Source organism: Lontra canadensis, unplaced genomic scaffold (genome assembly GCF_010015895.1).
Source record: "Lontra canadensis isolate GAN:19392208 unplaced genomic scaffold, GSC_riverotter_1.0 scaffold35, whole genome shotgun sequence".
Lineage (NCBI taxonomy): Eukaryota > Metazoa > Chordata > Mammalia > Carnivora > Mustelidae > Lontra > Lontra canadensis.
The window spans coordinates 6,277,528-6,418,303 of record NW_022631029.1 but is presented as its reverse complement, the minus strand read 5'-3'; the positions used below and the strand labels follow the sequence as shown (position 1 = coordinate 6,418,303).

Sequence of the window (140,776 nt, the reverse complement as noted above, 5' to 3'; positions counted from 1 at the left end):
AAGCTCCGCGAAGTTAGTCATCGAGGATGGGAGCATAGGGCCAGACCGATCTTTCTCCCTGCCCCACTTCTTTTGATGTTTATTAATTTGCCACAACTGTGCTTTTTTTTTTTTTAACTGTTCATTTTTTCTTAAGAAAACCCCTTAACTGGGATGCCTGGCTGGCTCAATGGGAAAAGCATGTGACTTTTGAAATCAAGATCATGAGTTCGAGCCCCACATTGGGCTCAGAGCCTACTTTAAAAGGAAAGAAAAAAAATAAACCTTCACTAAGTCACATTATTCTCAAGTACACAATTACAATAATGCCCCTCATCCCAATATGACTTAGACTTTTCTTTTTTTTTTTTTTTACCAAATATACGGAGAGAGGGACATATAATGTTCAATAGTATATTTCTGCAAGGTTTTTTTCAGACCAGTACTTTTTTTTAACCTCTTAACTGTCTTATATAGTCATTCAAATATCTTTATACTTTTATTAATTCTTTAGGGAAAGCTATTTTGAGATTTCCATTTTTAAAAAATCTAAGGGCACAGTATTTATTTTCTTGTTTCTCAGTGAAACAGTTTTCTTCCTCATCAGGTTTCACATGTTTCCCCAGGAGCCCAGGAGAAGTGAGTCCTTGGGGGGTGAAGGAATGATGGAGCAATTACTGAACGGACTAGCAGGGGTGTCAAGTGTATGACAAGTGTCAGGTAGAATGAGAAATCTTCGGATAGCTATTTGAATCTTTCAGCTCTAAGCCACAGGTTTGGAGATTAAGATCCACCCCAAAAATTGCTAGAACTGACACAGGAACTCAGCAAAGTCACAGGATATAAAATCTATGCACAGAAATCAGTTGCATTTCTATACACCAACAATGAAGCAGAAGAAGGAAAAATCAAGGAGTCGATCCCTTCTGTAATTGCACCAAGAACCATAAGATACCAAAGAATAAACCCGACCAAAGAGGGAAAGGATCTGTACTCTGAAAACTATAGCACACTCATGAAAGAAATCGAAGAAGATGCAAAGAAATGGAAAAACACTCTATGCCCATGGATTGGAAGAACAAATATTGTTAAAATTTTTATGCTACCCAAAGCAATCTACACATTCAGTGCGATCCTTACCAAAATACCACCAGCATTTTTCACAGAGCTGGAGCAAATAAGGCCAAAATTTGTATGGAACCAGAAAGGACCCCAAACAGCCAAGGTAATGTTGAAATAGAACCCCCCCCAACCCTACCCCACCCACCCTGTGCTGGAGCACCCTGCCCTCCCTTAGGATCACCTCTGGGACCCGGCAAGACTGAATCTGGCACCCCGCTCAGGAGGGACCTCACTGCACTCCTGTCCCGGGTTGCCCCCAACACGTAGCCTCCCTGCCTACCCCACCATTGCCTGCAACAAAGGAATACGGCAGAGCAGGCTGGGGGTCAGAAGCTGCACGTGTGCATGTCAGGGCGAGAGGCCTCAACTGCCCCCAGCTCCACACTGGGTTCCACTCCCAGAGCATTACCCTTCCCATCTCAGCCCCTCTCCTGAGCTGCTGCAGTCTCCTGCCTGCCGTGGACTCAGTTCCCAGTCCTTCCTGCCCACAGGCCTGCGGTACTTTGAGGGGCCTTCCTTCAGACCAGGTTCCCAGGACGCACACAGCTCCTGCCTTGTCCCAGACTCGGAGGACACACACACAGCCTTCTGACTCTCCCCTTACCAAGACACATTGAAATACCTGCCTGCGGTCGTGCCCATGTCCCAGCGGCGCCTTGCGGGTGGGAGTCTGGTCCGATGGACTTGGTTGGCACGATGGTCTGTCCAAGTGTAAACCTAACTCATGTCCCACCCTGCCCAGGGCCCTGGGTCTACTAGCAGAGGCTGAAGTGTCTTCACAAACACATATATTTTTTTTAAGTTTCTTCCTTTCATCTTTAAAATTCACATGAAATTTGCATTGGACTTTATTTATTACATGGCTCTGTTGATTTCAATTTTAAAGGATTGACTTTTGCAGCTCTCACATGTTAAATTCTTCTCCCCCAACTAAATTTTTTTTAAAGATTTTATTTATTTACTTGACAGAGATCACAAGTAGGCAGAGAGGCAGGCAGAGAGAGAAGGAGAAGCAGGCTCCCTGCTGAGCAGAGAGCCCTATGCGGGGCTCGATCCCAGGACCCTGGGATCATGACCTGAGCTGAAGGCAGAGGTTTTAACCCGCTGAGCCTCCCAGGCGCTCCTCCCCCAACTAAATATTTAAGTAAAACCAATGCCCAGGTCGTTCCCTGGCCTCCTGAAGTCCTGTCTTCCTGGGGTATATGTGCCCCATGATAGATGCCCAGGCCTCCAGCACAGGTTACATTTTACTATGTCCCTGCGACCCTTACTGTGAACTCCAGCTACCCTCCTCACATCCTCAGACAGCCATCCTCCCGAACCATCTCCTTCTCTTATCCCAGCCTGATCCCAGTGCCCTGTCTGCCTCCTCCTCTCCCTTCAGAGTAAGCACGATCTTGCCGAGCTTCCCTGGGGTCCGGCAAGTGGGAGATACCTGCCGGTGGCCATACCGGTGCTGTGGCACTTCTTGCCTGGTTGGACGTGTCTGCCCCTCTACTCCGACAGGGGCTCTGACTGTGCTTCCTGAAGGGACGGGTGAGCCCAGAGAGACCCTGTGACAACCCAGTCAAGGTCAAGGAGCCATCTGGACCCCCAGGGGAGGGAGGCAGACCCTTGGGCTGGGCCACCCTGGACCACCCTCCCCTGGGCTGGCCAGTCTGACGGCTCCAGCATTAGAGACCGTTAGAGTGATGATTACATTCAGCTGCGCAGTTGCTGGCCAGGGTGCCAGAGCTGTGTGGTGGGGACCGGGTTGGCATCAGAGTGTGGGACTCGAGGGGCGGCTGGCAGGGAAATCAGAGCGGCCCTTCTGCCCCTGGCTCCAGCTTTCCGCTGGTGACATGGAAGAGTATTAGGGTTCAGAACTCTCGACAATGGGCTTTTATTCTCAGGACTACATCGTCATTGGCTTGCAGAGCCCTGGAGACAGGAACAAAAGCCAAGGGGGCCCTGCCAGGTCTCTCGCCCTCCAAGTCCTGTGCCCTGCAGGAGTGCAGGGGGCCCCAGCCCCGCTTATGGTGGGTGCCTGGCCTCCAGCTCCATCCAGGAGCTCCAGAGCCCGAGGGACATGTCCGGCTACAGGCTGGCACAGGAGATTTCCCCAAGGCAGCCCCGGCTCGCAAGGGAATCCCAGAATCCTGGAACATCAGCATAGGACGAAGCAACAGACACCTGCCCCAGTCTCTGCTAAAACTTACAGGGAGGAAACTGAGGCCCAGAGAGAGGCTGTGACTTGCCCAGGGTCACTCAGTGAGGGAAGGACAGAGCTGGGCCTGGAAGAAGGCCTTGCCCTCCAGAAAGGCACCGAGGCCAGTGTCTTTCCACCACTGGTCAGTTTTGCCCGCTCTAGAATTGCTTATAAATGTAATCCGGCGGTACGTGCTCTTTTGGAGAAGACTTCCTTCTCTCAGCATGATGGTTTTGGGTGTTGATGGTATTTTGTTCTTCTTATTGTTGAGTATATCCCACAGTTTATCTACTGACCAGCTGATGGGCACTTGGTTTGTTTCCAGCATCTTTCTCTTACAAAGGAAGCTGTTATGAACATTTAGGTACACGTCTTATTTTTATAAAAAAAAAATTGTCACAGAAAAGATAGAGACTATTGTGGCAAACACATTTTTTTAATCAAGTGTAAATATCTCGTCACATTTGCTTCTGTTTTTTTTTCTTTTAAGCAGAAAATACACATATAGTGAAGGCCCCTGATATGTCCTCCCTTTTTCCCCCCTCCCCAGAGATAACCACCAGCCAGACTTCAGCTTTATTTCCTGTGTACGCAGCTGGCAGTTTTACTAGGTACAGTCATTCATTCCTCTTCACAAATATTGAGCACCTACCATGTGCAAAACCCCGATCTCCCCCTGGTGATGCAGCCATGAACCCAACAGGCAAAAATCCCTGCCTTTGGGAGACATTAACTAATTAAAATATATCATATGTCATGTTAGTGGTAAGGCCTGGAGAGAAAAATCAAGAGAAGGGAGACAAAGTGAGGAGGTAGGGGAGTGGCTTGAAATTTTAAATTGGGTCGTTAGAGAAGGCCCCACCAGTTTCTATGGCTGTGTAAGAAATAACCCCAACCCCAAACCAAGTGGCTTATACACAAGAATCCTACACCATCTCTCCTGGCTTCTGTGGGTCAGGAACTCGAGAGCCGCTCAGCTGGGTGGCTCTGACTTGGGGTGTCTTATGAGGTTGCCGTCAGGGAGTGGGTGGGCTGGGACCATCACCTTGAGGGCTCCTTCACTCACACACCTGGTGCCTGGCCTGGATGAGACCCTGGCAGCTGCAGACTGGCCCAGGTGGGGGCTCTCTGGGCATCTCTGTCTCTCTGTTGTCTGTCCTCCTGTTCCCTCCAACAGTCAGGGCTCCAGAAGCATGTGAGTGGGAGAGAGCCAGGAGGAAACGGAATTGCCTTATTGGAGCCAGCTTTGGAAATCAGGGTCACTTCTGCCATCACTTTGGTCAAGGCTATTACAGAACTCCATCTGGGTTCAAGCGACGGAAACACAGGCATCACCCCCGTCCCCCCTGTGGAGTGTCAGCATCGTGTTGTAAGATCACGCAGAATAGGATCTATACTGGTGTGTGAGAGCTCCCATCTGCCCCAGAAGACAGCCTGTGTAGGGGTCCCAAAGGAGGTGAGGGGCAGGCAAAAGCAGATCACACTCCTGAGCGAAGCGCATTCCAGGCAGAGGGAACCAGCAAGAATTGGAGGTAACTATCTGGCGTGTTCAAGAACCAGGAAGAAGGCTAATTGGGTGGAGAGGAGTGAGTGATGGGGAGGCTGGTAGGAGAGGCGAGGTCAGAAATGCAACCTGGGGGGGCGCCTGGGTGGTTCAGTCGGTTGAATGTCTGCTTTTGGCTCAGGTCATGAGCCCAGGGTTCTGGGATAGAGTTCCGCATCAGGCTCCCTGCTCAGCGGGGAGCCTGCTTCTCCCTCTGCCTGCCACTCCCCCTGTGGTGCTTGCTCTCTCTCTCTGACAAAAAATAAATAAAAATATATTTTTTTAATTAAAAAAAGAAGAAGAAGAAATGTAACCTGGGCCTTCAGGTCACTGCACGGGCCCAGCTTTTCTCAGAACGTGAGGGGACCCATAGAGGGATTTGTAGCAGAGGAGTGCTATGGTCTGACTCAGTTTTTTGTTGTTGTTTTTCTTGTTTTTGTTTTAATTGTTAATATATCAAAAGGCCCGCTTTAGTGACATGCTGGTCCCACCAGAAAATAATCCCAATCAGCCTTTGTCAGGAACCTGCTCAAGCTGACCAGCCAACTCTTACTTCTAAACCTTTGTGTGTACACGTGTGTCTTTCATTTATTTTTACTTTTTAAAAAGATTTTATTATGTATTTGAGAGACAGAGACAGTGAGAGAGAGAGCACAGGCAGGGAAGAGGACCTGTAGCTCATTTGTATAGCTGGATGATATGCTTTCTAGAAGGTTGCAGAAGATGGAGGAGCGTTCTTCGCCGGGCTTCCCTAAAAACTGAGCTAAGATGAGGTCGCTTACTGGGAAGGGGACCCAGAGCAGGGAGAGACAGAAGTGGGGGAGCCTGGGCAGGGCCATGTGGTCTAGGGGCAGGAGTCTGCAGGGGGGAAAGCATGCAGAGTGCCCCCTCCCCAGAAATGTGCACCTGCAGAACAGGGGACTGGAACCTTTTTCCATAGGTTTCTGTCCTCACTGGTTGAGGATCTGGGGGAGTGCACGTTGCCTGCACCCTGGAGCCCTCTGCTGAGCCTTCTTGAAATTGGAGGGGCCCCAGGGCATGTGAGACTGCTGGGGTGAGAGGCTGAGCACACAGAGGGAGTCCAAAGCTGGAGGAGCGTCTGTGAGGTGCTGTGACAGCTGAGCTGAGGGCTGAAGGCGGGGACTTCAGGAGCCACGCTGGCCAGGAGGTGGGACTGATGCCCTCCAAGTGTGGCTTCAGAGGGCATGGGGTGCAGCTGCCTTAGAGGGAGGGGGCAGGAGGCCAGTGGGGGCTGAACCAGGCCTGACTGTGAGGACCGGGAGAGGGGGGAATCTTAAAATGCCTTGCAGGTTGCAGGAATGACAAGTGGGGAGCCATGAGAAGTCTAGGCCACAGGCACAGGCGCCAGGGTCCTGGGATCAAGCCCTCAGCTCAGGTTCTCTCTGCTCAGCGGGGAGCCTGCTTCTCCCTCTCTTCCCCATTCATTCATTCATCCCATTCGTTTAGCACCTGCTGTATCACGGGGGAGGCCCTGTGCAGCCCAGGCAGAGCCTGCTGGATCTGAGAGCCGAGGTCCTCACCGGATGGCTCTTCCTGCAGATCTTTCTGGAAAGGGGGTCTGCCTAGTGCAGCTCCGTAAACACACGGGCCGAGCTCAGGGACGAGGAGCTGAGACGCATGGAGAATGAGTCCTACTTACAGGGAACAGAGAAGCACAGGCCCTGCGTGGGCTTGCCTCTGCGGCCTCCAGAAGCACGGTGGGCTGGCTGGACCAAGGGAGCGGCGGGAGAGGACGTCAGGGCGGGACTGGGCCAGCTCCGCGGGTGTGTGAGGACTCCCTCTCTTACTCAGAGCAGGAGGGGCGCTCTGGCCGGGGGAGGGGTAGGGAGGCTAGGACATTACTGAGGGAGGGGGACTCTGGAGCAGGAGAGCCCATGAAGAGTCCACCGCCAGGCTTCCAGGGAGGGGAGCTAAGGACTGTCAGCCCGCGGGCACCCTGGAAAGGCTCGGGACTGCAGCGGTTTCGGGATCGCGAGGGGCTCGTGCGCCCTGCCTCTTTAGACAGTGTCTGCTGCCCTCTGGTGGACGTGCGGGAGATTGCCCAAGCCCACTTCCAGTTTTTGCTTTAGCGGGCGGTCTGTGGTTCCTGCGGGTTCATCTTCAACTCTCTCTTGTCACAGGTCCTGGAAGCGCCAGGCAGCACTTGGCAGAAACAATTCATCAGGTTAGCCACAGGAAGGCAAAGGGAAACTATGGTGTTGTTGCAACAGTATTTGGAGTGGAACTGGAGCAGGACTGTGTGATGTTTTCTACCAGGGGTGGTCAGAGACAGAAGTGGGGCAGAGGGTGCATCTATCTTCTCCCTTTTATTTCTCCAGTCCTTTCCACACCCTTGGACCCAATTTCCTGCATCAAGTCCTTCGGTTTGAATTTTCCAGATTTGCGCTGGTTTGTTCAAAATGTACATAAACTATGACCAGGAGCAAATCCAGCTCTCTGGGGACCCGAAGTTTATACAACGGGAGAGAGGAATTCTCATTAAGGAAAGGAATAGAGGGGCGCCTGGGTGGCTCAGAGGTTAGGCATCCAGCTCTTTTTTTTTCCTTTTCAATTTTACTTATTCATTTGAGAGAGAGTGAGTGAGCACACATGGAGAAGGAGAGGGAGAAGCCGGCTCCCTGCTGAGCTCGATCCCAGGACCCTGAGACCATGACTTGAGTTGAAGGCAGATGGTTAACCAACCGAACCACCCAGGCACCCCAGGCGTCCAGCTCTTGATCTCAGCTCGGGTCTTGATCTCAGGGTCCTGAATTCAAGCCCAGCGTTGGGCTCCATGCTGGGCATGGAGCCTATTGAAAAGAATGAACAAATGGAAGGGAGGAAGGAAGGAAGGAAAGAAGGAAAGAGAAAGAAAGAAAGAAAGAAAGAAAGAGAACAACATTGTGAATAAAGTATGAGATTTATAAGCTTCATGGTAAGTTCACCTTTCCTCTGACCCAACCATTTCACTCCAGATACATACCCTGGCAAGGTACCAAAAGACATGATTGAGTATGTTCGTATGTTCACAGAGGTACTTTTTGTCAAAAAAAAAAAAAAAAAGCTGGATTTAATCCATCGCTATTGATAGAAAAATGGACAAATACAAGAGGAGTCAACATTTTATATTGAAAAGATACCTATTCTCAAACTGTATCTAATGATTCAATACAATACCAATCAAATTACAGCAAGATTGAATAGAACATACTACTTCCAAAACTGATGTATATCCCTTACTTCACACCAAACACAAAAATCAGTTACAGATGGATTAAAGATTTAAACATGAGGGCACATCAGTGGCTCAGATGGTTAAGTGTCTGTCTTTGGCTCAGGTCATGATCCTGGGGTCCTGGGACCGAGTCCCGCATCAGGCTCCCTGCTCAGTGGGGAGCCTGTTTCTCCCTCTGCCTCTTACTCTCTCTCTCTCTGTCTCTCATGAACAAATAAATGAAATCTTTTAAACAAATTTTAGAGGGGTGCCTGGGTGGCTCAATGGGTTAAGCCTCTGCCTTGAGCTCAGGTCATGATCTCAGGGTCCTGGGATTGAGCCCTGGATTGGCTCTCTGCTCAGCAGGGAGCCTGCTTCCCCCTCTCTCTCTGCCTATCTCTCTGCCTACTTGTGATCTCTGTCAAATTAAAAAAAAAAGGCTCAAACAAAAAGAAAAGTTTTCTAAATTCTGGTTCATCTAGATAATTCACAAACTTCTACTTCCATCCAAAGTGGAGTAGAAAGGACGAGATTTTCTTTCTTGCTTAAAAAAAAAAAAAAAGGAAAAGATGATGTATACAAATATATGCAACAGCAACTTGAAAGACATTGGACATCAGGTGACCAAGGACAGCATCCTTGAGAAATGCACGAAGAACAAGGTGACCCCTGGGGTTGTCCAAGCTGACTGCCTTGTTTCCAGATAGGGAGGAGGAACTAAGGTGAAATACTCCTTGAGTTAAAAAGATGAAGCTAAGAGGCACCTGGGTGGCTCAGTGGGTTAATCCCTTTGCCTTTGGCTCAGGTCATGATCCCGGGGTCCTGGGGTGGAGCCCCATGTTGGGCTCCCTGCTCATTGGGGGTCTACTTCTTTCCCTCTCTCCTTCTGCCCCAACCCCTGGCTCCTGTTCTCTCTCTCTCAAATAAATAAATAAAATATTTTTAAAAATTTTTAAATTAAAGGGCGCCTGGGTGGCTCATTTGGTTAATTGACTGCCTTCAGCTCAGGTCATGATCCTGCAGTCCTGTGATCGAGTCCCACATAGGGCTCCCAGCTCTGTGGGGGGAGTCTAATTCTCCCTCTGACCTTCTCCCCTCTCATGCTCTCTCACTTTCTATCAAATAAATAAATTTAAAAAAAATTTTTAATTAAAAAAGTGTTAGAACATTGGGGCACCTGGGTGGCTCAGTTTAGGCCTCTGCCTTCAGCTCAGGTCATGATCTCAGGGTCCTGGGATTGAGCCCTGGTTGGGCTCTCTGCTCAGCGGGGAGCCTGCTTCCCCCTCTCTCTTTGCCTGCCTCTCTGCCTACTTGTGATCTCTCTCTCTTTCTCTCTCTCTGTCAAATAAATAAAATATTTTTTTTAAAGTGTTAGAACATAATTACAGGATTTGGCTTGTTAGATGATTGAGAGGAAGGTTTGGTATTGGATGCTGTCAAAACAGGGTTAATTCTATGATCAGGTACCTTAATCTCATCTACAGGGAGGGCAGACAAGAGTGAGGCTAAAGCTGTAATGGTAAAGTAGCAGTAGTCATTAGCTGGGAGCGGGGATGTCTGGTTGTTTTGTGGCTTGGACTTGCTCTTGTTTTGTGTTCAACGTAACTATGGAGTGGACTAGTTTTGTCATGACCCAGCATAATCAGCCTGATGTTGTTTTGTGAAATTGTTTATGCTAAACAGGACAACACCAAGAACTAGCCCCTAGATGCCAGGGCTGCTCTTCTCTCTTTCACATACTAGTAAGCATATAATGCCCCATTCCTGGCTGGAGGATCTAAGTAACTTTGACAGGGAGATTTCCAGCCCAGGTGGGGAATTTCAAATAAGTGAGTAATTACATACATGAAATTTATTTATTTTTAATTATTTCATTTATGTATTTGACAGAGAGAGAGGGATCACAAGTAGGCAGAGAGGCAGGCGGAGGGAGAGGGAGAAGCAGGCTCCCAGCTGAGCAGGGAGCCCAATATGGGGCTCTATCCCAGAACCCCGAGATCATAACCTGAGCCAAAGGCAGACGCTTAACGAACTAAGCCACCTACGTGTCCCCAAAAACTTTTTTTTTAAATTGAAGTATAAACATACAATGTTATAGTAGTTTCAGGTGTACAATATAATGATTCACCATCCTATACATTTCTCACTGCTCGTCAAGGTAAGTGTACTCTCCCTTCTGCCTTGTTGCATCCGAGAGAACAAGATGGCTCACCAGGAGCTCTACTGCAGCCATTTGAGGAAAGATGGCCAGGGTTCTTGCCACATCTGCTCAAACCAGCAAGGTCTGATCCAGAAAAACGGCCTCAATATTTGCTGCTAGTGTTTCTGTCAATATGCGAAGGATACAGGCTTTATTAAGCGGGATTAAGTGAACTTCCTTGAATGGGTCATCCAAAATACCTACCTTAATGCCAACTCATTGTACATAAAATAAAAATATTTTTTTAAGATTTTTATTTATTTGACAGAGAAAGATACAGCGAGAGAAGGACAAGTAGTGGGAGAGGGAGAAGCAGGCTTCCCGTGTAGCAGGGAGCCTGATGTGGGGCTTGATCCCAGGACCCAGGATCATGACCTGAGCCAAAGGCCAACATTTAAAGACCCAACCACCCAGGCACCTAAAAATATTTCAATTATGAGTGTTTTAATGTGGAAAAAAAAAAAAAAGATAAGTGTACTGTTACCTCCTTTATCTATTTACTCCCCCCCACCTCCCCATCCACATCTATCTTAACCTTGTCGTATGCACTGGAAACCTTGGTCCTCTTTACAGTCCTGGCCAGATGTTGACCCCATACACACAGCTATGCTCTGCTTCCAGCCTATCGACAAACACTACTTCATTTGAATTTCACCTGAACTCCATCCTTTCCCAAATCCTGAAACAACTGCCTTTCCTTTGCTCCGTGAGGTCCCAGGACTCTACTGGTATGCTACTTCTCTCCTTGCAATGAGTCAATAAACGTGATTTTGTTGAACTATAGGATTGTCCCTGGCGCTCTGAGGCTCACTCTGGTACAAGAGAACTATATATAGTAAGTTAGATATAAATGTTATGGAAAAAAGAAAGCAGGGGTTAAGTGTTGGGGAAAGGACAGTTTGCAATTTAAACAGAATCATCAGAGAAGGCCTCGAAGATTAGTGATATCTGAGCAAAGACCTGGAACAAGTGGGGGATTTTTTAAATCTTCTGAGTGTCTGGGAGAACAGCATTCCAGGAGGGAGGCACAGTTGGTGCAAAAGTCCTGAGTGGGAGCATGCAAGGTGTGGTGTACTCGGATCACATTTTCATAGTGAGCCTACCTTGATAACCTCTTTAATTCCTAACCTGTCCTTACCCCACCGTTACTCCCTTGCCCAGCTTTTGCTTTATTTTTTTCCCCAAGAACTCTTCCATACACAATCCCGTGATTATTAACGTTTGTTTTCTGCTTTGCGAGAAAGCGCGGGCATCCTCACCCATCTCGTCCCTAAGTAGCCCGAACTTGGAGACTTGGGGGACACACAGCAGGAGCTCGACAGGTACGGGTGGAGGAGCTGACTGCACTGTCCCGAGGCCCCGGGGCTGGGGAGAGAGCGAGGCCAAGGGAAGGCGGAAAAAACCCGTCGCGCGGGCACCCGGGGACCATCTCCTGGTGGGCCTATCCTCAAGAAGTCAGCGCAGGACCTGCGTCCCCGCCCTTACCCCAGCCGGAAGCGCACCCTCGCGCGTGCGCCCGCAGCGCCCAGGTCCAGGCGCCCGCCTGATTGGCTACGGCGGCGCCAGGAAGCGGTGTTGCGCGTGCGCGCTTCCTCCGCGCGCGTCCGAGTGGCGTGCAGCTCCCTGGTCTCTGTTGTCCCCGCCGCAGCCCCGACTCCCTGTCTGGGATAGTCGTGCCCGGAGCTCGGGATGTTCCCAGAACTCAATAACCTTCTCAACACCACCCCTGACAGGGCGGAGCAGGTAAGAGGCCGCGCGGCGGGAAGGGAGCGGGCCCCGGAGCGTGGCGGAAGACCGCATCCCCGGATGAAGCGCACGTGGACTCTTGGGAAAGACGCAACGTCCGCGGGCACCGAGGCGCCTGGGAGTTGTAGTGCGGGGAGGGCTGACGGGGGACCTGGGCTCGGCGTGGGCGCTTACGGAGGGTGGACCTCTCTCAAAGTGCGCTGGAAGCTTGGCCGCCTCTGCATTGGTTTACGTTCCCAGACCTGTACCCGGGGGACCTGCGCGTGCTCACTGGCTCCTGGCGCCCAGAGGAGGAGATTGTCTGAGAGTCGGGAGTTTGATTCTCCCCGTTTCCCAGGAGACTAGCTTCTCATTCGCCCTGAGTTTCTCTCTCTGGCTCTGGGGCATTGTGCAGGTCGCAGTGAACGCTGCTCCTCTTCCTCCTCATGGTCTTGAATGCTGCTCTTCCGAGTTGCTCTCAGCCAGCGTCGGCTTCTGTCAAGTCGGCCTGGGGCACGACAGCTCCGCCACTTTGTTTTCTCCGCACTCCGGGGCATCCCGAAATTTTTCACATTTTAGGCCGGGGCTTCTTCCGGGAAACCAACCTGATTTTTACAAACTCTGTCCTCCCAAGAAAATGGAAAGCTCCACCAGGCAGCCAAGACACCATGTGTACCAGTCGGACCTTTTTAGGAACCTGTGATGTCAGTTGCCCAAGCCTGCAGATGGCACTGGTGACCTTCCTAGTTACCTCGGGCACCTCCAGAGTGCTCAGCCCAGGGCCGGAGTGGAGGAATGGGGGGTCAGAGTGGGCACCAGGAAATGACAGCACTGGAGGTAACCCTCAAGGTCTGATAGTGTAATTTTTCAAATTTTATAAGTGAAAGAAAACTCACAACATGAAAGTGTCTTATCAGATACCGTTTGATCCCAATCTCCCCTTTGACAGGGAACTAGAGGTGGCTGGAGCAAGGCAGCCAGCCCCTGTGGAGTACATCTTTAGATATAGTCTTTCCAGGACTTTCCATGACCAGAGCTCTCATCCAGGGCCACTGGGATGAGACCCTTGCTACTGGAGGTCTACCAACTACTACATCTCCCCTCTCCCCCCACCCTATTGGACAGAGTTGGTATCAGAATTAGAAATAGGAATTAAGTTGGATCAGATTAGTTTTTTGAACGCCCATTCCCATCTTGGCAGGCTGTGATTTTTATTGGATTCTGACAGTAAAAGCTTCTTTTGTTCAGGGTCTTGTTCTCCCCAGGACTGGTCCCTGAGGTACCACGGTGAATGAGGAAGATGAGGCACTTCATTCTGCTTGCCTTGGAGAAGTAGAAGCCAAGATATGCTTACCTATAACAAGGGATTTAATCAATCACTTTAAGCAATCACTTCAAGTATCGTTTCCTTCCCTTGTTTTGACTTATTTCCTTCTTTTTGGTAATCCATGTGTGTGTCTCTGTGTGTATAAGATACTGACCTCTTTCCAGGAAATCTAATTCACCTTTTTGTGTTCTCTTAACTTTTAGGGGAAACTGACTCTACTCTGTGACGCCAAGACAGACGGCAGCTTCCTTGTGCACCACTTTCTCTCCTTCTACCTCAAAGGTACAGGATTCATTGATGTTGTAGAAAAAGAAACCTAAAGCAAAACGCAATGGGAATAGTATTAACCAACCAGGGCTTTGGTGTTTGGGTAGCCAGATGGCTGTTTATTAGGTCATAGGTTACTTGACCGTCTTGCTCCCCGCCCATCCTCCCAAAGGGTGGTACGTGCTGTATCTTCTCTTCTCCACCAAGTGTGTGTGCAGTCTCACGGAGACTCTTGTGGCCTCCTGATTTAGTTGCTGTTGGTCCTTGTGTACTTGAGGTCCTTGGGTCCTGGATCCATTGACAAGTAGATGCTTCCTAAAGAATGTAGGGAGGGAAACTGTAGGGCCATTGCAATTTATAGACAGAAGCAGATTAGAAGAAGAAAACAGCCGATGAAAGAGAGACTCATTTATCAACTCATTGCTTCTTGAGCCCCTGCTGACCCAGGCCAGGATAGAGCGTAGACGTTTGGCACTCTTAGTTGTAATAATTCACAGCTTTGAAAATTGTTTTCTTTTCCAGATGATGTTATTGTCAGCACTGAAAGAGCAAGAGAATCTACAGATAAATTATTAGAACTAATTGTGTTTCATAAGGTAGCTAGGGCCTTATAACTTTTTGGATATAAGACCAGTTTTTAAAAAAATCAGTTGTATTTCTGTATACCAAAAATAAACAGAAAATATTATTTATTTATTTATTTATTTTTAAAGATTTTATTTATTTAATTGTCAGGGAGAGATTGGAGAGCACAAGCACAAGCATGGGGAGTGGCAGGCAGAGGGAGAAGCAGGCTCCCTGCTGAGCAAGGAACCTGATGTAGGACTCTACCCCAGGACCCTGGGATCAAGACCTGAGCCAAAGGCAGACTCCTAACTGACTAAGCCACCCACGTGTCTCAAATAATGTTTTTTTAAAAACCACAGTTGGATGAGGCACCTGGGTGGCTCAGTGGGTTAAGCCTCTGCCTTCAGCTCAGGTCATGATCTCGGGGTCCTAGGATTGAGCCCCACATCGGGTTCTCTGCTCAGTGGAAAGCCTGCTTCCCCCTCTCTCTCTCTGCCTGCCTGCCTCTCTGCCTACTTATGATCATTCTCTCTATCAAATAAATAAATAAAAATCTTAAAAAAAAACAAAACCACCATTGGTTTAAAATAGAACAAAGTAAGGTATACCTAGTAGTACACGTAACAGAATTACATCTCAGGTTCGATGAAATAAGACATTATTATCATATATGAGAAAATGTGTGTCTTAGAATGAAATTGGGTATGTCGTACTGCAAGGCCCCTTGAGTCTGTCTAGACCTGCCCCATTGCTTTTGTTTCCAGAAGTGTGAACTATATGAGAGTGATTGTAAGTGAAGACTTCACTAAAAATCTGTTTGTTTTGTTTTCTAGCTAATTGTAAAGTCTGCTTTGTGGCACTCGTCCAGTCCTTCAGTCACTACAATATCGTGGGAAGGAAGTTGGTAAATATTGTAGACCCCTGGGGTGCAGTCCCTGAGTATGTGGGTCATGCCGGTGTGAGTGGGGCCAAGGCTGGTCTCCCTTCTCTGGGTTGTAGAGAACTTAGCAAGAGAGTGACTAAGGAAATCACAGGGTGCTGAACCCCTTATCCGGAGGGCTAAGGCAGCATCTCTTCCAGTTTTATTAATTTAGTTTATAGAACCACATCTGTTGTTAATCCAATACAACTCTACTGACTCTGGACCAGTTACGATTTTCTCCTTCTCAGTGTGGGCTTTAATCTTAATTTTGCTGAGTTGGAGATCACAGCTTGTTCTACCACCAAACTGAGTGCCTCCTGTCTCTCTCTAAGTTTAGAGCTTACATCTCCCTGGATGTGGGGAGAGGTGCTTTTGTCACCTGCTCCTTATCTCATCTTGGCCTGTCCTTCATCTTAATCGATGCAGGCAGGAAAGAATAAGATGGCCAAGAGGCTGGTGAACTTTCTGGCCTAGCCTAGACCATCACCCCTGACCTGTGACCGTGGGGGCTTACTATTTTGTGTTTTTGTTTTTGGTCTTGTTTCATTTTTAGTAGGCCTGCCTCAGAGAAGGAAAGAAGCAGGCCACTCATTAGCAGTGATGTATTGATGTATTGTATCTCCTCATCGCCTGATGTTGCTGCGATGGGGAGAAACAAATGAGAGGATGAGAGGAGGGTAGACTCTTTCCCATCCTCTGCAGAGAAGGAAGAAGTTCCTGTATTAGAGGTCAGAGCATGAGCTCAGGGAGAGCAGTCATGTTAAGAGCACATTACATTCCACATCTGTGAAGCATGTCTCTGTGACCCTAGCATCTGTGTTTCTGGATGAGAAATCAATGTTGGCTCATGTCCAGATTGGTACCTTTGAGTCGTCGTCGACACAGCAGGACTGGCACACACAGTACTGGGCACGTGGAGGGCTGGAGTGTGAGCCTCCGTGCTCTGGGTATGTTACTGAACTACTGTTAGTGTAATGGTAATGAGCGAGAGCAGAGGTGAGGAGCAGGAGTCTTTCTGCCTGCCAGGGGTCACTGTGGGGCTGATGGCACTGCCTAGTGAAGGGCACCGGGTTGTGAATGAACACTTGAGACTTGGCCTAGGGGCATGAAGAGTCTGGAGAGTTCCATGTGACCTGTTTCTCCACAGATAGAGCAGTGGGCTGCCTATCTAGATTGTATCCATCTTTGGGAGTTTGTCGAAATGCAGATCGTTGGGTGCTGCCCGCAGATCTTCTGGTTCTGGAAGTCTGGAGTGGCGCTCCGGGATCTGCCTTATAATCGGGTGACTCAAGAGCTTCTCAGTCGGCTAGGTCATGAAGAGCCCTATTGAGAAGTTCTGGTCTAGGGGCTCCTGGCTGGCTCAGTCCATGACCTCTTGATCCTTGAGGTCATGAGTTTGAGCCCCATATCGGGTGTAGAGATTATTTTTAAAAATAAATAAACTTAAAAAAAAAAAAAGGGCTGATCTAGAGCAGGGGTTGACCAGTCTGTTTATGAATTGTGTGTGGCTGCCCTCACTCTACAGAGCTGAGGAGTAACAGCACAGATCGTGGCCCGCGAAGCCTATGTTGCCCCCTCCGTTGTCCACCTCCGAACTAGTGCGTCAGGAGTTCGTGTCACCCTAGCTCTCGTGGGAGTGCTGCCTCTGAGGAAGAGGGAGGAGAAGGAGAGCCTGCTGCTGATGAGATCGTCCTCTGTGGCCAGCAGCCTGGCAGTCGGTCTGGGAGCTGTGTTACTGAGAACCTCAGAGCCCTGCTGAGGTCCTGTGCCGCTGAGGCGCACCTGACAGGGTTTGTGAGGTCCAGAGCCAGCGTCTGGCCGTTTCTTCTGCAGCCAGCGTTTTTCAGACCTTGGTCATTCTCCCACCATTTTATTGTCATTACTATCGTTTCTAAATGTGCTTAACTTGGTAAATACGTACATTTGAAGAGTTCATGATACTATTCGTGATACTATTGCATGATACTACTCATGATACTATTGCAAATTAAAGCCAAGTATTGAGCCATCCTGAAAACGGACGTGTAAGCAAAACGTCAGTTCTTTGTGAAGTGACCATTAAATATAAAGACAGACCTGAGCACAGTGGGCCTGGTGGGTTGGGGACACCCAGTGGAAAGAAGGCATGGGCCCCAACCGAAGGTGGACAGCTGCATGTTTACGGGGCTTAGAATGTGTACTGTGCCCTCTTGTGAGCTGGAGTCTGGCCGCTGGGGTGGGTTCGCCTGCAAGGCACCGTGATTCACTCTCCCGTGTTGTTTAGGGTGTCAGCCTGACTGCGGCCCGGGAATGTGGGCAACTTGTGTTCCTTGAGGGACTTAAGTCTTCGGTGGATGTCTTCTTCCGGGCTCAGGCAGAGCCACACCCCCTGCAGTTCCTCAGGTCAGTCAGCCCCCACCCCTGCCCAGAAGTACCCACTGGGTGGGGGGACCCAGATCAGGCTTGCCCTGTGATTCCTTGTCCCTGGCATGTGGCGTGTGAGGGGACGGAGCTGGCTCCAGAAGGCAGACGCTTCCCTGGTGTTGCGGCTTCATCAGAGAGCCCTTGGCTCATGGGCCTCATGGGACAGAGGGTGTATGGCTGACCCAAAAGTTATAGAAAGCATTATTTGCTGGGAGTATGGCAGAACAGTATGTTTTTTCCAACCCTGGCTCAGAGCCCTAGCACACACCTTTGTTCTGTTTTTGGTTCGATATACTGGGCTCAGCAAAGTACGGCCTGTGGGTCAGCTACCTGTTTTTGTAGATAAAGGTTTTTTTTAATATATTTTTATTTATTTATTTGAGAGAGAGATCACAAGTAGGCAGAGAGGCAAGCAGGGGGTGGGGAAGCAGGCTCCCCGCTGAGCAGGGGGCCCAATGTGGGGCTCGATTCCAAGACCGTGAGATCATGACCTGAGCTGAAGGCAGAGGCTTAACCCACTGAGCCACCCAGGTACCCCTGTAGATAAAGTTTTATTAGAATAGCTGCATTCCCTTGTTTGCATATTGTCCTGGCTGTTTTGCACTCCAGCGGCAGGGTTAAGTTGTTGAGACAGAGACCATAGGACCCACAAACCTCAAATTTTACTGTTGGCCCTTTAAGAAAAAAATCTGTTGATCCTGGGTTTGCTATTCTGAGACTGGTTTTTCTGTTTCTTGTCCTTTATGAGTGTCAGACGTAAACACAGCTCTGTGCAGACCCCCCACGTGGCTGCTCTCCTTTGCTCCACAAGGGAGTCCTGTGGGAGCTCTCCCCGCCCCCCCATAAGACCAGGCCTTGTGCAGTGGCTGGAAGGCGGTGTAGAGTCAGAAGGCCCCGTGCCCCGGCCCTGTGCGTGCGTTCTTGCACGTAGCCTTTACCATCTCCGAACCTGGGTGTCTTCGTCTGAATGATGGGCCTGGTTACACTTCACCCCCAGGCTGTAGGAAGTTGCTGTCCTTGCTGTTAGCGGAACTCAGACCTGGGGTGTGGGCTGGTGCCTAGGCCCTGTGCTCTGGTGCTTTTTGAGCCTCTCTTGCTGGGAGGTGTCCGCCCCGGGTAGTCATTGGGGAGGCTTGTTCAGAAACAGGCGGAATCTGTTAGGTACACAAACAGCCCTTAGACCTTGGTCCCTCACCTGAATTGCTGTTTAGCTTTTTGTCCCCATGGTGGCCTCCCGGGAAGGCTTCTCCTGCCTGCCTAATCCAGGTTAATCTTTAGCTCTTAAGTGGAGGGGTGGCATGGTGTCCCTTGAGGGTCAGGGAAGCTGCTTATTTTGTGTCCCCCAGTGCTTTGTACCTCCTAGGCCTCAAGGAGTGTTTGAAGTACAGCTCGCTCATGTATGCACACATACCTTTTCTTTCCAACCAAATCAGGAACGCCTTCGGCCAAGGCCTGTGATCCAGTTCTTTGCCTCCCCCCGGCCCGTTCCTGTGAGGCTGCTCAGTCCCAGATAAACATTCGTAGAGAGAGAACTCTCTGATGAGCCGTGCTTGATGTTCCAGGGAGGCCGATGCGGGGAGCCTGCAGCCCATGTATGAGTTTGTCCGAGAGGCTCTGAAGCCCGTGGAGGACGGACAGGCCGCATGGAGGTACCCGGTCCTGCTGGTGGATGACCTCAGTGTGCTGTTGAGCCTGGGCCTGGGGGCAGTGGCTGTGTTGGACTTCATGCACTACTGCAGAGTTGCGGTGTGCTGGGAACAAAAGGTATTGATCGGCCTGCTCTCCGTGCTCCCGCTTCTGACCTCCATGAGCCCAGGCGGGTCCACACCTCCCTTGCTTGCGGTGCTCTTTCTTGTGGATTTGCCTTGGGGTTTGTCTTTATGCTGGTAGGCCAGAAATTTTTTGGTCTACCATCCTCCACTCCCCTACTTGCCACTGTTAAAAAATAAGGGCCCTTCAAATGAAAAGGTTGACCGGTACTGTCTTGACGGTAGCCGGTCGTGTGTGGTACTACAGCAGTCCTAGCTCCGGCACACATTGCCTCGTGTCCTGGGAGAAGTCATTGTCACTATGCATGGGCTTTGAAGATCAGTTGAGGTATAAAGTGCTGTAAAAAAATTGTGAGATGTGATGCAAGTATAGGACATAGCTGTTAACTGTCAAACGATGAGGCAAAAATGGGGATTTTGCCGACGTAGAGCAATGGGAGTAGACCCACCTATACGATATAAGAATGGCTTCGGTGCCTGCCTTACGAGAACCCAATGGCAGAAGTTTAGTGACACAAAGCTTGCAACACACCCACACAGCATCTGGCCCCCGGCGTCCGTTCTTCGGCATGTGATGGTGCCCCTGGCGGGAGCCTGTGGTCCTCAGCACCGTATGGTCAGGCTGCGGTGCTGGGCAGAGGTTGGGGTGAGCTAGTGGAGTCAGCCGGGGCTGCATGTTCCCAGCAGGGCATGTTGAACCCTCCTGTGCAAGGGCCTGCCTGGCAGCTAGGCTCGGGGGAGTTCTGGGGGCCACGGGGCTGCAGTCACGGGGCCAGGAGCCGGCGACAGAGAGAACGGGAGGAGGAGGGATGGGAAGGGGCATGGAGGGAGCAATCAGCCACACGGAGGCAGGCATACTGCCTGCAGCTTAGCGTGCTCTGTGGCCTGCTGCTACCCTCGTTGTGTAAAAATACCTCTTTCAGTTGAAAAAGTAAAACTTGAGAATAGTTTAAGAAAGAAAAAAGTAAATAGCACAAAGAGTAGTACAAAGTAGCGGTCTCTTTCCCCATGTGGATATCTTTCCCGAGAGTCTGTGCAATTGTGAACGTGTGTTATGTAGTGTGTGTCTGTGTTTTTCTCCACGTCGCTGGTCACCTGCCATGCCATTTCATAGCACACCTGTATCTTGGTGTCTGTTGTCTAAGAACAGAACACTCGGGTCTGCTTTACTCTTTTTAACGACTGGACAGTGTGCCTCTGAAAGGACTTACAGGGTATCTCCTTCAGCGGGTCGACCTCCCCCTGTGGTTCTGGTTGGCCAACTCCTACCTGCCCTTCTGACTCTGCTCATGTGCGGCCATCTCCTGACCCTCTCCGCTGGGCCAGATAGGATGCCTCTTCCTGGGCTCCCTCAGTCCCCCATGCTGCCTTTTCTCCTGGCCTGTGTCCTGTGTTGTCTCCAGGCCCACACCACTGCCCTCTGATCCCCACTGCGGTCTGGCACGTGCTGAGCACTCAGGAGCCGGGGACCGGAAGAACGGGAGCCCGGCAGAAAGGCGGCACTTTCTGCTAACATGGAGGACCACAGGCCAAGCTTGGTTTAAGAGGGATTGAGCTGGTTGGATGTGCTGGCGAGGCTGGAATTAGGTCTTGGAGCATAAGCGGGCATCCTTCCTAGCCGCAGCAGTAGCGTGGTGGCTGATCAGGGTGAAGACGTGCAGAGGATTGAAGGCCCTGAAAGCCCGGGGCCCCCTGATGGCCCTGCCTGGAGGAGCAGCTTCTCAACTTGGCTCTCTGTTGCAGGGAAACATCGTGGCCCTGGTACACGACAGTGGAGACGCCGAAGACGAGGAGAATGACATCCTCTTGAACGGCCTTAGTCACCAGAGCCACCTGATCCTGCGGGCTGAGGGCCTGGCTACGGGCTTCTGCAGGGATGTGCACGGGCAGGTGTGCGGGGGCTCACCGGGCACAAGTTGCTGCTTCTGTGCCTGAGCCGAGGCCTTACGTGGGATGGTATCGGGCCCTAGGGGTTGTTGGGTTGGGGCGTTCCTTCGGGTACAAGGGAAACCTCAGGAGTTGTGTGAATGCAAGACAGAGTCTGCTCCAGATGGGGCTAGCCTCACACAGCGGTGCACATTTTCCGCGGTGGTCCCATTTGTGCCCGAAGTGGGACTTCTAAAAAGGAGACCGCCATCTGGAGCAGAATTCTGTCCAGCAGCGGAAGGCCTCTGCAGGGCCACAGCAGGCTTGGTATACTCAGCAGTGCTGCTCCTTTTAAACTACAGACCTGGGAGGACCATACCCATGGCTGGGATTGCTGCCGCCCCCGCTGCTGCCTCTGACCAGAATGTTTGAGAACTCGGGCAGAAGCTTAGAGTCCTGTCTTGGGAAGGAGGTCAGGTTCTTCCCCCCATCCAAGGGGTTCTCTGCCTTCTAGAACTTCTCTCTCGGAATATCCCCCAAAGCCCCTGCCACGGCTTCCAGGTTACCTTGACATTGACCACTCTTGACTTATTAAGCATGGGTGAGAGTTTTGGCCCAGAGTTAGAAAAGAAAACAAAAGGGCAAGCCCAGGGATGCTGTGTTGGTGGCGCCTATGTGCACCGTGTGAGGAAAGGGTTCAGAGGAGGTTCTCTGAGGCCCGGCCCCCAGAGTGTTCTCGCATGCCTAGCATTGAGACATCATCAGAATAAACTTCTAGCCTTCCTGAGCCTGACTAAATGTACTGGCTCTCATGAGCTGATGTCCAGAATCAGGGTAGCCAGCAAAACCACACAGAAAAAAAGACCAAACGAGAAAATAAAAACACTTAAGTGGTTTTCCCTGGACGGCTGTTTTTCTTTTTCCTTTTCTTACACATATTCTGTAACGAGCAGATACCACTCCTAGACCGAAGGGTTAGTTTTAGTTAGCTGGTAATAAGCTTTGTTTCCGAAGTGGGTCACACGGCTGTGTGGCACGTGACTGGGACCCCCTACAGGCCTCGGCCGCAGGGAGTGGAGGAGGCAGGGACGTGGGAGCTCTGCTTCTCTCTCATTCTTCTCCTTGTCCCTGTAGCTGAGGATCCTCTGGCGGACACCATCACAGCCTGCAGCCCAGCGGGACCGGAGCCTCACTTACCAGTACAAGATACAGGACAAAAGTGTGTCCTTTTTTGCCAAAGGAATGTCTCCTGCTGTTCTGTGACCTGACTGAGGAGCACATGGAGCGACCTTGGACCATTTTCAGATGTGAAAGATACAGCGATGGGTCAGACTGGACCTGTACACCTTTGAAGTGGCATTTTAGCCTGGACTAGCAGCCCCGCTGCGGTGCGGGGCAGTGGAATGGGGCCGTGATGGACGTCCTCGTTCCCCTGGGCCCTGGGCAGAAAACGCAGAGGGAGTGGTAACCCATCCTCTGCGGAGAGAGATGCCACATGTCGAACCCGGGTAAAAATGGTGCTGGGAGCCTTCCCTTAAATATGCTTTCGCCTCAACCACCCGTTTTTCGCCGTTGTGCCTTTCAGACCCAGAGTGGGTATGAATGTGCCAGCTAGGAGATGGTCCCGGGTGGCAGGCACCCGAGGGACGCCGTGGGTAATCATGGCTGGCATGAGGAGAGCCCCATATCTTGGCTTCCTCGTGTTGGGCTGTCACATTTCATTTTTACCCGCGTCCTGCAGAGGTATTTGCCCTTCAGTCTGGTAAGAAAACAAGCTTAAAGGGGTTTGGCAGCGCACTCAAGGCTGGAGAGCAGCTGTACGCACCAGAGCCTGACTGAAGTCCGCACTTGCTGACCGAGCCTCCCAGAAACCAGGGGCAGGCTCCCCACTTGGTTGACGGCTTCACTCCCTCCTGGTTCCAGGGTCCCTGGCATGTGATGCTTCCTGGCTTGGTGAGAGGGGTAAGGAGTGTTCTTGCTGCCAGCAGGGATGGGGCCTTGGCAAGTTGTTGCCTCCCTCACCTGTGAAGACCAAAGAGGTGAGCTCTAGCCCCAGTGTCCCATAGATGCCCGTCAGTCAAGATGGGCTCAGGATAGACCCCAGGGGCAGTCCCTTAAAGTGGGTACATTTTTGTTGTATGCAGATTATACCGCAATGAATTTGATTTTAAAAATAAATAAAATGAAACAAGAACACTGCTCTGCAGGGACTGAAGAAATTTATATCCGTTTTTAAAATTTCACTTCTCACATTTTTTAGTTTTTGTAAAAGGGAACAATTCATTTCTCCTCCCCTCAAGTCAAACCGTTGTGTTGGTTATCCTACTAATAACCAGTAATAGTAGCTACTTTTCTTCCCAAAATATCACAGACCTGATAGAATATTTGAAAATTATGGTTATTGAAGAATCTAATGATTCTTTTATGAATACTCTTCAGTATTAATACCAGCTTCATCTGAGCTACAGTTCTGAATGGGCATGGCACCCCGAATCTTTTTTTATATGAATGTTGTTATTCTGTTTTTTCACTTAATTTACAATTTAAATTCACAAATTTACTTAATTCACTTAATTAACTTCACTTAATATGTAAATTAATTTAAAAATTTTTTTAAAGATTTTATTTATTTATTTGACAGACAGAGATCACATAGTAGGCAGAGAGGCAGGCAGAGGGGGTGGGGGAGGCAGGCTCCCCGCTGAGCAGAGAGCCCAACGGGGTTCCATCCCAGGACCCTGGGATCATGACCCAAGCTGAAGGCAGCAGCTCAACCCACTGAGCCACCCAGGTGCCCCAATTAATTAAATTTTTTATATAAGATTTTATTTATTCATTTGAGAGAGAGAGGGAGCACAAGCTGAGGGGAGGGGTCGAGGGAGAAGCAGAAGCAGGCTCCCCACTTAGCAGGGAGCCTGACTCAGGCCTCTGTCCCAGGACCCTGGGATCATGACCTGAGCCAAAGGTAGATGCTTAACTGACGGAGCCACCCAGGTGTCCCTGAGTTCACTATATTTTAACATTTAATGGTTATTGAGCATTTTATGGTGTCATTATCCTAATTTGCTCAGCTATTCTCTGAGGGTAGGTTCTGGGATTTGTAATTATAAATTGTGTTACAAATACTATTTTATTATTTTTAATCTAATTAAAGATGTTATTTTGGGGGTATCTAGGTGCTCAATTGGTTAAGCATCTGCCTTCAACTCAGGTCCTGGGATCAAGCCCCACATCAGGCTCCCTGCTCAGTGGCAAATCTGCTTCTCCCTTTCCTTCTGCCCTTCTCCACTGCTCGTACTTTATCTCTGCCCTCTTCAAATAAATAAAATCTTAAAAAAAAAAATTATATTGGGCGCCTGGGATCGAGTCCCACATTGGGCTCTCTGCTTGGTGGGGATCCTGCTTCCTCCTCTCTCTCTCTCTATCTGCCTACTGTGATCTCTTTGTCAAATAAATAAATAAAATCTTTTTTAAAAAATTATAAAGAAAAAAAATTATAAAGATTTTGTTTTTAAGCAATCTCTGTCCCCAACATGGAGCTCGAACTCAAAACCCTGAAATTGAGAGTCACGTGCTCCACCAACTGAGCCAGCCAGGTGCCCTAGGAATTTTATATACTGTACCTATTTGAAGGTGGGATAAATACTTGTTTCCTGAGAACATTCATACAGTCATTCAACAAATACTAAGCACCGTCTATGTGGCAGGCTGCTGTAGGCACTGAGGGTATGACCATGAAAGAGCAGGTCCCGGCCTGCAGGAAATTGAGAAGTAATCTGTGTAGCGTTAGACTGTGCTAAGTGCTATAAATAAAACAGGGTAGGGACACCTGACTGGCTCTGTTGAAAGAGCATGTGACTCTTGATCTCCCGGTTGTGAGTTCAAGCCCCACACTGGGTATAGAGATTACCAAAAAGAAAATAAACTTTAAAAAATAAAAAAAAGAGCAATGGGAAGGGGGCCTATGAAAGTGAGGGATGATGAAATTTTAGTCTTCTCCCTGAAGTGGAGTTTTTGAATTAAAGCCTGGATTGGGGCACCTGGATGGCTCAGTTGGTAGAACATGTGCCTCTTGGCTTCCAGTCCTGAGTTCAAGCCTCATGGTGGGCATGGAGCCGACCTAATTAAAAAGGCAGAACAAAACGTGGACTGGCCCTCACGTGGTATCATATTGTCCTTCAGAATGATGGAGCTGGTTAACAGTGGTCTGTAAGTTTTCCTCCACCAACACTGGATTTAACTTATCTTTTACGAGTTCAATAGTTGTGTAGAGTCGTGTGAAAACGGACCTTCTTTAACTAGGCTGATTTTCTCTCTCTATTTTCCCATGTGTGGCGAATGTATTCCTCACCTTTAATCACTTATCAGAATGTGGGGTCAACCTTGTTTTATCCATTCTTTATAATATTTTGGAAGGGATTTTATCATTTGTTCATGTATATATTTTTCTACTTTTAAAAACATTTTATCTTCAGAAAAATTTGTTTTCTATTCCAATATGCATTAGTTCAAGAAATATTGGTGGACTACCAGTTTTATTTAAGGGACCATTAAGATAAAGACAATCCTAAAGGTACCTGCTGTGCTCTGATGGGAGCTAGGAAACAGGCATCTAAGTAATGTGACCCAGAGGAGATGTTGAGGGCCATCAAAACAAATCAAGTAATGGACGGTGACAGGCTGATTGTCACAGGAAAGAGCTATTATTTCCCTGTCACTTTTTTGCTTTGTTGAGGGAGCAGAGAATTGGGGAAGAAGTTATGGAGGCAATACTTTTTGAACAAGACCTTGGAATTACTCCCATTTTGTCTCTGATGGTACCTTAGTTCTTCAGGATTCGGGAGAGGTATTTTCCTTCCCGAGTGGGATGAAGGTGCTGTGCTTCGTTGTTTCTAGCTTAAAATAATTTTTAAAATATCCTTCAAGTTAACTGATTTGGAATTTGCTACAGTATTGGGGCGCCTGGGTGGCTCAGTGGGTTAAAGCCTCTGCATTCAGCTCTGGTCGTGATCCCAGGGTTCTGAGATCAAGCCTGGCATCGGGCTCTCTGCTCAACAGGGAGCCTGCTTCCCCCTCTCTCTCTGCCTGCATCTCTGCTAACTTGTGATCTCTGTCCATCAAATAAATAAACAAAATCTTAAAAAAAAAAAAAAAGAATGTGCTACAGTATTATAATTTGTCTCTGTGCTAACTAAATAGCCCAACAGTATTTACTGAAAAGTAGTAATCCTTTCTCGTTATGTAGTTTGGATTTATTTATATGTAAAGTTCTTAAAATTGAGCTTTTCTGAAATTTGTCTTTACTAGGTATTGAAAGGTTAGTATATGTCTGCTCTCAAGAGCCTTTATTAAAAGGGTACCAGCCCCACTTATTTATCCAGATGAATTTCACCAGCATGGCACTAAACTCTGTAAAGTATCCTTCAAGGATATTTTGTTCTCATTTTTAAAATTGTAGTTGTATCATTTTATTTAAAAAATTAATGAAGAAATTAATACTCTTAAGTGCTTTTTGTTATTGGAGAAGAAATGATCTGGTTATTAGAGTTTTTTAGGTTTTTTGTTTTGTTCTACGTAGGCTCCACACCCAGCATGGAACCCAACACGGGGCCTGAACCCATGATTCTGAGATCAAGACCTGAGAAGGGCTGGATGCCTAACCAACTGAGCCACCCAAGTGCTCCCAATTTTGTGGATTTTTCTATGGTGTCTTTGACATAAGGATGTAGTTGACTTTTTTTTTTTTTTTAAGATTTTATTTATTTGACAGAGAAATCACAAGGTGACAGAGAGGCAGGCAGAGGGGGAGGGGAAGGCAGGCTCCCTGCTGAGCAGAGAGCCAGATGTGGGGCTCAATACCAGGACCCTGAGATCATGACCTGAGCCAAAGGCAGAGGCTTAACCCACTGAACCACTCAGGTGCCCCTGTAGTTGACTTTTATAAGGTATAACTTATTTTAGTTTTTCTGAACTAATCTCTAATTGAGATTCTTGAATTTTTAGATATTTTTTCATGTTTTCCTTTTTTCAGATATTAACATCTACAAATAATGCCAACCTTGCTTACTTTTCCTTTAAATAGGGCAAATTTTTTTATAGAAGTATAGTTAATTTACATTATTAGTTTCAGGTGTACAACATAGTGATTCGACAGTTACATACATTATGCAATGCTCATCACCATACAAGTAATGGTAATTCTCATTAGGCACCATACAAAGTTATTACATTGTATTGGCTAAATTTCTCATGCTGTATTTTGCATTCCTGCTATTTATTTACTTTATAACAGGAAGTTTGTACCTCTTGATCCCCTTTACTTATTTTGCCCATCTTCCTCCCCTCCTCCCCTCTGGCAATTGCCAATTCTCTGGACTTATGAATCTGTTTCTGTTTTTTATTTTTCATTTTTAGTTTCCACATATAAGTGAAATCATACAGTATTTGTCTTTCTGTGTCTGATTTATTTCACTTAGCATGGTCCCCTCTAGGTCCATCCATGTTGTCACCAATGGCAACAGCTCATTCTTTTTTATAGCTGAGTAATATCCTAGTGCACATGCGTGTGTGTGTGTGACATCTTTACCCATTCATCTATGGAGGGAAATTTGAGTTGCTTCCGTATCTTGTATTCACTATAGTAAATAGTGCTGTGATAAACATAGGGGTGCATTATCTTTTCAAGTTAGTGTTCTTGTTTTCTTTATGTTTCTTTTTGTTTTCTTTGAGTAAATACCCAACAGTAGAGTTACTGAGTCATATAGTATTTCTGTTTTTAATTTTTTGAGGAACGTCCATATTGTTTTCCACAATGACTACACCAATTTACCTTCTCATCAATAGTGCCTGAGAGTTCCTTTTTTCCCCCACATCCTTCCCAATGTTGTCACTTGTGTTTTTGATTCTAGCCATCTGACAGGTATGACGTGATACCTCATTGTGGTTTGAATTTATATTTCTCTGGTGATAAGTGATGTTGAGCATCTATTCATGTGTCTGTTGGCCATCTGGATGTCTTCTTGAAAAATGTCTTTCCAAGGTCCTTTGCCCATTTTTTAATTGGATTTTTTTTGGTGTTGAGTTGTAGGAGTTTTTTTTTTTTTTTTTAATGTATTTTAGGTATTAACTCCTTATATTATCATATATAGATGTATATCATTTGCAAATTTCTTCTTCTATCCAGTCAGTGTGTTTTGTTAATGGTTTTCTTTAGTATGGAAAAGTCTTTTGACTTTTTGTCTTTTGACACAGCTCCAATAGTTTATTTCCCGTGAATAACTTCAGTCAGCATTTTGAAATCTGTTAAGAGTGGTGTGAAAGGACATGGGACACCCGGGTGGTTCAGTTGGTTAAGCATTGCCTTCGGCTCAGGTCATGATCTCGGGGTCCTGGGATCGAGCCCTGTGTTGGGCTCTCCACTCAGCAGGGAGTCTGTTTCTCCCTCTCCCTCTGTGCTCTCCCTCCCTGCCTTCCTCCCTCTCTCTCTCAAATAAATCTAAAAAAAAAAAAAAAAAAAGAGTGGCATGAAGGTATTTGTTTTTTTTTTAAGATTTTTAAAAATTTTTATTTATTTGACAGACGCAGAGAGAGAGGGAACAGAACCAGGGGGAGTGGGAGAGGGAGAAGCAGGCTTCCCACCTAGCAGGGAGCCCTATGCAGGGCTCGATCCTAGGACCTGGGATCATGACCTGAGCCGAAAGCAAATACCTAACAACTGAGCCACCCGGGCATCCTGGTATTTGTTGTTTTAATTTCTGTTTTTAAGGGAATAGGAAGCATATTTTATAGTAATTCTTACTTTTAAAATACATAAATTATCAAGTTAGTGAAATAACCTTGGAAAGGGAAAGAAAAAAGAAATGCTCCTCCTTAATCTCTTGCCCCCCCACCCTTTACAGTTTAACCGGTAATCATTAGTGAATTCTTTTTTTTTTTTTAAAGATTATTTATTTATTTATTTGACAGAGAGAGAGATCACAAGTAGATGGAGAGGCAGGCAGAGAGAGAGAGAGGGAAGCAGGCTCCCTGCTGAGCAGAGAACCCGATGCGGGACTCGATCCCAGGACTCTGAGATCATGACCTGAGCCGAAGGCAGCGGCTTAACCCACTGAGCCACCCAGGCGCCCCTCATTAGTGAATTCTGCACTTTCTCAGCCTCATTGAGGTACTGGCACTATTTTTCCTGTGCATGTGTTGAGCATCTCTCTGTTGTGTGAGCGCTAAATTCCTTTGCAGCCTTGTTTTACTGGTATTTGTTCTATTTTCTATAACCTACTGCTTATGTTAGGCTTGCTAAAGTTTTTAAATTAATATTATTGAGCTTCTATGCAATCTGTATTTGTAAGAAAGATGAGCTATAATTTTTTGCTTAGCTCTGTTAGCCTGGCTGTGTTTGAGCATTAGAACAATATATGCCTCAGGGTACCTGGGTGGCTCACTTTTGATTGAGCATCTGACTCTTGGTTTCGGCTCAGGTCATGATCTCAGGGTCATAGGTTTGAGCCCCATGTCATGTTCTGTGCTCAGCAGACAGTCTACTTGAGGATTCTCTTGCTCTTCCCTCTGCCCCTCCCCCCTTTCAAATAAATAAATCTCACCCAAAAAAGAGCAATATATGCCTCATAAACCATGTTGAGGAACTCACTACTTTTTTTTTTTTTAAGATTTTATTTATTTATTTGACAGAGAATCACAAATAGGCAGAGAGGCAGGCAGGGAGAGAGAGGGGGAAGCAGACTCCCTACTGAGCAGAGGGCCCGATGCGGGGCTTGATCCCAGGACCCTGGGATCATGAACTGAGCCGAAGGCAGAGGCTTTAACCCACTGAGCCACCCAGGTGCCCCAGAACACACTACTTTTTGTATCCAGACAAATTCTTAGTTTATTTTATCCCAAATTAGGACTTACCTTGGGTCAAGGTAAAGTAATTTTTTGGAGGTAGTTTAAAAGTATTTCTTTGTTATTGCTCCTTACATATGATAACTTTTCTTCGTTGTGCCAGTTTTAGTACTTTATTTCTAAAATAATTATCCATTCTATTTTTTTTTTACAAAATTATTTGTAAATCATATATACCATAATAGACTTGTGTCTAGAATATATAAAAAACATACCTCATTAAGAAGACAACCCAGTTAGGGGCACCTGGGTGGTTCAGTGGGTTAAAACCTCTGCCTTCAGCTCAGGTCATGATCTCAGGGTCCTGGGATGGAGCCCCGCATCGAGCTCTCTGCTCAGCAGGGAGCCTGCTTTCCCCTCTTTCTTTGCCTGCCTCTCTGCCTACTTGTGATCTCTGTCTGTCAAATAAATAAATAAAATCTTAAAAAAAAAAAAAGACAATCCAGTTAAATAATAGGCAAAAGATTTGAACAAACATCTCACTCGAGCAGACATAGGAATGGCCAATAGGCGCGTAAGAAAATGTTCTATATCATTACCTACCAGGGGAATACAAATTAAAACCACCATGAGATGCCACTGCAGAATCACTGAAATGGCTGTAGTGAGAGGACGGACAATTTCAAGTGTTAGCAAGGAGATGGAGAAATTGGGGCCTCAGATACTGCTGGTGGGGATGTAAAGATGGTGCAGCCACTTTGGAAAACAGTTTGGAAGTTTTGTGGGTTTGGTTTTTTTTTTCAAGATTTTATTTATATATTTGAGAGGAAGAGGTAAGGAGAGAGCATGAGCAGGGAGGAAAGGAAGAAGCAGGCTCCCTGCTGAGCAGGAAGCCTGACCCCAGGACCCCAGGATCATGACCCGAGCTGAAGGCAGACAGTTAACCGACTGAGCCACCCAGGCGCTCCTGTTTGGCAGTTTCTTAACATAGATTTACCATCTGACTCAGCCATTCAGTTCCCAGGTATATACCCAAGAGAAATGAAAGCAGAAACACTTGTAGGTGGATGTTCACACCGTGTTATTCATAATGGCCCAGAAGTGGAAACAAAATATCCGTCAACTGATGAATGGATAGACAAGGCAGCGGGAGAGCCCTGCAATGGAATGCCATTTGGCAATTCAAAGGAATGAAGTGCTGCGACATGGCACAGCGCGGATAAGCCTCAAAAACAAGATGGCAGACACAAAAGGCCTGATAGCGCACTAGTCCAATGGGACTGTGGGGAGAATGGGAAATGACTCCACTCAGTTTCTTTTTGGGTGGATGAAAAATTCTGAGGTTGGAATGTGATGATTGCACTACGTATCCTGGAAATCATTGGACACTTTAAACAAGTAAAGTTTATTTTTAAAAACCGAGGTTATCCTGACTCCACCCCTCAGAACTTTTCTGTAGTAGCAAGCAGCCTCCAAATCCCAGCGACGTAAATGGACAGACATACACTTCATTTAAGTTACATGTTTGGAACTATGGGTCGTTGCTTCCGTTCTGCTCCATGCCCTCTCATTCTGGGACCCAGCTGGAAGGAGCATTTCCAATGTGGCACTCCTGTCCCCCTGACTAAGGGTGAGAATGAGAGGCTTATTCTCCCAACCAGTGGCTCTTAGAGCTGCTGCCAGGCCATGTTCACTCACACTTTGTTGGCCAAAGCCAGACACGTGGCCAAAGCTGCCAATGGAGAGGGAAGTGTATTCACCCTGCCGGGAGGCACCACTCACTGAACATCGGGCAGGGCTGTGTGTATGATCCCACCGCTCACCGAGAAGGGAACAAGGAAATAGTCGATTATAAAGAACTTACCCGAGTACTATCTCCAGGTACCCTCTCCAATGTCCCATCTGAAACCAGAAGCCAATCCTGAATACAGGGCAAAATCTTAAAGATTACTTTAGGCCAAGGCCTGTTGTCCCCACTATTGTTTACTTTCCCCTGACAATAGGGTGTTGGGCAGGGAGGGAGGCAAGACATGCAGGGCCTTGGAGAGGTGGTCCTGAGTCCTGTGGAAATTAATGGGTGTGAGGGAGGGGATATGACTCTTTGAAGAAGGCTTGGAAGGGGCCAGCGGCCTGGGCCGGCACAAGGGCTGCTTCTGAGTCCCACTTTGCATTGTGACTACATCTATACCTTATGCCATCCCAGAGCTTTTGTCTCTGAGTGCAGGAGCAGGGTCTGCCTTGGGTGGGTGCGGCTGAGCTGAGCGTGCCCAGGCCCCAGGGTTGGGGGCGGGGCTGATCCCTGACGCTCTAGATTGGGTTCTGAGAGGGAGAGGTGAATGCGATCAAGGTCCCCGCTTGGGGGGGCGCCTGGGTGGCTCAGTGGGTTAAAGCCTCTGCATTCAGCTCAGGTCATGATCCCAGGGTCCTGGGATTGAGCCCCGCCCGCATCGGGCTCTCCGCTCAGCGGAGAGCCTGCTTCCTCCTCTCTGCCTGCTTCTCTGCCTACTTGTGATCTCTGTCAGATAAATAAATAAAATCTTAAAAAAAACAAAAAACGGTCCCCGCTTGGGGCCTCCGGCAGTCAGTGCACAGCATCCCAGCTTGGCCAGCGCTGGGCGGGCGGGACGAAGCCCCCTCCGTTCCCCTTATATGAGACCCAGTAAGGAGACCTCCCTCGGGGTTTTCGGGATGCTCAGATGAGCGCTCAGGTCAGCCCCCGGCACACAGTAAACGCTCAGTGGACGCAGCTATGCGATTCCAACAAAGTCACGGTCCGTGTGAAATGGTTAAATGCCCATCGGCGAATGGAAAAACCCAACACCCTAAATCTGCCACCCAGACATATCCACCCACTACACAGCAGCAGCACCCAGACCCTTCCTTCTCCGTGGTTGACTTTCCATAAAAATGATATCGTACTCTACAGTTCATTTTGAACCTCTTTCAGGAACAGGTTTCAACATCAGTAAGTATTCATAAGGCTTGTCTTTTAAAAAGGCTGTAGGGAAACTCGTTTTATGGACTGAATTTATTCGACCCACCTGTATTTGTTGTGCATCTGTATTGTTTTTAATTTTTTGCTGTTTTAAGCGGAGACCTAGGCATCTTGGGCACGTTCTTGGTAATTCTCGGAAGGTACTGTCATAGCGGTCAAGTCCTGGTGCGGGTTCAGGGCCCTGCCCCATCTTCAAGCCCCGCCCCTCCCCGCCTCGCCCCGCCCGGCCCAGTACCGCCACCTCTCCCTCCCTCCGGGTGGCGCGGCAGGCGTCCGCCAGGGGGCGAGCGGGAGCCGCGGGCGGGGCTCGACTACGCATGTGCGCGCCGCTGGAGCACGTGCGGGGGGCGGTGAGGGCGGGAGGGGAAAGGTAGGAGGTGAGAGGTGAAGGGGCGGAGAACTGCGCGGGCTCCAGGCGGCAGGGAGAGAGAGGGCGGGCACCACGCACCGGACCGCGGGCCGGGAGCGCGCACGCCACGCCCCGCCCCCGCCGCTGCTGCCGCCGCCACCGCCGCCGCCCGGGAGCTGCTGCCGCCACAGGTACTGCCGCGCGTGTCCCCACGGCGCCTGTCCCGGGGCCCGGGGTTCGGGCCTCCGGCCGCGAGGTCCCGGGAGGTTGGGGGGTGGGGGCCGCCGGGGACTCGGGCGCGCGGGCGTGGGCGCTGTCCAGCAGCCGTGCGGGCCGGAGACCGCAGCCCAGAGAGGGGGCCGGGCCGCCGCGTCCCCACCCGCCCCGGGTCCCCGCCCGCGCCCTTGTGTCCCCACCCAGCTTCTGGCCCCGGGTGACCACTGCCGGTTGAGGGGGTCGCGCCGCGGCGGCCCCTGGCCCGCCGTCCCGGGGAAGCCGCCGCTTCTAGAACCTGCTTCGGAGCTGTCGGGGTTTTCCAGAGTGCGGGGGAGAGCTTGCTGTCCACTCTGCCTGTTTTGGGGGCTGTCTGGTTTTGAGGCAACACGTAGCTGCTTTACTGGGTTTTGCTTGGTTTCTAGTTTTGCCCAAGCCCAAACTTTGCTCACTCACGTTGCCGGTGTTTACTGTGTTGCCTTGTGTTTGTTATCTCTGTATATCATACGGGATTATAATGTCACGGTGGCACGAGTGCAGGGAGCCTGGGCCGTTTGAAGTGCAGAAAGTTGCACAGGTGGAAATGCTGTTGGCCGGAGGGAGCGGAGGGTCCCCGCGGGGCCTCTGGCAGGAGTTCCCCTTCCTTGTGGCTACTTGCTGGCCCACCTTCTATGGTAACAGAGCTGCGGGGTTAAACTCTTTCTGGGGATTTTGTAACAATTCTTGTGAAGAAAACCTAGGAAAGGTTTCCTTAATGATGTTAGTCTTGTATGTGTTTCTTTTATTGGACCAGATCTCTTTTGGAGTTTGGTTATAGGGAGTCTTATTGGTGTGCTGCTGTCTCAGGATATCCTGCTAGGGTCAAGAATGTCTGGGTAGTGTTCCTGAGGGATGCTTAACCGATGAACTACTTCTTTTCCTTTTTTATTCCTTTTCTACGGTGCTATTTTTAAAAAAAGATTTTATTTATTTATCTGACAGAGAGGTAGAGACCACAAGTAGGCAGAGAGAGAGGGGAAAGCAGGGTCCCCGCTGAGCAGAGAGCCCAATGCGGGGCTCCATCCCAGGACTCCGAGATCATGACGTGAGCGGAAGGCAGAGGCTTAACCCACTGAGCCACCCAGGTGCCCCTATGGTGCTATTTTAAAAAATAATTTTTTGGAGTGTAGTTGTTACACTCTAATGTTACATTATTTCCGGATGACACAGTGATTCAACTGCCTGTACATTATGCTCACCACAAGAGTAGTTACCATCTGACCTGTATTTTTTTTTTTTTAAGATGGCTCCAGGTGAAGCCCTGGTGGGGGGGGGGGTCTTGAACTCTTGACCCTGAGATCAAAACTCCAGCTGATAACAAGAGTCAGCCGCTCAACTGACTCAGCCACCTGGGCCCCTGTGACCTGTACCTTTTTAAGTGTATGTTAATATAGTTTGGGTTTTAGGTTTTTACACATTTGCAGCATTCCCAGTAGGCACATCATGTAAAAAACAAAATGTGTGTGTGTGTGTGTGTGTGTGTGTGTATTCATAGTCATTGTTTGAGTCTCAGATTGAAAGAATTCTCATTGGGGCGCCTGGGTGGCTCAGTGGGTTAAAGCCTCTGCCTTTGGCTTGGGTCGTGATCCCAGGGTCCTGGGTTTGAGCCCCGCATCGGGCTCTCTGCTTAGTGGGGGGCCTGCTTCCTCCTCTTCTTTCTCTGCCTACTTGTGATCTCTGTCTGTCAAATAAATAAATAAAATTTTAAAAAAATTATCATTTATTGTGAACTAATCTGGTGTTTGAGAGCTCTCTCTTTTCTTTTGCTGTTGTGCAAAAACCACCTCTCCTGAGGTCTTCATGTGCTTTATAATCATTGGTTTGCCTCCCATCCTCATCACCCAGACCAGTTGACTGTTAGGTGGATGTAAAGTCTACTCCTAGTTTATGACTGAACGATGGAGGCAGAAAGATGCTGAATTGCCTGAGGTCATATATGAGCAAGTAAACTGTCCAGTTGGGGTGCAAACCATGCTTGTGGGGTTCAGTACTTATGCACGTATTAACGTTTGGTGGCAGACTTAGGAATGCTTACTCTCTTAGTTATCTAGCCACACACATGAATGAGTCCCAAGGAATGACATGTAGGCTTATGTGCTGTTCAATTACTCTCACCGTTGATAGCCATTTGCTGTGGCCAGGGTTAGTTAAATTGGCTCCAACAGGTACTTTGTATACGGTTTATGTCATCACTTCCATTTGAACAGATGAGAAGACCGCTCCTTAGAGTGAAGCTGGGTTTCCAGGGTCACCCAGCTTGTAAGTCGTGGATCAGGTCTTCAAACCAGATCTGCCAGACTCCACTGCCTGAGCTACTTCCACTGTAACTTGCTTCCTTCCTGAGTTGGCTGATGAAACAAAGTCCACGTGACTCACCCCCCCCCAAGTAGTAATTGAGTAAAAAATATTTATTGAACACCTGTGCTCTCTAGGTGCTAGGTGCTCTAATAATAGCTTATCTCACTTAATCGTTATAGTAACCAGGTGAGATACTGTTACACACTCCCCCCCCACCCCACCCCCGCCTTTAGTGATGAGTTTTTACAGATGTTATCTAATGGGTCCTGGGTCACTGCTTGAGTTAGAGGCAGCGCCCAGGTGCAAACCCAGGTTTGCTTGACAACAGAGTCCATGCTTTTATGCTCTTGTTGCGGCAGAGTTCAGTGATGGGGTGAAAGCAAGGAGCTAGCTAGCATCACAGACTCAGGTCAGAGATGTGGAACTCAGCAGGAAGGATAGCAGTTTGGGGGCTGCATTTGACAGCTTCCGCTTCAGTGGTCGGGGGCACTGCCTGAGCGTGCTTGTGGGGTTGCTGGGCCATATGTAAGCTTTACCGTGGAGTCTAGAGATGGGGCCTGTACATGCAACAAGGGCACATGGAGGTCTCAGGGGAAAAAAATCAAACTGATCTTTGTGTTTTAGCTTTACTTAATTTTTATTAGGTTATTTTATAAGGTATACTGTATATTACAGTAGTTCATGCGTATATAAGAATATACATATATTGGGATGTATACTCAAGTTCTTTTTGGGGGGTTTAAATAAAAAAAATTTGGAAACCACTGACTTATTTAACATTTGTATCAAACATGTAAGGTGTTGAGCTAACCATTTGTTCCTGATTAGGAAGTTTAGTGAACTTCATTATAATTTTACATAATCAGGGAGAATAGTATTTCGTATTTTTTAAAAACATTTTTAAAAATTTGTTTCAGAGACAGATCACCTGCATGAGGAGGGGAGGGGCAAAGGGGGAAGCAGATTTCCCACTGGGCCAGATGTAGGGCTCAATCCCAGGACCCTGATATCATGACCTGAGTGGAAGGCAGATGCTTAACCGACTGAGCCACCCAGGTGCCCCAAGAACGGTATTTCATATTAATAACCAGTTATAAATTATTTTAAAAATTGCAGTCACAATTTTGTGAAAGAGGATCTGGTATTTTAATAGACTTTATGTCTCAAATGTAGTAGCAGTGTTAAGTTGGAGCTATAGTGAGTGATATAACCCTTTAGAAATTAAAATTTTGTTGAACCTCTATTTTAAACTTGTTAATGTCAGTCAGAAATAAGAGACTAAAATAATCAGTTAACATAAATGTGGCAGTTGTAATAGTCACATTTGTGCTGTTAACTTTAGAGTATTTGCAAATCTTAGATGATATTTAGATATATTAAAATTCCAAATGTTGATTTCCTTACCACTTCTTACAAACGAGATTTGAGTTTCTTCAGGTCACTCTGCTGCAGTGATTGGTACATTGTATCAAAATAAGCAATTCCAGAATTCTACCTAACTTAAAAAAATCTTTAAATTATCTTCCAGTTTAGGGCGCCTGGGTGGCTCCGTGGGTTAAGCCACTGCCTTCGGCTCAGGTCATGATCTCGGGGTCCTGGGATCGAGCCCCGCATCGGGCTCTCTGCTCAGCAGGGAGCCTGTTTCCCTCTCTCTCTCTCTCTGCCTGCCTCTCTGTCTACTTGTGATCTCTCTCTGTCGAATAAATAAATAAAATCTTAAAAAAAATAAATTCTCTTCCAGTTTATTTCACAATTGAATGGATTAGTGTTTGTTCAGGAGTTTGGGTTAAAATAACAGAAAGGGATTTGAGCAAGAAAATACATTCCCCTCGCTAGACAGGTGAGGCATTATTCATATCAGTGGTTCTCAGACTTTTGTGTGAATTAGAATCACTGTTTTAATCCTACTTCGCTAGAGACCCTGCCTTTGTAGGTCAGAGATAGGCCTTAGAATTTGAATTTCAAGCAAGTTCTCGGGCAGCTGCTGTCGGTCTTTGGAACCATACTTTGAGAGCCACGGCTCCATACAAGCACACCTAAAACCAGAGCACAATGCCAGTGCTGACGTGTTTCACACTGAATCCCATCAGCATCAATCAGTCGTATATTATAGTTTTGCCAAGTACATAACTGGCTCTTGTTTTTAGACAGTTCCCCTTATTTTTAGATGATGTCATAATTAAGATTTCATTCTCAGTGGTACTGCTGTTTATACTTTTTACTACGTACTATATTTCTAAATTTCTTGAGTTAGGGTTTTTTTTTTTTTTTTTTTTAATACAAGTTGTCCATGTTGAAGAACAATTAGTACGCAGGTGTGCACATGCACAAATTTTGTAATCCCGGTGGTCACCACTAGCAGGCTTCACTCTTGCTCATTCTCTTGTTCTCGGTCTTTATAATGGGATCATATTGTTTTGTTTCCGATTCATCCATCTGTATCCATGTTATATGTGAACATCTTTTTCTGTAAAACGCTACCCTACAACATTTTTTTTTTTTAACTTAAAAATCTCATTTATTTCTGCGTTTCCCAGTTAACTTGATCCTTTGAGCAGCTTGCTGTGTTTGGCTGTGGGCCCGGGTTACACCTTTCAGAAGACCGCGGTATCGCTCGGAAGGTCTCCAGTCGTGGTCCTCTTCAGCAGTCTTCGGTGTCCCCCTGCCCTCATGGTCTTCCCCGAGCTGGCCTGCCCGGCCCTTCTTCCCTGCCACCTCACGTGGATGCCACCTCATCTCCGTAGGTGATTAGGTCCCTTCCGCCAGCCTGAGCCTGGTTGGATTGGGTTTGGATGCGCATTCTAATCTGTCATCCCTACAGCAGTGACTGTTGGAAACCCCAAGACCTGCTGTTAGCAAACAACAGAGAATGTTGCATCTCATATTCCTGTCAGGAAAGATAATCTTGAATTCTTCTCCCAAGTGCCATCCGAAGCTCAACTGAGAGAAAGAACATTCATTAGACTGTGCTGGGAGGTGGGGTTTTTTTGTTGTTGTCGTCCTGGGATCATGATCTGAGCCAAAGGCAGGTGCTTAACAACTGAGCCACCCAGGTACTCCTGTTTGTTCTGTTTTTTTTTTATAGTAACCATACAAGTGGGTTTGAGATAGTATCTCATTATAGTTTTGATTTGCATTTCCCTAATGGGTGGTGATGTAGAGCATCTTTTCATGTGCTTGTTAGTCATTGGTGTATCTTTGGAGAACTGTTTATTCAAGTCCTTTTCCCAGTTTTACATCAGATTGTTTTTTGTTGTTGTTGAGTTTTAGGAGTTCTATGTGTATGCTGGGTAGTAATCTCTCTCTCTTTTTTTTAAAGATTTTATTTGTTTGGCAGACAGAGATCACAAGTAGGCACAGAGACGGGGAAGCAGGCTCCCTGCTGAGCAGAGAGCCCAATGCGGGGCTCGATCCCAGGACCCCGGGATCATGACCTGAGCCAAAGGCAGAGGCTTTACCCCACTGAGCCACTCAAGCATCCCTGGATAGTAATGTCTTTATCAGATACTTGATTTGTAAATATTTTCTGTATACTGCCTTTTTTACTCTGTTGATAGTGTCTTTTGATGCACACAATTTAAAATTTTTTATGAAGTGCAATTTTTTTTCTTTTGTTGCCTGTGTTCTTGGTGTCTTTTTTTTTTTTTTTCCCTTTAAGACTTTATTTATTTATTTGACAGAGAAACAGTGAGAGAGGGAACACAAGCAGGGGGAGCAGGAGAGGGAGAAGCAGGCTCCCCACTGAGCAGGGAGCCTGATGGGGGTCTCCATCCCAGGACCCTGGGATCATGACCTGAGCTGAAGGCAGATACTTAACGACTGAGCCACCCAGGAAGCCCTGTTCTTGGTTTCTTATCCAAGAAATCGTTGCCAAATCCAATGTTATGGAAGCTTTTGCCTTTTTTTTTTTTTTTTTTTAAAGTAAGCTCTGCACCCAGTGCATGGCTCGAACTCATGATCCTGCAATCAAGACTTGCATGTTCTACCTACTGAGCCAGCCAGGCAACCTTTGCCCTGTGTTTTTTTAAAGTTTTTTTTTTTTTTTTTTTTTTTAAATTTATTTGACAGGCAGAGATCATAGGTAGGCAGAGAGGCAGGCAGAGAGAGAGGAGGGGAAGTAGGCTCCCTGCTGAGCAGAGAGCCAGATGTGGGGCTTGATCCCAGGACTCTGGGACCATGACCCAAGCCTAAGGCAGTGGCTTTACCACACTGAGCCACCCAGGTGCCCCAACACCGTGTTGTAGCATATATCAGAATTTCATTCCTTTTTCAGGCCAAATAATATTCTGTTGTATGTGTATCCACATTTCATTTAGCTCTTCATCTGTCCGTGATTTGGATTATTTCTACCTTTTGCCTATTGTGAATAATGCTGTTATAAACATGACTGTACAGATATCTGTTCAAATCCCTACTTTCAGTTCTTCTGCTATATACCCCGGGGAGGAATTGCTGGATCATTTGGTAATTCTATGTTTCACTTTTTGAGGAACTGCCAAACTATTTCCTACAGCAGCTGTCCCATTTTATATTCTGTCAGTAATGCACAAGTGTTCCCAGTTGCTCCACACCCTTACCAACACTCATTTACCATTTTCATTTGTTTGTTTTTAATTTTTTAATAAGAGCCATTCAAGTACGTGTGAAGTGGTATCTCATTAAGGCTTTAATTTGCATTTCCTTAATGATTAGTGATGTTGGGCATCTCTTTATGTGCCTCTTGGCCATCTGTATATCTTCTCTAGAGAAATGTCTGTTCAAGTCCTTTGCCCATTTTTGAATAGGGTTATTTGTTTTTCTGCTGCCAAGATATAAAAGTTTTTTTTATTCTGGGTATTAATTCCTTATTAGATGTGATTTGCAAATACTTTTTCCCATTCTGTGGGTTGTCTTTTCACTCTGTTGAAAGTTTCCTTTGTTGCACAAAAATTATTCATTGTTTGAAGTCCGGTTTGTCTTTTTTTTTTTTTTTTTTTTCTTTTTTGCCTGTGTTTTTGGTGTCATATGCAAGAAATCCTTTTTAAATCCAATATCATGATGCTTTTTCTCTACTTTCTTTTAAGAGTTTTATAGTTTTAGGGGCACCTGGGTGGCTCAGTTCGTTAAGCATCTGCTTTTGGCTCAGGTCATGATTCTGGGGTCATGGGATCGAGCCCTGCATGGGGCTCACTGCTCAGCGGGAAGTTTGCTTCTCCCTCTCCTCTCCTTGCTCTGCATTCTCTCGTTTTCTCTCTCTCTCAAATACATAAAATAAAATAAAAAAGAGTTTCGTAGTTTTAGCTCTTTGTTTAGGCCTTTGATGCATTTCGAATTTATGTATGTGATCTAAGGGTTCAATTTAACTGTTTTGTATAATGGCTATTCAGTGTTCCCAGCACCATTTGTTGAGAAGATTGTGTCAAGGAGAAGGGCTCCAGGAGAACCTCATCTTTGGTCTCTTCTTTGCAGTTCTTTCCCTCACAGTGCTTTTGCAGATCTATGTTGGGAATGGAACCATTTTCCATGCGGCATTTGTATGAAAAGCTCTCGAAACCATAATAAAAAAGAGACTCACCACACCCCCACTTTGGGGTAAGCTATTAAGAACGATGGTGCTCTCCAGCAGGCCACACATTTGTCAGGAAACCAGGCAAGGGGCCTCCATCCTGTGTGGATGTGGATGTGGCTGCCCATGTGTAGCTGGGAGCAGGTCGCTGGTCCCAGCACCTGCCAGGACCGAGACTGAGGTACCTTCTGCCTGGGCCAGAGGTCTTATGAAATGACAGGGCTGCCCCACTGGGCTTTTGAGTTGTTTCTACCTTTATTTTATTTTTAAAGATTTATTTATTTATTTTAGAGAGAGAGAAGGCAACTGGGGGTGAGACAGAGGGAGGGAGAGAGAGAATCTCAAGCAGACTGCCCGCTGAGCACAGAGCCTGCTGTGGGGCTCGATCTCACAACCCTGAGAACATGACTTGAGCTGAAATCAACAGTTGGACACTTAACTGACTGAGCCACCCAGACACCCCTGTTTCTAGCTTTATAACAAATTCTTTTCCCATATTCTTAGCAAGGGTCAGTTCAGTCTCTTTGTTAGTCATTCCTGACCAGTTCAAGAGGGAATAAGAATGTAGGTAACTGGCATTGTGGAAGAAAATCTTTAATGTATTTGTTGATGTCCAGTTGTGAAGAGGGGCAGCATCATGTACTTGGTTACTTTGATGACTGTCACAACCAGTTAATACAATTTTGTCTTCCCTTCAATCTGGGTGTTGCTGTGCCATCTCGATGATTTTTTTTTAAAGGTTTTATTTATTTGACAGAAACAGCGCATGTGTGAGAGAGAGCACGAGCAGGGGGAGCTGCAGGTAGAGGGAGAAGCAGGCTCCCCACAGAGCAGGGACCCTGACTGGGTTGTGACAGGGGTTGGGGGGTGTGTGGGGAGGGCTCAATCCTAGGACTCTCAGGTTATGACCTGAGTGGAAGGCAGATGCCTTCGACTTAACTGACTTCGACTTAACTGACTGAGCCACCCAGGCACCCCCAATGATTATTCTAAATGTGGCAGTAATCATTCTCTTGAATATATGTATTTTCACGCTTCACGTTCTCTGAAATCAGCTTTCATTCATGAACTGAAACTTCTTTCTCTTTTCAGTACTTTTACTCTGCTGAGCATTCTTCTGGCTTATTTGGCTAATTTTGATGCTTACAGAAGCAGAATTTCCTGTCCTAATCATTGGTCTACTTTACAAAGCAACTTTCAGGAAAATCTTCTTTTCCCCAAGGATGAACTCTTTGCACCAGTGGACTAGTTTAACGCAGTGAACAGACCTGCAGTGACTTTCCGCTCGGCACCAGGTGAGGTGCTGGGTGCTTTAGGGAACACAAAAGTGATTCAGCAGTGACCTTCTTCCTGAAGAAACCACAATCAATCAGAGGAGGCTGAAAGAGAATGAACGCTGGCATGATGGAAATACACAGTTACGGAAGCTCAGAGACGGAGCCGCTGCTTCCACAGGGAAGCGTTCATTATTAATTTCAGCTTTTCGCTGCAGTAATAGATCACATGGCAGAAAGTTTAAAAGCAACAACAGTATACATGGGAAAGCTTCCCTTCCATTTTGCCCCTGGCCACTGCATCCTCTCCCTAGAGGCAGCCAGTGTTATCGCTAGTATCTGTTCAGGGGTGTTCTTTGCATGATACAGACAAACGCACAGAGAGCTCTTTTCTTTTACATGAAAGTAGCACGCTATGTCCCTCGCTTTTTTGTCTCTTTGTGATAATTTGTTGTCAATACATAAGAGTTTTGTCATTGTCTTTCACAACCGGGTAATAGTCCACAGTCAGGATGTGCTTTTCTTTAGCCAGAGCTCTCCTGACGGACATACAAGGTGTTATAAATTTTGCTAGTTTAGAAACACTGAGTTACCTTCTATATATAGCATCCTTTGATGCATGGCCAAGTACATCTGCCTGGTCACTTAACCAGGAGCAGCATTGCTGCGTTAGTGAGGACATGCTTTTGTAAAATTGTTAGCTCTTACCCGATCAGCCTCTGTTAGAGGCTTGGTGCCCATGTGCTCCTTAGCTGTGTGTGGGTGCCTGTTTCCGAACACCTCACCAGCACCGGGAGAGCGCACGGTTCGGTATTTCCATTTGATAGGTGAAAAAATTGTTTCTTTGTGTATATTTTTTCTTCAAAACTTAGTTTACCCTATAGAAAAGTTAAAAGAGTAATAGAGTGAACATTCATATCGGGATAGTTTTAATTTGTAGCTCTCCCATTGCTCTAAGATTGAAGGACCGTTTCCAATTCCTTTTGCCCATTTTTCCTTTGGGCTTTGGTGTTTTTAACATTGATTTTGTAAAAATCGTTCATTTATGAAGGAACTTAGCACTTTCTTGGTGATAAAAATTGTTATATTTTTCCAGATTGTTCTTTTTTTTATTTAGGATGGTTTTGTCATGAAAAAAAAAATTAGTTCTTTATTGGGTCATAGTCATTGGACTTTTAAGGCTTCTGGGTTCTTTGTCATACCTAGAAAGAGCTTCCCTATTAGAAGAGTATGAAAAATTACCTGTGGTTTCTTAAAGTACTTTTTAAATTTCATTATTTACCTTTATATCTTTTATCCTTTTGGAATTTGAGAAGTGTGGCTACAACTTAATTTTTTCCCAAATGGCCACCCATTTGTTGCAACACCTTGTAATGAGTAATCCATCTTTCCTCCCACTTGTTCAAATGTCCTTTACTGTATGTGATATACTTTGTCACATGTTGTATGAATTTGGGTCTATTTGTGGACTTCTTGTTCTACACATTAATCTATGTGTTTATGTTTGGGTACACATTGTTTTAATTACTCTGGCTCTAGAGCATGTTTTGATATTTGGTAAAGTTAATTATCATTCATTGCCTTTAATTTTCAGAACTTTCCTGGCTATGTTTGTTTTTCTGTATGAACCTTAAGATAAATCTGTTTCAAAAAAAATCCTTTTTGTTTTTCTTGGCACTGTGTTACATTTTTAGGTTAATGTAGGATGAGTGATATTTAGGTGATGAGTCTTCCCCACTAAGACTGTATGCCTTTCTCTTTGAGTCTTCTTTCATGTCCCTCTGAATTTGAGAGATTTCTTGGCATTTCTTGTTAAGTTTATTCCCAGAGCTTTTTTGTTTTTAGTGTTGTCAAAGCATTTTATCTTCTACCTTCTTGTTGATGATGTATGTGAAGGCATGGATTTCTGTATGTTAATTTTCACTACCTGCCAGTAGTGCAAGGTAAAGGTTTTCAGCTGATTCTCTAAGTATATTAGAATATACTCTGCAAATAACGATCATTTTACTCTTTTCTAGTTGCGTGCCTGTGTTTTCTTCCCATCGCCTAATTGTGATCACTGGCACCTCCACAGCAGTAATAAATGGTGGTGATGAAGTGCACAGGTTTGTTTGGTCTTTGAATCTGATGGGAATTACTCTAATGAGTTCCCAATGGGGTTGATTTTGGCTTTGGGGTTGAGAAGGATATAAATAGTTGAAGTCTGTGTCTATCATCTATCTATATGTAAGTATAATATAAATGGCAGGGTTTCCTTCTTTTCTTATGGCTCAGTAGTATTCCATTGTAAATATACACTACATCATCTTTATCCATTTACCTGTTCACAAACAATTTGTTTCCATAACTTGGCTATTGTGAATAATGCTGCGCTGATGGGGATGGAGATAGCTATTCATGATAATGATTTTGTTTGCTTTGGATATATACCCCGAAGTAGGATTGTTAGATTATAGGTTTAGTTTGGTTTTTAATTTTTTGAGGAATATTCATATTGTTTTCTGTAATGATTGTACCAGTTTACTACCAGCAATGTACAAGCATTCCCTTTTCTCCTCATCTTTCCCAACACGTTTTCTGTTGTCTTTTTACTTATTTATTTTTTTTTTAAGTAGGCTTCACACCCAGCGTGGAGCCCAATATGGGGCCCGAGCTCAGAACCTTACCAGTCAGATGCTTCATTGACTGAGCCCCACCACCCCGGGCACCTCATCTGTTGTCTATTTATTTAGTTATTTATTTGGGGGTGGGCAGAGAGAACATCTTAAGCAGGCTCCACATCCAGCCTGAGCCTGATGCATGGCTGGATCTCACAACCCTGAGATCATGACCTGAGCTGAAATCAAGAGTTGAGGATGCTTAACCGACTGAACCACCCAGGAGTCTTTTTAAACAAAAGCCATCCTAACAGGTGTGAGGTAGTTTTGATCTGCATTTCCCTGATGATTAGGGGTGTTGAGTACCTTTCCATGTATCTGTTAACCATTTTTATGTCTTATTTGTAGCTATTAACAAATTATTGTTGCTGTAGTTATTTTTAGTAATTTTGTCTTTTAACCATTATGTTGGAGTTAAGTGATTAACACACTACCATATTAGAGTATTAGAGTGTTCTGAATGACTGTATACTTGCCTTTACCCAGTGTATATTTTCGTGTTACTAATTGTTGTCCTTTCACATCAGCTTGAAGAACTCCTTTCAGCATTTCTTGTAAAGCAGGTCTAGTGGTCATGAACTCTGGGCTTTTGTCTGTCTGAAAAAGTCTTTATCGCTCCTTCATTTCTGAAGGACAGCACAGCTTGCGAAAGTATTCTTGCTTGGCAGTTTTTTCTTGTAACACTCTGTAGGGTTTTTTGCTTTGTAAGTTTTTATTTGAATCACGTGGTGCTCATCACAACGTGTGCTCCTCAATCCGCATCACCTGTTTCACCCCTCCCCCCACCCTTTCCCCTCTGGTCACCATCAGTTTGTTCTCTATAGTTAGAGTCTCTCTCTCTTTTTAACCCTTTGCTCCTTTGTTTTGTTTCTTAAATTCCACATATGAATGAAATTATATGGTATTTGTCTTTCTTTGACTGACTTGTTTCACTCAGTATTATACTCTCTAGCTTCATCCGTGTTACTGCAAATGGCAAGATTTTGCTCTTTTTTGGGACTGAATACTTTTCCATTGCATGCATATACCACAGCTTCTTTCTCCATTCATTCATCTATCGACAGACACTAGGGCTGCTTCCATATCTTGGCTATAGCAAATAATGCTGCTATAAAAATCGGGATGCATGTATCCCTTTGAATTAGCGTTTTTGTATTTTTTGGGTAAATACCTAGTGTGATTGCTAGATACTGGGTAGTTCTGTTTTTCATTTTTTGAGGCATCTCCAGTGGTCTGAGGAACCCCTCTTTTCCACAGTGACCATACCAGTTTGCATTCCCACCAACAGTACCTGAGCGCTCCTCCTTCTCCACATCCTCATCAACACCTGTTTTTTCTTCTGTTTTTGGTTTTAGCCATTCTTACAGGTATGAGTTGATATCTTATTTTGGTTTTGATCTGCATTTCCCTGATGATGAGTGATGTTAAGCATCATTTCATGTCTGTTGGCCATCTGGATGGCTTCTTCAGAGAAGTGCCTGTTCATGTCTCTTGCCTATTTGTAAATTGGATTATTTGGTTTTTGGGTGTTGAGTTTTATAAGTTCTTAATATATTTTGAATACTAACCTTTTAAAGGATATGTCATTTACAGATATCTTCTCCCAGTCCGTAGGTTGCCATTTAGTTTTGTTGATTGTTTCCTTCACTGTGCAGAAGCTTTTTATTTTGATGTTGTCCCAAAAGTGTATAGTTTTGCTTTTGTTTCTCTTACCTCAGGGGACGGACCGATCTAGAAAAAAGTTGCTAGAGCTGATGTCAGAGAAATTTACTGCCTGTGCCCTTTTCTAGGATTTTTATGGTTTTAGGTCTCACATTTAGATCTTTAAACAGTTTTTAATTTATTTTTTTGTATGGTGTAAGAAAGTGGTCTGGTTTTCCCAACAGCATTTGTTGAAGAAGAGGGTGTCCTTTTTCCCACTGAATAGTCTTTCCTGCTTTGTCAGAGATTAATTGACTATATAATTGTGGGTTTCTTTCTGGCTTCTGTATGCTGTTCCCTTGATGTATGTGTCTATTTTTGTGCCAGTACCATACTGTTTTGATTATTACAGGTTTGTAATATGACTTGAAGTCTGGAATTGTGATGTCTCCAGCTTTGCTTTTCAAGATTACTTTGGCTATTTGGGGTCTTTTGTATTTCCACACAAATTTTAGGATTATTTGTTCTAGCCCTGTGAAAAATGCATTGGTATTTTTTTTTCAAAGATTTTATTTATTTATTTGAGAGAGCGAGAGAGAGAGAGAGCATGAGAGGGGAGAAGGTGAGAGGGAGAAGCAGACTCCCCATGGAGCTGGGAGCCAGATGTGGGACTTGATCCTGGGACTCGATCCTGGGACTCTGGGATCACGACCTGAGCCAAAGGCAGTGGCTTAACCAGCTGAGCCACCCAGGCACCCTACTATTGGTATTTTGATAGGGATTGCACTAAATGTATAGATTGCTTTGGATAATTTAGACATTTTAACAATATTTATTCTTCCAATCCATGAACATGGAATGTTTTTTTCATTTCTTTGTGTCATCTTTGATTTCTTTCTTACAGGTCTTTGCCTTTTTTATTATATTTAATACTAGGTGTCTGATTTGGGTGCAGTTGCAAATGGGATTTTTTTCTTAATTTTTCTTTTTGCTGCTTTATTATCGATGTACAGAAATGCAACAGATTAGGGTGTGTGGGGACTCAGTCAGTTAAGCATCTGGCTCAGGTCATGATCTCAGAGTCATGGGATCGAGCCCAACATGAGGCTCCCTGCTCAGTGGGGAGTCTGCTTCTTCCTCTCTCTCTGCTCCTCCTTGATGCTCATGCATGCACTCTTTCTCTCAAATAAATAATCTTTTAAAAAATGTAACAGATTTCTGTACATTGAATTTGTGTCCTGCAACTTTACTGAATTCATTTATCAGTTCTAGCAGTTTTCGGGTGTAGGTTTTTGGGTTTTCTGTATATAAGTATCATGTCATCTGCAAGTAGTGGAAGTTTGACTTTGCTGATTTGGATTATTTCTTTTTGTTGTCTGCTTGCTGTAACTAGGACTTTCAGTACTATGTTGAATAAACGTGGTGACAGTGGATGTCCTTGTGTTTTTCCGGACCTTAGGGGAAAGGCTCTCAGTTATTCCCCACTGAAGATGACATTAGCTATGGGTTTTTCACATATGGCCTTTATTATGTTGAGGTATGTTCCCTCTAAACGTACTTTCTTGAGGGTTTTTTTTTTTTTTTTTTTTTTGAGGGTTTTTATCTTGAGTGGATGTTGTACTTTGTCAGATTCTTTTTCTGGATCTACTGAAATGATCATACGGATCTTATCCTTTCTCTTATTGATGTGATGTATTACATTGATTGATTTGAGAATATCAAATCACCCTTGCAACCCAGGAATAAATCCCACTTAATCGTGGTGAATGATTTTTTTTTTTTAAAGATTTTATTTATTTATTTGTCAGAGATCACAAGTAGGCAGAGAAGCAGGCGGGGGGCGGTGGGGGGGAAGCAGGCTCCCCGCTGAGCAGAGAGTCCAATGCGGGGCTCAATCCCAGGACCCTGAGATCATGACCTGAGCAGAGGCTTAACCCACTGAGCCACTCAGGCACCCCTGATTTTTTAAAAATGTATTGTTGAATTCGGTTTGCTAGTATATTGTTGAGAATTTTTGTATCTGTGTTCCTCAGGGATCTCGGCTTGTTCTTTTTTGTGGTGTCTTTATCTGGTTTTGGTAACAGTGTAATGCTGGCCTCATAGAATAAGTTCGGAAGTTTTACTTCCTCTTTTTTTTATAATAGTTTGAGAAGAATGGGTATTAACTCTTCTTGGTAGAATTCTCCTGTGAACCCATCTGGTCCCAGACTTTACTTTCTTTGGAGGTTTTTTTTTTTTTTTTTTTTTTTTATTACTAATTCAGTTTCTTTGCAGGTAATTGGTCTGTTCAGATTTTCTGTTTCTTCCTGTTTCAGTTTTGGTGGGTTATATGTTTCTAATAATTTATCTGTTTTTTCTAGGTTGCCCAATTTGTTGGCATGTAATTTTCTACAATCTCTTTTATGTGGTGTTTGTTTTTATTTCTTCTCTCTCATTTGTGATTTTATTTATTTGGGTCCTTTCTCTTTTTGTCTTGATAAGTCTGGCTAGAGAGTTACCAATTTTATTGTCCCCCCGCCCCCAAAGAACCAGCTCCTGGTTTCGTTGAGTTGTTTGTTTGTTTGTTTGTTTTCCTTTTAGTTTCTATATCATTTATTTCTGCTCTCATCTTGTTGTATCCTTTCTTCTTCTGGTTTTAGGTTTTGTTTGTTTTTTTTCTAGCTCTTTTAGGTGTAAGGTTAGGTTGTTTGAGATTTTTCTTGCTTTTTGAGCAAGTAGGCCTGTATTGCTATAAACTGCCCTCTTAGAACTGCTTTCACTGTATCCCAAAGGATTTGAACCATTGTGTTTTCATTTTCATTTGTTTCCATGTTCTTTTTCATTTCTTTTATTTCTCAGTTGACTCATTCATTGCTTAGTAGCATATTATTTAACCATCATGTATTTGTGGTCTTTCCAGATGTTTTATTGTGATTGACTTCTAGTTTCATAGTGTTGTGATCAGGAAAGATGCATGGTATAATTTTGATCTTTTTGTTGAGGCTTGTTTTGTGGCTTAATACGTGATCTCTTCTGGAGAATGTTCATGTGCACTTTGAAAAGAATGTGTATTCTACTCTTCTGGGATGGAATGCTCTGAATATATCTGTTAAATCCATCTGGTCCGGTGTGTTATCCAAAGCCCTTGTTTCCTTGTTGATTTTCTTTCCTTTTTCTTTTTTCTTAAAGATTATTTATTTATTAGAGAGAGCACATGCACAAGTGGGGGAGCAACAGGCAAAGGGAGAAGCAGATTCCCTGTTGAGCAGGGAGCCTGATGCAGGACTCTGTCATGACCTAGGATCATGACCTGAGCCCAAGGCAGTTGCTTAACCAACTGAGCCACCCAGCATCTCTTCTTACTGATTTTCTGCTTAGATGCTCTATTAATGTAAGTGAGTTGTTAAAGTCCCCCAGTATTACTATATTATTATTACTGTTTTTAAATTTTATTTATTTGACAGAGAGGCAGCGAGAGACGGAATACAAGCTGGGTAGTGGGAGAGAAGCAGGCTTCCCGCTGAGGAGGCAGCCTGATGCAGGGTTTGATCCCAGGGCCCTGGGATCATGACCTGAGCCAAAGGCAGAGGTTCAACGACTGAGCCACCCAGGCTCCACCTATTACTGTATTATTATCAATTAGGTTTTTTTTTTAATGTTTGTTGTTAACTGTTTTATGTATTTGGAAGTTCCCATGTTGGGTTTATAAATACTTACAATTGTTATATCTTCTTGTTGGATTGTTCTCTTCATTATAGTATTCTTCTTTGTCTCTCGTTACAGTTTTTGTATTAATGTCTATTTTTTCCAATATGAGTGTTGCTACTCCAACTTTGTTTTGACATCCATTTGCATGATAAATGTTTCTCCATCCCCTCACTTTCCAGCCTGCAAATATCTTTAGGTATAAAATAAGTCTCTTGTAGGCAGTATGTAGATTTTATTATTATTATTATTATTATTAATTCTCTTATTCTGTGTCTTTTTATTGAAGTGTTTAGTCCATTTACATGTGAAGTAATTATTGATAGATATGTATTTATTACTATTTTGTTGTTTTGTGGTGGTTTCTGGAGATTTTTTCGATTCCTTCTTTCAGGGTATGCTAGTTTTCTTTAGTACTATATGTGGATTTCTTTCTCTGTATTCTTTGCATATTTCTTAGTGGTTTTTGATTTGTGGTTACCATTAAGTTTGTAAATTATATTTTTCCCATATAGCAGTTTACGTTAGGTTGATGGGCATATAAGTTTGAACCCATTCTTTACTCCTCCCCATGTTTTAGGTATATGATGTCATATTTTACATCCTTTTATTTTGTGTTGTTTGATTTTTTTTTTTTTACGGAAATATTTCTTTTTATTGCTTTTGTATTTCCTACATTCATGCTATTGGTTTTCGCCTTTCCTTTCTACTCAAAGAATCCCCTTTAATATTTCTTGCTGGGGTGATAAAGTAGTCATGAACTCCTGTAGTTTTTGTTTGTCTGGGAGACTCTTTTTTTTTTTTCTTTAAGATTTTATTTATTTAGTTGATAGAGAGGCACAGCGAGAGACGGAACATAAGCAGGGGGAGTGGGAGAGGGAGAAGCAGGCTTCCCCCGAGCAAGGAGTCCAATGCAGGGCTCAATCCCAGGACCCTGGAATCATGACCTGAGCCGAATTAACGATTGAGCCACCCAGGCACCCCATTGTCTGTGAAACTCTTTATCTCTCCATCTATTCTGAATGATAGGCTTCCTGGACAGAGTATTCTTGGCCTCAGGTGTTTTCTGATCAGCACTTTGAATATATCATGCCACTTCTTTCTGGCTTGGAAAGTGCCTGCTGAAAAAATCCACTGTTGGCTTTATGGGGTTTCCTTTGTATGTAACTGTTTTTCTTTGTCTTCTGCTTTTAATATTTTTTCTTAACCACTATATTTTGCCATTTTTTAAATTTTTTATTATTATTATTTTTAAAGATTTTATTTATTTATCTGACAGAGATCACAAGTAGGCAGAGAGGCAGGCAGAGAGAGAGGAGGAAGCAGGCTCCCCGCTGAGCAGAGAGCCTGATGCAGGGCTCCATCCCATGACCCTGGGATCATGACCTGAGCTGAAGGCAGTGGCTTTAACCCACTGAGCCACCTAGGCGCCCTATATTTTGCCATTTTAATTACAATATGTGTAGGTGTGGATCTGTGTTTGTTGATTTTGTTGGGGGTTCTTTGTGCCTCCTGGATCTGGATGTCTGTTTTCTTCCCCAGATTAGGGATGTTTTCGGCTGTTATTTCTTCATATAAATTCTCTGTCTCCCTTTCTGTCTCTTCTTTTTTGGGATTCTTACAAGATGGATGTTATTATCTTTGATGGAGTCACTGAGTTCCCTAAGTCTGTTCTTGTTTTGCATAATTCTTTCTTCTCTCTTTTGTTAAGCTTGATTACTTTCCATTACTCTGTATTCTAGGTCATTAATTTGTTTCTCTGCGTCCAGCCTGCTGTTCATTCCATCAGGTGTGTTTCTCATTTCATTTATTGAGCCCTTTATCTCTGCTATGTAGTTCCTTCGCTCTGTGTTTATGGTTTCACTGATGTCCTCCACTCTTTTTTTTTTTTTTAAGATTTTTATTTATTCATTTGACACAGAGAGATCACAAGCAGGCAGAGAGACAGGCAGAGAGAGAGGGGGAAGAGGCTCTCTGCTGAGCAGAGAGCCCGATGTGGACCTCGATCCCAGGACCCTGAGATCCTGACCTGAGCGGAAGGCAGAGGCTTAATCCACTGAGCCACACCCAGGCACCCCTGATGTGCTCTACTCTTAAGGCCAGGGAGTATCCTTATGATCATTGCTTTAGGGGTTTTTTGTTTTTGTTTTTAGTATATGTGTTGCTGAAGCAAGCACTTGTTTTTTGGGTTTTTTGTTTGTTTGTTTTGTTTATTTGTTCTGTTTTGTTTTTAAGTAAGTTCTGTGCCCGATGTGGGGCTTGAACTCATAACCCTGAGATCAAGAGTGGTGTGTTCTACCAACCCAGCCAGCGAGGTGCCCCATGATCATTGTTTTAAATTGTTTATCAATCATGTTACTTACATCTGTTTCAAGTCTCTGACCATGGTCTTAACCTGTTTCATCTGGGACAAATTCCTCTGTCTTCTCATTTTGTGTGAATCTCTTTGCCTGTTTTTCTGTGTTGGGAAAGCCAGCTACATCTCCTGTTCTTGAGTGTAATGGCTTTATGAAGAAGAGGTCACTGTAGTGTCCTGTAGTGACCACAGCGTAGTGTCCCCTGTTTCGAAGGCCTGGTACTTCTGGGACTGTCTCCATTTTATGCTCTGTGCTCTGCTGTTGTATCCTGGTCACTTTATCCTTCAGGCTGGTTATCTGCCGAGGCTTTTTTGCCTGTTGTGGGCAGGGTTTGGTGCCTGGCCTGAATGTTGTGCTTTTTAACTTCGTGTGCTCTGGCCTGCTTGTGAAATGAGATCTGTTGCTGCCATTGGAATTGAGGCCTCACAGAACTCCTGGGTGGGAAGACATGGTGTGGGCAGGGGTTTGAGCCAATCATCTAGGGCAGGGCACCCCCCCCCCCAACCTGAGCTGGGACTGAGGCAAGCATGACTAGGGAGGGTGGTTCCACTTAAGTGCAGGGAAGTGGGTAGTGGGAGGGAGCTTGGTATAAGCCAGTTAGGTAGGGAATGTGATCACTACACTGGTTCCTAGTGGTGGCTCTGTGTTTGTGCTGAGAGGTGGAGGAGGGAAATGGCGCTGTCCAGTTCCTATGTTCCTGGCGGGAGAGAGGGTGTCTCTGTGAATGCTGCCTCCCTAGGACATGCTCCCAGATGAGCAACTAACCTCCCCACTGTGTGCCCCCGGCACTCTTCAGATCACTGTTTCTAGGCCGTATGTCAGCAGACTATTTGCCCTGCCTCTTCTCAAGAGTATCCCAGTGTCCTCTCTGCCCTTCCAGAGGCAAACATGCTGATCTTTAAAACTCTAGGCTTTAAGCCCCAGTCATTGCAAGAACACACAAGATTCGGACTGTCTTGCTTTGCAAGGCAATTGCTATGGGGATTTGTTTTCCCTATGCACCCTTGCGTGTGCTAGTCTGTCTCTTGTCCTTCTTGCATGGTTCCCTCCCCACTGCAGTAACCACTATCCATTTCTCTCCCAAACTGCATCTCTGCACTTCCTGTCCTCTTTGATGTGGTCTCTTCTCTGCCTTTAGTTTTGGAGTTTTTTCTGTCAGTCTTCAGATCAATTTCTGGGGTAGTGAGGATAATTTGATAGTTATCTAATTGTATTTGTGAGACCAGGCAAGCCTAGGGCCCCCCTGCTTCTGTCATCTTCCTCAGTCAGTCTCTCAAAGCATTTTGAATACATCATCCCACTCTCTCTTGGCCTATATAGTGTTTCTGCTGAGAAATCCACTGATAGCCTTATGGGGGTTTCCTTGTATGTGAAGAATTTTTGTTCTCTTGCTGCTTGAAAAATTCTCTTTGATTTTAGATGGCTTTATTATAGTTTGTCTTGGAGAAGATCATTTTGGGGACCTATGAGCTTTATGAATGTGGATGTCTAAATCTCCCCCCAGACTTAGGAAGGCCTCAGCCATTGTTTCTTTATTTTTATTTATTTTTAAAAAATATTTTATTTATTTTTCTGACAGAGTTAAGAAGAGAGGGAACACAAGCAGGAGGAGTGGGAGAGGAAGAAGCAGGCTTCCTGCTGAGCAGGGAGCCAGATATGGGGCTTGATCCCAGGACTCTGGGAACTCGACCTGAGCCAAAGGCAGATGCTTAACCACTGAGCCACCAGGGCATCACCCCCCCCACCCCCCACCATTGTTTCTTTAAATAAGGTTTCTATCCCTTTCTTCTGTTTCCCTTTTGGGATGCCAACAATGTTTAGATAGTTTCTTTTGATGGTATCTCATAATTCACATGGACTTTCTTTTGTTATTTTTTTTGTTCTCTTCTGGATAATTTTAGGTGACCTATGACTTCACAGATTCTTCTGCTTTGATCACATCTGTTTTTGGTGCTCTCTACTGCATTTTTCATTTCACTCATTGCATTCTTCACCTCCAGGATTTCTTGGATCTTTTTTATCTTTTCTTTCTCTCTGTTAAACTTCTCATTTTGTTTGTGTATTGTTTACTGATTTCATTGAATTGTCTCTCTGTGTTTCCCTATAGTTTACTAAGCTGAAATCTTTATTAGGTAGATTGCAGATCTCTATTTCTTTGGTGTCAGTTACTGGAAAATTACTGTGTTCCTTTGGTGATGTCTTGTTTCCTTGATTTCATGTTCCTGGGTATCTTACGTTGCTATCTTTGCATTTGAAGAAGCAATCACCATCTCCTGCCTTGACTCATTGGCCCTGGGAGAGAAATATCTTCTGTCAGCCTGCTGGGGATCCTGAGGCTTTCCCAGTGAATGACAATTGTATTATCAGATATTCCAAATGCTTTTTATCTTTTTTTTTTTTTTTTTCAAAGTAGGCGCCACACCCAGCATGGAGCCTGTTGCAGAACTTGACCTCAACAACCCTGAGATCAAGACCTGAGCTGAGATCGAGAGTCTGATGCTTAATTTAAGAAACAAAAACCAGATGAATGTAGGGCAAGGGAAGGAAAAATAAAATAAGATGAGAGAGGGAGGCAAACCATAACAACTCTTAACTCTAGGAACACAGTGAGAGTTGCTGGAGGGGAGGTCGGTGCGGGGGGGGGGGGGGGGGGATGGGGTAACTGGTTGAAGGGCATTAAGGAGGGGATTTAATGTGATGAGTACTGGGTGTTGTATGCAATTGATGAATCACTGAATTCTACCCCCGAAGCTAATAATATATGTTAACTAAATTGAATTAAAAAAAAAAAGTCAGATGTTTAACCAACTGAGCCATCCAGGTGCCCCTCCAAATGCTTTTTAAATAGTTATCACGTTTTAGAATCAACGTATACAAAATGTACAGAAGATTTTTATAACAGTTTATTTATTTTAAATACTTAATTTATTTATTTGACAGAAAAGGAGAGATAACGAGAGCGGGAATACAACAGGGGGATTGGGAGACGGTGAAGCAGGCTTCCCCTGAGCAGGAAACCCCATGCGGGGCTCGATCCCAGGGTCCTGTTGTCATGACGTGAGCGGAAGCCGCACACTTAATGACTAAGCCACCCAGGCACCCCTTGTAACAGTTTAAAAACTAAATATAAATGTTGGCAATATATAAAGAAAGAAGCATCACAGTAACTAAAATCAGAAATAAATTCCAAAACTATTTGAATATAAATATGTGTGTACTACTTTTATAATTGAAAAGCAATCACTGTTGTGGCTGCTAATGGAGAACTTTGGGGTAGTACTCTATTTCTTGATGTGAGTGTTGTTTAGATTAATGGCTGTGTTTACTTTCATGGAGCTGTATGCTTATAATTTGTATACTTTTTTGCAATATTTTATGTTAAATTTAAAAAGTTTATTTAAGGGGCGCCTGGGTGGCTCAGTGGGTTAAAGCCTCTGCCTTCGGCTCAGGTCATGATCCCAGGGTCCTGGGATCGAGCCCCACATCAGGCTCTCTGCTCCGGGGGAGCCTGCTTCCTCCTCTTTCTCTCTGCCTGCCTCTCTGCCTACTTGTGATTTCTCTCTCTCTGTCAAATAAATAAAAATCTTAAAAAAAAAAAAAGTTTATTTAAAATAAAGGTAGTACTCGGGGTGCCTGGGTGGCTCAGTTGTTAAGCATCTGCCTTCGGCTCAGGTCATGATTCCGGAGTCCTGGGATTGAGCCCCGCATCGGGCTCCCTGCTCAGTGGGAAGCCTGCTTCTCTCTCTCATGCTCCCTCTGCTTGTGTTCCCTCTCTCTCTGTCTCTCTCTCTCTGTGTGAAATAAACAAAATCTTAAAAAAAAAAAAAGAAAAGAAAGGCAATACTCATCATAAAAAATGTAAAAGTATAGAAAGTTGACTTGAAATACCTCTCCACATACCTTATGCCACATGAAGACCAACAACCAGTACTAACATTTCCCTCCATTTTTCTGCTGTGCATTTTTTGCCTATAACCTTTATTTCATTATTTCAGACATTATTTCAGACTGTAGAAATAGTACATGCTCTGTGTGGAAAACTTGGTAAACACAGTAAGGCACCACATCTCCCAATGGAATGATAAGATTGACAGAAAGATGTCAATAGGCATAGTATAGCAATTAAGATTCTTTAATGGCAAAGAATCCAGGAATTTATGAAGATATTTACATTAAGAAATGAAAGGGTTCTGATTCTGGTCAAGATGTAGAAGCCCATTCTGTCCTTTCTCTCTGACTGAATCCGACTAAAATCCCTGGATCAGCTGAGTACCCTGGAAGATAAATGACAGCAGATGGATTGGGGAAGGAAACTGTTTCATTTTTGTTTCCATAGAATACCATCCAGCCTGGACTCAAAGGTAGCATGAAACCCGGAACTGGGCACTGGGTGCAGACAGAAGAAGGTCTAAGAGAACCCCCCTCTTTCTAGTCTCAGGAGCAGGAAAGGGGATTCCTATGGGACAGGGAATGGAGGTAGAGGAAGAGAATCTCTGTTTTTTTGTTTGCTACCCCCCTCACCCCACCCCAGCATTTTCTCCTGCCCTGGCCCTGGTGAAATACTGTAGCAGCAGAGGCCGCAGTGACATGGGCAGCCAGACTGGAGAGGAATCCTTTATTTAGGGGGATTATGGTCCCAGGAGCATGGAGAGAGAGTCACTGAATTTGTTTTGTCTCTTCTCGCCGCTTTACTAGAGGCGATCACAGTTGTGGTAGGTGCTGAGCAGAGAAGCTAAAGCTTTCCCTTTCTACCCAGAAGACTGGGAGCTGGAAAGTGTCAGGAAGATTGCAGAGAGGAAGGAACTCAACAAAGGGAACCCACAGTATTGTGTATGGACTCCTGGGCTCTCCTGTGAAATAGCATGGGTGCATCTGACTCTGAACAGTATGCTGAGAGCCTAGAAGACCCAACCGAAGAGCAGACTACTGCCCAAATCCTCTGCTGGCCACTGCAGGGTTTGCCTGGGACAAATCAAAGTGGTACTGCAAGAGCTGTGCGAACTAAACTGACATTAGAACACAGCCCACAAAAGCTGGGTAGGAGCTTGTGGATTGGGCCTACTCAAGTTAATTACTGTTAAGACAAACAAAAATCCAACATTTTCCATTGCACCTTAACAAGATCCAGATTAATATAGTGTAATATCTAGAAAATCAGAATTGCTCCACATACGAAGAGTCAGGAAAATCTTACTCTCCTAAGGAGAAAGGACAGTCAACACATGGGAACCATGACATGATACAGATAGATGTTGCGCTTATCAAAGACTTTCAGGCAGAAAGTAGAATTAAATTGTAATTAAAACTCCCCTTTAAGAATTGAGGGTGAACTCTCTTGAAACAAATGGAAAATTACATATTTAAATTTTAAATTGGAAAACTTATAACTAAAACTAAATTAAAAAATTCATGAAATGACCTCAGTAACAGAGCGGGGGTAATGGAAGAGCCAGTTGACTCAAAGAGGGAACAATGAGAATGATCCAGTCCAACCCAGCAGGAATTAAACTGAGGAAAAGTACACAGAGCTTCAGGGAGTTATGGGACAATAAGAGAGGGCTTAGCTTTCATGTTATGGAAATCGCCAAAGGAGAGGCGATGGAGTGGTACAGAAAACTGAATAAATTATGGAAAGGAAGAAATAATGTGTCCCTATTTGCAGATGACATAATAATCAACTTAGAACTTCCCAGGGAATCCATGAAAAAGACTCTAGGTAATTGGGGTGCATGGGTGGCTCAGTTGGTGAAGCGTCTGCCTTCGGCTCAGGTCGTGATCCCACGGTCCTGGGATCAAGCCCCACATGGGGCTCCCTGCTCAGCAGGGAACCTGCTTCTCCCTCATCCACTTCCCCCTTGTGTTTCCTCTCTCGCTGTGTCTCTCTGTCAAATAAATAAATAAAGTCTTAAAAAAAAAACAAAACAGACTGTAGGTAAATTAGTTTTTGTGGGTTTTTTTTTAAATTTTATTTATTTATTTGACAGAGATCACAAGCAGGCAGGGAAGCAAGCAGAGGAGGAAGCAGGCTCCCTGCCAAGCTGAGAACCGGTTGTGCTCCATCCCAGGACCCTGGGATCATGACCTGAGTCAAAGGCCGAGGCTTTAACCCACTGAGCCACCCAGGTGCCCCAGTAAAATAGTTTTGAATGGGAGGAAACACAGTACCCATTTCAAGACTTACTTTATAGCTACAGTAATCAAAACTGTGTAGTATTGGTAGAGCGATAGACACATAGATCACTGGAACCTAACAGGAAACCCAGAAATAGACTCACTTAAGTACAGCCAACTGCTTTTTGACAATGGTTGTGACTCCCCCAAATTCACATGTTAAAATCCTAACCCTAGTGTGATGCTACTAGGAAGTGGGGAACTTTGGAAGGTCATTAGGTAGTAGGGGTGGAGCCCTCACAAATGGGATCAGTGCCCTCATAAAAGGGACGCCAGAGAGCTCTGACTCTTCCTTTCTGCCATATGAGGACACAGAAGATGGCCCTCTATGAACCAGGAAGTGGGCTCTGCCCAGAAATGTGTTCTGCTATGACCTTGATTTTGGATTTCCCAGCCTCCGGAACTGTGAGAAATAAATGTATGTTGTTTAAGCCACCCTGTGCGTGGTATTTTCAAATGCTATAGAAGCTCAAACAGACTAAGATGTGCCAAAGCAATTCAGTGGAGGAAGGGTGGTCTTTTCAGCAGTTGGTGCTGGAATAATTCGATATCCATGGGACCAGGGGGGAGGGGGAGAACAACCTAGGCCTGAGCATCACATTTTACACAAAAAGTAATTCAAACGGATCATAGATTAGTTGTAAAACTATAAAAACATTGGGAAAAAAATCAGAGAAAATTTTCAGAAGTACAGCTTGGTGAAGAATTCTTACACATGACAAGTAAAGCATGATCCATAAAAGAAAAGAGTGGGTAAATTAGACTTCATTGAAATTAGAAACTTTGATTCTGTCAAAGAGTTTGTGGAAAGAATAAGAGACAAGTGGGGTGCCTGGGTGGCTCAGTGGGTTAAGCCTCTGCCTTCGGCTCAGGTCATGAACTCAGGGTCCTGGGACTGAGCCCCACATCGGGCCCTCTGCTCAGCGGGGAGCCTGCCCCCCCAACCCGGCCAGTCTCTCTGCCTACTTGTGATCTCTCTCTCTCTCAAATAAATAAATTTTAAAATCTTAAAAAAAAAAAAAAAAAGGAAAAGAGACAAGCTACAAAGACTCAGTGAAACATATCAGACCAAGACTCATATTGAAAGAATATAAGGATGTCTCAACAACGGTTCCTAAATACCCAGTGGATCAAAGAAGAAAGCACAAGTGGAATGAGAAAATACTTTGAGATGAATGAGAACAAAGATCACAACATAGGGATACTTACAGGATGCAGCTGTAGTAGTGTTTGGAGGGAAACTTACAGCTGTAAATGCCTGTATTAAGAAAGAAGGAAGATACCAAGTCAGTAAGCTCAACTATTAACTACTTTAAGAAACCAGAACAGGAAGAACACAAATAAGCCCAAGGCAAACAGGAGGAAGAAATAATGAAGACTAGAGTAGAAGCAAATGAACGGAGAATAGGAAGACCAGAGTAAGTAAAATAAAAAGTTGATTCTTTTAAAAGATAACCAAATTGGCTAGCTTTTAGCCAGAATGACCAAGAAAACAAGATTCAATTTACTAGAATTATTCATGAAAGTGGGGACATTACTACCAACCTTCCAGAAGTAAAAATGATTCTAAGGAAATACTACGAACCATAAATATGATGCCAATAAGTTAGTTAGCCTAGATGAGATGGACAGATCCTGAGACATACAAAGAAAACTTACTAAAGAAGGAACAGAGGGGCGCCTTCCTCCCTCGTGCTCTCTTTCTAAAATAAATAGATAAAATCTTTTTAAAAGTAGAACACCTTTTTTTTTTTTTTTCTTTTAAGAGGACTAGAAAGAAAGGGGTTGAGGGGAAGGGCAGAGAGGGAGAGAGAATTCAAGCAGGCTGCATGCCCAGCATGGACCCTGATCAAGGGCTCAGTCTCACAACCCGAAGCCCAGGGTTAAGATGAGGATTCATTCTCACCGCTGCAATTCAGCGTTGTGGTAGAAGTTCTAGCCAGACAAAAAAGACCATCTTTAAAAAAAAAAATTATTATTGTAATAAAAACACATAACATAAAATTGACCATCTTGACCATTTTAAGTATACAATTTAGTAGTGTTAGTATTTCACACTGTTGTGAAATAGATTTCTAGAACTTTTTTCGTCTTACCAAACTGAGATTCTAAAGTCATTTTTTAAAGATTTTATTTATTTATTTGACAGACAGAGATCACAAGTAGGCAGAGCAGCAGGCAGAGTGGCGGGGGTGGGGGGAGCAGGCTCCCTGCTGAGCAGAGAGCCCGATGCAGGGCTCGATCCGAGGATCCTGAGACCATGACCTGAGCCGAAGGCAGAGGCTTAACCCACTGAGCCACCCAGGCACCCCAAGTAATTTTTTTTTTTTAAGATTTTATTTATTTGACAGAGAGAAATCACAAGTAGGCAGAGAGGCAGGCAGAGAGAGAGGAAGAAGCAGGCTCCCTGCCAAGCAGAGAGCCCAATGCGGGACTTGATCCCAGGACCCTGAGATCATGACCTGAGCTGAAGGCAGAGGCTTAACCCACCGAGCCACCCAGGCGCCCCCCGAGTCATTTTTTTAAAATGTTAATGCATTTGTTTTTTATTATGTATTATTTAATTACTTTAGCAACCTTATTTAGCCAAGACAGTTTTTTTTTTTAAGATTTTATTTATTGGGGCGCCTGGGTGGCTCAGTGGGTTGGGCCGCTGCCTTCGGCTCGGGTCATGATCTCAGGGTCCTGGGATCGAGTCCCGCATCGGGCTCCCTGCTCAGCGGGGAGTCTGCTTCCCTCTCTCTCTCTGCCTGCTTCTCTGTCTACTTGTGATCTCTCTCTGTCAAATAAATAAATAAAATCTTTAAAAAAAAAAAAAGATTTTATTTATTTATTTGACCGAGATCTCAAGTAAGTGGAGAGGCAGGCAGAGAGAGAGAGAGGAGGAAGCAGGCTCCCCACTGAGCAGAGAGCCTGATGCGGGGCTCGATCCCAGGACCCTGAGATCGTGACCCGAGCCGAAGGCAGAGGTTTAACCCACTGAGCCACCCAGGTGACCCAGATTATTTTTTTTAATTTATTTAACAGAGAAATCTCAAGTAGGCAGAAGTAGACAGAGAGAAGAGAGACAGACAGATGGAGAAGGAGGCTCCCTGCTGAGCAGAGAGGCAGATATGGGGCTCCATCCTAGGACCCTGAGATCATGACCCAAGCCAAAGGCAGAGGCTTAACCCACTGAGCCACCCAGCCACCCCAGCCAAGACAGTTTTATAAGAAAAACAAATAAAAGGCGTCCAGATAAGAAATTAAGCTAACACTGTTTGCAAGTGACATGATCTCGTGTATGTAACATCCTAAGACATACACGGACACATGGCTGAGAGGCAAGTGTTCAGTGTCACTCGTCCTTAGGGAAATGTATTTTAAGACCCAGTTAGTTATCAGTACATACTTAGCATAGCCAAAATAAAAAACAGTGGAAATACCAAATGATTCTAAATGATAGCAGATGAGAAGAAATCTCATATGCTGCTGGTGGAAATGTAAAATGGTACAAGCACTCTGGAAAGGATTTTGGCAGTTAGAAAATTTCAACGGGCCATACTACCTATCAGTTTCACTTCTAGGCGCTTATTCCAGAGAAATGGGATAGTCAGTAAACCTTTGTGGTAAAAACAAGCATGATAGGTCCATTGTGGCTGAAGCTTGGGGGAGGTGGTGAATATTTCCAACAAACAGTCCTGAAAAGCTGTGGGACAGAGCCTGTAGTCTATATAGTTTTTTTTTTTTTCTTTTTTCTTTTACATCTTTTTTCCTATTACCTCCACCTGTCTTGGGTCTTTGGCACATTTATTTTTCTTGGTTGATCCTTTTTTTTTTTTTTTTTTAGATTTTATTTATTTATTTGACAGAGATCACAAGTGGGCAGAGAGGCAGGCAGAGGAAGGGAAGCAGGCTCCCTGCTGAGCAGAGAGCACAATGTGGGGCTCAATCCCGGGACCCCGGGATCATGACCTGAGCTGAAGGCAGAGGCTTTAATGCACTGAGCCACCCAGGCGCCCCTCTTGGTTGATTCTTATTAAGTGTGACCTGTTTGAAGAGAATTTTAAGTGTTGGGTGTTTGGTGAATATAGGCACAAAAAGATAATTTAAAATTTATGATAATGTATATATGTGGATTTTTCTGAAAGTTTCGAATGTATTTTCTCATTCGGGGCCTGATCAGAACTGGGGGGATCTCAGGCAAGCTGATGACAGAGTGGGATGAGCCTGCCTCCCTGCTCTGTCCTCAGGGACCGACGCATTCCATTCCTAGGGCCCTTCATTTTCTGAGCCAGAGTGTCTGACTTGATCCAGGCTTGTCCTCTATAGAATTCCTCAGGGCTGTTCTGACTGGTTCTAGCAGTTTTTTTCTTCATGTGGACAACTCTATAATTTAGGTGTCTAATAACGAACTTCTTTGTTTTTGCTTATATTGGGGTCTCCGGCAAAGGCAGGCAGTGGGATTGTTTATGTTTTCATGTAATGTACACTTTGGCCTCCCGGGCCTCCATCCCTTCCACGTGTTGTGTCTCTTTATTTATTTATTTTTTTAATTTTATTTATTTATTTGTCAGAGAGAGAGAGAGAACGAACAAGAGAGCCAGCACAGGCAGGGAGAATAGCATGCAGAGGAAGACGCAGGCTCCCTGCTGAGCAAGGAGCCCCATGTGGGACTCAAGGGGTCATGACCCAAGCCAAAGGCAGAGGCTTAATGACAGAGCCACCCAGGCATCCCATGTTGTATCTCTTTAAATTCAGGGAGCAGAGCTGTAGATTTTGATCTGAAGAAACCTATAAGTATGGGGCAATGTAGGAAAAACAGGTTTTTGGATCACATACAAATTTTGCTTTGGAGTAGCTTTGCACTAAAATTGTATACAGTGGAATAGAGATGAATAATGTCTCCTCTTGGTAGGTTCAGGTAGGTTGGCTCTGTAATAAACTAGAATTTGCATTTTTTTGGCCTCGTTTTCTGGGTGCTATGAAAATTAACAATTAGTATAGCTGGTAATATTAAGGTCAGTGGGAGCTGAAATTAAGATCATGTCAGAAAGAGTTGTGTTGGCTGCAGACTGGAAGTGAATTAGATCGTTTTTTTCTTCTCTAGTTGCACTGGTGAAAGCAGGAATGCAGAGGTGGGGCCCCTCCCCCTCCTGTGTTACTGATGTGTGTACAGAGGAGGCGGAGAAGGAGATTGGGATCACACAATCAGAATTTTTTGGAGGGCTTGGTTTTGCGACACTTAAGGGAAGAGATGTGAGACTTGCCAGAGGACTGAGGTTGGAAGAGGTACGGTTGGTTTCTGGCCTTCAGTCTTTGGGGATCCCTGTGATAGTGTCTCTCTCCCTGCAGGTGAACATCTCATCAGTGTGTGTGTCCCCACCTGCACCCCAGGGGCAGGATGGAGGGCCAGGGAGCAGGAGCAGAAACACTGCTTCCCGGGGTCCTTGCGTCTGCTGGGTGGTGAGCACTAGTGCGGGTCGCCCCCGGTGGGTGCTCTGCTAGACACCTCTCTGACATGCGGGGCTCCAGGCGAGCCTTGTGAATGGCTGAGCTACTGGAAACGGCTCAGCCAGCCGCTGCCACCTGCAGGCTCTCTATCCGCTCGAGCCTGTCGAGTTGACCCACAGAGGGTTCTATATCCTTAGAAGGTTGCTGGGCTGGAAAATTGCAAATGCACTTAAAGCTCGTGTTTTGTGGAAGGTGGAAGGAGCGTTAGCCATTCATCTTCTTGCGAGGTGGCTGTGCTGTGACTCCTGTGGCCTCTCCTTTCCGGTCTTGACGCTTCTGGGAGTCACCTCTTTGGCCTGGGTTCCCATCAGTGAGCCTGATCAAGCCCGGACACAAGTCTGGGCACGTTCCCTATAACACAGACCGAAGAAAACGGCAACACGGAGCAGGAGATACAGATTTCTATTTTAGGGCAACAGTGGAGAGCTTGTAATGAAGGGAATTCTAGATCCCTGGGCCTTTGCTGGAGTTTTCTATTCTGATTTTATTGGTTTAAGGTTTTCTACTTGGAAGCAACAGAAGTTAATTTTGGCTCACACAGGCAGAAAGAGGATTTATTGGAAGGATATACAGTGGCTCACAGACTGGAAAGAAAAGCTGCTGAGCATCGTCTTCAGAAGGTGCTCGCATCAGAGGAGCCATGATCTTGGGAGCAGGAACCTGTTGGGGTTGAATAAGCACCAGCACATCTAGTTCCTATTTCTTTTTGCTCAGAAGTCAAAGTCCAGGGACAGAGGCCCAACCACCTGGCCTGGTGTGGGTCAGGGAGGGGCACCTTGACTGACAGCGTGTCGAGGCCCAATCCTGTGGAGGGAGGTGGTTCCTCTGTGGCACAAAGGAGACTGGGGCTGGGCAGGCCGCAACACGACTGTGTCCCAGCCTGACTGGGAGCAGTAGCTTCCCCTAATGCTGCTGCCACCATGAAATGTGTTTTCTGCCAGAAGCCTGCGCTTTTTTCGTGTTTCTTATGTTAAAGGCTAACTCTGCTGAACATTCCTTACCAGTGAAACACTCTTTGTGCAAGAATGTGTTTTCTGAGGGGTCAGCCCTATGTAAAGTTTTTCTGGAAATCCCAAGGATTTCTGTCAGTCTGACCTGTGCCCAGAGGAAGGTGGGGAGGATGTCCAGAATGCCCCTTTGTCAGAGAGCAGCTGAAGGTGATGTCTGCTACTCAGGTGTGCTTTCCTGTGCCACCTGTGGGAACAGTGCCCTCTCGAGGGAGTGGTCTTTTAGAAGTAATTGTATGGAAGAGGGTTGAGAGTTCATCGTCAGAGCTAGAGGGGCAGTTTTTGGCTCTTGGGTTAGACTGACTGAGAAACTGCCCACAGTTAGAGCTGATCAGAAGGGGTCACGTCGCCAGCCACGCATCACAGCTACCTTTCCTGGCAGCCCCAGTGTGCCGAGCCAGGACTCGCTGACTTTTCTCCCTTCTTGCCAGGTACCAGCCGATGGTGTCCATTGTCAGTGCTATCCAGCGCACACCAGGCTGATCCATGGTCACTTTCCGGGATGGCAGCAAGGTGACTTCAGCTGAGGATGACCCTGACTGAAAGGCTGCGTGAGAAGATATCTCAGGCCTTCTACAACCATGGGCTGCTCTGCGCATCCTACCCCATCCCTATCATCCTCTTCACAGGGCTCTGCATCGTAGCCTGCTGGTATGTTTCTGAGTTGCGCTGGATATGGTAGGCCACTGTGTTGGGACAGCAGGTTTCCTAATCCTGAGTGCTCTGCAGCCCTTGGACTGTGTGTACTTTTTTTTTTTTTAATAATTTTTTTTTTTTTTAAGATTTTATTTATTTGTCAGAGAGAGAGAGGGAGAGAGAGCAAGCACAGGCAGACAGAATGGCAGGCAGAGGCAGAGGGAGAAGCAGGCTCCCCGCCGAGCAAGGAGCCCGATGCGGGACTCGATCCCAGGACGCTGGGATCATGACCTGAGCCGAAGGCAGCTGCTTAACCAACTGAGCCACCCAGGCGTCCCAAAACTGTGTGTACTTTTTACACAGTGAAACTGGAGGCTCACTGGAGCTGGTGGGTGGAGAGTTCGAGTCCTGAGGTGTTTAGCCGTTAGACTGAAAACGGTTCAGGCTGGCCCCGGCTTAGGCATTCGCCAGATTTGTTCATGTCACTAGCAGTCTATTTCAAAATGATGTGTAGATGCCACTAAGAAACTGGAAGATAATTGAAAGGCATGATCTTGTAATATTCCTTCTCCACAGCGACACTTTCATCTTGGTACCTGTGAAGAGCAGAAGCATTCCAGTGTTTTAAAACAAAATCCATTTGAACAGTCCTTGGTCACCCTCGTGCAGGTTCACACAGAGACTTGGTTCTCTGCTCTCCAGTCATTTTCTGGTGTTCATGAGGAGCCTCTTTCTGACCTCTTGCTGATTCTCAGGGCCTGCTGTGCTCCCCGACGACTGTCATGCCTGCCGTAGCCGCCTTTGGTTCACGTCTGTCTTTCTGTTACAGAGCCTCACAGAAGCCGAAGGCTACAGCTGATGATGACATGTAAAAGGATGGGTTTGGTGTAAAAGGGTATCTGAGGGCCTTTTTTGGCTCTAAAACACTGACAGCCATGAAGAAAGCCCAATGTGTTATCCTTGCCTCTGGAAGGATTTCCACACTGTTGATACATCTGACCTTTGTTGGATGCGTTCAGTGCCTTGCTGGAAGGAGGATGGTTCAGGACTGAGCTCGCTGTCCGTTGTTAATGATCCCAAGTTCTTCTCTAATTAGGACTAAGGAAGATGAGTATCTTTCATTGAGAATTTCCTGCTGGGTGCTTCAGGCATATAATTAATCTCATCAATCCTCATAATAACCTTGGAAAGCATTCCAGTTATATTTCCATTTAACCAAAGGAGGGTGGGGGATTGGGGCCTTGCATGGTCTACACAGTTAATAAGCAGGGATACTGGGCCTAAGGATTCTTGTGCCTGCCCTCGAGGTACTCTGTTACCCTGACTCCCCTCTCTTCTGGCTAAGTGTTTTTGTACTGATGCTTAACTTTTGTTAAATTGTGTTGTAAAAGATAAGATACAGCTACATCCTGTAGGACATATATTAGTAGAACCCAGATCTTGTGTGTGTGGTTTTTTTCTAATTATCTTTTTAAAAATCTCTCAAGATCGTACCTTTTATTTAAAAGCCATCTCTATCCTTCAAAATCATACTTTTCTAGGCTTGGCCTGCTTGGTTCTCAAACCTGAGCTAGCAGCAGAATCACCTGGAGGCATGCGCAACACAGACTGCTGGGCCTCGCCCAGAGTTTCTCATTCATCAGGTCTGGGCTGGGTCTAGGAATTTGTATCTCCGACAAGTTCCCAGGCTTGGGACCACGTGCTGAGAACCACCGGACTGTCTTTCTTGAAAACCTGTCTGCGGCTCTGCCACGTCTCCGCTAAAAGTGTTTTCTCTTTTATTCTGTTTTCCAGAGCAGCTCGTGGGGACACTCATGGTTATTATCCCCGGTATGGCCTTCTGTTGGGGGTGGTGGGACTGGGCTTCCCGCGCACTAAATCCTTGGGTCTTCAGTGGCCTCCATACGTGGGAAGGTGGTAAGAAATACTTGGTGAACGAGTACAGTGAACTTAACTTGTATGCTGTGTGGTCAGTTTGAGTCGAAGAGGGGCAGTTGTGATTCCCTGTCCACAGAGATAACTCTGGCTACAGGAAGAGGGAAGGATGTTTCCTGTTTGCCATTCATCTTTGGGGATTGGGTGAGACCAGGCAGCGTCCTGGACCAGGAATGTGGATACATGTACCAGCTGCTTGGGTGCCGTCGGGTCTTCCCTCTGAAGGAGTAATTTGCTCTTACACAGCGTTTCAGAACAGACAGTTCTTGGTTTTATGACGTGAGGTTTTCTGGTGTGAAAACCTTAGAAGGTGGCTACGGTCTCAAGCTTGGAGGACCCCTTCTCGACTCTGGGTGAATTCGAATGGGCTGGAAGGTTGGGGAAGAGGCCTATGTGATGATAACGATATTTAACAACCAACACAGCCCAGAGGCTGCCAACCCTGCCTTCCATCCCGCAGGCACTCCTGGCTGAACGTCCGTCCTGGGGAAGGGGCGGGCGAGGCTAGGGGTAGGCCCGGGCTGATGGGAAGGCAAGGAAGACTGATCTTCCTTGACGCCTGGCTTGTAGGTCCTTTGGTACTTTCCCTTTCACACGTGCTGTTCCACTTGATGCCTGACATCCTTAGCGGGGGTGGTTATGTCCTGGGTTTTTTTTCATGATGACGACACTGGTGTGGAGAGCTGATAAGTGGTATTACAGCCGGCAGGTCCTTGTGGGAAGCCCTGTACCTCCTCCACTTCACCAAGGTGACAGGAACTTTTTAAAGAACACCGCTTAGTGCTGATAGCTTTTGTTGCAAGGAGTTTGCTCCCTGAACAGGAAGCCCAAGAGACATGGTCTCAGCGGCCGAGGGCCAGGAGCAGGATCTGTAGGCGGAACCTGCCTGGACAAGACCAGAGAGGGGTTTTGACACATTAGCCCTGTGTAACAGAAATTGAGGAGAGAGCTCCAAGTGGGTTTTATAGCACTTCAGTAAAGATGGCCATAACAGGGGCCCCTGGGTGGCTTATTTGGTTGAGCAACTGCCTTCAGCTCAGGTCATGATCCCGGAGGACCGGGATCGAGTCCCGTGTCGGGCTTCCAGCTCCACAGGGAGTCTGCTTCTCCCTCTGACCCTCCTTTCTCATGCTCTCTCTCACTCTCTCTCTCTCTCTAAGAAATAAATAAAATCTTAAAAAAAAAAAAAGATGGCCATAACATATGCCAAGCACTGTGCCAGCCTAGTGACACACGTATCATCTCTCTCCTCAGAAGCGCGATCTGGACCCAAGACAGATAGCCGTAGTGCCGCTGGATGTCATGCTCAGCAGATGTGACCTGGCCTTGGTGCAAAGGGAGATGGTGGTGTCAGGGAGGCTTCTCTGGGGGAAAACCTCTGAGCCAAACCCTGTAGGAAGAATGAGTGGCGTCTTCGTCCCCTCTTTTCCTGTTCATGGTTGTGGCCATCAGCTCACTCAGCAGCTGGGCAGGAAGGATGGTCCCCCGGAGAGCCCCTCTGAAAACCTGCTACCTCCTCTGGTCCCACCTTCTCATGGCGCTACAGGTTCCTCGTGTCTTTGCAGTCACGAGGTTTTTCTTTGAAGAGGAAAACCAGCCTTAGATACTGTCCCGTTCTCAGTGCTGTGTATTTTCCCAGAGCAGCAGCTTTGTCCTGTCATCTCGAAGGAGCCTTTTAACAGCTTTTCTTAAAATCTGATTGGCTTAGGAAACATTTTGCAAAGCTAAATGAAGTCTGTTAGCCTCCTAAAATGACAAAATTTGTTTCAACAGATCCACAGATTCTGGGCCTTTTTGTCTAAGAGACCAGATATTGTGGCCCTAGGGCACAAGCCTCCCTGTCCTCTTCTAACCTGCGAAGCTTCTTTGTCCAGGGCAGGGTCCCCCCTCCTGTTCAGTCTCAGGTTGCCTGCAGAAAGCAAAGTGTGGGTCGTAGACAGCTTCTAGTAGTTTTGTTAGATACCTGCAGTCTGTTTAGTGGCTTATCTTTTATTGTCCCTGGAATGGGGCACTGGTGCAGCTTGAACTCAAAGGACTCCTGCTCTTGAGACCCCTGTTCAGATCTTAAAGGTCACATGAGCTGTAGACCCTGTTTGTCAGCAGCGGATCACCCTGGGAGCCGTGAATGCTCTTTCCTCTGGGAAAATCTGATGAAACCTGCAGCATGTAGGCACTGTGGCAAGAGGTGTCTTCACATTTCCTGGAGGTTAGGCCACCCGAGGTGTGGCCCAGCAGCAGCCCAGCAGGGCAGAGGGTGCTCTCGCTTCCAGGCGGGGGTGTGGTAGGTGCACCGTGGGATGAAGAAAGAGTGCTTGGGTGCCAGGCTACCTACTGACCTTCCTGGCTGCAGGTCAGAGGTTAGCATGAGGGCCATTGTGTCCCTTGATACTGTTGATTCTGCAGCCTGCTGCTCATGGCTAGAGAGGGTGGTTTTAATTTGGAGAGCAGGTCAGATCACGGTGAGGCCATTCTGAACCCCGTGTCATTGTGCAGCCTGTGCAGGAATGCCAGAGCAGGCTTGGCTCCTTTCCTCTTCCTTTTTCTCTGGAAGGACACAGTACCTTGGGGCTGAGGCTGCATGTCTCAGTTGTGGTGGTTCTGCGTGGCAGCCTTTCTCCTGCTCTGCCCAAGTTTTGAGTTTCCCCAGATCACCATGCTCTTGGTGGGGTGTGCACACAGGGGCTTGTATTAAAGGCTCCTTTTTTCTCTGCCTGTGTGGCCACTCTAGACACATTTTATTCTCTTTGTGGACAGGAAAGAAATCTAAGTAGGTGAAGGCCTGTCCGTGACTGTGTTCTGGAGAGCCAGGCTGGATAGCTGAGGATGAGTCCCAAAGCCCCACTGAGCTGTGCCCTGAAGCCGACACTTGAGAGCCCAAGGGACCGGCTGCTGCAGCTGCTGCTGGACGCTGGCCTGTCCAGCATGCCAAAGCCCAAGCCTCCCCCAGCAAGAGTTACTCCTGGCCTCATGAACAAGCTCCGGAAAGGCTCTGGAATGCCTGTGAGAGATCAAAGACTCCTTCACCACCCGAAAGTTCCTCAGACACAAGAGAGCAGGAGAGCTCAGAAATACTGCCTTCTAGTCTTTCGCTACCCCACCCCTCGGCCTGCACTGTGGTTCTCCCCTGAGAAGGGAAGAGAGGAAACATCTCTCACCTTGATGTCTCCAGACAGGTGCCTTAGGCAATGTCTCTGAGCGTCATTTCTGTGGTTGCTGTTTCCATTTGTCTTCAGCATTTTCTGAACCCCAATCCCAGATGACTGGGAGTGAGAGGGGGTGAGACAGGCCAGTAGCATCCCCTTAATTGTGGGACTAGAGGAATAGGACATTGCAGGGCTGCTTTGGGTCAAGAAGCAGGGGAAAGGACCATTCAGGGTCCTAAATATTCTTGCATGGGAGTGGGTGAAACATCCCTGCCCAAAGGCCCACCAGATGGGCTGTGGGATGGCCGTCACCTCACCCTGCCCTGGGACACAACAGAGTGTGTGCACATCTGACCCTGACCCCCTCCCTTTGTTCACATTCAGGCCCCTGCTGGAGGGCGGCAACAAACAGGATACGTGGATAAGGGAGGGCAAGGCCAGGTCCTGGGATGTGGGGGCAGAGGGGCTAGTGGTCAAGAATGTGTCCCAGGGAGGAGGGACCACAGGTGAACCTACACACCATACCCTCAGCACACACTCTATTGTGGTGGACTTCAGAACACAAGTTTAAATTTATTAAGAATTTCCATACTGCTATAGCAGAGCATTAAACCCCAAGCACTCGGACCTTATGAGCATGGAGTTCTGTGCAGCAAAATGTGCACTCACAAAGTCAGCCTTGGGTGGGCCGTCTGGAAGATAGCTCATCCTGAACATTTCCTGAATGTCTTCCATGTGGCTAGGATTTGGGATGCAGGAATTAAAATGGCATGTCCCCTCCCTCTGTTTCCTGTATTAATCGTGTAGATGAGTAGGGGGTCTCTGGGCTCAGTGGTTGCAGGCTGCGGCAGAGTATAGAGGAGAGGGACTGATTTGCTTGGGGACAGAGGAGTGTGGAGGCAGTGTGGCCTTGAAGGATAGGCAGGAATTTGGCTGGCACTTGGTGGGCTGAAGGGCATTTTGGTTTGGGTTCCCCTGATGCAAGGATTGAGTACATACATGTAGCTTGTGTGTGAGATGACATGAGCTCGGGCGCCAGTGAGCTAGGAAGCAAGGAGCAGCATCCGGGAGTGAGCCCCACAGGCAGCTGTGTCAGCTCACCGGGGAATGTGCAGAAATGGGGTAGGACGGCTGCCTCAGAGCTCCTGCCTGGGTGTGGGGGGTTGGACAGTCTGTGCCAGGGGTCAGCGGACTCTTTCCCTAAAGGGCCAGAGAGTAAAGCCACACACCGCCTCAGTCACTTTGTTGTTGTTGTTTTAGTTTTTTTAAGATTTTATTTGAGACAGAGTGAGCATGAGCGGGGAAGGAGCAGAGGGAGAGGGAGAAGCAGACTCCCCACTGAGCAGGGAGCCTGCCGACTTGGTGCTCAGTGACCCAACCGAGATCATGACCTGAGCAGGGCAGATGTTTGACTGAGCCACCCAGGTGTCCCTTTGTTTGTTTAAAAGAACCTCTTAAATGTGTAAAAACCATTCTTAGGTCATGGGCCACACAAAAATGGGCCATTGGCTGTAGTTTGTGAACCCCCAGTCTGTACAGTAACAACATCAGCTGCTGGTTGAGGGCTGCCTCCCGCTAGCATCAGTTCCCACCACTTAGGCAGAGAGGCCTCCAACAGCAGTGGAACAGCGTCAGGGACAGAGATGCAAATCCTAGCAGCTGGAAATTGGGAATTGAGCCAGCATACCCAGAAATAAGAACAGGGGGGATAAGGGAAGCACCAGTAGCCTGTAGGAGATGTGTCGGGTGGTCTTATGTGGGGAACGGGCCACACAGGTGTGGTAGCAGAGTTACGGGTGGGGGCAATTGGGGATTTCAGGTCCATACCTGGCTAAGAGATAAATGATTTCAGGGATAGAAGCAGAGTCTAGCTAGGCTAGTGCATTGCCCCAGGTGAGAGCTGATGGTTGCTTAGTCCAAGTGGAAGGCCTGGATGTGGCCTTATCTGGATATATTTTGAAGGTGGAGCCTTCAGGATAGTCTGAGGACCAGATGTGAAGTATGAGAAAAAGAGGAGTCAAGATCAAAGTGCTTGGCCTGAGCAGCTGGATGGGTGGAGCTGAGACAGGAAAGGAAGAGGAGGTATTGGAGACATGGTTCATTTCCTTTGCCCCTGTGAGATCAGGGCAAGCCAAGATATAATCTGGTCTCAGAAACGAGTTTTGCAGAAGTAACATGGGGTTGGTGGTAGAAATCCCCAGACAGTTTCTTTAAATGTCTCTAGTCTGTTTTCTAACCTTGGAAAAGTGAGTGTTTTTACTTTTGAAAATTGCCTGACACTTTCCTTCAAAGCTTTCCTTTTGGCTAGAATTTTGCAGCCATGGATGGTGATTATTCCCTCGCATTTTGCAGTCTTGTAGAATTTGGTGTTTTTCTTTGCCTACGTTAAGAGGGATATATGGTCGATTAAATTTTTTTAGCAAAAAAAAATGCAGTACAAGGTATTTAAGTGTGACCTTAAGAACACAGACTCTGGTGCCACACTGTCGGTGTTGACATACTGGTTTTGTTGCTTTCTAGTGGTGAGGTAGCTTGTGCGTGTCTCATTGGGTTGTGGTGAGGCTCACATGAGCACATAGGTGGGAGGCACTGGGATCCATATCTGGCACATAGGTGCTCAGTGAGAGAAACTACCACTAGTACGGGGACAGAAACTGGTCCACTGTCAGTGATAAGAACCATGTTGGCGTGAGTATGGGGCACTTTGGTATCTCACAGGAGGAGCTACCGAAGGGAACCCAGATATTGGGGAAAGGGGAAAGACTTCCTGGGGCAAGTGGTACCACAACTGAGAGCTCAGAGATGAGTTATCTAGAAGAATGGGCAAGCGTGTTCCAGCAGGGATGGAGCCTCAGAAGCAAGAGAGCAACTGTGTGGCTCCAGGGCACAGAAGAATCACTGGGAGCCTCTTGAAGAATTTCAAGGTCGGTGGACCTTTTTCCCAAGAGACTTTGTCCTAAGAAAGTTGGAGGCTCTGGAGTGTCCTTCCCTTCTTTCTCTTCCTGCTGTAGTGTTTGGACTCCTGGAATTCACAGATGTTTTTAGTAATTTATGGTTTGAGAAAAAGGCTGCATCTAGTCCAGTTAGTGTGCTTCGAGCAGCTGTGGTGTGGGACGTGAACGCAGACATGGAGAGTACTGAGTACTGCCTGCTTTCATCCTGGAGTGAAGCTCACGCTCCATCCGTGTTAGCTCTGGGCCCCCAGACTCCTCTCCACAGGCAGAGTCCAGGGCTCAGCCTGTGTGCTGTGCAGAGCTTTCCAGAGCAGAACCTTAGCTAAGTCTGGAGACAGCCCTTGACACCTACCTCCAAACAGTTGAACCTTGGCTTTTGAAAGCAGCAAGAGAGGAACAACTGTTCGTGTTCAGGGGAGTGTCGGTACGACTGACAGCTGATTTCTCCTCCGAGACCATGGAGGCCAGAAGGCAATGGGATAACATTTAAAGTTTTGAATGAAAAAACTCAGGAAAGAATCATATATTATACCATATGATTGTTTGGTAATGGAGAAATTGAGATATATCCAGACAAACAAAAGCTGAGGGGATTAGCTACCACTGGGCCTGCTGTACAAGAACACTAAGTAAAGAAAGCCCTTCAGGCTGAAATGAAGGGATACTAGACAGTAATTTAAAATTAAAAATAACACTAGTAGGGGTGCCTGAGTGGCTCAGTGGGTTAAGCCTCTGCCTTCGGCTCAGGTCATGATCCTAGGGTTCTGGGATTGAGCCCCACATCAGGCTCTCTGATCAACAGGGATCCTACTTCCCCCTCTCTCTCTGCCTGCCTCTCTGCCTACTTGTGATCTCTCTCTGTGTAAAATAAATAAATTCAAAAAAATCTTAAAAAAAAATAGCACTAGTAAAGGTAACCAGTTTGTAACTTTTGGTTTGGTTTGTAACATCTTTCTTTGTCTTTAGGGCTTTAAAAGGCAAGTGCATTGAACAATTATTTTTAAGTCTAAGATGATGGGCCTACAATATACAGATTGGAGTCTGTGGCGATAGTATTATAAAAGGGGAGAGACAGAGAGCTGTAGAAACAGTGTTTAGGTACTATTGAAACTAAGCTCTTCAGGCTGGATGGTTTCAGTTGTCTTATTTTCAAGGTCACTGACCCCTTCTCCTGCTTGCTCACATCTGTAGAACCCCTCTATAACAGCAGTATTTAATCTAGGTTGTTGTAAATTGTTAATAATAATTGTACTCCCCATAGTGACCAAGTGATAACTTGAAAAATGCAGAAAAGGAAAGAAGGGAGTCAAAGTGGCACACTACCAAAAATCAGCCAGATACCAAAAACCAAACAAACACAAAAAAGCAATTGAAGGAATTGAGGAACAAAAGTCATATAAGACATGCAAAAACAAGTGGTACAAATAAATCCTTCCTTATTAGTAATAATATAAAATGTGAGTGGGTTAAACTCTTCTATTAAAAGAGACATTGGCAGATTAGATTTAAAAAGAATCTGTCTGTATGCTGTCTACAGGACACTTCAGATACAGACTACACATCAGATGTAATAACACAGAGAGGCTGAAAATAAGAGGATGGAAAAATATATTCTGTGCCAAATAGTAACAGAAAGAGACCTAGAGTGGCTGTATGATTATTGGATACTATTTAAAAGGTTATGAGACAAAGAAGGATGTTGATAAATGCTTTAATAAGCAAGAGTGCATGACAGTTACACACACACACACCCCCCAACAAGAGCCCCCAAAGCATATGAATCAAAAATGGACAGAATTGAAATGCAAAATTGAGAAATCTACAGTGACAGTTATTTGAATCCTCCACTTGCAGTACTGGCTACAAAAACCAGACAAGATGATAAGGAAATGGGGAACTTGAGCAAGAGTGTCTGCCAGCCAGACCTAACAGACGTGTAGAGAACACCCAGCAGCGGCAGGATTGACCTTCTTCTCAAGTGCTCATGGAACTTTCTCCCTGATAGACCGTATGTTAGGCCACGTTAAGCAAGTCTTAATAAATGAAAGAAGACTGAAATCATATAGAGTGTCTTTTCCACAGTGGAATGAATCTAAAAATATTAGAAGGAAAACTGGAAGACCCACAGATAAGTGGAAGTTAAAGGGTACATACTAAAACAACCAATGAGTCAAGTAATCAGAAGGGAAATTAGGAAATACCTTGAGATGAGAACGAAAATAACACAATACACCAAGTGTGGTGGGGTGCTGTGAAAGTTGTACAAGGAGGGAAGTGTGGAGCTGTGAAGAGGACTCCGTACTCATAGCTAGAATATATAAAGAACTATGAATCAATGAGAAAAAGATAATCGAAAGAGTTGAAGAAAAGAGAATGTGTCCAAATGGCCAAAAAGCATGCAAAAGACTTTTCAACATTGTTGCACATTGAAACCACAGAGACCCAGGCCTTCTCCTGGCCATGGTTGCAGTTAATTGGCCTGACAGCATCTAGAGGTGGCAGAGCTCTGGAGCATCTGAAATTCCCGTCACGCCACTGGTGGGCACATAACATTTGTGCAACTACTTTGGAAAATTAGTATTCTCTACAAAGCAGAACAAGTGCACTCTAACACCCAGAAGTTGTCTTCTAGGAACACACCCAACAGAAGGATTGCGTATGGCCACCGAAAGCCATATATAAAGATGACCATAATAGCTTTATTCTTAATAACTGAAACTGGAAACCAGCCAAAGGTTCCTTGACAATGGAATGGGAAAATGCACTGAGGTGTAATTCAGGGGAACGGCACATATCTGTGGGAAGGGGTGATCCGCCGCATGCACTGGGGTGGGTGAATCGAGCAGATAAAGTTTAAGTGAAAGCAGCCAGTCATGAGTACACACGTGGCATGGGTGATTGCATTTGTAAGCCATTAAAAAGGCAAAGCTAATTTATGGTGGTAGAAGTTCTAATTTATTTATTTTATTTTTTTGAGTAGGCTCCACACCCACTGCGGAGCCCAGTGCAGGGCTTGAACTCACGACCCTGAGATCAAGACCTGATGAGACCAAGAGACGTTCACTGAGCCACCCAGACACCCCCGATAGTAGTTTGGGGGATGCTCTTCACTGGGCAAGGGTACAAGGTGCCTTCTGAGGTTCTGGAAATGTCCTATAGCTTGATCTAGGTAGTGATTATACAGGTGTATGTATATTTAAAAACTTATTGAACTACGTAGTTAAGATTAGTGCGTTGTATTCTATAAAAGTTAATTCTCAATTAAAAACAGAAGTATTCTTAAAAAGATGTGAAAGAAAATGCACATCAGTGTGCCAGCTTTTTGATACAAGGCCAGGGTTTTCCCTTGTGAATGGCGGGTCTGATTATAAACCATACCCTCAATGTGTTCTACACAATTTTCGTGGTCTCTTTAAATTGGAGCAATTGCCCATCAGTATGCCTCAGGCTCTTTGGGATTTTTATAGACACCGCCCCCCCCAGTTTCTTCTTGTTGTCTTGCTTACATCTAATTTGACAATTTTTTTTTAGCATCTTTGTTACGTCTCTAAAAATGTTCAACCTGTTTTATGAATTAGACTTCCTTGTAAGCTTTCTGTGGCTTAAAATGAGCTTGAAAAAATTCTGATCTCAGAAGGCGGCTTCTGTGAGTGTGTTTCTAGCCCTGAATTTTTATGATTCCAGTATTTTGCACACGTGTACTGTACCTGCGGTGGCTCCTGCGTCACTCATCCCGGCGCAGACTGTGCTCCCGCCGTGTCCTAACCCTTCTCTCCTTCTTGTTCATCCCAGCTGCCCACTGCTGAAACTGCCCCTGCCAGGGACGGGACCGGTGGAGTTCACCACTCCCGTGAAGGACTACTCGCCCCCGCCTGTGGCCCTTGACCACAAACCAGGGGAGCCCAGTGAGCGGCCAGAGTGGGTAGGTGCTCAGCGTGTGGCCGGGGAGAGCCCTGAGGGTTGGGTGGAGATCGGCCGAGGCAGGGGTCCTGGGAGTGTGTGAGGGTGGCCATCTTCTGACTAGTGAATATGTGTACTTGACCGGCTCTACACAGGCACCACAAACACCTAGTCACAGTTAGTGAATAGCCTTGTTTGAAAGGAAACCCCAAATGACACAAAAGTGAGACTGTCCTACAACACGGGGGTGGGGTATGTGGTTGTCATCGCTGTGGCCGGGTGGGTTCAGGATGCTAGCTGGGCAGCTCACACACCATGCCCCGGGCCGAGCAGCCTGAGATGGCGCCAGCAGCCAGGCCATCTCCTCCTTGCCCCACGCGGTCATGAGAGCCACGGAGCATCCCTAGAGAATGTTGTCTGCAGAGTCTTGACACCATCTAACGTATGCCGTGTGTGCCTTATTTCTTCAGATCGGTTAGGTCGGTTAGGTCCGATTTTCTCCTCAAAATGCAGTTAGGTAGAGAGAGTGGAGTTTTGTGTTTTGGGTTTTTTAAATCCCTTTTACAGTTAAGGAAATGGGGCCCGGAGTGATGAAGGGCCTCTGTTACTCAGTTTACACGGGGTCAGCACTGCCATCAGAACCCCAGGACTCCTGACTCCGGGTCCCTGCTGCTTCTGGACCGTACTGTCCTCAGTTGACTGAGCTCTGATGTCTACGAGGAAGTAAGAGTCGCTCCAGTTGAGGGTCTGAGGCGGAGGAACTCACTCACTCTGACACTGGAGTCGTTACTTGGAAATCTGGCAAGCTCCAGAGCCCATCCCTAAAGTTTTTACTTGCCAGGTAGTGGATAAACTGTCCATCCTTCACACATTGTGCTTTGGTCCCGTGGACTTGTACTGGGCTGAGTATGTTGTTGAGGAGGAAAAGCAAAGCTCAGAGGGCAGAGCTCTTCCTCTGCCGCCTTCTCTGAGTGTGATGGTACGTTCCTCTGTTTCCATTGCGGGTAATGTGACCATCCGGTACCGTGGTCAGCCGGGTGTGTGTTAAGCTGTACATGCATCCAGCTTACTAGGATGCCATCCATTAACGTCGGAGGGAGCATGACTGATGTTGGCAGGAACTTGCTCTGTGACTTCGTGTCTCAGCTTGACCATTGGCCCAGCCTGGGACCTTCTTGGTTCAGACATTTTACCCTCATTAACCTCTTGAAGCAGTTGTACCACAGAGTGGAACCGAGGGCTCCTGGTCACAACAAGGGTGGTCTGTGTTGGTGGGTATTTCATGACTCCAGGAGTTTGGTGGGCCTGACGATATCAGGGAGGCATTTAATAATACAGGGAGGGGGTGATGTGTTTGTGAGCTCCTTGAACTTCTGTGGTGCCCTTCTTCGGTCTGGGATGACGGTAGTAAGCAGCTGTTGGATAACTGCGGGCGCAGCAGTCAGAGGATTGTCTGCTCTCTCGTCCTCACTGGAGCACCCCCCACCCCTGCCTTGAAGGCCTCTGTGCAGTGACCTGGTGGCTGTGCAGGCCAGTGGTCAGTCATCTTACCTCCGTGGACAATCCATGCTCAAAATCCAGGACAGCAAAGCAGGAGCGGTAGGGACTGCTTTAGTTACGAGGAAGAGAAAACTCAGCCCAAACCAGAGTAAGCAAGAAGGGAATTTGGGGAGTCCTAGAACTCAAGGACACTATGGCTTGGGCCTCAGAAGGAGCCCCTCTCTCCACTCTGTCAGCTCCGCCCATGATCTGCCTGCCAGCAGCTCCAGCAGCGCCAGCCCCACGTTGGTGTGGGATGAGAGGGTGCCAGGCTGATCCTAAGGGAGGTTACGTGTCACTCCCCATCCCAGATCCAGGGGTGAAGGCGGGTACTTTGTTGACTGGCTTCATCATTTGTCTCCATCATGAGGCTGAGAATGAGGCGGACCGTTTCCAAAGGAAAATCAGGGTTCTCAGGCTTCAGGCAGCACAGCACAAGCACCTGCCGCCCACTGGGGAACGGGAACGTCCTTCCTTCCCTCGTTGCTTCCAGCTTTCGCCATATGTTTACTGCATGTCTGCGGTGTGCCCGGCAGGGTGCGACCTAGGGGACACATGGCGCTCACGGCTTCCAGGGAGGTCCCATGCCACTTAGACAAGACAAAGATGTCCGTTTAAAATAAATATGGTACATGTCAAAGGGACACAGGAACCGACTGAAAGAGCTCCTGGTGGTCAGTGCTGGAAAATAAAATATATTTTGCAATAAAGCAAAGTATTGGATTGGATTATAGGCCAAAGTATAAAATAAATATCTGAGTTCATATGATCAAATAAGTAAATGGGGGAAATAGACAAATTTGGGCAAAAATACAAAATAATTGATGTAAGTACTCTGCCCTCAAGGCGGTGGGATATAACCCCCTTCGTTAAGCGTGCACTGTGCATAGCGGCTTCCTTCCAGAGAACACCGTATGGAGACGGGGAGAAAAGAAGCACTTTACAGTGGAGAACCAGTTGGATACCTCCCCAGCAAGGCGGTCAGGGTTAGCGTCGGCAGTGGTAGATCAGGCTGATGGTGTATACCCTTGAGGTGCGACAGGTGAGACCCTCTGCCCCTGGTCTTCTTCCCAGATACCCATAATCCCAGCCTAATTATGGAAAGAACATCACATGAGTCCCAGTTGAGGGACTTTTTGTGCACTGCCTGACCACAACTACGAAAAACTGTCAAGGTTATCAAAAGCAAGGAAATTCAGAGAAACTGTCACTAAGGGAAACTAAGGAAACCACATTTTCTTGGTTTTTAACCTGAAGTCCTTTGTCTTTCCCAGGATCCCATTTAGGGCACCACACCACCTGCACTTGCTGCTTCCCTGGCCGCCTCGCAGACCTTCCTGGTCTTGGATGAGCTTGGCAGCTCCAAGTGGTGGCCAGGTGTTTCGTAGAGCCGCCCGTCTCGGGGTGGTGGGGAGGTTTCCGGTTTTCCTCTAGACTGGGGTTGTGGGTTTGGGGAAGACTGCAGGGGTGAAGCATCATTCTTTTCACATACATCAGCCTCCTAAGTTACTTTTTAAATTTCCGTACAGTAACAATGTTCAGTCTTTATACCGTAAAGCTCTTGCTACAAGTTTTTAAAAAGGTTTTCTAGGGTGCTTGGTGGCTCAGTTGGTTAAGTGTCTGCCTTGGGCTCAGGTCATGATCCCGGAGTCCTGGGATCAAGTCCCATATCTGGCTCCCAGCTCAGCGGGAAGTCTCCTCCCTCTGGCCCTCCCTCTTCTCATGCTCACTCGCTCGGGCTCACGCTCTCTCTCATTCTCTCTCTCAAATAAATAAAATCTTTTTTAAAAAAAGGCTTTTTAATGGATACATAGAGAAATTTCATTGCGGTTTCCATTTGCCTTTCCCAGATGATTAATGTCAAGGGCTTACTGTATTTGCATGTCTTCTTTTGCTGTTTGCAAGTGCCCATTTTGAATGCAGTTATTTGGATTTCTTTTTATTGAATTGCCAGTCTTTCCATATGCTTTTTCTCCCCTTTTGCTTTAGTGTCCCCACAATGGGATGCCATAGCTACGCTCTGTGGTCTTGCCTTTGTGGGTCCTGCAGAGAGGTCTCTGATCCACTCTGCCTGGTCCTGGTACTCTGAGTCAGGCCCACCCTATATTGGAGTCACTAACTCAGCCTTGTCAGCGTGGGAGGGGCACTTTCTGGAAAGAGGGATGTTTTTACCTGAGGAAGAGAAGAACAAAGGAGAAATGGTAGAAGCTTTCCATTCCCCACACTTGTGTGACATTGGGCAAGTTTCTTCACAGCTTCGTGCCCTTGTTTCCCCATTCATAAAATGGGGATGAATCTATATCATCCATTGGTAGAAGATTAGACAAGGCATGCAAAGGCTTAGTGTGGTACCTGGCCCATCACTTGCATTTGACACATTTGTGGCTGTCACTGTACTTGATCAGATCTGGCCAAAGTCCTGGAGGAGGACCAAAGTTCATATGCTCGGATTGCCCTCTGGGGCACAGCAGGCCTGCAAGCCCTTTAGCCTGAGCTCAGTGCCACTCTCTCCAGGAAGCCTCCCCCAGCTTTCTTGCCCTGCTTCTCTCTGCTCTGTGTTTCTACCCAGTACGAATTGTGTTCTATTTAAGCGTGTATAGTCTGGTATTTTAACATAGTAGTTGCTGAAAGAAAAGCTTCTTGTTGAATAGAGAAACCGGGTGGCTTACTTAGCTGACCAGGAATGTAAAGTGAGGCATTTCTCTTGGACCGTGGCAGGTGATTAGGTGGGTGGGGCCAAGTTGGATCTGAGGTGGTGGAGTTTCAACTTTGATTGTGTGGGCAGTGGGAAGCCAATCCCCCAGAGGCAAGGACTTGAGGAAAGTGTCAGTAAGAAGATCAGTTGTATTAAACGTGGAGAAACTTAGAGATGAGGTGACCATGCTTAGGAGAAGGGTGGGTGTGTGAAAGGAGTGGAAGGATTCATCTGCAGGAGAAGCCAAATCTAATTTTAATAGTTTTAAGCCATGGTAGTGTAACTTCGTATAACTCACATGTTTTTGGCTAGACACTTTGCTGGATGATTGTATGTGGTGTTTTCTTGGGTCCTCACAGTGAAGTGTGAGGTCTGGGATTCTATCCCTGTTCCCTAGTAAGAGCCTGGGGGCTTAGAGAGTACAGACACCATTGTCCAAGGCACACTGCTGGGGCTGGCACTAGAAATTGAACCCAGATGGGTCCCCTGAGCCTGCCCCCCACCCACCGCCCACCACACCCCCTCACATGCCCAGGGCTGGAAGACAAGGATCAGGAGTTCTGTTTTTCAGAATTGCTGAGTAACAGGTATCCTCTGTCTGTTCTGCAGAGCCCCTGCGTGTGTCAGGATAAAGGTAAACTCCCTGGAGCTCTAGGTTGCTCTGTCTGAATGTAGAGGAAGGACTGTGTTTAAAAAAAAAAAAAAAAAAAACAAAAAACAGTAACAAGAACAAAACAAGCCTGAGGTCTCTTGCACTAGCCTGGCTTCCCTAGACCGGCTCACCAGGAAACCTGAACTTCACACGAAGCCCTACCTGGCCGGCCGCAGAGGTGGCTGGCTTCCAGGGCCAGCCCCGTGGTGTCTCTGGTGGTGGCTGAGCCTGGACTTGGGCTTTCCAAGGAGTCCTGGTCAGCGCCTCATGCTGTGAATGCTGGTGGTTGGAGATCCCGGGGATCCCTGACCTCAGCTCCCCTCCTACACTGCTCATGTGGGGCCTTCCTGTCTGTTTCTAGTTCTCTATGGAACTCTCATGGTTCCCAGCTACCTAGGTACATTGGCTGTTGAGAAAAAACAGGCTGGAGAATTGGGTGGCTCTGGCTTTAATCCTGACTCAGCTGCCTGTCTGCTCTGTCCTTGGACACATCCTTAATCTCTCTGGGCCTTGGTTTTCTTATCTGGGTCCTCGAGGTCAGGGTCTCCCAAGGCTGCACTCAAGGTATCAGCCAAGGCTGCGCTCCTCTCTGAGCCTGACGGGGGAGAATCCACTTCCAGGCTCGCTCAGTGACCTGCTGGCAGTGCAGGCTGTCAAGCTGGGGGACTCCCTTCCGCACTGTGTGTTGGCTGAGGGTCCGCTCAGTTCTTTGCTAAGTGGGCCTTCCAGAAGAGGGGGACTTCTAGAAGAGGAAGAGTTACAGTCTTTTCCCTTCCAGTTACGCACACTCTTGTATGCACATGGGTGTGTGTTAAAGTACAACATAAAATCTACCATATAAACCCTTTTTAGGTATAAGTTCATCGGTATTAAATACGTTCACATTGTGCAACCATCCACCGCTGCAATTTTTCGTCTTGTAAAATGGAAACTCTGTACCTCTTAATAACCCCCCCCGCCCCCAGCCCCTGGCAACCACTGTTATTTCTGTGTCTATAAATTTACTTGAGGTACCTCGTAGAATTGTACAGTGCTTGTTTTTTTGTGACTGGTTTATTTCATGCAGCATTACGCCCTCAAGGGTTATGAGCTTTTGTAACCTAATCTCAGAAATGACATCTCGTTACTTTCGTTGTCATCTGTTTGTCAGAAGCCAGTCACTGGGTGCTGCCCACTCGGGGGGTTGCACGTGGCCTGGGGTCTCGGGAGAAGACTGCCTGCCGCAAGCTCCATCTAGTGGGGAGTCTGCGCTCTGTGCCTGTGGGCGTCTGGATCCCTGCGCCCTTCCTCTTCCGTGGCCGCTGTTGGGGTATGGGTGGCTGCGTCTGTCTGCCTGTCTCTCACTTGACAGCACCCAGCACGGGGAGTGGTGGGGCCCTGGCCACGTCCCGCTGTGTTTTCAGTGCCTGCTCGATTACTTGCTAGCTGCCGCTCCCTGCATCACCTGTGTCAGCGGATCTCAGGTGCAGCAAGCTCAAGGTGCTGGGGAGTTAGCATCCCCTAGCCACAGCCCTCAGGCAGGAGCCGCTGGGCAGGCGTGTAATACCTGAGCTCTCTAGGCCCTTAGGTGGGGTGACTCAGCTAAAACCTGTTACCGCAGAGGTCGTTTGGCCGGTAACACCCTTTGTTGGTTGCTTTCCCTCCCAGTGGCTTGTGCTTTCCCCCTCTCTGTACTTCCTGCACACTCCAAATAAACCACCCGTCTTGGGCTCTGCTTCCCGGGAACCCAGACTGAGATAGTGGGGTGACAAGAGTCAGGTCCATGCCTATTGAATAAACCATGGTAAGGGAATTTTGATGCCCAGAAGAGGGGGCTTGAGGGTGCCTGTGTTGGGTGGCAAGTTTGTTACAATCCTATTAAATGAGCGGACCAAGACCTTGGGAAAGTTGCAAAGACGTAAAATAGCTACTTGGGAAGTTCACTGGGAAATCAGGGAGGGTGAGTCAGGAGCCCTTCAGCAGAGGGAGGCCCAGCCAAGGCCAGGGGGCAGGGCTATGCTGTAGGACTCAGCCATTCCCTGGGGCTTGCCGGCAGGGCTTGCCAACCAACGAGTGCTGGGTCTACGCAGCACTGGTGGAAGGACAGCAGAGGAAGAGACGTCTAAGGCAAAGGGATTACATGTTCCTATGAAAATCTGATGAAAGCCATGGATCCTCTCCCCTAAAAATGATGATGGTAGTCATAACATTTACACTTTGAAGCAGAAACTTTTTTTTAAAAAAATTGGTGGATGGGACGCCTGGGTGGCTAAGTTGGTTGGACGACTGCCTTCGGCTCAGGTCATGATCCCGGGGTACCGGGATCGAGTCCCACATCGGGCTCCCAGCTCCATGGGGAGTCTGCTTCTCCCTCTGACCTTCTCCTCGCTCATGTTCTCTCTCACTGTCTCTTTCTCAAATAAATAAATAAAATCTTCAAAAAAAAAAAAAAATTGGTGGAGCAAGGTGCTCCCAGAACTTCTAGAGCTGTCCCTAGGACCCAGGAGAGGGCTCTGGTTCTGAGTCATGTTCATTAGCACTTGTAGAGATGGTAGTGCAAGTGGTCCTGGCTGGGATGAAGGGGGCTGGGGAGGAAGTTGAGGCCTAAGGGTGGAGGTGGAGGGCCCGAGAAGGGCACTGGACAGAGGAGGTGGCGTGTGTGACACAGCCTTGTGGCCAGTGGGCACAAACCAGGGCTGGAGGCTCTGTGGTGCCGAGCCGTCTCTGGCTGACCTGCCATGTCCTTCACAGGGTTTGGGGAAGATTGCCCTGGGGCAGGTCTCCTTGTAGAGCTGTTTGATTTCAGATGGCTCCTCCCCCACTCAGGCCTGTGGGGGGAGTTGAGCGGATGAGCTGCTGTACAGGTCAGAGCCTGCGGCAGCCAGCGCCCTCCAGAGTCCTCTGTGCCTCTGAGCAGCTTCTAGCAGGCCAGGTCTGGTACAAAAGACAAGCAAGCAGGTGAGGCCTTCTGTCCGCAGCACCTTTGTGAGGGTGTCCTGAACGTAAACTTCTCAGAGGCACAGGTGGTTTCCTTGGGTTGTTCCTTGACACTCAGCAGGCCTGAACTTACTGCTCGCCTTCAGCATCCTGACCTTGCTTGTGCGATGAACTGTCTGGGCGTCATTGAGTGGCTGAGTGGCCTTTCTTCATGTCCTCCTTTGCTCTTGGGAGTCCCTGATTGCGGCACTGCCATGCATCATGGCTGCTGGGCTGTCTTGCCCTGCCTCCACCTGGATGATGCCATAACTCCAGAGGCTTCCAGAGCGTGGCTTCAGCCTGGTCTCTTCCTCTTAGAGACACCCGGGGCTGTTCTTTGTCAGCGGGTTAGAATCCGCAACCGCTCAGGCAGGCATCCTCCCAGCCTCCCCTTGTTCTAGCTGGGACTTCTGGTCGTACCTGGCAGGACTCCCGCGTGCTGTCCAGAGTGGGTGTGCGCTCAGAGGCCCTCCCCGTCCCTCTCCTGCCAGGCCTTCCCCACCTCATGGCTCCCCGCCATTTCTACCTGGGCCGGCTAATCCAGTACCTCATTTTGGGGGTGCTCCATGACCTCTCTGTCACTGGGAATTAGACATGCCTGTCTTCAGTCAGGGGCCTGTTAGTTCTTCCAGGGCAGACGGCCGGTTCTAGGTGAGAGAAGGGTGTGGCGTTCAGTGAGGAGACGCAGGCTTGGGCCCTTGTAACCCCTGCACGAGTCCTGAGAGCCTGGGGAGTCACCTTGCTTCTCACAGGACTGTCAGGGGGCCAGGATGGTGGCAATGAAAAGCTGTGCCAGAACTGTTTGTTGGTAAGATTTCCGTGAATATGTAATCTCTGCATGTGCTGTTTGTATGCACGTGTGTGTCTGTGGGTCCATGTGGTGGGACGGGGGTGTGTGTGTGTGTGTTCTCGATGCTGTGGGGTGAATGTCGGTCACATCCTTTCACAGTGAGGAAACTGGAATCCAGAAAAATACATGTTCCCAAGGCCGTACAGTTGGAGAGCCGGGATTTAAAATTGGGTCTTTGGATCTTTAAAATCCACTGACATGCAAGTGGTGGGGTCAGTAAGACAGGCCACACCCTGTTGGGAGCTTAGGGTCCTCTGTGAGGGCGGCAGACCCGTCCCATAGAGGGCAGGGCGGTAAGTGCTTTAGGCTTCGTGAGTCACAGTCTCTGTGCTGAACACTCGCCAGGGTCATGGTTGTGTGACAGCAGCTGGGGACAGCACAGAGTGGAGTGGGCACGGCTGTGTTCCAGGAAAACCGTACTCAGAAAAGCAGGTGCTGGGCTTGACCATGCTTGTGGCCATGGTCTGCTGACCCCTGGTCTATTGGGAAGCGAGTAGGAAGTGGTCCATAGACAGTAAAGAGCCCCTCGTGGACACCTTCATTTCTGAAGTCCTGTCCTTCGGGCCTCTCATGGTTTGCCCATCGTAGGTGCTCAGTACAGCCTTACTGAGCATGGGCCGGTGCCGAGCTGACCTTTCTGCCCTTCCCCCGTTTCTTCCGCAGTATGTGGGTGCCCCCGTGGCTTACATCCAGCAGATATTTGTGAAGTCCTCAGTGTCTCCCTGGCACAAGAACCTCCTGGCAGTGGATGTGTTTCGCTCCCCTCTGTCACGCGCATTCCAGCTGGTGGAAGAAATCCGGAACCACGTGCTGAGAGACAGGTATCCCTCTCGGAGACCACAGCCTCCCTGAACCCCTTCCGCACCGCAGGAGGGGTGGGTTCCGGCCTCTCTCTAACCATGGAGCCAGCCAGCTCGGCGGAAACTGAACAGGCAAGCAGAGCGGCAAGGGCGCCAGCTTTGCGTTTCTCAGCATCCTGCGGGGTCCCCGTGGCCACACACCCCTGGACCTCTGCGGAGGGCGCAGTTTTGTCCTCAGGTCTCAGATGGAGTAGGTGTCATCAGCGCTGACCCTGTGCCAGGCTTGCCTCACACCTCAGCTGGTTTGCTGCCTGGCGCCCCTGAGGCATGGACGTGGTGGTGGTTGGGCTGAGAAGAGGCGCCCCCCTGCCCCCCCAAAGCAACGGATTGCTTCTGAGGCCCCACAGGGGGTGCCACCCAGCCCCCCGGTCTGTGGGGTGTGCTGGCTTCACAGGCTGCCTCCCGCTCTGGGATTTTGCCAAAGCTAAGGGCTTTGGCACACATTTTGGTGACTGAAACGAAGCTCCTCATTTTTGCCCTAGCTGCCCACTGAATTGCCTGAGGTGCCTTAGTGCGTGAGAGGTAGTGTCTGCTTCCAGAACGCACTTCTCAGAGAGGCTTGGGGCTCACGTGTACTGTAAGGTCCATCAACCACATGGTTTGGTTGTTGACCACCTGGAAGAACTCCCCCACCCCCCACCCTGCTGTCCTAATCCCTAGGCATCTGGGAACCTGAGGACAGGGGCCCCCCGTCAGTGCGGTGCGTCTGCCCTGTGCTCACGGACACAGCAGGTGCCTTGTGCTCTCTCCTGCCCAGTTCCGGGACGAGGGGCCTGGAGGAGGTGTGCCTGCAGGTGACTGACCTGCTGCCAGGCCTCAGGAAGCTCCGGAGCCTCCTTCCGGAGCATGGATGCCTGCTGCTGTCCCCTGGGAACTTCTGGCAGAATGACCGGGAACGCTTCCATGCTGATCCTGACATCATTGGGACCATCCACCAGCACGAGCCCAAAACCCTACAGACTTCAGCCACGCTCAAAGGTACCTCCAGGGCAGTTGCCTAGGTTGGTCACCGTGTTCTCTGTGATGGGCGCTCTGGCAGGTCAGGGGTCACCCCATGTTTTTCGGCGGCCCTACAGTGGCTGTCTTCCTATGTCAGTACCTGATGCTTTCTGTCTGCAGACTTGCTGTTCGGTGTTCCCGGGAAGTACAGCGGGGTGGGCCTCTACACCAGGAAGAGGATGGTCTCGTACACCATCACCCTGGTCTTCCGGCGCTACCATGCCAAGTAAGGCCGGCGGCGCTCGGGGCTCCTGGCTGGGCTGTGGGATGGCATGAGGCTTTGACTAGTCCCTGTTCTGGTTTAGGGTGTCCAGAATGCCCTCCGGAACTTGGAGTTTTCAAGCGTCCTGTTGAAATGTTTATCTCCCTTAGACTGAAGGAGGCTGTGTTTCCACATTTGAGCAGGGATGATCTGACGCCTGGTTAAGAATAGGGCACTAACTATACATTGGATAATTGAATTAAAAAATAAAAAAGGAGAAGGGACTCAGGCAAATTCATTGTCCTGGTGCTTCCGCTCTGGTAGGTGTCCCTAGCTAGTGACTCCTGAGCTCCATGTGGCCTCAGGCCTTCCCAGCAAAGGGCCACAGGCAGCTCCCTACCCAGGGAGAGAGCACTGGAGAGGCCCCCAGTCGATCGGCTGTCTGGGCCTTGGGCACTCAGTGTTGTGAGAGGTCAGCAAAGGAGTGTTCAGGAAGGAGCTGGAGGAGCTCCTGAGACAGCTTTGTCATTCTTCCAAGGCTGCTTGGAGACTGTGGGGAAGCTCAGACACCACAGAGAAGCTCCCTCCAGCAGGGGAAGGAGGGCAGGCCCAATGGGCCTTCCTGCCAGGGACGGTCTCTGCCCCTGGCCCAAGAGGGACAGTCTGCCCCCTCACCTCCCCCTCCCCCCCACCCACGAGCAGGTTTCTGGCCAGCCTGCGGGCCCGCCTGATGCTGCTGCACCCCAGCCCCAACTGCAGCCTGCGGGCGGAGAGCCTGGTCCACGTGCACTTCAAGGAGGAGATCGGCATCGCCGAGCTCATCCCCCTCGTGACCACCTACATCATCTTGTTCGCCTACATCTACTTCTCCACACGTAGGTGCACAGCGCCGAGGCGGGGGGCTTTCTCCAAGCTAAGTGGGCATTCCAGGCCACCTGCTTCCCTTCTCTGAAGGTGGCTTGGGTGGAGAGGTCACACATGCCCAGCGGTCACAGACGCCAGGGCTTCCTCCTCTGGTGGAGTCTCGGGCTTGGGTGGTTCTGGGCCTTCTCTGGCTTCTCAGGAAAAGACCCTTCCTGGGTTAGGGCTCCCAAGACACACCATTTCTCTGAGACTGGGAAGTATGTGTGGCTGTTCTTTTCTTGGGTTAAACTAGGGGCCTCTGCTTCCTCAGAGGTCAGGCACACTCTGCTCCTAGGAGATAAGTCCAGAAGGGCCCCGGGTGGGTCAGGGTCTGGGGGAAACGCTGCCCTGAGGTGCCCTCTCTGTCTTCCAGGCAAGATCGACATGGTCAAGTCCAAGTGGGGGCTGGCCCTGGCTGCCGTGGTCACAGTGCTCAGCTCACTGCTTATGTCCGTGGGGCTCTGCACACTCTTCGGCCTGACACCCACCCTCAATGGCGGGTAGGTCCCCACCGGGCTCCCCTGAGCTTCAGGCCGGAGAGCCTCCGGGCTTGCCCGGGAGTGGATGCTTGCTGTTACCCCATACCTTGTATTCACACTCATGTACGTACAGTGTACCTATATATACATATAACACATACGTAGGTATGGGCGTGTATGTGGGGCAGGTATTCGTATATGTGTATATAAGTGTGTTTTTGCATGTGTGTGTGTAAGCGATATGGACGTGTGTGTTCAGTATATGTCCACATGCATACCGCTCCCTATTGGTTTAGGGGACAGATGGGTAGGAGGTTAAGAAAGGTACATTTCTTCCCTTTTTCACTACTAAAACATTCAATTACTAACAAAATAGGTCATTTCAGAGGTTTTTTGTTTTTTTTTTTAAGATTTTATTTATTTATTTTGACAGACAGAGATCACAAGTGCAGAAAGGCAGGCAGAGAGGGAGAAAGGGAAGCAGGCTCCCCGCGGAGCAGAGAGCCCGATGCAGGGCTTGATCCCAGGACCCCAGGATCATGACCTAAGCCGAAGCCAGAGGCCTTAACCCACTGAGCCACCCAGGCACCCCCATTTCAGAGTTTTTAAAAGACACAAGCACAGTCTAATTTGCCACCTTTCCATTGACCTGTGCTTTCTCTTGCCATTTCTCTCCAGCTCTGGGGCTGGAAGCCCTGTCCCGTGTTTGTCTTTGGTCTTTAGGCTCCCCCGGCCCCCGCCCATCCTTTAGTGGCCACTGACTGCCTGGCTCCTCCCTTACTGGGGCTGCTCCGATATTGTGCTTTCTGTTACTTTCCTTGCTCGTGGAACACTTGCTTCCTTTTCTGAACCTGACAGGGCTGACACCCCATTCCCCGTGGCTGCTGTGCCCTCCTCAGAGCCCTGGGTTCCATGGCCTCATAGCAGGGGTCCCGGTGGGTACCGCTCAGCTGGGGTGACCTGTCCCTCACAGTTCTCACCAGCAGTCTGAGCCTCAGCTCCTGGAGAGCAGGTAGTTTTCCAGATAGCTTCTGCAGAGGTGACGAGGGCTGGCTGCGATGCTCCCCGCCCTTTGCTCTGGCCAGCGAAGTCCGGCATGGGAGGGACAGGGAGAGTGGTGTTCTGGCAGCCGCCGTGTGCTGCGTAGATGGAGGCCGGGATGCTTGCTGATCCCCAGCCGGGCTTCCAGGCCTGCCTGAAAGCTGAGAGCTGTGCAGGCAGAGGGCCTGTGTGGCGCGGCAGAGGGGGCTGGGGCTTATGCCCTGTGCTTCTGGAAGTCACTCAGCAGCCTCCCGCTAGAGGCTGCAAACCCCACAGCCTTCCCAGGGCCCAAGCCTGGGGAGAAGCAGCATGTGCTGGGGGCCCTCCTCAGCACTGTTCTCACTGTCTCCCTCTCTGTCCCCAGCGAGATTTTCCCTTACCTTGTGGTGGTTATTGGGTTAGAGAACGTGTTGGTGCTCACCAAGTCTGTGGTCTCGACCCCAGTGGACCTGGAGGTGAAGCTGCGCATTGCCCAAGGTAACACGGCTGGCCGCGGGGTGGGGGGGGCCTTCTGTGCTGCGCTTCCTGCTGTGGAGGAGACGGGGGGCCCCATGGGTCGCCCTTGCTCTGACCTCCAGTGTGCCGTCATGTGGACTGCCGGGCCCTGGGGGCTTGCTAGCATGTGCCCTGAGGAACCACGGAACTGCTGGACTAGACTTTGTGCTGGCTCATGTGTCCGTCAGAACACAGCAGGGCCCATGTGTGCCGTGGCGCTCTGTCCAGACTGGCACCCGGTGCTTCCTCTTGCTGCCTCACTCTACCGCACCAGGCGCAGGCTCCTGCGGCGGGTCACTGCGGAGACACTGCCTCCGCCGCTGCCGTGAAAGGCCCTTGGGACTCGGTGCCAGGAGCTGGGGGTCAGGATTCTGAGGAAAGTGGGCAGAGAGCCTAGACCTGGACGGCTGAACTCTTGAACTTCCTCTGCGGAACCCCCAGTCTGTGGGAATGGGGCCAAGGGGAGGCTGTTTGTTCATTCGAAGCCTTTGTGAGCTGCTGTGAGAGGCCAGGCCCTGCGCTAGATGGGGAGCTCTGAGGATGCGAGGGGACGTGGCCCCTTACCCAATAGGGGCTTGCTCTGGGGGCAGGGGCTGGAGGAAGAACACAGCCAGCACTTGCGTCGCTCAGGCCTTCCGCCGGCTGTGGCCGGGCCCTTGCGGACCAGACAGTATAGTACATGGGTGTGCCGGAGTGGGCGGCACTCGGCTTTCCTCTTGGATTTGCTCATCTCAGCACCCTGCTTCTCCCTTCGTCTGATGGCGGCCGTAGCTCTCCCCGGTACTCTCCAGCCCCTTCCCCGCGGCAGCCGTGCAGTGCTGGCAGCACCTGGAGCCTGGGCACTGGGAGAGTCCTGAGCACTGGGCCACTGTGGTGGAATGGCTGCCTCAGAAGGCTGGGCACCCTGCCTGTGTGCTGGCCCCATGGCCCTGTTGTCCCCTGCAGGCCTAAGCAGCGAGAGCTGGTCCATCATGAAGAACATGGCCACGGAGCTGGGCATCATCCTCATTGGCTACTTCACCCTGGTGCCCGCCATCCAGGTAAGACCCCAAGGCCTGCCCGTGCAGGGGTACCCCTCAGCACAGACGCCCTGGCCTTGGGACCTCTGCTGCCCAGATGCTGTTCCATGCACAGAGTGCTCCTGGCAGGCCTGGTTCAGAAGTTCTACCCAGTTCCAGTCAGACCTGTTTCTCATTTCTCAAGCAGAAGCCCTGTGTTGCACTGGTCCTCTCCTCCTTCCTGGGCTTAGCACGAACCCACTTCTGTAGTCTCCAGGCACAAACCACCCCCTCCCCACCATAGGAGGGCCACCACCCACTGCTCCGAGTGGCTCCTGTTCTTGGCCAAGTGCCCCCATGCAGCTATGGGGCTGCGAGCAGGTGGAGGGGGACCTACGCCGAGTCAGAGCGCAGACTTGACTTGAGGGGTTGCAGAAAGGGAGCCGTGCAGCTTGTCCTCCCCATCCGTCCCCCAGAGCTGGTAGGGGTGCTGAGTTGTGGTGTGAGCAGAGAACATAGGGTGACCCAGAGGGCATCTACAGGACACAGTGCCATCTTGGGACATTAGAGCTGCCGTGAGCACTGTGCCACCATGAGCTGGGTCCTTTATCTTACCCCAGATGTGAGTGGAAGCTGTGGTGAAGGGCAGGGAAGGAAAACTGAAATCTGAGCAGATTCTGTCTGTGGACAGAACTTGGAGAGCAGAGGCACTACCCGTATTCCGTTTCAGGGCAGAAATAATTCCCTCCTGCCCTCTCTCCCTCCTCTGGTACTGTGCAGTCACTGGCAAGGAAGCTTTCTGGGAGTCCTGACATTGGGTCGGGCCTGGGCTCTATGTAGGCATTGGTCATAGAACTGAAGCAGGGCCAAAGAGTCTGTGGAGGAGGCCTTTTGAGGGAGCGGGATGTTGGGGCTCAGAGCTTTTCAGGTTGGATCAGGCCTTCCTCTCTAGGGGGGTTGGAAGGTATAGGGAGAGCACCTACCCTTTCCACCTTCTTGGGGCAGTGGGGGGAGAGTGTCTCTGCTGCCCCCTGGTGGGGAGGAAGGGAGGGAGCAGCTGGCACTGCCGCTTGCTCCTCGGCTACTCCCAGAGTCAGAACACAGCAGCATCTCTTTATCTCTTGGCTGGGCTCTGCCCACCACTGCCCTACAGATTCTGAGGTGCCTGCAGGCCGGGAGCTGCTTCTCAGGGTCTGCACCATGATGTCATTGTGTTCCCTCAACTGCTCTAATTCCAGGAGTTCTGTCTCTTCGCCGTTGTGGGCCTGGTGTCGGACTTCTTCCTTCAGATGCTGTTTTTCACCACTGTCCTTTCCATTGATATCCGCCGGATGGAGGTAGGAGCGCGCGGTGCCCTGCCCCACCTACCGTCCTGGCCATGCTCAGGGGGGCCCAGGGTGAGAGCGCTGCAGATCTCGGTCGTGGGCTGCCTCTGGACAGCAAGGTTGAGCCCTGACCACTGTGCCCCCCACAGCTAGCAGACCTGAACAAGCGGCTGCCCCCAGAGGCCTGCCTGCCCCCAGCAAAACCAGTGGGGCGGCCAGCACGCTTTGAGCGGCAGCTGGCTGTGCGGCCCTCCACACCCCACACCATCACGCTGCAGCCGTCCTCCTTCCGAAACCTGCGGCTCCCCAAGAGGCTGCGCGTCATCTACTTCCTGGCCCGCACCCGCCTGGCGCAGCGCCTCATCATGGTACCTGTCACCCCCACCCTGCCCTCTGAGGGCCAGCCCTCTGTTCCCTCTGGACTTCTGCGCTTTGCCTTGGGAGGTGGGGGGTGCTCCTCGGGCCCTCACGGCCCCAGGAAGCCGGGCTTTGGGAAGCTGCCCACCATACCCCCCTGCCCAGATCCTGGTGGCTTCGGAGGTGATAAGCCTATCCCTGAGAGAAGCAGTCCCGGGAGCATCGGGTAGAAGAGTCACCATCTCCTTAGAGGGACTCAGGACAGGAGCCTGGTGGATGGGGTGCTCTGGGATGGAACAGTGCCCGGCGTCAGAAAATGCTGGCCAGAATCATTCACTTGTTGGGCTGCGTGGAAGGAGAGGAGCAGGGCTGGCTACTGGCCAGCAGTGGCGCTCCCATGGAGCTGCAGGGAGAAGGCTGAGGCCCTCTGAGGACTGGGGGACCCATGGGCGTCTCTGAAGCAGGTCAGTTAGCCGGTCCCTCTCGCCGTGCTGACCATGGGAATGGTGCCTGCTTTCTGGCCCCAGCTGTTAGATGGGGTTTGGGGAAGTTCTAAGGGCGCTCTTTGTATTTCTAGGGTGGGAAACCCAAACCTTGACCATGAAAAGGGGACTTGGTCCATCCAATGACAGTTGGCCCAGGTGGTAGTGGGAGGACTTGGTGAGGCAGAAGGGAGGACAGGTTGGGGCCTGCGTCTTCTCCCCACCCCCAGGCCTGAGGTCCCCCGCGCTGTTTCCTTTTGGCATGAGGGCCAAGGCTGCTGGGGGTCAGGGCCACCTGGAGGTCCCTCTGAGCACCCATTGGCCCCCCTGCAGGCCGGCACTGTCGTCTGGATCGGCATCCTGGTGTACACAGACCCAGCAGGGCTGCGCACGTACCTCGCTGCCCAGGTGACAGAGCAGAGCCCTCTGGGCGATGGCGCCCTGACTCCCATGCCTGTGCCTAGTGGCGTACTGCCCGCCAGCCACCCCGACCCTGCTTTCTCCATCTTCCCACCTGATGCCCCTAAGCTACCTGAGAACCAGACGTTGCCTGGAGAGCCGCCTGAGCCTGGGGGCCCAGCAGAGGGCGCCCCTGACAGCCCTGTCCCAGAGGTAACCTGGGGGCCTGAGGATGAGGAACTTTGGAGGACGCTCTCCTTCCGCCACTGGCCTACGCTCTTCAGCTACTACAACATCACACTGGCCAAGAGGTGAGCTGGGCTGTGGCAGCTGGCGCCTTCCCACCGGGTGTCAGCTCATCGTCCCCAGAGCATCCCTTCCCCCTCAGGCGGGAGACCCATTGCTTTGAATTTTGTTTCCTTTCCAAGAAACACCCATAAGGTTGTGAGTTAGGAACCTATGCTCCAGGCGGCCACAACCCAAGACAGTGGCCCTGGGTCCCACCCTGGGAACTCACAGGTTGCTGCCAGCCCCTCGGCCGGAATGACATCAACCCACCGGCTGTCACCCACTCTGTGCCCGGATGGGGGACAGAGGTGGCTCGCCTGCAGTGGTGGCTGTATGGGCGCTGGGTGCCTATCACAGAGCAGGGCTTGGGGTCGGTGCTGGGCTGGGAGGGACTTGGCTCTGCACCCCACCCCCACCAGTGCTGGGAAGCCTGTCTCCAGAAGGTGGGCTTGGAGTGGAGCGCATTGAGCCAGTCCTGGTGGGAAGTGGGGAGGGGCCCTTTCGCAGGCACCGCGCTGACACCCCCCACCCCCACCCCGCCGGCTCCCAGGTACATCAGCCTGCTGCCTGTCATCCCGGTCACCCTGCGCCTGAACCCCAGGGAGGCCCTGGAGGGGCGGCATCCTCAGGACGGCCGTAGCGCCTGGCCGCCGCAGCGGCAGGGCCCGGGGGGGCTCTGGGAGGCCGGTCCCAGGGCACCGGGGGTGGTGCCTGCCCACGGCGACATCACCCTGTACAAGTAAGGCTCCCCAGGGAGGTGGTCGGCGGAGGGGATGCAGGGATGGGGGCGCGCGTGACCACGCTCCCGCCCGCGCAGGGTGGCGGCGCTCGGCCTGGCGGCTGGCATGGTGCTCGTGCTGCTGCTGCTCTGCCTCTACCGCGTGCTCTGCCCGCGCAACTACGGACAGCCCGGCAGCGGGCCTGGGCGGCGGCGGCGCGGGGAGCTGCCCTGCGACGACTACGGCTACGCGCCGCCCGAGACGGAGATCGTACCGCTGGTGCTGCGCGGGCACCTCATGGTGAGCTGGTGGGCGGGGGCGGGGCCGGGGCGGGCGGAGGCGGGGCCGGAACGGGGCCCACGTGTTGACACCCCCTCCCCCCACTCCCGGCAGGACATCGAGTGTCTGGCCAGCGACGGCATGCTGCTGGTGAGCTGCTGCCTGGCGGGCCACGTGTGTGTGTGGGACGCGCAGACCGGGGACTGCCTCACGCGCATCCCGCGACTGGGGTAGGTGCCTGCCCCGCCCCGGCCCCCGCCCCGCCCTCTCCGGTCCCAACCCCACCCCCAGCCCCAACCCCACCCCCAGCCCCACCCCCACCCTCACCCTCCTCCACTCCGTCCTCTTTCTATCTTCTCTCCATTCTCACTCCGTCCTCCTGGCCCGAGGCAGGCTGCGCCGCGACAGTGGTGTTGGCAGCGTGTTCGAGGCGCAGGAGAGCTGGGAACGGCTGTCGGACAGCGGGAAGGGGGGCCTGGAGGAGCCGGGTGACAGCCCTCCCCTGCGGCACCGGCCCCGGGGCCCCCAGCCGCCTGCCCTCTTCGGGGACCAGCCAGACCTCACCTGCCTGATCGACACCAACTTCTCGGCCCAGCCGAGGCTCTCGGAACCCACTCATCCTGAGCCCCGGCACCGGGCCGGCTGCAGCCGTGCTCGCGAGGGCCCGGGCTACGACTTCAGCCGCCTGGTGCAGCGCGTGTACCAGGAGGACGGCCTGGCGCCCAGCCACACGCCAGCCCTGCGCCCGGCCTCCCCTGGGTCCGGGTCGCCCCCGACGCCTGAGGACGAGGGGGGCTGTCCTCCTGAGAAGGGCTCCCCTTCCCTGGCGTGGGCCCCCAGCGCAGACGGCTCCATCTGGAGCCTGGAGCTGCAGGGCAGCCTTATCGTGGTGGGGCGGAGCAGCGGCCGCCTGGAGGTGGGCCGGGGCCGGGGATGCAGGGATGGAGGGATGGGGGGAAGGGCAGTCCACTTAGGGTTTTGGGGGCAGGCAGGTGCTCACGGCCTCTGGACCTGCAGGTGTGGGACGCCATTGAGGGCACACTGCGCTGCAGCAGCGAGGAGGTGTCCTCGGGCATCACAGCCCTCGTATTCCTGGACAAGAGGTGAGAGTGCTGCCCAGCCTGGCCAACCCCCAGCTGTGCCCTTCCTGGTCCCTTCCCCATTGTGTCATTGATGGCTCTTCTCCGTAGTCAGCCCCACACCTGTCAGCAGCAGGTAGGCCACCACAGTGGGGGTGACAGCTCAAGTGCCGACAGCCTCCCCGCCAGCCTGGCCGCGTTTTCCAGTTCCTTCACACTTGGAAATTCTTCCCTGCTCTGCTCCTCCTCTCCCGCCCCTGGCCCCAGGGTGTCTGCCCAGCCCTCAGAGCTCCTGGTGACCCCGTGCCCTCCTGCTCCCCCTGCGCCTGCCTTCGTAGGCTGTGGCCTACTGTGGCTTTCTGGTTCAGGCCTTGTAGGCAGGCCCTGCCTTGTGCCGGTGGGACCTCTGGGCAGATGCCCTGTCTCTGCCTAGGAGTTCCTGGGCAGGGAGGAAATCCTCCTTTTTTTGTGTGGAAAAAGGGAGTGCAGTGGGTGGTGTTTAGATCAAAGCTGCTCTTCTTTGGTGAGACCACATGCATCCTGCGGCTCCCACACAGTCCCCTTGGGGCCCGTCTCCCTTCTCAGAAGCCCTTCCTTTAGCTTCAGGCTGTGAGGGCTTTTAACTCAGTCTCACCTGTTCTCGAGGTGCCACTTTACACGTCAGCTCATGTGCCCTCGTGACCACCCTGTGAGGCAGTAGTTGTCCCCATTTCACAGATAAACAGAGGCAGAGTAGAGTTGCAGCCTGGGTCCCCCGGCTTCAGCATGTTTCCCAGCACCTGTGCTTGCCTCTCGGCCATGGTCCCTACAGCCGCTCCCCTATGCCCAGCGGAGCTGACCCGTCCGGTGGCCACGGGGCTCGGGTGTTCTGAGGGAGCGCCCCCAGCAGCTGGTCTTCTCTTCCAGGATTGTGGCTGCCCGGCTCAACGGTTCGCTGGATTTCTTCTCCTTGGAGACCCACGCTGCCCTCAGCCCCCTGCAGTTCCGAGGTCAGAGGGCCTGCGCTGGGCCCGTGTCTGCGGCCGGCAGGGGGCAGGGGTGCAGAGTGCGGGGGCTGCCTGCAGGGTGTTTCCTCAGAGATCGCGTACTTGGGCCGCTGTCTGCAGGGACTCCAGGGCGGAGCAGTTCCCCCGCATCCCCTGTGTACAGCAGCAGTGACGCGGTAGCCTGTCGCCTCACCCACACCGTGCCCTGTGCACACCAGAAACCCATTACAGCCCTGAAGGCCGCGGCCGGGCGACTCGTGACCGGGAGCCAGGACCACACGCTGAGAGTGAGGGTTGGCTCCGTCTTGTGGGGGCTGCGGTGGCCTAGCCCGGGATGGCGAGCTTTTGGGGTCAGCCAGGGAGAGGAGGCAGAGAAGGGATTTCCCGGCCAAAAATGGAACTGGGAAACCACCCAAGACCAGAACCTGATGCCCACCCCTGCCCCAGGTGTTCCGTCTGGAGGACTCGTGTTGCCTCTTCACCCTGCAGGGCCACTCGGGGGCCATCACAGCGGTGTACGTTGACCAGGTGAGGGGGCCACGGGTCGGGTACTGGGTACCAAGCCGTGGCCTTTATTTCAGACTTGGGACAGCCGGCCTCCAGAAGCTTTGGGGAAGCAGAACGGGAGGACCCCCCACTCCCCAGGGCACTGGGATACCCTCAAGGACAGAGGCGTTCCCCCAGTGACCCGGTCCCCTGGGCCTGTTCCCCTAGACCATGGTGCTGGCCAGTGGAGGACAAGATGGGGCCATCTGCCTGTGGGATGTGCTCACAGGCAGCCGGGTTAGCCACATGTTCGCTCACCGTGGGGACGTCACCTCCCTCACCTGTACCACCTCCTGCGTCATCAGTAGTGGCCTGGATGACCTTATCAGCATCTGGGACCGGAGCACCGGCATCAAGCTCTATTCCATTCAGCAGGTGGGCAGATCGGGGCCACAGGACTCTCGGTATTTTAGGGAGGGATTCGAGGCACTAAGCTGATGCTCTTTGTCTCCAGGACCTGGGCTGTGGTGCAAGCTTGGGGGTCATCTCCGACAACCTGCTGGTGACTGGCGGCCAGGGCTGTGTCTCCTTTTGGGACCTAAACTACGGGGATCTGTTACAGACCGTCTACCTGGGGAAAAACAGTGAGGCCCAGCCCACTCGCCAGATCCTGGTGCTGGACAATGCCGCCATTGTCTGCAACTTCGGCAGCGAGCTCAGCCTCGTGTACGTGCCCTCCGTGCTGGAGAAGCTGGACTGAGGAGGGGTGGGAGCTGAGGGTGCGCAGCTGAGTCTTCCAGAAGCGGTCTCTGAACTGTCCTGTCCTGCCTCGCGACTGTAATAATATTAAACTTTTTTTTTTTTTTTAATCCCATCTGCTACGGACCTTTCGAGCCACTTGCATCTTCCCCTAGAGCTGCCGTACCCCTGCCTCACTCCCTCCATGCCCGAACCCCAACATGAGCCCTGCATGGTGCACAGGGGCGGCTCCGGGCCTGCCTCCTTCACCCTTCAGAGGTGCATAAGCCAAGGGCAGCTCCGTGGTCCTCCTACCACCTGGCCACATCCAAGCTCACTAAAGGCACCACATTTCAGGCAGTGCTGCTGAGGCTCCAGGTCCCCCCCCCCCCCCCGCCCCCCAAGGCAGCAACAGGCAGACGCTGGCCACAGAACAGGTTGGTTTATTTAATAGCAAAGAGCTGAAAAAGTCAGGTCCCACAAAGGAGAACCTAACCCAAGGCCCGCAAGGCATCTCCACCCCACAGGGGTGCGGGCTGGGCCAGGCAGGGCTGAAGGCAGCAGGAATGGGAATAAGAGACCAGGCCCACCGGAGAGGCCCTGCTAGGGTGGGCAGACTGGTGCGGGAGATGTAGTGTAAGGACCGAGCAGGCAAAGCCTATTCAGGTCTTGTTAAGTGTCCAGAGCGGATCCAGAAGGCTGAGGGGGTCATCAGTGGCCCGGGCAGCTCTCAGACCCTGGCCATTATGGGCTTGCAGAAAGTTCTGCTTGCTCATCCGCTGCTTTCCTCGCAAGGAGTTGTCCAGAGAGAAGGCCTCGGGAGTTAGGGAGGCCAACAGCTCGAGGGAGGAGGAGGGGGGCCCTAGGCTGGGTGCCTCAGGTACTGGTGGTTCCTCCTCAGGCTGGGGGGCCTCAGGCTGGGGTGAAGAGAGGGGGGGTGGGGAAGAGGGCGGGAGCTGAGGGGACTCTGGGAGGGTGGCTGGTGGCAGGCCCGGGGGCTCTACGGGGCCTGGGATGCTGGCAGCCGGAGAATCCAGGGCCCCAGGAGGCCGGATGCTGAGCTTGGCAATGGTAGCCTGGATGGAGCTGATGGGCACATCCCCGCCGAGGACCAGGTCCTGGGAGTCCTGAGGAAGGTGATTCTGGGAAGACAGAAGTGGGTGAAGGCCCGTCTGCAAGGCTGGGGCTCACCTGCCAGCCCCAGGGGCTCCTTCCTCACCTTCTGGCTGACACTGGTGCCAGCTGACGGTCTGCCCGGAGGAGGCACACCATGGCGCTGCAGGACCTGCTCCACATGTCTCACCACCGCCTCGTGGCAGAACCTGAGGTGCAACTGGAGAGGGCCCTCGGCTCGGTCAGCAGGGCAGGGCCTCGCCACCCAGGGCGGAGGGCCCCTCCCCGGCCCCATCCCACCCACCCGCTCCGCCCCCAACCCTTACTTTCTCCTGCAGCATGTGTTTCCTCTGCTGCCGCATGCGCCGCACCAGCCGAGGCAGCTCGGGGATCCCGTTCCCAGCCTCCACCTCCTGCACGGCGGCGTAGAGCAGCGCGAAGGCTCCCGTGCGGCCCACCCCCGAGCTGCGGCAGGAAGGGGGTGTAAGCGGGGCCCGGGGCTGAGGTGGTGCGGGGCACCGGCCACTGCCCGTGAGGCCGTACCTGCAGTGCACGACGACGGGCGTGTGCAGGGGCCGCTGGTGCAGGCAGTGCGCATGCACCTCCTGGATGAAGCGCAGCAGGTTACCGGGGCTGTCCGGCAGGCCCCTGCGGGTGCGGGCGGGACCCGTGAGCCCGAGCTCAGCGGCCGCCCCTATGGTGCCCGCGCCCGAGCCCCCCCGCCCGCCCAGGGACAGCAGACGCACAGCTCAGGCCAAGTGGGGAAGTGGAGGTGCACGAGCGAGCGCTTGAGGCTCTGGTCCCGGAACTGCAGGCTCAGCACACGCTCCACGTGGGTCTCGGTGGCCCGAACGCTGCTCAGGGCCAGGCTCAGGGCGCCATGCACCATGGGCTGGCCCCTCTCGGTGGGGAAGTAGCGCGCCACCTTTTGCTGAAGAAACAACAGGCAAGGCAATGAGGGCTGCTCTGCCAGGGCCCCTCCCGGGCGCCCCCTCCCGGGCACCCCCTCCCCTCGCCCTCTCACCTTCTCCATCTCCGCCTCAGACACCAGCATGACAATGACCGACACCTTCTGCTCGTGCACCATGAGCCAGAAGTCTGCGGCCGTACCGGGCAGCGGTGCCTGGGTGGCCACCAAAGGCGGGCAGTAGGGTGAGAGCCCCTCCACGCGGCTGGCGTTGATGTAGTCGTCCTTACCCGAGCGCAGCACCACGCGGTTACTGTCGTAGGGCATGACATCCTGGTGCCGGTTCTTCAGGGAGTAGCAGCGGGCAATGGCAATGGACCGGCCACGGGCGTCGTGTTCCTGGGCATCCTGCAGCTCTCGCCACATGGCGTCCAGGGCCGCCGCGTCCCCCAGCTGTCCTCGAAAGGCCTCCAGCTCCCGCTGCAACTGCTGCAGCCTCTCGGGGTGCTCGTAGGGGTCCCGCTCAATCAGCCGCAAGGCCTGTGGGCGGCGGCCCTCGGCCGCGTCCACCTTTGTAGGCTGCAGCAGGGGCTGCCCACCCCCAGGGGGCTGCGTGCCTCCATGCTGACTCTCCGGGCTGGAGGACAACAGGTCTGCTGCCGCAGCGCCCCGGCGCGCACACGGGGGCGGCTCTGCAGCAGGGGGCCGAGGTGGCACCGGGCCAGGCCCTGGTGACGGGGCAGGTGAAGGCACCAGATGGGGGTTGGGAGTGGGCTGGCCAGCAGGTGAGGGACCCCGGATGGAGAGAGGGGCCGCTTGGGGGCCCAGGGGCCTGGGGGAAGGGGCAGGACCATATGCCAGGGTGGGATGGGGAGACTGAGGAGGACCAGGGGTGGGGAAGGGCATAGCCCCTGAGTGGGGGGGCAGAGGGTCCTGAGAGGGGCCCAGGTAGAGGGGGGTGTGCAGGGGTGGTGTTGGCTGTCCCAGGACACCAGGTTGGGGGGCAAAAGGGTAGGGAGCTTGTGGGGGGACCCGCCCTGGAGCTTGGGGTGGGAAGAGGTTCGGATGCTGGAGTGGAAGGGGCTGCTGGGGGGGCTGGGGCCCAAATGCCACTCCTGTGGGGTGGGGCTGGGGCCCAACCCTAGGGGCTGGAAAACCCGGGGGAATCCCAGGAGGAAAGTGGTGCTGGGCGGGGGGAGCTGTGAGGGGCGGCTTGGCTCCCATAGGGTACGTGTAGGGTGCGGGCAGTAGCTGCGGCTGTGGTGGGGGCACTGGGAAGCAGGGCTGGGGAGGAACAGGGCTGGGGTTTGGCCGTGGTGCGGTGTGGCTGGAGATGGGGGCCTGCACACTATCTACAGTGGTGGTGGCTGGCCGAACCCCCATGGCCATCTCAGGGCCCGAGAACTGGGGAGGTGGGGCCGAGGGCAGACCTGCAACTGGCGGGGGAGGCCCTACACCCCTATAGGGACTGCTCACCACACCATGCTGTGGGGAGGACCGGGGCACAAGGCCCAACTCCGGTGCGTACGCAGGGGCTGGGTAGAGGGCAGGTCCAGGGGCCATGGCCATTGCAGGGTGGCCTGGGACCTGGGGGGCCCTGGGCTGCAACACCTGGCTGGGGCCTGAGTAGGTACAAGGAGGTATGGGACCTGAGAGATAGTGGGGTGCTGGGCCCACAGAGCTGGGGAAAGGGCTGGGAGCAAAGTGGAGTGGGGTAGCAGTTCCCAAGTAGGTGTCCGGTGGCCGTGCGCCGGCCACCATGTCAGGGGGCAGGCTGCGCAGTTCCTCGGGCAGGTCTCCCGTCTCTGCTGCCTCCCCCTCCTCCCTCCGGGGCAGCAGTGGCTTCGGGGCCGTGGGCCGCGGGGGCGGCTTCTTCTTCAGCTCCCTGCGGGACAAGGTCAGGAAGGAGTGGAGCCAGACTGCCATCGGGGAGCCTGGGTCTGGGCTGGAGCTGCCCCGAGGCCACACCCACCTGTCCAGGAGCTGCTGGCGCGCAGCCTCACGGGCCTGGCAGGTGGACTGTGCCCGCTCCAAGAGAGCAGCCACCTTGCTCTCCAGGTCCGCGTAGAAGTCCTTGCCCTCCTGGGACTTCTTCATCAGGTCCTCATAGGCTTCGTAGGAGGCCACCAGGGTCTGGAGTGTGGAGTTCCACCTGGTGGGCAGAGAGGCCAGCGGCAGGTGAGGAGCAGAGCCGAGCTCCAGGCGGGAGTCTGGGCTGCAGCGCAGGGCTAGGCACTGACTTTTGGTCCAGCTCACTGAGCACCCGCCGCACGGCCGCATACTGCACGTTGGCCTCAGTCAGTGCCCGGAGGACGTTGTCCTGGGCCGCCAGGTTCTGCTCCAGGTACACCCGCAGCTGGTCGTACTTCTTCAGCTGCTCCTCGAACAGTTTCTGAGGAAGGGGGTTGGGGTGTAGGGGACACTCAGGGCCGTGCTGCTTTAGGGGACGCCCAGCGTCGAGACCGGCCCCGGCCCGCCAGCCCCACCTTCATCTCTGAGTGGTCAGCGGTAACCAGCGAGGCAGTGATATCATCCTTCTGGATTAGCTCCCGCAGCTGCTGCTCCAGGGACACGCGCTGGTCCCGCATCTCCTGCACCTTGGCCAGGATGCGCTTCAGGTTCTGCAGCACAGCCTTGTCCTCTGTGAGCAGCAGTGGTCGGTTGAGACCAGAGGATCCAGCTCCGCGTCCCTCCCCACGGGCACAGGATGCAGGGAGGGCGTGGGGGCTCACCTGGGGTGAGGGCTGGCGTGGGCAGGGCAGCCCGGACCTGGTCCAGCGGCCCACTGAGCAGGCGCAGGTTGCCCACGTGCAGATTCATGGCCCGGTGCAACTCGCTGTTGGTGAAGGAGGCCTTCTCGTGGACCTCCATGTACTTAGCCCAGTCGCGCCTCACCTCAGCCAGCTCTGCCTTGGAGCCCGCCTGGCCGGCCCCAGCCTGGCCCAGGGCCTCCTGCAGCTTCTGCTCAAGCAGCTCGTCCTCCTCCAGCAGCTCCCTGATGTCCTTCAGGGAGGCTTCCACATCCGTGAACACACCTGACAGCGCTGGGGGGCGTTTGCAGGAGGGGAACAGCTCCTGAGGCAGCCACACCAGGCACCCACCTTGTGCCCGTCCCCAAGGAAACAGAACCACCCACACGGTCAAGGGCTGGTGTGTGGCCCCAGGCTCTCTGAGCAGGACAGATGGAAGCATGAGGGTGGGTGCCTGCACAACCTCCGTCCTCAGTGAACACCGGAAGGCCGCTGCAGAGGACTTCCACCACCCAAGTGCTTCTCTCCCTTGCTCACCTTGCATGGACTGGACAAGGTTCCTGACGGTGTCGGGCCGGACACTGAGAGCCGCGCACTTCTCCATGAGCTGGGGAGGGATGTGGCTGTACGCATCAAGGTTGTCCACAGTCTCAGGGTCCAGCTGCATTGAATCCATGAACTGACTGGGGCGGGGGGAGATGGGCAACAGGACCAGGTGGGCACCGACCCAATTATCCCTCCTCTCATGAGGGTAAGCCCCACCACTGAAACCAGGTCTGAGGTCCCAGCAGAGGCAAATCAGCATCCTGACCTCCACCACTGGAGATGTGGCCTAGCCCCACAGAACACACCTGGGGCACTGCTGAAAACAATGGGACCCAGGAACACTGCCCTCCCAAGCCAGGTGACTGTTCCCCTATAAATCTGGCACCCAAGACCATGTGCAGGAAGGGGAAGGCTAGGCAACCTGATGCAAGAAGACATTCACTCTTCCTCTCCCCGTTGCAAGCAGCACTGGGGACCCTGTAGAGGTGCACCGCATCCCCACCCCCACCCCCCGCCTCCCACCTCCAGCTCCGCACTCACTCCAGGACCTCATTCTTGTCCTCAATCTTGGCCATCATCTCCCGAAGCAGCTTGGCCTTTTCCTCACTGCCAAAGTGACAAAGCAGGTGTTGGAAGCTAGGTCTCGAGACGTCCCAACCCCATCTGTGCTAAGAACAGGTCAGCCCCTCCCACCCACCTGTAGAGCGACGAGGCTTCGTGAGCAGCCATAGGTACCAGTTTGGCAAAGATGTCAGGGCCTGTAACAGCAGGGTCTGTGGGGTTCACTGGTAAGGGCTTCACCAAGGGGGCGCCTGGGAGGGAGAGAAAGAACGGTGGAAACCAGGCCCACACAAGCCTCGAGTCTGCCTTTGTTCTATGCTCCTGCCTTCACGCCCTCCCCCAATCCTCAGCCTTCCCTCAGCTCCAGACCTTTTACAGGCTGAAGGGTGTCCAGTGCTGGGACAGCCTCATGGTAGATGAAGTCATTGTCCTTTTTGGCAGAATTGTACCTGGGGTCAGAGGGGGCAGTGGGGAGTCCAGCAATTAGGCCACCCTCTCAGCTACTGGTGGCTTCCTCCCAACGAGGCAGGCAGAGGACCAAGACCCTTCCTAGCCCAAGACTCACTTTCCCCCAATGACGTCCATAGCAAAGCGCAGTGCGTCCTGCACGGTGTCAGGCTGGCCCTGGAGGAAAGGGATGGGAGGGGACTCAGCACCAATCAAAGCCAGTGCCAGCACAATCCTCGGCCCCCGAAGGCTCACTCCAGGTTCTCTCGGGGCTCTGAGGGCCAGCCAGGCTCTTCCTCAGCTTTACCTTGGCCAACTTGATGGCTTCATTGAGCTTGTCCAGGGCACTCTGGAAATATGCGACCTGTGGGGGGGCAGTAGGCAGAGCCCAGTCCATCCTTCCCTCCTCCTGCAACCCCACTAAGCTCTGCCTGCTCATGAGGTGACCCACTAGAAGACCAAAAACTTGAGGAAGCAGCCAGGTGTCAGCCCAGCCAACAGCACTGAGTCTGGTAGGACAGCTGGCTCCACTTTACAGCTAGCCACGCCCCCCAACAACCAACCCATCCCCACCTCAGTCCCCTGGGGACAAAGGTGAAGCAGATAGGACAACACAAAAGAAACACCAGGCCTGCAGCTGGGGGGTGGCCAAGGATGTGGGAGTGAGGAGAGCCTCCCCATCCTCTGTCATGGAAGGAAGCCCTCTAGCACCTTGTGAACAAGGCTGGAATCAGTCCGAACCCCTCCTCACCACAGCTCACTCACCCGCTCCCCGAACTTCTGCTGCTCTTCCGCCTGCTTCCCCATGTGCAGCTGGGGGAAGAAAGAAGAGACACTTACTTCCCAAGCGGTGCCCGCCCCGCCCAGCCCTGCCCCACCCCGCCCCAGGGGTCACAGTGCTCGCACATGAGCCACAGCTGCAAAGTAGTAGATCTTCATCTGGACAAGCTTCTTCCAGTCCTTCTGGATCCGGCCCAGCAGTGAGGCGGTGTCGGGGTTCTCCAAGGCCCGGCATGCCTCCTTGTAGTAATCTACTACCTGGGGGCCAGGATGGGGTTGTGAGTGGGGGTCAGGAGTAAACTAAAGGCCTGCTCTCAGTCCCTTAAGGGCCACCATCCACCCCTACACCTACCTGTGCACTGATGCGGGCCACCAGAAAGCTCTTCCTGTTGTCCAACATTGACTTCTCCAGAAGGCACTCCTGAGCCTGGCCCTGGGCCGACAAATGCAGAGATCTTACTCTTCCCATCAGGGGAGCCAGAGAACCCTGTCCTCTCCTCGCACCTTCCCGTCTCCAAGAAGCACCCTCCTGCTCTGACCAACCTACAGCTCAAAAGATCAAAACCACGTCCCCACTGCCATGTGCACAGGGCCGGGTCCAGGATCCGGCGCTGGCTGTCCCCTCCCCTGGACTGAACTGGGCCCCAACGAGGGCCCCTCCTCACCAGCATGAGGTTGACGTTGAGAGAGAGGATCTGGCGACTCATGTCCACACTGTAGGCCTGAGGGAAGTGCTCACGCAGGTAGGCAAAGGCTCCTGCTGCACACTGGAAATGCGTACAGGAGACCTTCATGCCCTGGGAGGGAAGAAGAGGACGATGGCCAGAGGCAGAGCCAGACAGCTGCCCGTGTGTCCACTCCGAGGGGACAGGACACAGACTATGGAGGCGAAGAACACTTAGCCCCACCCTTATGTCTTGTGTCCTGCCCGCCACTCCTCACCTCCTCAGACACCCGCTTGTCCATGGCCCCCAGCATGGAGTGAAGCGCCCCTGGGGAGTCAGAGGACATGGTGTCAGAGCTAGCCTGGGGCTGCTCCCTGAGTCACTGCACACCTTTGTCGAACGTAAGGCAGGGGAAGACAGGGTCTGGGTACTGGGGCAGTTGGTCCAAGAACACCCAGAAGGGGAAACTCCCAAGTCCAGCCAAGCCCCTCAGCGTCTTGCTCTATACCAGGCAGACATGGGGTGGAGGAAGGAGGAACTCCCGTCCACAGTACCCAGCCTACAGTTCCAGTCTTGAGACTCCGGGGATGCCTACACAGCACTTGGACTCCCCAGGCTTCTCCCTTGAGCCACACTGAGGCTAAGTCGTCAGGGCTGACAGCAGGGCTAGCTGAGGCCAGCCTTGTTCTCCCGCCTGGAACAGCCCAAAGCCACTGGGGGGTTAGAGCTGTCCAGTCAAAGAGAGGTCACCGCTCCTGGCCAGAGCACACAGCAGCGCCACCACATGGCAGAAGAGGAGCTTCTCCCCCAGCAGTGTGCCCATGGCCCAGGAAAGAGGTGCTAGGAGAGCTATGGGGAAGGCAGTGGAGGGGTCGGAACCCAGGGGTCTTCTGTCCATGAGCCCACTGCCTTTGCGGACTTCTGCTGAGCTGAGATCCTGGGTTGGCAGAGCTGAGAGGTAGGCCCACGGGGGAAGGGTTAGGCAGCTCACCAAGGTTGTAGAGAATGCAAGCCTGCTCGTATTTGATGTCCTCATGGGCCACAGACTTGCCAGAGAAGATCTCGGTCCTGCAGACATGGCACCCCCATCATCTTAAGGGAAGGAGCTGGCCAAAGCCTTGAGGCCAGGTGAGAGGACCAGCCACCCCAGTTAGGTCAGAGGGAGGTCTAAGGAGACCACACCAAGCCACCCCTGTCCTCTGTGGTAAGGAAAAGGGGAGGGGGCTGGGAAAGGGGAGGGGACATCCCCACCATCCAAACACTGTGGGCCGACCCAGGCTCCCTCCGGGCATCCCCCCAGCCCTGCCTGCCAGCTCTCACCAGGTGACAGGAACGGCAGCCTCCTGGCCGGAGCCCATGGGGACCCGACTCTGCAGGTAGTGGAGCTGGCCCAGGTACTTGCGGAGCACGCTGCAGCCCTCGAAGTCCCGTGGGACACGGACAGCATTCTGGGGGGCAGATGGGAGAAGCGGTCCTGCCATCACTTGAGGGAGCGTACAGGCAGATCTGTCTGCCCACAGAGGCCCCAGGGAGAAATGTGCATCTGAGATAGAGACCGCACACTCCAACGGATCCAGAGAAAGCCCACAGCTAAGGCTGCAGCTGTTCAACCACCGCCCCGCCAGCCGGGGCTGGCTGAGTCGGTCCTACCTTCCCGGAAGGCAGTTCTACAACATGCATTAAAAATGTTCATGTACCTGACACTGACCCATGGTTCTGTGTCTAGAACATACAGTAAAAGATATGCAGAGAAGCAAATGCTTGATGAGCACACGTGGATATTTATCACAGCGTTATTAACAGGGTCACATACTGCACGCCACCGAAGAGGACTGTTCAAATAAATTATGTCAAGGCCACCCCCAGGAGAGAACACAGCCACAAAGACTGAAGATGAGAGTCTCTATTACATTTAGATGTTCATGACATATTTATTGAGCCAAAAAAGAAAGGCAACAGATAAGCAGTATAGTTTCATTTATGTGAAATCATATAGATACTGACAGCCAACTAGGTATATAAACAAAGATAAAAGATTCTAGAAGGTTATCCACCAAAACGTTAAGTGAATACCACTGGGTAACAGGGTTTAAGTAACTTCTCCTATTCTATCCATACATATAGAGACATCTGTTTCTTCATACTGTTTACTCGCGTTATATTGAACACTTGCACTTTTTTCCTTTAAAAATGTTTTTAAATTTAAATTAATTAACATATGGCGGATTATTAGTTTCAGAGGTAGAGGTCAGTGACTCATCAGCTGCACACAACACTCAGTGCTCATTACATCACGGGCCCTCCTTAATGCTCATCAGCCAGTTACCTCATCCCGCCCAGCCCTGCCCCACTTTCACTTTTTAATAAAAAACAACAAAGCTATTCCCATTTGGGGGAAATAAAACAAAGCAGATGAACCCTGCACTCAAACAAACAGAAGAACAGACAACATCCTCTCCAAGAAGCAGGTGCACAAAACAAAGAAGGGACGGGCTAGAAGCACTGTGCACACCCTCACCCCACCTGCTGGAGAGAACCACAGCACCCCACTGGCCCCTGGGGACTTCAGCAGCCACTGGGCCCAGCCTTGGGCTGACCAGCCCCGGCTAGCAGAAACCCTCCTTGGAGGACACCACACTCCACAGCAGGGCTCAAGGCCTGGGCCTGGGATGCTCCCAGAAAGAAGGGCGGGGCTACTTCCCCAGTCCCACTTGACAGCACTCCCCGGTGCGCCCAGCTCCTCTCTGAGCAGGAGTGTTAAACTCCCTCCAGAGCCGCTTCCAGAGGACCCAAAACAAGGATCAGACATGTTCACGGCCTTACCGTTGCCATGGGACACATCCCTCAGGCCAGGCCTTCTGGAACCCAGTCACCACCCAGTCCCCATCAGAACTGCTGCCAGAACCAAATGCCTCACGGACTTAACATCTTCCTTCAGGCTGACCCATCTGTCAAAGTGGAGCCGCATCCTCAGCAGGCGCCCCTCTGAAACAACAGGGTCCGTGTGCCAGCTACACAGTTGTGTAATATTCACTAAAGCATATACAGAAAGATTAAAGCAGAAAACATTTGTCTTTGTGCTTCCCAAAACCACCTTTGGGAAACAATGGAAGCAACCCTCCCTCCAAGCGACACAACTCCACAGCACTTTTAATCTTTCAATCCGGCCAAGGATGAGCCCCGCCAACCCTACCACCCACCCTGCCGGGCTCTGCATGGGGAGCAGCTAGGCAGAACCCAAGGGGCTGAGCCAACAGCAGAGAGGAAAGGAAGCTCTGAGACCGCACCACTCCCACCACCCCGCTCCCGCCAACAAACCCTTCACCACCTGCCAGCTTTATGCCCTGTAAGTCAAGAACTGATCTCAGAGTTGCAGCCGGAAGGTCGTCTTAGAGACAACTCTTCCAGCCCCTGCTTTATAGATGAGGATACTGAGGCCAGATCACCAAAAGAGGATCTCCTACAGCCCCCCAAACTTTATCTGCCTTCCATTTCCAGGGGGCGCCTGGGTAGGTCAGTCAGTTGAGCATCAGACTCTTGGTTTCCGCTCAGATCATGATCTCAGGGTTGTGGGATCGAGTCCCGCAGTGGGCTCTGTACTCAGGGCAGAGTCTGCTTGAGATTCTCCCTCTGGCCCTCCCCAATCTTGAGCTCGCGCTTGCTCTCTTTTGCTCCTGCCCTGCCCACGCATGCATGTTCTCTCTCTCCCTCCCTCTCAAATAAATAAATACGTCTTAAAAAAAAAAAAAAAAAAAGATCTGCAATGGACTCCTGTGTAGCTCCCTTAATTGGAGCCTTCCACTGTAGAAACTCCTGGGCCAATTTTTCCAAAGTGAAATAAGCCACCTGGCACTTGGCCTTGGTAACGCTGTCTCCGCAATGCTGTAGGTAGTACCTCAGCTCCTCGCCTGAGAACTGAGCCTGCGTCAGCTCTTCTAGCTCTGGTTCCCACACCCACTGCCCCACTGTGTCTTTGATGAGCCACCATGTGCACGGCTGGGACCACACCATCTCGGGAGGCAGAGGGAGGCGTCAGTAAGTCACATGGAAGCATGAAGGCCTCACCCCGAACTGCCAGATGAAAGCCCCACTCTAGTGTCACGCTTCCCGGATCCATCCATTATGACGCTTCTCTTTTACTGGGCACCTTGTTGTTGCTTTTCTCCCGCCCACCCCCAGGAAAATGAACTCAAATACTATCGTAAAAAAACAATTAACAAAATAAATTGCTCAGGGCACCTGACTGGCTCAGCTGGAGGAGTGTGCAACTCTTGATCTTGGGGTCATGAGTATGAGCCCCACAGTGGATGCAGAGATTAATTAAAAGTTAAAAAACAAAACAAATTGCTCAATTATTTTTCTCCACACTAATTGTAACAGGTGGAAAATATAAGAGGGGAGGGACACTTAACGATAGCAACAACAATTAAAAAAAAAAGTCTAGGAGCACCTGGGTGGCTCAGTTGTTAAGCATCTGCCTTTGCTTGGGTCATGATCCCGGGGTCCTGGGATGGAGCCCCGGATCGGGCTCCCAGCTTTTCCCTCTGCCTGCCACTCCCCCTGCTTGTGCCTGCAGTTTTTCTTGCTCTCTCTCTGTGTCAAATAAATAAAACCTTTAATTTAAAAAAAAATGCTTTATGGCTAAAAATGCTAGCCATCATCTGAGCTTTCAGTGAGTTGTAACCTTTTTGCTGGTGGAGGGTCTTGCCACCATACTGATGACTGATCAAGGTCGTGGTCGCAGGCAGCTATGGCAATTTCTTAAGTATGGTAAGTGAAGTCTGCCCGTGGATTTGCTCTTCCTTTTACAAATGATTTCTCTGGAGCATGTGATGCTGTCTGAGAACATTTTTTTTTTTTTAAGATTTTATTTATTTATGTGACAGACAGAGATCATAAGTAGGCAGAGAAGCGGGCAGAGAGAGAGGAAGAAGAAGGCTCCCTGCCAAGCAGAGAGCCCAATGTGGGGCTTGATCCCAAGACCCTGGGATCATGACCTGAGCCAAAGGCAGAGGCTTTAACCTGCTGAGCCACCCAAGTGCCCCGTCTGAGAACATTTTGCCCACAGCAGAGCTTCTTTCAAAATTGGGAGTCCGTCTTCTCAAATCGTGCTGCTACTTTATCAATGCAGTTTACGTGACGCTCTAAATCCTTTCTTGTCATTTCAACAACTTCACAGCACCTTCACCAGGAACAGATTCTAGCTCCAGACACCACTTCTCTTTGCTCATCCGTAAGAATCTGGTCAAATTTTATGAGATCGCAGCGACTTAGTCTGATCTTCAGGCTCCACTTCCAGTTCTCTTGCTGTTTTCACCACACCGTGGTGACTTTCTCCACTGAAGTCTTGAATCCCTCAAGGTTCTCAATGAAGGCTGGAACCCACTTTTTCCAAACTCCTATTCATGTTGACAACCTCTTCCCATAAATCACCATTGTTCTTAATGACATCTAAAATGATGAATTGTTTCCAAAAGGTATTCAACTGAGTTCACCCAGATCAGAGGAATCATCATCTATGAGCTACATACAGCCTTATGAAATGCATTTTTTACGGAATAAGCCTGAAAGTCAAAATGAGCTGCAGAATGGATGTTGTGTTAACAGGCATGGAAACAACATCTATCTTGTACATTTCCATCAGCCCTCTTGGGTGACCATGTACACTGTCAATGAGCAGTCATATCTCGAAAGGAATCTTCTCTTCCTGAGCAGTGGGTCTTAACAGGAGCCTTAAAATATTTAGTAAACTATAGGGGCACCTGGGTGGCTCCGTGGGTTAAGCCTCTGCTCTTCAGCTTAGGTAATGATCTCAGGGTCCTGGGATCGAGCCCCGCATCAGGCTCTCTGCTCAGCAGGGAGCCTACCTCCCCCACTCTCTCTCTCTGCCTGCCTCTCTGCCTACTTGTGATCTCTCTCTGTCAAAGAAGTAAATAAAATCTTTAAAAAAAAATTTAGCAAACTACATTGTAAACATATGTACTGCCATCTGGACTTTGTTGTTCCATTTCTAGAGCACAGGCAGAGTAGAATTAGCACAATTTTTCAGAACAGTAAATGAGCACTGGCTTCAACTTTACAGTCACCAGCTGCAAGAGAGTCAGCCGGTCTTTTGAAGCTCTGAAGCCAGGCACTGACTTCATCTCCAGCTATGAAAGTCCTGGATGGCACTTTCTAGTATAAAAGGTGGATTCTCCACACTGAAAGTCTGTTGTGCAGTGCAGCCACCTTCACGAATTATCTTCTAGATCCCCTGCTGCAGCTTCTCCATCAGCACCTGCTGCTTCACACTGTACTGTTTTGTTTTGTTTTTACAGATTTTATATATTTGTTTATTTATTTGAGAGAGACAGAGAGAGAACAAGCAGGGGGAGGGACAAAGGGAAAGGGAGAGGGGGAGGGGGAAGCAGACTCCTCGCTGAGCAGGGAGTGGGACTCAATCCCAGGACCCTGCGATCATGACCTGAGCCGAAGGCAGACACTTTACCATTTGAGCCAGGCACCCCTCACCTTGTACTTTGATGTTAGGGAGACGGCTTCTTTCCTTAAACCTCATGAACCAACCTCAGCTGGCTTCAGACTTTCCTTCAGCAGCCTCCTCAGCTTTCTGAGCCTTCACAAAATTAAAGAGTCATGGTCTTGCTCTGGGCTAGGTTTTGGCTTAAGGGAATGTTGTGGCTAGTGTGATTTTCTAACAAGATCACTCAAACTTTCTCCACATCAGCCACTGCTGATGTGGTTTTGTTACCATTCATGTGCTCACCAGAGTAAAAACTATATTTCCTTCAAGAACTTTTCCTTTGCATTCACAACTGGGCTAACTGGTACAACGGCCTACCTTGGATTTCAACCTCTCTTCCTCACTAAGCTTAATCATTTCCAGCTTCTGATTTAAAATGAAAATGTGCAACTCTTCCTTTCACTTGAACACTTAAGAGACTGTTGTAAGGTTACTAACTGGCCTAACATCAATACTGTTGTGTTTCACGGCAACAGGGAGACCCAAGGAGAGAGAGAAAGATAGGGTAACAGCTGGTTGGTAGAGCAGTCAGAACACCCCCAACATTTACCAATTTACGTGCTTAGATGGGGTTTATGGTGCCCCCAAACCACGGCAATAGTAACCTCGAAAATCACTGACCACAGCTCACCCCAGCAAATATAAAGATGAAAAAGTTTACAATATTGTTGAGAATTACCAAAATGTGACAGAGACACACAAAGTGAAAAACTGCTGTCAGGAAAATGGAACCAAAAGACTTGCTCCACGCAGGACAGTCACAAACCTTCAATTTGTAAAAAAAACCAAAAACAAACAAACAAACAAAAAACACAGTATCTAGGGGCGCCTGGCTGGCTCAGTCAGTGGAGCATACAACTTTTGATCTCGGGGTTGTGGGTTCGAGCCCCACATTGGGTGCAGAGATTACTTTAAAAAATAAATAAATAAAAAACAAACACACAGGGGTGCCTGAGTGGCTCAGTTGTTAAGCATGTGCTTCGGCTCAGCTCATGATCCCAGGGTCCGGAGATTGAGCCCCACATCAGGCTCCCTGCTCAGCGGGAGGCCTGCTTCTCCCTCTCCCACTCCCTCTACTTCCATTCCCTTTCTCACTATCTCTCTCTGTGTCAAATAAATAAATAAAACATTAAAAAAAAACAAAAAGCAAAAAACAAACACATACGGTATCTGTGAAATGCAATAAAGCCTATCTAAGTCTAGGAGAAAAATGTACAGAAGACACTGGCAAGTCCTAAAAGGATATATAACACATTAACGACTGCGAAACCTTACTATTAACCAAATAACTGAAAATTAAAATTAAATACCCTTTTCACCTAACTGCCAGAACTGCAAAGTAGCAGCAGGAGTAAGGGGGTGGAAATGAAAGCAAGTGCATCCTCTTCACCCACTAATTCCTACAGAAACAATCCCAGAAGTGGTCAAGCATGCACAGACACGGCTTATACTTACAATGGGGAAAATGGAAATAACCGAATATTCTCTGACACCAGACTGATTAAATCACAGTGCAATGCAATGATCACAGGATGTTACAAATAATATGGTTCTATGTTCACTGATACAGAAACAAACCCACAATACATTAAACGAAAAAAGTAGACTATGTAGGCTGTATAGGCAGTGTAGGGTCCTACTGTGTTTTTATACAGTATACACAGCTGACACTTGAACACTGTGGGGTTCAGGGTACTGATCCCCCAAGCAGTCAAAAATCCACTATAATTTTTGACTTCCCCAAAACTTAACCACTAATAAGCCTACTGCTGGCCAGAAGCCTCGGTGGTAACATGGTCAGTTAACGCATATTTTTTATGTTATATGTATTATATATTGTATTCCTATAATAAAGTAAGCTAGAGAAAAGGAAATGTTAAAGAAATCACAAGGAAAATACATTAATAGTACTGTACTATACAAAACCTGCCTATAAGTGGACCCACGCAGTTCAAACCCATGTTGTTCAAGGATCAACTACATATAAAATTATAAAATATATATTAAAAAATTTGTGAGGATTAAGGTTTTTTTTTTTTTTTTTTTGCTTTTAAGCATTTTCAAACTTCTCTATTAAGTCAGCTGCTTTAAAGAGAAAAAAATATTAAACTAAAATAAGAACACAAGGGGCACCTGGGTGGCTCTGTGGGTTAAAGCCTTTGCCTTCGGCTCAGGCATGATCTCAGGGTCCTGGGATAGAGCCCCACATCGGGCTCTCTGCTCAGCAGGGAGCCTGCTTCCCCCTCTCTCTCTGCCTGCCTCTCAGCCTACTTGAGATCTCTGTCAAATAAATAAACAAAATCTTTAAAAATAAATAATAAAATAAGAACACAGTTCCAGGTGGCTTCTTTACCTCCCTATCAAACCTGTCCCGTTCACAAGTGCGTAAAAATACTGTCCTCCTACCTGTCTGAGCAACTCCAGCTTCTTCAGTTCCTCATTGTAGGCTTCTGGGTTCTCTCCGTAATTCTTTAGGACAAACTAGAGGGAGGGAGAGAGAGAGAGAATGTAAACCATGAACACAGAACACTCCCCTGCTCTCACTCCCACCCTGAACCCTTGGCAGTCACCGGTCTAGATCCACAACCACGAGCCTATCTCCTGGACCACTGGGAACTCCACCTCAATAACAGGGTAGCACTAAGATGTTGACTATGGGAGCCTCTACCTTTGAGCTAAATGGGAAATACGACTGGACCACCCTATGTGAACACGCTGGCTGGTCTTCATCAGGCTGAGCCCTCTCTATAAAGTCCAGGACTCTGGCAGCTCGGGAAGCTGGGGAACTTAGCTGGCTGAAACGGGATCCCACTGAGCATCCCAAAAGAGGCCACCAATTCAAGCCTCCCTCAAGGACTGGACCTTGCTGTGTTCTGGGATCACAACTGTGATCCTAACCCAACAACAAATGTAGGCAAGACATACTAAACAAAAGTGGGAGTGCAAAGCCTTCTTCACCAGCTGTCCTGGCTAGGGAAGGGCACGGCAGTACAAATGATTTACATCGTCCTCACCTTGAAGAAAGGCCCACAGGTGTGTGATGGGAATGATCCACATAGGAGAAGGAAAAATCAGTGCCCACATCAGAGAGGGGACTGGCGTGCCTGGCCCCAAAGCACTCAACCACCTCAGGAGTGGACTCTCTCGGAAATGAGCACACTCATCAGTCTGGAGGCATAGCCTGGACCAAAAAAGCCCCTGTCCATTTAAGATCAGCAGACTAAGGCCACTGACCAGGAAGCCTGTTGCGGTGCCTGCTGCCAGCGTTAGCAACCTGGGGGCAGGGGCAGATACACCCATTCCACAAACACTAAGGCACTGATGCCCACCTCACAGGTTCCCTAAGGCCCAAACCAAGGTTGTGAAGCGGTGAAGGAAGCTAAAAAGGCTGAAGAGAGGTGGCCAGCTCTCTCCAGTAGCACAAACAGTGTCTGCGGCCCACTCACCTGCTCTGAGGTCCCTTCCCAGAACCTATGCCACAAAGCTGAGGCATTAACCATGTGGGAAGCCAGGCCATGTGACAGCTCCTACCTGCCCTGGCAGGGAAAGGGAGAGGAGGGACAGGCAGAGGGAAGGCTTCTGCTGAGCTTCTTTCAGCATCAACTGGTCACATTCCCAAACCTCCAACCCTGACCTTCTTCTGTTGGTTTTACCTCCTGCGAGACCCATGTGTCCATAAGCTCTATTCTCACCCCTTCAAATCTACCCCTCACCTAGAGGCCAGAGTTCTCTTTCTAGCAAAATCCACTGTCACTCCTAACTTCAAAGCCTTCTGAAACACACACACAGCTAGGGGGAAAAAAAACAAAACAAAACCCAAACATACTTTTCTCAGGACAGTAAGATTATGAGAAATAACTGAGTTGCAATCTAAAGAGAAAAATCTGAAAAGGATGTGTGACAATGGCTCCCCAAAGCCTCCAAAACCAAAGGTCATCTCCTAGGCACAGAGTTCACAGCTCTTCACAATCACTCCCAACAGCCTTCAAGGACTGTCTTCTAGCAAGTCCTGGGGACCCCCAGCCACCAGGCTTGTGGAATTGCTGCTCTCAGGTCTCAATGCTTGTTCACATGTTGTCCCCTCTTCTCTATTAAGACTCAGCTGAGACGTCACTTCCTTGAACTTCAGCTGCTCCTCTACCTACATTCTAAACATGCCTTCAGCAGACTGTGCCTGACATAGTGGTGGGGTCCTGCCAGTGACACCCATCCAACCCCCATCAAACAATGAGTTGGAGCAACACCCCTCCAACCCCCACCAAGCATCAGAAATGGTAGGGGCCTTACTAGGTGTTTTAGATACTCAGCAAAAGGTTGTGTTTACAGGAAATGCAGAGAATGGATGAACAAACTGAAAATACTAAAAGGAGACACTCAAGAAAATTCTGAAGATGAGACATTTTGCCCAACAGTGAACCTACTCTCTGAAAAAAAATCAATGTCACGGGAGGGCGGCTAAACAAGAGACTAGTCTAGATTCTAAAAGATTAAAGAAACAGAACTAAATACAATATGAGAACCTTGACTGAATCTGAATTTGGGGGGGGAAGTCATAAAAATATTTCGGGGGGGAGGAGCCTGGCTGGCTCAGTGGGTAGAACGTGTGACTCTTGATCTTGGGGCTGTAAGTTGGAACCCCATGTTGGCTGCAGAGATTACTTAAAAATAAAATCTTTAAAAAAATGCTTTGGGGACAATAGGTAAAATTTTAATATATATTATAGTAGAAAATTTTTGTGGACTTTCTTATGTGTGATGATAATATGGTCACACAGGAGGATGTGCTGAGATGTATACAACTTACTTTCAAAGCTTTGTGGGATATATACATATACACACACAAAACAAGAACACACAAATACAATGAAATCAAACTCTTTTTTTTAAGATTTTATTTATTTGAGAAACACAGATAGGGATACAGAGCATGAGCAAGGGAGGGGAGGGAGAAGCAGGCTCTCCGCTGAGCAGGCAGCCCAATGCGGGGCTTGATCCCAGGACCCTCGGATCATGACCTGAGTTGAAGGCAGACGCTTAACCGACGGAGTCACCCATGTGCTCCCCGAAATCAAACTCTTTACAGTTGCAGAGCTGAGAAGAGTCTGCTCAGGATCTGAAGCTCCTGACAGAACCTGAGAAAAGGCCCAGCAGCAAACAGACCTCGGACCCTGCCACCACAGACCAGGAGCAAAAAACTAGAAGGCAACAACAGGACACCAGTGCACCTACACAACCAACAGTGAGTTAGGGTTGAAAGGACCAGAGAATCCCCAGAGCCTGAGTCGGCTCTGGACCAGCTGGCCATCCTTTCCTGGGGGAACAAAAAGACCTACGGACAGGTCTATGTTAATTGAGACCATGTCCAGGGATCAAAGTCACTGGGGTTGGGGGGGATAAAAAAGGAAAGGAAGGAGTTACAAGCGCAAAATAGTAAGAGAATGGAAAGGCCATCTCCAGAGAGAAAGATCAATATGATGTTAAGACCTCTAATAGGAACTCACATGCATTAATTCTTGATTCTTACAAGCTTATGTGTTAGAGTAGTTCCATATTACAGGTGAGAAAAATAAGGACCAGATTAGTTATATAATTATTTGTAGCAGCTGAAGCTCATCTAAATTAAGTGGGAGAGATGGACCTAAACCAAGGACTGTCTGATTCCAATGTCCATGCTATTTCCATGATACTACTCTTCTCTTTAACTGAGCAACAAATGGCCCAGAATTTTGTATGCAAACATTCATCCTAGGTCCTGCCATTCGTTTACAGATTGTAAAAATGGGAACCAGAGGGGTGCCTGGGTGGCTCAGTGGGTTAAAGCCTCTGCCTTCAGCTCAGGTCATGATCCCAGGGTCCTGGGATTGAGCCCCGGGTTGGGCTCTCTGCTTGGTGGGGAGGCTGCTTCCTCCTCTCTCTCTGCCTGCCTCTCCGCCTACTTGAGATCTCTGTCAAATAAATAAATAAAATCTTAAAAAAAAAAAAAAAAAGGAACCAGAGATTAGCAATGGCAGTGCTGGAACCCCAAGCCAGGTTTCCTGACTCTTGACCCAGAGATATTCCATTTGTATCTCTTTCTCTTCTATTAGCATGTTCCCATTCTTCTGTGTCTGTGTCCACCCGCCCCCAGGCCGTGGGGGTGTTTAGCTTTTGCTCTTAATTTGATACAACATCTTGGAATTCCATGGTGCTAATTAAAGCAATAAGCCAAGCAAAAAGAGAATAAAAGGCACACGTGTTAACACTACCTTTGTTCACCACACACTTATTTTTTCCCCGACTTGTAGGATTTACTCAAATATGAGGCATTCCTTGGGCTGGTCCATGGAAACACACATAAAACTAAGTGCCACAGAGAGGAATGTTATTAATTACAACATATGCTTTGCTACTGAATTTCAAATGAGATTTATTCAGAGAAAGAAGTTTTATTGTCCCTTGATGTCAGCAAGCCTAAAACCAAATTACAGGCCAACAGCACCGAGGATGAGAACAGAGTGACCAGAGTGACCCTACACTCAAGGAATCTCTCCCACATCTCTTCTAACAACACCAGCAAGGATAACTCAAGTTACATCTCCTGGCAGGCGCTAGAACTAGACTAGGTCATTCAACCAACACTTGTGAAGCACTCTCCACACACAAGTATTTATTACTTCCCGAGTAAAGGAAAGAATCTGGAGTGAAATGGATACAGGTTTTGTGTATGAGACTAAAGTCAGAGAGATGACCTGGACAATGAAAGTCATCTGCTCTTGGAGCCATTCGGCTTTAAAACACAACTGGGCAGACAGGTTTGGTGACTCCAAATCTGTGATAAGAGAAAAGCCAGGTCACCACCAGAGGTAACCGGCAACATCCCATGCTCCCCACTGCTGAGCAGGCAGGGTCCCCTTTTAGGCGCCTGGTTGTCTCATTTTCTTTTCTGTGTATGTGGCAAGAACTTCAAAGGAGTCGGCTATCGAGAAGAGGGAGAAAAATTCCACAAACCTAAACACTAGGCACAAGTGAGTAAGATGAACCATAAGAAGAGGTAGTAAGAGTGTGTACTCCGTGCCGGAGGTCAACTGAGCATTAAGACCTGACTGAATTGGGAGGAGTGTGGTACAACAGCTAGACAGCTAAAGGGGCCCGGAGGACGTAGGGTTCAACCTGAATAATGAACAGGAGGAAAGGAATTCCAGTAAGGACCAGAGCAAGAACAATGATCAGATGTGGAAGGAAAAGAGGCTGACAGTTCCTACAGGAGAGGCCTCGGGGAACGAATTAGAGAGAGGCAGGCTGAAGCCAGTGGTGGCAGGCCTTGAATAGCAGGCAGTTTCTCTGGAGGAATGTGGTGGAAAAGTGGAGATTTAGAGATCAATCCAGCCAGGGTGGGAGGAGAGGTGAGGCCATGAAGCCACTCAGTTGGCAGGATGGCTACCACATGATACATCTGCCCTTGAGGAAGAGTTACTATGTGGATCATCAGAAAACAAGCTCCAGGGGTGCCTGGGTGGCTCAGTCTGTTGGGCGTCTGCCTTTGGCTCGGGTCACAATCCCACAGTCCTGGGATAGAGCCCCGCATCGGGCTCCCTGCTTGGCGGGAGGCCTGCTTCTCCCTCTCCTACTCCCCCTGCTTGTGTTCCCTCTTTTGCTATGTCTCTCTCTGTCAACTGAGTAAATAAAATCTTAAAAAAAAAAAAAAAAAAAAAAAAGATGATCTCCATAAAAGCAGGAATTTTTGTCATTACATACAGCCCTGACTTCCCAGGGCTGGCACATACAGTCACTCAATAACTATTTGTTCAATAAATGAATCCGAGATGGATGTTAACACCTAAGTCCAAGTGAGCTTGACTTAAGCTCTAGTGCAGTTGATTAAGGGCAGGTGTTTGGGACCGGAAGAGCAAACAACTTCAAATACCAACACTTGTCACCAAATCACTCGGTGATGTAGAGTACAAATCAGCCTTCATCAGCTTCCAGTGAGTCAGCACTCTGGGCTCCACAGCACAGGTAAGAAAGTGCAGAGACAGCAGCATTTTCCCACTCAAAAATTATGTGGGCCCCAGTATCCCAACCTAAAGTTTGGCACTGCAGTTCCAAACCAGCTTACTGTTCTCCTGGCTCTTATTTCACGTTACTCCATAACTGAAGGCATGTTCATTAGGAGCAAAAACCAGTACTAACCATTAAGAAAGATCTTCTCAACAGCCCAGGCCTTACAAAGAAACCCTTTTGCTATCTGGAAAACTCCTATTTATCCTTCAAAGCCCACCAAGCCTTCTCTGATGGCCCCTCCTTAGGCTGGTACTTCATACACTGCATATACTCTTCCACTGATACCACCATTTAATTTTTAAACTTTCTTTACTAAACTGAACTCCATGAAAGAAAAAAAAAAGAATTGTCTCTTATTCATCTGTATTACCAAGGTAATAGTGCTCAATAGGTTGACCTCAACAGAACCCATTTTTACCCCAGTATCCTAAATTAAATTCCACCTCTCAGCTCCAAGTCACTGGTGAAGGTTCCCACAGCTGAGAGAAAGGGTAGAAGAGGACAAACATACGAATGGCAGAGGCAGGGTAGGGGCTCTAGGGTTGGGACAGGAGTCCGGGTCAAGAAGAGTTCCCAGGCTCAAGTGGCTTCTGCAGTCTCCCTCAGGCAGAGTTCTAGGGTACCCTGAGGAAGCCCAGCCTACCCACACACTGCTATTCCTTTTCAGTGGGTTCTTGCAAATGCATGCCACAATCTTAACCTATCAAATAAATGGCATATCTTTCCCAACCCCAAAGAAGAGGAAACAAAGAAAAAAACAAAGACTATTCGTGTCTAGGAAATGAATAGTTTCTTTAGCATTTGAGACCACCAGAGGCTGAACGGCTAATGAGCAACTACTCTCTGGAGGCTCAGAGAGCCTTCCAGAAACTCATTACTCACAAAAAACCCTGTTGGTTAGGTAAGAGTGACCAGAGTATCAAAGGCTAAGTTCCAACAAAAATATCTCCTAGGATTTTCTGGGCTAAGACTTTATCCACTGGATTTCCATAAATTTATGGTCACCATGTCTAAATTCCCTCTCAAATGTCATTCAGTCATTTGAGAAACATTTTCCTGAATGCCCAACTATGTAGAGGGGACCCCACTAGGCTTTGAGGACAAGGAGATGCTTCTCTGGTCATTTAGAATTGAATAGTTAAAACATAGCACACATACTAACACCGGGAAAAGAATGGAAAAAGGGATTCAGAGGAGAGAAAGATTCATCCAGATGAAAGCATTAAAGAACGCTTTTGGAAGAGAAAGAACTTAAACTGGGCCTTGAAAGATGGACAGAACCAATATACAGAAATTAAAGAGGGGCCCCATCCCCATCCCACAGGACAAAGAAGAGAGCTCTTCTGGGTGCGAGGAATCCCACAACCAAAGGCACAGAAGAGCAAAATACAGAGAATGTTAAGAGAACAGCAAATGGCTGACTGTGAACAGAATCTGTATCAGAGATACACAGATCAAGCATACACTTGGCTGTCAAAAAATACTGAAAAGGCTGGGGTTGGTCAGGGAGAACTCTAAATGGGTTAGGGCTGAATGAGAAAACAAAGGAGTTTTGTTGTGTTTTAGAAAAATTCATCCAACTGAACTTGCCTGAAAGAGCAGATGGAGAGAAGACCAGAGTCTGGGAAAGAGCTAACAAAATTCTTCAGGTTTAGATTCAATCTAATTTCCTGTCTTTACAAATGAGGAAACAAGTGCCCAAAGAAGTTTAGTTTAATGATGGAATCAAAGGAACTCAATCTGTTACTGGTAGTGTAAAGAGAGGGAGGGAAACCCAGTGCTAGGTGGCCCTCCCCAAGGCTGATGTCTCAGAGGGCACCTGATGCTCATTCCACACGCCTGGCCCCTGTGCCAGCCCCACCTAATCTCGCCAGAGCTCCCTTGCCTCCATCACCAGACCTGCCTGTCTCCCCCGTCCAACTGAACGTTCAACACAGCAACTGCTAAGGTTTCTCGGGGAGCTACAGGCTCCTCTCCCCTTCAGGAGGTTAAGAAAAGCAGTAACCCTTCCAAAAATGACAAGGAACTGTATCTTTTGCTCCAAGGGGGCTCCCGAACATGGTTCTTCGTAAGAACCCAAAGACAACTGCACCAACTGTCAGAGAGACCCCAATCGCAGAGGTCAGGCATACCTCTGGCTCCCACCTTCAAAACACACAAACAGAGCCACGGTCCTGGACGGACCGCGCACCTAGGGTACAGGTCAACGAGACGGCCAGGGAAGCCTGCCTCTCCCCGCGGGGCGGTCCCGGCGTGGAGGAGGGGCGAGCCGAACTAGGTCCGGAGCGTCACCCCGAGGAAGTGCGGTGCCTCAGTGGGAACCGCAATTGGCCCGGAGCAGAAGTCGGGAAGCCGGTTTCGACGAGACAGTGGGTATTAGCCCCGAGCGGGCGAAGAAGGGACAGGAATGTCTGCGGGGGGTGGGCCGGGCTGAGGAAATCCACCCGAGGCCCCTCCTGGCCTCACCCAACCCCGCGACCAGGGCCTAGGGAGATGATGGACGCGCAGGGGGCGTCACGCGCTGGCAGACGGCGCTACGCGGGAGAGGTGGGGGCTGTGGGGGAAGCACTTACCTTCTTCACGGCCGGCTGGAAGAGGAAGTCACCAGCCTCCTTCAGGTCCAGCCAGATCATGGGCATGCGGGGTACAGCCTCCATGGCGGCTGGCGCCCGCCGGCCACCAGGCCGCTCCCCTAGCTGCCCCAGCTGCTGCTTCAGCCGCGCGCCCCGCCCCTCCGCGCCGGAAGTCACTTGTCACGCGGGGATGAAAATTGGCCGCAGGGCCTGCTGGGAGATGCAGTCCCCGCCTGCGCAGGCTTTAGGGCTTGGCTCAGCTGCCATTGCGCATGCTCAGTTTCCTCCGCAGGAAGGGCGTAGAGGGCCATTCTCCAGCTCCCCGCCGAAGGGTTTCTGGGAGTGATAGTCTTCCTTCACTAAGCTGCGAAGCCGGTGGCGGCTGGTTTTCTCTTCTGAGGCGGGGCGGATTTGCGGGCCTGGCTTCCGCAGCAGCGCTGGGGAGCTCCGGTGTCGGGGCGGGGAGGGCGTTAGAGACCTCACCCATTAGCTTGTAGTCCCAAGTAGAGTCGAGGAACATAGAGGACAGGGGCAGGGCGGGTGCTGTGACAGAGATAACTGGGACAGATCGACGGGTGGGCCGCCCAAAAGAGGTGATTTGGAAACAGCCCTGAGGGAGGGACCCCCTGGCCAGGTGCGAGATGGGCCTAAGAAGAGAGCAAAGGGTTTTATCCCAGGTTGCAGAGATTTGGGACAAAGAAGTGACTAGTTAGAGACTAGTGCACTCGGTCCAGCCTGAAAGGCCCGGGACTGCCTAAGGGACTGAGGTATCCACTTCCGATGGGAAAAGAACGCCTCGCTAGAGTGTAAAAGCTAAGAGCCATGTGGGTTGATGGGCTGGGGTGAATATGTGTGGCCACGTAAGTACCTAGGATGCCCAGACTGGAGGGGGAACCACAAAATAGAGAAGTTAACCTCTAGAGGGGTGACCTGTAGAGCTGGAATTTTTAAATCATGTATGTGTTACCCGTCTTTGTAAATAAGATGGAGAATGGTTTGGAGATCCTGAAGGCAAAAGTCGAAGCTGGGAAGCCAGTGAGAATCTTTTTGTAGTCTTCCAGAACACTGGTGATCCTGGGTTGGGGCAGAGGGAGGTAAAAAGTGGGCACATTTGAGAAACACTTTGGAGAAAAAAGTGTCACAGCTTGGGATGGATGGATGTAGGGGTATGAGAATGTCAAAGATGATTTCCAAGTTTCCATTTGGTACAGTCGGGTGGCTGCAAGAACACTTACTGACGTGAAAACAGGAAGAGCAAAAGCTCAGGTCTGTCTAGTGTTAAGCTTTGAGCCATTTAAGAGGAGATGTAAAGGAGAGCATGGGATGTGTGGTGTCTGGGCTCACAAGAGAGGATTCACCCACAATGCCGGACCCAGTTTGACCCCAAATCTTGTAAGACTCAGTCAAGGGCCTACCTTCATGTCAGCGGGAGTTAGAGCAAAAGAAAATGCAAGCACAGCAGTGTTCCTAATAGTGTTATTCACAATAGCCAAAAGGTGGAAACAAACCAAATGTCCATCAGTGGATGAATGGATAAACAAAATGTGGCAAATACATACCCTGGACTATTATTCAGCTGTAAAAAGGAAGGGAATTCTGACACCTGCTAGGATATCAATGAACTTGAAGGCATTATGTTGAGAAAGAACGGAGAACAAAAAGGACAAATATTGGGGCACAAAAAAATTGGTGCATTAATTCACTAGGGCTGCCGTAACAAAGTATCATAGACTGACTGGCTTTAACAAGAGAAATTAATTTTTTCACAATTCCAGAGGCCCCCAGGTCTGAGATGAAGGATTTAGTGGGGTTGGTTTCTTCTGAGCCCTCGCTCTGGTTTGTAGATAGGTGTCCTCTACCTGCATCTCCACTTGGTCTTCTCTCTGTGCATGTCTGTGTCTTAATCTAAGACACCAGTCATACTGGACAAGGGCCCACCGTCATGACCCCATGTTAACTTAATTACCTCTTTCTCCAAATACAGCTACACTCTGAGCTACTGGGGGTCAGTACTTGAATATATGAATTTGAGGGAGACACATTTCAGCCCGTAACACAGGGTCAGTGATATAAAGGGTAATTGGTGTGAGAGGTATCAAAGATCAAGAGGCCCTGTGAGGGGGCCTCAAATGCTGAGGATATGGGTGGAGGGACAGGCCAGTGGGGGCGAGGCAGCAGAAAGATGTCCCCCAGGGCGAGAGGTACCCTCCTAACACACGTACTTCCTCACAGGGAGGGACAGAGTTGGAGTTTAGGGAAGCCTAAGACGCCACAGTCCCTGAGGAAGAGTAGGCCCCATTACAAGGGGGCAACAAACACCCCATTCAACCCTTTCTCATGACAACCCCATCACACTCGGTAGAGCTGGAAGGGCCTCAGAGACACAGACATCCTGCCCCATTTTACGGACGTGGAAACTGAGACCTGGATTGGTGAATGGATCCCTCAAATCCCCCAGCAAGTGAATGGAAGAGTCCAGGCTGGGCCAGGGTATCCTCCCTCCCAGTTCAGTTATTCAACAGTTATTTACTCCACAGCCTCCGTGCTCTATGCACTGTTCTAGGTGCTGTTGAATAAGACAGGCGAAGATCTCAGCCATCACGGAAGAAAGAATATACACTATGTTTGATGGCAATAACAGCTACGGTTAAGATGAAAAAATAGAGCAGCAGAGAAAGGAGGATGGGAGCATGAGGAAGGGACATCTGCAATTTTGTATCTTTTATAGAGATACAGGGTGGTGAGGGAAAGCTTCAAGGAGAAGGTATGATTTGAGGATGTAAAGGAGCAAGCCAGGCCCATAGCTAGGGGAAGAGAGTCCTAGAAAAATAGCAAAGGCAAAGACCCTGAACCTAGACTGTGCCTGGAGAATAGCAAGGAGGCCAGGGTGTATGGAAAACTGTAAGGGATGGGGTCAGAGAGGCAGTGGGTGGAGGTGAGGTAGGGGTTTGCTGGTGGTATAGGGTCTCAAAGGCCATGGTGAGGGTTTGGGCTTTTCTGGATGACCTGGGGAACCATGGGAGACGTTGGAACAGAGGAAGGATATGATCTGACCTGGGTTTCAGGATTACACCGGCTGCTATACTGATGGACTGTGGAGGAGGGTAGTGCCTCAGAATTATGGATTCCCAGGACTCTGTTCTGGGCCCTCTAGAGAGGGGTAGGGGCCAGAACTGCTGCCTCAGGATCTTCACAGAGAGGTCTGGGATACCGGTACACACAGGAAACGTGGGAGGGGGACTTGAGGAAAGAATACACCACAGGGGCAGAGTGAGGGTGGGGTCTGGCATGCTTAGGCCCAATCACCTCCACAGAACAGGGCGGGGAAAGTGTGACTCTGCAGGATAATGAGTACTAATGGGGTTGGCGAGGAGAGAAGTCTTTATAGAAGAAGAAAGGTGATCCTTAGGCTCAGTGCAACGCCTGTCAAACTCCCAGTTGGGGTGGGGTGTGTGTGTGTGTGTGTGTGTGTGTGTGTGTGTGTGTAAGTTGACAAGATATTTCTCAAATTTATGTGGAAAATCAAAGGCTTTAGAAGAGCCTCCATAGTGTTTAAGAAGAGAAACAAAATGAGAAGACCTGTTCTACCTGATGTCTAGTCCTGTTAGAAAACTGTGTAAGTGGAACAGGTGAGTATTTGTTCAGGAATGTAACATTAGACCATCAGAATGGGGTAGAAAACCCAGCAACAGATCAAAGCCTTCCATGTCCACTCAATGGACTCCAGAGTTAGAGCACAGCTGCCCAGAGGGGAAAGGGAGGGCTGCCGACTAAATGACGCAGGTCAACTAGTCCCCCACAGGGAAACAATTAAATTGGAGTCTGTTATGGGGTAAATTGTATCCCCCATGAAGATATGTGAAAATCCTAACCCTCAGGTACCTGTGACTATGACCTTAATTTAGAAATAGGGTCTTTGCAGACATAATCAAATTAAGATGAGTTCATCATACTGGGTTAGGGTGGGTCCTAACCCAGCAACCAGTGTCTGTAATTCAAGAAATTCTACCTACAGGGGTGCCTAGGTGGCTCAGTGGGTTAAGCCTCTGCCTTCGGCTCAGGTCATGATCCCAGGGTCCTGGGATTGAGCCCCACATTGGGCTCTCTGCTCAGCGGGGAACCTGCTTCCCCCTCTCTCTCTCTGCCTGCCTCTCTGCCTACTTGTGATCTGTGTCTGTTGAATAAATAATAAATAAAATCTTAAAAAAAAAATTCTACCTACAGACGCTGATCATGGCAAACCCCGCAGTCACGTTAACCAGTTCCTTAAAATCAATCCATCTTTCTATCTATGAGCTATCTATGTGTCTCCTATTGGTCCTGTTTTCTCTGGAAACCCCTAAGTGACATGGAGCCTACCTTACATCATGTTTCCAGTCATGTGTAAAGTCAGAATGACCATCCTTGGGGGTGAAGGAAGAGAAGTGATTGCAAGTGGGAGACACACAAGGAGCTCATGGGATTCTCAGAGTGTTTTGTCTCTTGATCGATCCAGGTGCTAGTTACAGGAATCTGTTTACTTACTTCTGTAAGAGGTAAATAAACCAAGCTGTACACTTATCTATTGAGCATATTTTGTACATATGTTACATTCCAATAAAAAGTTAATGTAAGGGGGTGCTTGGGTGGCTCAGTGGGTTAAGCCTCTGCCTTCGGCTCAGGTCATGATCTCAGGGTCCTGGGTTCAAGCCTTGCATCGGGCTCTCTGCTCGGTGGGGAGACTGCTTCCCCCTCTCTCTCTGCCTGCCTTTCTACCTGCTTGTGATCTCTCTCTGTCAAATAAATTTTTTAAAAATCTAAAAAAAAATAGTTAATGTAAGAAGTTAATTCCAGGTATATTAAGGACTGAAATGAGAAAGGCAAATAGCTCTAACTTTTCAAAGTAGATATAGGAGAATATCTTTATGAAGTCGAGCAGGGAAAGATTTCTTATGGTATAGGGAGTACCAGCCATGATGGAAGACCAATAAATAAATTCAATTTCTTTTGAGTTAAATTCTGTCGAGCAAAAGACATCATAGAACACTGAAGCCAGCTTAAAAGGCTTCATTGGCCAAATTTGGGACAATTTGAGAATCAAAATAACATAAGAATAGTAAGGGATTATAACCCATCAAATAAAAGAGTACATGAATTTATACAGGTATAAAAAAATAATAGGTTAAAACAACAAAAAGTCAACTGTGAGATTTACTAGGAAGGATGAAATCACACTCTTCAGCAATCATCGTATTAATAATTTAGGCAAAATCTTCGATGGACATAAAACTAGTGAACTTAAGAAGTAAAGCAACATGGTAGTTACACAGTCCCATAGTATTGCCACACCATGTATTTATTAATTACAAAGGGAAAAGTAATAACTTTATTTTTTTTAAAAGATTTTATTTATTTATTTGACAGACAGAGATCACAAGTAGGCAGAGAGTCAGGCAGAGAGAGAGGAGGAAGCAGGCTCCTGGTCGAGCAGGGAGCCCGATGCGGGGCTTGATCCTAGGACCCTGGGATCATGACCTGAGCCGAAGGCAGAGGCTTTAACCCACTGAGCCACCCAGGCGCCCAAAAGTAATAACTTTAGATGAAGAAACTGGACAGACCCCAAAGAACCTAACAATGAAATGAGACACATTTGATATGGGCTTTTCTTTTTTGCATTAAAGGACATCACTAGGAAAATTGGTGAAATCTGAGTAAGGTCTGTAGATTAGATAATGCTAGTGTGTTAATGTTAATTTCTTGATTTTGAGAGTTTTTCAATGGAGAATGTTCTTATTTTTGGAAAATATATGCCCAAGTATTTAGGTGTAAAAAGGCATCATTCTGCCCCTGTCCCTTACTCTCAAGCCTCTTGCAGGAAGTTGGGGGGGGATAAGTATGTGTGTGTGTTTGTGTGTGTGTATGTGTGTTATATCCATAAAGTTATATACAGAGATCAAGAAGGGAAGAGGATGCAAGTGTAATAAGGTGTTAACATTTGGGGAATCTGGGTAAAGAGCATGAAGAAATTGTTTACACTACTTTTGCAACTTTTCTATATAAGTCTGAAATTATGTAAAAACACGAAGTTAAAAGAAAAACAGGACACCATAAAGAAAATAGAAGGACAAGACCAAATTGGGAGAAGGTATTTGTCAGACATAACCAACAAAGGATTACCATCCAGAATATGTACAAAACCCAAGGCCTCTGGCTGGCTCAGTTGGTAGAGCAGGCAATTCTTGATCTTGGGGTTGTGAGTTCGATCCCCACGTTAGGCGCGAAGCCGCCTTTTTTTTTTTTTCCTTTTTTTAAGATTTTGTTTATTTATTTGACAGAGAGATAGCAAGAGTAGGAACACAAGCAGGAGAAGTGGGAGAGGGAGAAGCAGGTTTCCTGCAGTGCAGGAAGCCCGATGTGAGGCTTGATCTCAGGACCCTGGGATCATGACCTGAGCTGAACGCAGATGTTTAACCACTGAACCACCCAGGCACCCCTAGGCATGGAACCTTCTTTAAAAAAAATACAAACAAAAATAGGATGTGTAAAAAACTCTCATGAGTTCTCAAGAAAGACAGGGGTGCCTAGGTAGCTCAGTCAGTCAAACGTCTGCCTTTGGCTCAGGTCATGATCTCAGGGTCCTGGGATCGAGCCCCACATCGGGCTCCCTGCTCAGCGGGGAGCCTGCTTCCCCCCCTCTCTCTGCCTGCTTGTGATCTCTCTCTGTCAAAAAAAAAAAAAAAAAGAAAGAAAAAAGAAAGAAAAAAAAGCCCAGTAGAAAAATAGGCACAGGACTTGCAAGGAAACTTACAGGAACAGCTAGACACACATGGAAAGATGTCCAGCCTCATGGATACCCAGGGAAACGCAAACCCAAATGATGATGAAAGTCCACTTTATATTAATCAGATGAATGAGGACACATCAGCATTGATGTTGGTGAGGATGTGTAGTCACAGGAACTCTCCGCCACTGCAGATGGGGTTGTAAATTGGCACCACCACTTTGGAAAACCATTTGGTATTATTTAGTCAGGTTGACACTACATGTCTCCTGTGCCCAGTGACTCCACTGCTGGGTATCTGTATAGCCTGGAAAGATTCCTACCCACACACCCCAGGAGCTGTGTCCAGGAGAAATGGTCATAGCCACCCAATGGGAGACATGGGGCCCTCCCACCCCCACCCCCACCCCTGCCACCCTCCTTGGATGAGACTCCAGAACCACTGCATTATGGGTGGGGAAACTGAGGATAGCAGTTTCCCTCTTCCTGGAGAGGGAAAGAGGCTGCCCAGAACACCACATGGGCTCTGAGGCAGGGGAATGATCTGGTGTGGCAGGGGAGAAAAGAAGAGAGAAAGAAGAGGGGAGGGGAGGAGCGAGGAAGGAAGAGGCAGAAAGATGGGGAGGGCGACAGAGCTCTCCTGATCTCACACCTGGCAAACTGGAGGCCAGAACCTGAGGGGTCCCCATGGAACCCCTTCCCTTCCAGCCACTATCCAGTCTCCTGGAGCTTGGGGAGGTGACTCTGAGGCAGCTTCCCTCCTTTTGACCTGGAAAAGTCTCCCATGAGAGCAGCAAAGGAGAAAATGCTCAGGAACTCAGTGCTGCTCCTCCACTCTCTAGAGGGTCCCAGGTCCTCTGGGAACCATTGGAGCATCGGTTACTTTCTTCTAGAAAATGCTCCTGTAGGACAGGTTTGCAAATAATGGAAGGTCAGGGGCCTCTGAGGCTCATCCAGGAAACCACACTGCCCCCTAGCGCCCAGAGGTCACTTGGCCAGCAGATGGCACCAAAGCCAACAGTGTCGCAGCAACATAGCCACAATCCCAGGGGTCACTGGCAGCACAAACCCCCAGCAGATTTGACATGATGAGTTTTTGTTTGTTTGTTTGTTTGTTTGTTTTATTTTTTGCTCAGGACCAGATTTAATTCTTGGCTGAGGGGCCCTCCTGTACCAGTGTTTGTGCATAAACAAGGAGCAACAGAAGATTTATACTTCCCGTGCCTAGGACAAACACCCTAGTTCAGGTCATTGATAGAGAGAGACTCCAGGGTAGATGTCCAGCTAAACCTGGCACAACTTTGAGATATCCTGGCTTTTGCAATGGGAGCCTGGAGGCTGGGAAGCACCCTCGGGGGGGGGGGGGGGGGGAGGTTGCCAAAACTGATAGGTCAGGTTGGGGTCAACCTGTGGGATTCTCAGATGCCAGGGTCATCCTAGCCGAGGTCTCAGTGTCTGTGGGTAGTGGGGCCATAATTCTGGTTCTGGAACATCAAGTGTGTGTCCCCATGGGCCCAACATGGCTATGGCTGCTTTCTCCTGCCCATCTGACCTGTGCAGGGCATCCAGGGAAGGGCTAAGTTTTCCTGGAATTTGTGGCCCCCTTGACCACCCCATACAGCAAGGGGGAAGCTGAGGTCTGAGAAAGGCAGAGGCTTGCCCAAGGGGCCACTGCATTTCTTTCTTCATAATTCCTTGGCCCTTGTGAAGGTTTTTTTGTTCCAAATTGTAGTGCCTCCATTTAGCAGCTCTGTGCCGGGGCCCAGTTCTTAACCTCCTAGGGCCTTTCTTCATCTGCAAAATCAGGTCCTGCTCAGAGCCTGGGGGGCTTAGAGCGCCATACTTGCTAATGATCTCAGCTGCGTTTCTGGGCCATCACTGACCTAAAAACAGTTTTTCATCTTCTCACTCCTACAAGGTAAGAGGTGTCATCTCTGCTTTACAGATGACAGGCTGCCCAATAGGGTCCCAGGCTTCTGGGGCAATCAAGCCTCCCAGGTATGCTCAGCTGAACCTGGCAAGGTAGTGCCGTTTCCTCCAGCTTTGCCCGCAGGGAGAAGATGCATAGCCCGCAGGGAGAAGATGCATATTTGTGTAGGCGAAGGTTTGCTATGAGGCGGATGCCCAAGACCCCTCCACAGGCCTCTCCCATGAGCAGGCCTTGCCTGACCTGTGGGGTCCAGCTCCAGGACTCAGCAGCCCTGAGCCTGTGCAGGCTGCATATTACTAGCATGCCTCCGCCTACAGGGGGCACTCTAGGGCCATGGATCTCCAGCTGCATGCCAACCACCAGAATAGCTAGCTTCAGGGTGTAGTCCAGGCTGCAGAAATCTTTCCGAGGCTATGTTAAACTTGGTGTTTCCTGGGGCGCCTGGGTGGTTCAGTCAGTTGAATCTCCAACTCTTGGTTTCAGCTCAGGTCATCATCTCCGGATTGTGGGACTGAGCCCTGAGCCCTGCATGGGTCTCCCTGCTCAGCACAGGGTCTGTTTAAGAGATTTTCTTTCTCCCTCTCTCTCCCCCTTTCCTGCTTTCTCTCACTCTCTCTCTCTCAAACAAATAAACAAATAAAATCTATTTAAAAATAAGTAAACAAGCTTGGTTTCTCTTATTGGATAGAGTAAGACTTAGAGTTAGGCAACTGCCTATTGCCCCCGATTAGTCTTCTCCTGTGACCTGGCCACTTCTCCATGGCTGACCTGTCCCAGGTCCCTGTTCTTCCTGACCTTTGCTGCCCACTCATGCACAGTCTGCACTATGTAGGCTGGCCTTTGGCTGCTGGATCCTTCCAGGCCTCTGGTCCACCAGCCAGCCTCCAACTCCTATATAGCCTCTAGGGTGGAGGGAGCCCACCCCAAAATTCTTTCTGAGGTTCCATTTTATTTTATTTATTTTATGTATTTATTTATTTTAAAAGATTTTATTTATTTATTTGACAGACAGAGATCACAAGTAGGCAGAGAGGCAGGCAGGGAGAGAGGAGGAAGCAGAATCCCTGCCCGGCAGAAAGCCTGATATGGGGCTCGATCCCAGGACCCTGGGATCATGACCTGAGCCGAAGGCAGAGGCTTAACCCACTGAGCCACCCAGGCACCCCTGAGGTTCCATTTTAAATTGGAGACTCAGTCTCCATTTGGGCTGGTTGCCTGATTTGTAACAGAGGAAAGGAGAGAGCGATTTCAGGAAGGCACCAGTCCTACACGTCACCAGCAGCCCTTGGGCAAGGCAGCCAGGGAGCAAGTGGCAGCGGATCAGAGAAGGGACAATGGCAGGGGCCTGGAGGATGCTAGTGCTAGTGGTAGGCTTGGCAGCGGTGGCCTGTGAGGCTCAGGGCCAACCGAGCTATGAGGAGATGGTCACCCAAGACTTGGGGTTCTTCAATAAGGGGCAAAGAGGACAGTCCCTCTTCAGCCTTCTAAAAGCCATCCCACCATCTAGTGTGTTGGGTGTCCTCGGGGCCACCCAGGCTGGGGAAGCAGGTGACACCTGCTTTATAACGAGCAGCCAGTGAGGGCAGCAGGTGGGAGAGAACGCCTGGCATGGGCACCGAGTGCTGGGTTAACGCTAGCTACTGCTGTTTTTACGATAGCGTTTCTTCCACGGTAAGGTAAGACAGAGATTGGAATCTCAAGGCCGGACAGCTGGCTACCTGGTAAATTTGAGGGTTTGCCCTAGGATGAAATGTGGGTCTAGGAATTCAGCCTCTACTCAGGCCCTGGGCACAAGGGAATGAGCAGAGCTGTTTCAAAGGACAGGCAAGGAACTGGATGGGTCTCACTCGTGCTTCACTGGAGGGCTTCCGGCGTCCCCCTCCTGCCTGACTGGCCTTCTCCTGGCAGCTGAACAGGCAAGGCAGGTATTCTTCTTACTTCACAGAAGTGGAGACTGAGGGGCAAAGACAGGAAGCGACCCTTCAAGGTCGGGCACAACTAGGAGGTGGTATCCTTCAGCTAGTTCTAGCCCCGCCCATCTTCCATCTCTGGGGAAGTCACTTAGGAGGCCCCTTTTAGAGGTTCTGGTTGGGGGCATCTGGGTGGCTCAGTCAGTGAAGTGTCTGCCTTCAGCTCAGGTCATGATCCCAGGGTCTTGGAATCGAGTCCCACATTGGGCTCCTTGCTCAGCAGAGAGCCTGCTTCTCCCTCTGCCTGCTGCTCCCCCTGCTTGTGCGCACATTCTCTCTCTGACAAGTAAATAAAAACTTAAAAAAAAAAAAAGGTTTTGGTGGGAAGTGCAGACCTTGGCTAAGCCCCTTCCAACTTGTAACTGTGACCCCTCTGTGCCTCTGTTTCCTCATCCGTAAAAGGGACTCCATCACCAGTTTTCTCTGGCTTCTTTAGAAGTCCATCCCCACCACCCACTTCAACGTCAGGATCAAAGATGTGGGTCTTCAGGGAGGGCAGGATGAATCTCCGACACCCCTGCCCCACTCTGTTCCCCGCCCCATGGAGAACGTCCTCTCCACTCTCCCAACTCACGGGCGCTGTGCCTCTGCCTCCAGCCCCTCTCCATGTGAGGTTTGACTGCAGACGCCTTTTAAAAAAATCGGGTCGGGACGCCTGGGTGGCTCAGTTGGTTGGGCGGCTGCCTTCAGCTCAGGTCATGATCCCGGCGTCCTGGGATCGAGTCCCACATCGGGCTCCTTGCTCAGCGGGGAGCCTGCTTCTCCCTCTGCCTCTGCCTACCACTCTGTCTGCCTGTGCTCATGCTCTCCCTCTCTCTAACTAATAAATAAATAAAATCTTAAAAAAAAATTAAAAAAAAATTTAAAAATCGGGTCTTTTCCATATTTTTTTCTAAAGATTTTATTTATTTATTTGACAGAGGGAGAGAGATCACAAGCCGGCAGAGCAGCAGATAGAGGGAGAGGAGGAAGCAGGCTCCCTGCTGAGCAGAGAGCCTGATGCGGGGCTCGATCCCAGGACCCTTAGATCATGACCTGAGCTGAAGGCAGAGGCTTAACTCACTGAGCCACCCAGGCGCCCTACTTTTTCCTATTATGAATGGTTGTTGATATGGGAAATAAAGGCAGAAGAAAAATTATTAAATTTCCTTACTACCTATAGCCCATTGACAGACAAGTCCTTGAAACCGGCAGAGTGACATTCCTCTAGGGACTCAACTGCTTCAATGTAAATACTTTGCTAAGGGCAAAAGGCAAGCCTAGCCCGACCGCCCCCACACACCGTCCTGTGAGTCTACTTTAACATATAAAAATTCCTTCAGAAACTATCTCTAAACCCCCAAGATACATGCTGGCAATCATCCCCCAAGCTTATGGTCCACCAATAGACGTTGGAAGGATCTCATGCCTAAGGTTTTATCAGACAGTAATAAATGACCTTTTCCTAACAATAGCTAGCTCCTTCAAGGTCCTGGGAACCTTGCTTCCAAAATTCCTTAGAGACTTACGCTATCCCTAACTCCCTCCCAACTTGAAAGTATATAATGGGCCACTCTTCGTGACCCCAGTGCAGCTCTTTCCGCCCACAGGTCCTGTCCTTGTTCTTTAATAAAATCACCTTTTTGCCCCAAAGATGTCTCAAGAATTCTTTCTTGGCCATTGGCTTTGAACCCTAACATCGTCTTTCCTACATCATATGGTGCCCAATGTGGGGCTTTGAGTTCAGCGTCCCAGCCGGACTCTGAGCTGTGGCGCAAACTTAGCGAGTACTTCCTCTTCTCTTCCTTTACTCTCACTCCAGGGACTCCTCGAGGAGTAAGGTCTTCCTGGAACACTTTCATGCCAATTGCTCAGGCTGCAATCCTCTAGCCCGTGGCTACCCTATGGGGGAGGAGAAAGCCTGCCTTTTGCCTGGAAGTTAGTATGCTGGCCGGAATGGTAATAAGACCCAGAAACTTGATGCCCTCTCTTTATTCCTGTCCTTATACGAAGTTGTGTTGGGCATGGGACAGCCACCTAAATCACCAGGATGACTGCCAATCTTAAGACTCCTGTGTGAGGTTTCCTCCTGATTGATCTAATGTGACACTGTTCACATCCCTAGTCTAGCCGCTTCTGGTCATAGGACCTCCACCGGGAGCTGGCTGAAACCAGTACCCAATTGAATTAAAACCCATCAGGGATGTTTCCTAGAGAAGTTGGCTGTAAAGACTGTTTGATTTGGAATGTCACTTGGATCATGATCGATTTCCATCTTTACTATTTTCCATCAATTTCCTCTACTAACTACTTAAGCTACAAAATTTGTTAAATTGTCCTTCTAAAATTTTTCTAGTGTTCTTCATGGGTTAAAACAGTGGGTTCTTCAAGGCAAGGAAAATAAGGCATGACCTTCTATGGCATGACCTTCAAGGCAAGGTAAAATAAGGCGTGACTTTCATGGCACGAACTTCAAGGTACAGTATTTCTGTCCATAGGCCAGGCACCCATCCATAGCCTAGGATGCAATGGGGAAATAGGGGGACGCTCGCATCCCTCCTACGGGGGCCTTTATTGGCAGTGATGGTCATAGCAATTTTGTTCAGGGGGACACCTCGGGTCGCTTTGACCCCAGGAACCTCTGATATATCCCATGTGTGGGACACTGCCTGGGAGTCAGGGGGGATTTTCTAGGTAATGGACCTTCTCTTTTCTTCAATTCCCAAGGACTCTCCCTTGGAGTGCCTTTTAACCCACTGGAAACAATTCAGATTGCAAAACTTACAAAAGGATTGAGCTCCTGTAACGCTGCATGGCCTCAGTGGGCTCTCTTAGATCTCTTCTGCGGGAAATAAGGCAGAATGTGTTTGCCCGAACGTGCCAGCTAGTAAAGTCCCTCCTGACATGCTGGACGATCATTATCTAAATGGGCCTCCTCCCAATAAAGCCAGGTGCCTGGAGGAGACACAGGCCTTCCCTAGCAAAGGGGTCCCGACTCTCTTCCTCTCTGTTCCTCCCTGTAATTGTTATGGGGGTTTCTCCCTCATTCTCTTCCTGGATTATTGGCTCTAACTGCAGACAACTGTGGTTAGTCTCCCTCAGGATGGGGACTTTTTTTTTTTTTTTAAAGATTTTATTTATTCGGGGTGCCTGGGTGGCTCAGTTGGTTAAGCCTCTGCCTTTGGCTAGGGTCATGATCCCTTCCACACCATTCTCAAAGCCTCCTGCACCATGGCTCCTTCTCCTTCATTGTCAGGGAGTAAGAAGAGCACCCCCGGGACCTAACACCACCCACTCCAGATAACCACACCAGGGTCTCAGGTAAAAACTGAAAATGGTGTGGGCCCAGGTGACACATAATAAACTAAGTTAAGTTTATTGGCTGAATTAAGATAGACATGTCTTTTAAGTGATCAGCAGTAAATGTGAAATTTTTTTATTCTATTGAGGTTTACTGAAGCTCAAATAAGCTCGTGTTATCTCTGTTGCAATTTGTTGGCAAAAAGATGACAAAAATGATGGTCAGTTGTCTGTCTCACCAAAGTTTTCATGGGTAATTATTAAAATAGCTTTCAAAATCTTTGGTAACCTGAAACTTCAAAGTTTTGCTTGGATGATAAATGGAATTCAATTCTTTGGACATCTCAGTCTTTTCCAAATAGGATAAAGTCCTAAGTCATTGATAACTGGATGTAGGTTTGTGCTTTTGACTTCTTATTGCAAAGAAACTCAGGATATTTAAATTTGTTGGTAAACACGTTTTGTGCTTAACTGATTCATAAGTTTGCCATCTAAAGAATTCTGGTGAAACAGTTCGCAACCGGTTACTCCTTAGTCTTTGCTGGAGACTAAGGTTTCTAAAGAGTGCAAAATTCTGCTAACTGTAACTAAGACTGATGAAATAAGGGAAACAACTCCATATGTGGAAAAGTAGAATGTATGTAAGGAGGATATAAGGAATGGGAATGCATTTTTGTTGAAGGTAAAATAAGGTAATTTTGTCTTTTTTTTTTAAGATTTTATTTATTTATTTGACAGAGAGAGGGAGATCACAAGTAGACAGAGAGGCAGGCAGAGAGAGAGAGGGGGAGGAAGCAGGATCCCTGCTGAGCAGAGAGCCCGATGCAGGGCTCGATCCCAGGACCCTGAGACCATGACCTGAGCCGAAGGCAGAGGCTTAACCCACTGAGCCACCCAGGCGCCCTGGTAATTTTGTCTTAAATGAGATGGTTGTTTGGAGAGAAGTGGCTTGGGACAAAGCCTGAAAGCAGAGGAAAGTTGTAGGATGTTTATGAAGGGAAAACTTTGGAATGGAACTTTAGATGTGGTTGGGAGGGACTGAGATTGAAATAAATGGATTTTACAGGACACTGGTATAAGACTGAAAGTCAGCTTTCTCTCTGTTCAAAAAGAGTTTTCTCCAATTGTTGGTCTGCTATTGATAAGAAAATGTAAATAGTCGTTTTCCCTTAACCTGTCCAGAAAAACCAGTTTCTATGTCTTACCTTTATCAGGTCTTTAACATACCTAATCCTATTTAAGCATGTGCTTTAAAACTTCCTAAGGTTTTAACAAAGTTCCCCAAGATTTAAATCATGAACAAAGTCTCATTGACTAATTGGGCTTGTTTGGTATGTTACGTTCTGACATAAGATGTTGTGTGTCACAGAACAACTGAGTTTCCTTGTCAACTGTATCATAATGAACTCTCATATCAGATCATTAACAATGTCCCTTTCTGAGTTTTTGTTATTTATAATTGTTCTTATTGTTTTGCAAAATGGGTTTCATCTTCAAGGAGGTTCATATAAAGGACTTTTTAGGACAAATACAGGTACTCAATATCTTTAAGATCAAAACTGAAGTGAGTAAGAATTTCTAGAACAAACTAAAAGCTGCATTCAAACTGAACAAGAATTAGTAACATGGGACTAAATGAACTAAAAGGATGATTATAGTTGTGTAACTCTTGGTTGAAACACTGCTGTGCTGGTTTTCTAATGTTTACTGCTCCAGATTAAGGAAACTTTCTCTTAAGATATCTATGACTTATAGAAACATGATAAACTATTCATTTGTGAACAAACTGAAGCATTTAACTTTTCTCTCTACCTGAACCCTCCAAAATTCAAAAGGTCTTAGTAACTATTCTTTCTTCTATGACAATCATAGTCATTTGCATAAGTTCAATAAGAATCTGTTCTCCTT

At 49.1% G+C, this 140,776-nt stretch overlaps 3 protein-coding genes and 1 pseudogene across 4 annotated transcripts; 3 read left to right on the top strand and 1 right to left on the bottom strand.

The window, feature by feature from the left end:
* The first annotated feature begins 10,249 nt into the window (after positions 1–10,249).
* On the top strand, positions 10,250–10,524 carry LOC116873817 (annotated as a pseudogene).
* A 1,341-nt stretch (positions 10,525–11,865) lies between these two features.
* Positions 11,866–23,298, top strand: ELP6 (elongator acetyltransferase complex subunit 6). The gene is made up of 7 exons (XM_032867899.1): positions 11,866–11,989; positions 13,502–13,580; positions 14,966–15,036; positions 17,318–17,436; positions 19,020–19,221; positions 20,970–21,116; positions 22,227–23,298. The coding sequence occupies exons 1-7, from the start codon at positions 11,936–11,938 to the stop codon at positions 22,353–22,355; spliced, it is 801 nt and encodes a 266-aa protein (XP_032723790.1). The 5' UTR covers positions 11,866–11,935; the 3' UTR covers positions 22,356–23,298.
* Positions 23,299–33,414: 10,116 nt separating this feature from the next.
* On the top strand, positions 33,415–100,154 carry SCAP (SREBF chaperone). Of its 2 annotated transcripts, XM_032867896.1 has the most exons (23): positions 33,415–33,465; positions 66,085–66,304; positions 78,114–78,243; positions 87,576–87,733; positions 88,530–88,750; positions 88,892–88,997; positions 89,676–89,848; positions 90,250–90,376; positions 91,761–91,873; positions 92,837–92,931; positions 94,128–94,226; positions 94,364–94,582; positions 95,387–95,763; positions 96,291–96,479; positions 96,558–96,759; positions 96,853–96,968; positions 97,132–97,654; positions 97,756–97,841; positions 98,724–98,806; positions 98,924–99,090; positions 99,251–99,331; positions 99,518–99,724; positions 99,804–100,154. In XM_032867896.1, the coding sequence occupies exons 2-23, from the start codon at positions 66,183–66,185 to the stop codon at positions 100,047–100,049; spliced, it is 3,840 nt and encodes a 1,279-aa protein (XP_032723787.1). In that variant the 5' UTR covers positions 33,415–33,465; positions 66,085–66,182; the 3' UTR covers positions 100,050–100,154. The 2 variants fall into 2 exon arrangements, with proteins under 2 accessions (XP_032723787.1, XP_032723788.1); XM_032867897.1 differs by lacking the exon at positions 96,291–96,479.
* Positions 100,155–100,476: 322 nt separating this feature from the next.
* PTPN23 (protein tyrosine phosphatase non-receptor type 23) lies at positions 100,477–125,100 on the bottom strand. Its single transcript, XM_032867895.1, has 25 exons — positions 124,930–125,100; positions 116,723–116,797; positions 109,117–109,244; positions 108,788–108,864; positions 108,074–108,123; positions 107,797–107,928; positions 107,484–107,564; positions 107,258–107,389; positions 107,117–107,164; positions 106,659–106,715; positions 106,470–106,528; positions 106,274–106,353; positions 106,041–106,155; positions 105,884–105,949; positions 105,335–105,480; positions 104,780–105,091; positions 104,534–104,688; positions 104,288–104,439; positions 104,020–104,199; positions 102,165–103,932; positions 101,887–102,071; positions 101,684–101,788; positions 101,467–101,605; positions 101,247–101,360; positions 100,477–101,169 (listed from the first exon to the last, which is right to left on the bottom strand). Exons 1-25 carry the CDS (start codon positions 125,011–125,013, stop codon positions 100,690–100,692), a joined length of 4,920 nt encoding a protein of 1,639 aa, XP_032723786.1. The 5' UTR covers positions 125,014–125,100; the 3' UTR covers positions 100,477–100,689.
* Positions 125,101–140,776: the final 15,676 nt, after the last annotated feature.

Coding starts and splice junctions, on each gene's coding strand:
- ELP6 (XM_032867899.1), top strand. CDS start 11,936: ATGTTCCCAGAACTCAATAACCTTCTCAACACCACCCCTGACAGGGCG. Junction 19,222..20,969: donor CGGTGTGCTGGGAACAAAAG/GTATTGATCGGC, acceptor TCTCTGTTGCAG/GGAAACATCGTGGCCCTGGT. Junction 21,117..22,226: donor GCAGGGATGTGCACGGGCAG/GTGTGCGGGGGC, acceptor TTGTCCCTGTAG/CTGAGGATCCTCTGGCGGAC.
- SCAP (XM_032867896.1), top strand. CDS start 66,183: ATGACCCTGACTGAAAGGCTGCGTGAGAAGATATCTCAGGCCTTCTAC. Junction 97,842..98,723: donor CTCGTATTCCTGGACAAGAG/GTGAGAGTGCTG, acceptor CTTCTCTTCCAG/GATTGTGGCTGCCCGGCTCA. Junction 99,091..99,250: donor GCCAGGACCACACGCTGAGA/GTGAGGGTTGGC, acceptor CCCCTGCCCCAG/GTGTTCCGTCTGGAGGACTC.
- PTPN23 (XM_032867895.1), bottom strand. CDS start 125,013: ATGGAGGCTGTACCCCGCATGCCCATGATCTGGCTGGACCTGAAGGAG. Junction 106,354..106,469: donor ATGGACGTCATTGGGGGAAA/GTGAGTCTTGGG, acceptor CTCTGACCCCAG/GTACAATTCTGCCAAAAAGG. Junction 106,156..106,273: donor CACCCTTCAGCCTGTAAAAG/GTCTGGAGCTGA, acceptor TCTCCCTCCCAG/GCGCCCCCTTGGTGAAGCCC.